The sequence below is a fragment of the Camelina sativa genome, chromosome 15 (assembly GCF_030686135.1).
Source record: "Camelina sativa cultivar CO46 ecotype springtype chromosome 15, ASM3068613v1".
NCBI lineage: Eukaryota > Viridiplantae > Streptophyta > Magnoliopsida > Brassicales > Brassicaceae > Camelina > Camelina sativa.
In genome coordinates, this window is record NC_141894.1 from 16,022,925 (window position 1) to 16,133,227 (window position 110,303).

At 34.8% G+C, this 110,303-nt stretch overlaps 14 protein-coding genes, 3 long non-coding RNA genes and 4 pseudogenes across 71 annotated transcripts; 11 read left to right on the forward strand and 10 right to left on the reverse strand.

Annotated features, from left to right (window-relative positions):
- Positions 1-7,568: 7,568 nt before the first annotated feature.
- LOC104748534 (uncharacterized) lies at positions 7,569-11,679 on the forward strand. Its single transcript, XM_010470159.2, has 9 exons — positions 7,569-7,764; positions 7,816-7,881; positions 9,539-9,685; positions 9,763-9,859; positions 10,330-10,462; positions 10,544-10,737; positions 10,947-11,070; positions 11,180-11,389; positions 11,476-11,679. Exons 1-9 carry the CDS (start codon positions 7,569-7,571, stop codon positions 11,677-11,679), a joined length of 1,371 nt encoding a protein of 456 aa, XP_010468461.2.
- A 1,358-nt stretch (positions 11,680-13,037) lies between these two features.
- On the forward strand, positions 13,038-14,329 carry LOC147926706 (uncharacterized). Its single transcript, XM_087487171.1, has 6 exons — positions 13,038-13,175; positions 13,281-13,548; positions 13,638-13,749; positions 13,879-13,931; positions 14,091-14,178; positions 14,287-14,329. The coding sequence occupies exons 1-6, from the start codon at positions 13,038-13,040 to the stop codon at positions 14,327-14,329; spliced, it is 702 nt and encodes a 233-aa protein (XP_087343297.1).
- Positions 14,330-16,227: 1,898 nt separating this feature from the next.
- LOC104748536 (uncharacterized) lies at positions 16,228-24,365 on the forward strand (annotated as a pseudogene).
- A 1,052-nt stretch (positions 24,366-25,417) lies between these two features.
- LOC104746988 (uncharacterized) lies at positions 25,418-37,884 on the reverse strand. Of its 50 annotated transcripts, none has more exons than XR_015582867.1 (16): positions 37,654-37,782; positions 37,267-37,546; positions 37,045-37,174; positions 36,602-36,673; positions 36,423-36,497; positions 36,098-36,344; positions 35,946-36,002; positions 30,388-30,425; positions 29,777-29,926; positions 29,594-29,651; positions 28,873-28,940; positions 26,909-27,004; positions 26,682-26,762; positions 26,436-26,582; positions 25,835-25,927; positions 25,418-25,755 (listed from the first exon to the last, which is right to left on the reverse strand). It is a non-coding gene; the product is annotated as an uncharacterized LOC104746988 (long non-coding RNA). The 50 variants fall into 50 exon arrangements; XR_015582862.1 differs by having other exon boundaries at positions 35,946-35,995; positions 37,654-37,741; XR_015582843.1 differs by lacking the exon at positions 30,388-30,425 and having other exon boundaries at positions 37,052-37,174; positions 37,654-37,884.
- Positions 26,105-27,017, forward strand: LOC147926707 (uncharacterized). The gene is made up of 3 exons (XR_015582892.1): positions 26,105-26,277; positions 26,374-26,799; positions 26,888-27,017. It is a non-coding gene; the product is annotated as an uncharacterized LOC147926707 (long non-coding RNA).
- LOC104746986 (uncharacterized) lies at positions 27,060-28,764 on the forward strand (the record flags this gene model as incomplete). Its single annotated transcript, XM_087489560.1, is given in 6 exon segments — positions 27,060-27,175; positions 27,265-27,394; positions 27,463-27,656; positions 27,764-27,878; positions 27,981-28,193; positions 28,262-28,764. Coding segments are annotated over 6 exon segments (1,086 nt in total), but the record flags the coding sequence as incomplete, so codon positions are not given.
- Positions 30,365-35,653, forward strand: LOC147926708 (uncharacterized; annotated as a pseudogene).
- A 6,205-nt stretch (positions 37,885-44,089) lies between the features above and the next one.
- On the forward strand, positions 44,090-45,604 carry LOC104746991 (trihelix transcription factor ENAP2-like). Its single transcript, XM_087489563.1, has 2 exons — positions 44,090-44,324; positions 44,425-45,604. Exon 2 carries the CDS (start codon positions 44,425-44,427, stop codon positions 45,430-45,432), a length of 1,008 nt encoding a protein of 335 aa, XP_087345689.1. The 5' UTR covers positions 44,090-44,324; the 3' UTR covers positions 45,433-45,604.
- Positions 45,605-45,746: 142 nt separating this feature from the next.
- On the reverse strand, positions 45,747-51,993 carry LOC104746990 (DNA mismatch repair protein MSH7). 2 transcript variants are annotated; one of them, XM_010468554.3, is made up of 17 exons: positions 51,247-51,993; positions 50,581-51,109; positions 50,400-50,495; positions 50,271-50,326; positions 49,826-49,892; positions 49,608-49,703; positions 49,112-49,243; positions 48,976-49,009; positions 48,830-48,877; positions 48,471-48,670; positions 48,262-48,388; positions 47,886-48,163; positions 47,558-47,752; positions 46,840-47,253; positions 46,638-46,734; positions 46,426-46,553; positions 45,747-46,335 (listed from the first exon to the last, which is right to left on the reverse strand). In XM_010468554.3, the coding sequence occupies exons 1-17, from the start codon at positions 51,600-51,602 to the stop codon at positions 45,838-45,840; spliced, it is 3,351 nt and encodes a 1,116-aa protein (XP_010466856.2). In that variant the 5' UTR covers positions 51,603-51,993; the 3' UTR covers positions 45,747-45,837. The 2 variants fall into 2 exon arrangements, with proteins under 2 accessions (XP_010466856.2, XP_087345687.1); XM_087489561.1 differs by having other exon boundaries at positions 49,588-49,703; positions 51,247-51,619.
- On the forward strand, positions 51,978-52,852 carry LOC104746992 (multiprotein-bridging factor 1c). The gene has a single exon (XM_010468556.2). The coding sequence runs from the start codon at positions 52,209-52,211 to the stop codon at positions 52,653-52,655; it is 447 nt and encodes a 148-aa protein (XP_010466858.1). The 5' UTR covers positions 51,978-52,208; the 3' UTR covers positions 52,656-52,852.
- Positions 52,853-52,885: 33 nt separating this feature from the next.
- LOC104746994 (aldehyde dehydrogenase family 2 member C4) lies at positions 52,886-56,457 on the reverse strand. 2 transcript variants are annotated; one of them, XM_010468557.3, is made up of 9 exons: positions 56,133-56,457; positions 55,446-55,588; positions 54,532-54,918; positions 54,167-54,256; positions 53,905-54,078; positions 53,699-53,836; positions 53,474-53,611; positions 53,327-53,388; positions 52,886-53,224 (listed from the first exon to the last, which is right to left on the reverse strand). In XM_010468557.3, the coding sequence occupies exons 1-9, from the start codon at positions 56,230-56,232 to the stop codon at positions 52,951-52,953; spliced, it is 1,506 nt and encodes a 501-aa protein (XP_010466859.2). In that variant the 5' UTR covers positions 56,233-56,457; the 3' UTR covers positions 52,886-52,950. The 2 variants fall into 2 exon arrangements, with proteins under 2 accessions (XP_010466859.2, XP_087345688.1); XM_087489562.1 differs by having other exon boundaries at positions 55,180-55,588; positions 56,133-56,295.
- A 134-nt stretch (positions 56,458-56,591) lies between these two features.
- Positions 56,592-57,404, reverse strand: LOC147926709 (uncharacterized). Its single transcript, XM_087487172.1, has 2 exons — positions 56,718-57,404; positions 56,592-56,648 (listed from the first exon to the last, which is right to left on the reverse strand). The coding sequence occupies exons 1-2, from the start codon at positions 57,402-57,404 to the stop codon at positions 56,592-56,594; spliced, it is 744 nt and encodes a 247-aa protein (XP_087343298.1).
- Positions 57,405-63,612: 6,208 nt separating this feature from the next.
- On the reverse strand, positions 63,613-65,077 carry LOC104746995 (uncharacterized). Its single transcript, XM_010468558.3, has 2 exons — positions 64,691-65,077; positions 63,613-64,080 (listed from the first exon to the last, which is right to left on the reverse strand). Exons 1-2 carry the CDS (start codon positions 64,919-64,921, stop codon positions 63,892-63,894), a joined length of 420 nt encoding a protein of 139 aa, XP_010466860.1. The 5' UTR covers positions 64,922-65,077; the 3' UTR covers positions 63,613-63,891.
- Positions 65,078-67,339: 2,262 nt separating this feature from the next.
- On the reverse strand, positions 67,340-69,662 carry LOC104748537 (putative F-box/FBD/LRR-repeat protein At2g05300 pseudogene; annotated as a pseudogene). Its single transcript, XR_015581651.1, has 4 exons — positions 69,573-69,662; positions 68,377-69,405; positions 68,072-68,227; positions 67,340-67,957 (listed from the first exon to the last, which is right to left on the reverse strand). The product of XR_015581651.1 is annotated as a putative F-box/FBD/LRR-repeat protein At2g05300 pseudogene (transcript).
- On the reverse strand, positions 69,429-71,119 carry LOC104746996 (putative F-box protein At3g23950 pseudogene; annotated as a pseudogene). Its single transcript, XR_015582893.1, has one exon. The product of XR_015582893.1 is annotated as a putative F-box protein At3g23950 pseudogene (transcript).
- An 8,453-nt stretch (positions 71,120-79,572) lies between these two features.
- Positions 79,573-81,223, forward strand: LOC104746998 (uncharacterized). Its single transcript, XR_015582894.1, has 4 exons — positions 79,573-79,763; positions 79,897-80,239; positions 80,355-80,481; positions 80,623-81,223. It is a non-coding gene; the product is annotated as an uncharacterized LOC104746998 (long non-coding RNA).
- A 942-nt stretch (positions 81,224-82,165) lies between these two features.
- On the reverse strand, positions 82,166-83,448 carry LOC147926710 (uncharacterized). Its single transcript, XM_087487173.1, has 4 exons — positions 83,302-83,448; positions 83,044-83,215; positions 82,405-82,923; positions 82,166-82,173 (listed from the first exon to the last, which is right to left on the reverse strand). Exons 1-4 carry the CDS (start codon positions 83,446-83,448, stop codon positions 82,166-82,168), a joined length of 846 nt encoding a protein of 281 aa, XP_087343299.1.
- A 195-nt stretch (positions 83,449-83,643) lies between these two features.
- LOC147926711 (defensin-like protein 259) lies at positions 83,644-84,226 on the forward strand. Its single transcript, XM_087489594.1, has 2 exons — positions 83,644-83,766; positions 83,959-84,226. The coding sequence occupies exons 1-2, from the start codon at positions 83,709-83,711 to the stop codon at positions 84,156-84,158; spliced, it is 258 nt and encodes an 85-aa protein (XP_087345720.1). The 5' UTR covers positions 83,644-83,708; the 3' UTR covers positions 84,159-84,226.
- Positions 84,227-93,992: 9,766 nt separating this feature from the next.
- Positions 93,993-94,810, forward strand: LOC147926712 (uncharacterized). Its single transcript, XM_087487175.1, has 2 exons — positions 93,993-94,364; positions 94,454-94,810. Exons 1-2 carry the CDS (start codon positions 93,993-93,995, stop codon positions 94,808-94,810), a joined length of 729 nt encoding a protein of 242 aa, XP_087343301.1.
- Positions 94,811-95,691: 881 nt separating this feature from the next.
- LOC104746999 (monooxygenase 2) lies at positions 95,692-97,552 on the reverse strand. 2 transcript variants are annotated; one of them, XR_015582742.1, is made up of 6 exons: positions 97,328-97,494; positions 97,097-97,243; positions 96,965-97,027; positions 96,714-96,876; positions 96,423-96,641; positions 95,692-96,348 (listed from the first exon to the last, which is right to left on the reverse strand). XR_015582742.1 is itself a non-coding variant. In XM_010468561.3 (6 exons), exons 1-6 carry the CDS (start codon positions 97,402-97,404, stop codon positions 95,789-95,791), a joined length of 1,239 nt encoding a protein of 412 aa, XP_010466863.1. In that variant the 5' UTR covers positions 97,405-97,552; the 3' UTR covers positions 95,692-95,788. The 2 variants fall into 2 exon arrangements, 1 of the variants encoding a protein (XP_010466863.1); XM_010468561.3 differs by having other exon boundaries at positions 96,423-96,651; positions 97,328-97,552.
- Positions 97,553-97,702: 150 nt separating this feature from the next.
- Positions 97,703-99,685, reverse strand: LOC104747000 (monooxygenase 3). Its single transcript, XM_010468562.3, has 6 exons — positions 99,407-99,685; positions 99,190-99,336; positions 99,058-99,120; positions 98,803-98,965; positions 98,495-98,723; positions 97,703-98,421 (listed from the first exon to the last, which is right to left on the reverse strand). The coding sequence occupies exons 1-6, from the start codon at positions 99,487-99,489 to the stop codon at positions 97,886-97,888; spliced, it is 1,221 nt and encodes a 406-aa protein (XP_010466864.2). The 5' UTR covers positions 99,490-99,685; the 3' UTR covers positions 97,703-97,885.
- Between the last annotated feature and the right edge of the window lie 10,618 nt (positions 99,686-110,303).

Here is a 110,303-nt window from a genome sequence, read left to right on the forward strand (position 1 = left end):
AAATTTATTTAATATGAAATAAAAATTCTAAATATCTATATTAATTATAGAATATTATATATATGGATATTTAAAATATTTTAATTCTGTTTAGTTATAAGGATAGTAGAGAAAACTAACTAAACTTGTTTGGATATGAATATAAGCATTCAATGACATTAAATGCAAAAACTTTCCAAAACAGATTTTTGAACAAAAACTGCTGCAAAAATACTAGTATAGATATTGTTTAATTCGGACCTAAATAATATAATTTAGATAAGAAAAATGTTTTTCTTTTGAACAGTGTAGTAGTGTATACAAAAAAAACTCATATAATATTGGTTTCTATGTTAAGATCCTACAAATCACTATCGTGTTTTGAGATAAAACAAAATGGTTCTGATTGGTGTCACTTATTAACATTGTTTGCAAACGAACCACTCTAATAGTCACCAATCAACAAAGCGGTTGGAGAAGACGGTTGGAACTCTTGATTAGAGAAAGAGTTTGAAAAAGATGGTTAAACCTTAGTTTTGGTGATTACAAACACCAAGTTCAACCACTTGGAAAACCAAACGTTTGGTGATGTACATATGTAAAAGTTGCAAAAATTTTATTTTGTCATTTTATTCTTTGTTTTGACATTTGATTATTTTTATCTAACAAAAGAAAGAAAAATAAATTTCATATAATATATATGACAAGAATATATTTAATTCAATTTAATTTTATAATTTATGATAGTTTACTATCTTTATGACAAAACTAGTTTTTTGCATTTTAATAATTTTCATTTAACTATGTTCATATTTCATATTATGAATTAAATAATATTTATATATTTCATATTTTTCATTTTCTATCTAAACTAATTTTTTTTATACTAATTATGGGATCCCTTAGATCCTTCTATCTGTACTTGTTCTTGTTTGTATAAATGAAAGCAAGTGTTTGTCCAAAAAAAAAAAAAATACTATTCAACCGCTACAATATTACCAATCAAACTAAATATTTAACCGCTATCTTTGACCGCACCATCTTTTCTCTCCGCTATTTTAACTGTTTTCTTTTTAACTAATTTCTCTGAAACCGTTCGAAATTTTCTAACCGTCTTGTTTAAATATGGTCATCAATCAGATATTGATGTGATTAAAAGAGTTTGAAATGAAAGAAATAAAATCGACGGCATCTATTTAGTCTTGCAGTATTTCGTCATTATTTGCATTATGCGTTAATTCTTCTATATTTTTGGAGATTTATTACATAACGAACGAACGACTATGGTCACAAAAGACAGGAGTGTTGAGTGCCTTTAATTTGGATTAGTTTTGTAGTTCTTAATAATGCATCACAAAATCGAACGTATTCAACTAGTGGAGCTTTGTGTGATGTTATCTGTCTCATTATATTAGCTTCTCCCTAGCTAGGTAGTGAGATGTGCTAGCTTCTCTTGTTATTACTTATTACTGGTTTTGTAGCTGCTTGGAATATATGTTTACACATCATAAAATGAATGATAAATGCCTATTACACTAGATTTACCCTAATAATTTTCAAATTTAAAATTACTAATCTATCAAATTCTGCATACTTATAATGTATGGTGATTATGATTTCACGGCATGACTTTGGCAAGGAGCACTAAAAAAAAGAATCAAGTCAGCAGAATTATGATTCATAAAAGATAGGCACACAAGTATAACACTGTTTTAAAACCCCAAAACACTATTATAAAACCGAAACATTTTCGAATCTTTTGTTCATTCTATATAAATGTATACTATCCTTAGAAAAGCATAGATACAAATTATTTGATAACCGACTCCATTAAGGTTTATTAGTACTAATAAATTATAAGAATTCGCGACACCTAACAGCCTAACTACCAAAGGTTTTATTAATCATTAATTATATGTTTAAAAAAAGAAAAAGAACCAAACAAATCGCTTTTAGTAGTAATCAAAAAAGATTTATTTGTCTAATTAAATTTGCTTTTGGAGCAGTTTTTCTTAGTTATTGCCGCAACGAAGCAAACCGTGTGGGGACAGTTTTCTACATATCAAATAGACCAGCGGGATGTTCGAGGGCTTTGAGCTCGCCGACATGTGTCGATCTTTTAGATAGTCAGAATTTAATAACATGTTACTTTAACGAAAAAAAAAGACAAATGTTTTTACTTTGCATAACCACGTATGTTAAAAATTACTCTGTCTTATGAAAATTGATGTTTTGAGACTTTCACACATATTAAGAAAATTTTTAGTTTTTATTTGTTAATTAATTTATAATTACTTTTTGGTAGAGAGAGAAAATATAAACCAATAACAATTCAAAAATTTTAATATTTTAAATGATTATTTCTTGAAATTTGCAAAACATCAATCTTTGTGGGACAAAAATATATCCCAAAATATCAATCTTTGTGAGACAGAGGGAGTACTATTTAAATTAAATTTAGTTGATCCTATTCTTTGATTAAGACCATCTCCAATGTATATCTCTATTTTTTTCTCTAAAATGGAGTAACTCTAAAATAGAGCATTGTTTTCCTTTAATGTATTATTCTATTTTATAGTTGAAAATAGAGGTAGTGTAAAAAAATAGAGGTGAGAATAGAGTTGCTCTATATATAGAGCAATCCTATCATTTTCTCTATTTTAGAGTAAAATATAAAGTAGGGTTGGAGCAAATGTTGTTCTATAATAGAGTTTTGACTCTAAAATAGAGTGGGGTTGGAGATGCCCAAATCATATTGTTAAAACTATAGTTTAGGCAAAATAGCTGATGAATGATCTAAAGAAGATACATTTTTCGGTGCCAAAAGGAGTTAAAACTTAAAACATGGATTTTGGATTTGTTTTCTATATAATTCATATGTTTTTTTTTTATGTTGAAAACAAGTGGAGGAATTTAGAACATCTAGAGTGAGTTGGAACGTATATATAAAACATTCAAATCAGTTAAAGAAGTACATATATATCGATCGTTCCATAGTCCAAACTCCAAACACACAAATTTTGTATTCTAACACTTTTTTTGTGGGCCAAAAAGGTCCCATGAATAATGCAAGTTTCACTGATTCACGAGCTCGTGTCTCCATATGAATGAATTAATACAAGTTATTCAGATCTTGTTACAATATATTGAAAATATGAAAGTGTTGCACCAAAAACCAGTTCTTCCTTGATGAAAGAGCTTATTAGTATGGAAGAACTAGAATGAACCATATATTACAATAGTAAAATAATTTTCGAATGTCTTCTCAGATATGTATGCATGTTTCGTATATATTTGGAAACTACAGGTATACGTCTTCTCCATGGATAAACAAATAGAAATCATACCCTACTTATATGAAAGTAACTAATAATTTTCTCATATAACAAACATAAACACATTAGTAACTGATAATTCGGCATAGTCTTCTGCGTTCACACTTCCCAAATGGAAAATCAAATAGCGGATCACTTAGCAAAATATTCACATACTTTCACCATTACCAGGATCTTGTAAAGGCTGAGAAGCCAACAAACCTTTCTTTATAGTAATTCATTACTATTGACAAGAGTAGAAGTGTTTCGTGTTCATTATTCAATTCACTTCCCAAATGGAATACCTTAAAGTTATTTGTGAATATTTCCTCATATTAGTATTTATCTTATGATATAAAGAAAGTAGGTTATATTTCTATTGTAATTTTCTTCCTATAAGCAGCATCTCCCTCACTTTCGTGCATGGAAGAAAATAATATAATTCTCATCACAAATCCATCAGCACCTCATTAATAGTTAAAAAAGTACTAGGGCGTTACAACAAATGAAACGTACGTGCATGTTGCTGCAAGAAATGAATACAAGAAAATAATTTTAAAACGTTACAAAAATTATGTTTTAAAAACATGCAGAATTGAATAATCTCTCTTTAATGAAGCTCCATTTTGTTAACTTAATTAATTAGTGAATACATACATACATACAGTATTTTCTAACTAATTTCTCTTTTCACCATCGAATAACTCTGTTCTATTTCACAACTCATGTAAATAAAATGTGTTTACATCTTTCAGGCGAAAATTTATATCCAAAACTAGACCAAAAATATAGAAAATTAGGTTCTATTTTAAAAAAGAAAAACTTAGGTTCTATTTCTTTTTTCAACTTAACATTGATTAAAATAAAACTCCTTGATTGGTTGCCTAAACTGGAGGAAAGTTGTTTACAAAAATCGTTTCTAACAAAAGCATTCTAGAAGAACGGGCTTATCCGCCTTCACATTGGACGTCCTTGGGATCTTAGAAAGGGTAAAAAGAGGCAAGGAGGCACTAAGCACCTGAAACTCATCAAAAAGCGTAGAAAAGGCCGGCCACTACTCCGGAGCTTGCACCATCGCTAGTAACTTGGCAGACTCCGTCTCGAATCTCCAGCAATCAATTCCTCTGGAAAGGATACACTCCATCGCCCATAATTATGCTTCCAGCTCTGAATGAAGTGGGGATGCACTGCGGCGTTGACATCTGGCACCCAAAACTAAAGTCTGATTCTCACCATCACCACACCACCATCCTAAACCTGAATTTGGATCCGTAACTTTTCACGAACCATCAACTTGACAATGAATTATCATCTCCGGAGGATGCAAGGTGTCCGTCGAGGCGGCTTCAACCCTTGCAGCTATTTGGACTTCCTTATTTTATTTTTTCTTGTTACACAAGATTCTATTTTCTTAACGAGAAAAAATTCGGAACAGCGCATCTTGCTTTGATAGCCTCAACAACGAAGATACCTTTTTCTTGAACTATATATTTGTCAAATCAATAAATAAAAATATTAAGAAATTAAATGCTGACTGAAAGTAAAGACTAAAGACAAAAAAATTGGTGAAAGCAAACTGGTTGGCATTGGAGTGAGCGAACGTAACCCACTCATAACGCGTTGATAGAGATTGTTGTGTAGACTTTGTGGAAGCTTCGTAACGGTTTTACGATCACTCATTTGACTCTCTCACCGGTTTACACACTTATGTCCCGGAAGCGACCTTCCAACCATAAATGCTAATTTCATTTCATTTTTAGTTTCACGTCATTGATATCTCGTGCCATGTAATACGATTGGCTTATCGAACTCTTCTTCTACGTACCAAGGTATCCGCTAGGCGCCTAAAAAGGACCGTTACTTACTTGACATTATTATAGTAGTATATTATTATGGAGTAAACTAAACCGTTTGTTTGTGTGATTTGCAAAAAGGTTTTTACAAAAAAATATTTGTAAATTAGATTTTATCTTTATTTTTGTTTTTCAATAGTTAGATATTTACGAAAATTAAATACTATATTTATCTTCCAATAATTAGATATTTATGAAAATATGAAAATCTTAACAAATTGTATGTCGTCAAATAACTCAAACTATTCATAACTAGAATGCCATTTTATTTGTAAACGAAATGCAAATGAAAAATTAAACTTAAACTAGTTAGATAAAAAAATATATTAAAGATAGACTATAGTTTGCAAAAAAGTTATTGTGAAACTGTCTAATTGATTGTATTTTAATAACCGATAAAACTAAAGTGCTAAAGAGTTTTCATCACGAGGTTATCTAGTAATTAATTCAAAACTTGAATTTTTGTTAGTTTATCAAAATATTTAGGACTCATATAATAACGAATGTTAGTTTTCTTCTTTTTAACCTTTCACATGAGCTCTTAGATGAGAGAAAGACAAAAAAAAAAAAAAAATAGAAATCCAAAAGGATTGAAGCAAAAAAATATAAATCCAAAATAATTGGTCGATTTTGCTTTGTGTAGGCGGATGATAACAAGATTTAGTGAGTGATAAACTGATAATACTTTGTAATTTGGTCTTATGCACAGATTTAATAGTTATGACACTTGTGAAGTAAGCCCAACATCCCGCTATGTTTATATTAGGAACCTTCAAGAAAATATATGCAGCTGAGTTAAGAATCTATGGAGATTGTAAGATACGATCAAATCTCAAAACCATTACCCGTAAGGAACATTGGATAATACTATCAGCATCATAAAGAAGGCGTGACAACACTTTCATCCTCCGTGTCACCATCGTCCATGGCCTTAATGATCTCAGGTAAGTTTATCCTCGGGATTGGTGCAACACAATGCGTCCACTTCTCATCACACACTTGCCATATGTAAATGCAAACCTGCCCCATCAGGACCAAGCTCCGACTCCTACTGTAGATTTTTTTTTTTATAGATAAAAATTGACATTCTATCTTTTTAAAAATCAGTCAACGTATATCTCTTATATGCAGTATAATTTGTCATTTATAGCAAAAATTGTATTTACTTAAAAAATTTGAAGCTGTTGAATTTTTCGAATTTAAAATGAAACGACCAAAACTAAACTTTTATAATCATTGAAATGTATTGGTGCATCTACCCACGCGAAACAGTTAAACAGGTCAATCATCTAGGTTTAATTATAATTAAGTCTAAAATAATAAAACTGGGGATTACATGTTAATGAGATTGAAATGAAGTTTAAAGTCCACAATGCCAACTCAACTCAAGTACCAAATCTTTTTTTTTTAATTTAATATTTTTTACTTGTGTCGTCCTAATTATAAAAGCAGGAATACCTACTAAAACTTTAAATTAATTTTCACTTATGTCAATGTGGGAATGACATATAAAATTTCCTTGGAAGCTTGTGACCGATTCATAAACCTAAATCGATTCATATACTAGACCTAGATCTGTTCATATCAATGGCCTAACTCTTAATTTTTGAAATAAGTTCTTAATTAGGTCACACGATTCATTTGCACACCAAAAAAAAAAAAAAAGTTCACACCATTCGTTTTTTTAGTATTTTAAATGTTTATTTCGTTATATATACACACAATATTTATACACTTTAATTTTAATGAAATTGTACGAAACTAGTGTTAGTTATCCCTACTATTAATCGTAAAACATTGCCTGAAAAAAACCTTTGTTTTGTAAGAAATTACAATACAATGCCATTGCAATTATGACCAAATTTACGATTTTAAAGAAGGGTACAAAGGAAATTTCCAACCCCATGGAAACAGATAAAGACGCGGATCTTCCTTGACCCATTTTAGTTTATCTGGATCTTAAGCGTTCATCCTCACCGTCAAAGAAAACATCATCCTAACCGTTTGTTTTGTTATTTTTTAATGAAGCCAACAAATGGATCATGCAGCCCATGTTGAAAACATTGATACGGTAAAATTACTCATTCTTAAAATTATCCATTTTTTCAGAATTATGGTATCCCTATGAATATGGTAACCCAATACGTCCCATATTCAAATCACAGATACGGTATAATTTATTTATCGGAATAAATATAACAAATTATGGTAACCGAATATGGTTATGGAATATACCATATACTCTGTTAGTCGAGAGATTTATGTGATTTTTTTTTTAAAAATCATCGTAATTATCGTCTGAATATCATCTTTTAACCCTAACTCTCACCACGTATATAATTAGCTTACTTTATTCTTAACCAATAAAGCACAAATGTGTGATTTACCTGTAAAACATTTCAAATTACTATTTTCTCATAATATGACTACCCCGGAAACTAAAAAAGATTTACAAGATCCTATACTAAAGGCTTGGTTCGATCTAAACCGTAATTGTGACGTAGCAAGACAACTCACTCTCGAGGAGCTACCTGCGTTTTACATTTGGGATCCTAAAGGAAAATCTTTTCAAAGGAGGAAGAGAACAGTCAATAGCCGAAGAACTACGTCTATTTCAAGTAAGTTTAATGGAAATATATCCCTTAAACTTCTTTTCCGTTTTCTGACAGGACCAAAGAGTGATGAAGAATTACGTACTTATGATGGAGTTGTTTATCCATCATACAAGGAAGCATGTTTTGCACGAGGATTAATATAAGATTGAAGAATTGGTGTTTTTGTTTTTTAATATTTTTTTCTGTTTCAGTTTTTTATCTATTCCTCTGCTTACTTATCATGTAAAAGTTATAATAAATTAGAAATAATATCTTTTTCTATCATGGTGCATGTAATCAATATTTTTCTACCTATACAAATTACGACAGTCATCACATAGCATAATCATAAACATAAATCAGGAATAAAATTCGAAACCATATAATTAGAAGCGACCCGGAAATATAATCAACAGGACAAACCCAATGTTGTTGATTGACTGAACAAGGAAAATAAATTGGTCGAAACAAACTCAATATTCAGTTTCCATTAGAGTACCCCATATCCTCACCTATTTATTAAAAACATTTTTTGATCGAATAAATATATTAAAAACATTTACTTTACCTGTTCCAATTTTCAAAAGTAGACTTAGACCCAAATTTAAAGTTTCTATAGAATAATTTAAAACACAAATTATCATACTTATTATTTTTGATCGATCATATGGCAAATTCAAAATTTTTCTGTTTTATATATTTCGTATCTTATACCGTAAATTAAGTTGATTCTAATATCCCAAATTGTTAGCAGGTACTTTTTTACTCCAGTGGATGTAAAGGAAGGTAATTTATGCTAAATTGATTCTAATTTTCAAATATACCGTAAATTAAGTTGTAAATATATGGAAGTTCAAAATCTCACTAACAAAATTTGAGACGTATCCAAATCTATCAAGAAAAAAAGATTTTACTATCCATATATATCCTTCTTTTCTAAAATTATCGGAATAAATATAACAAAATATATTATCCGAATATTGTTATGGAATAAATCTTGGACTCTGTTAGTCGAGAGATTTCTGAAAATCACCCTAATTATCTTGGGATATATCTTTAAAATCACCGTAATTATCGTTTATATGTTTCTTTCAGTTTTTTAACATTAATATAAATAGTAGGGATATATGGAAGTTCAAAATCTCACTAACCAAATTTGAGACGTATCCAAATCTATCAAGAAAAAAAGATTTTACTATCCATATATATCCTTCTTTTCTAAAATTATCGGAATAAATATAACAAAATATATTATCCGAATATTGAAATGGAATAAATCTAATCTCAAATTTCTCGAGAGATTTCTGAAAATCACCCTAATTATCTTGGGATATATCTTTAAAATCACCGTAATTATCGTTTATATGTTTATTTCAGTTTTTTAACATTAATATAAATAGTAGGGTCAAAATGTTAACAAATACACAAGAAACACACAAAAAGCTACAATGTTAGCCTCACCTCTCCCCATTTCTCCTCTAAAGTCTCTCAGGCCTTATCGCACTAACTGGCTTATAGATGTGAGGATTTTGCATCTGTGGAGGCAATACAACGTTAAAGTTGGAGAAACTATTGAAATGTTTTTAGTAGACTCTGCGGTTAGTAATCATTCTTTATTTTCTTATATAGTGCATATAATTATACTACTTATAATTTTTTTTTAAAAATAATATTTTGTAGGGTGATAAGATAGCAGCTACGGTGAAAAGGGATCAGATCATGAATTTTCAGCGAAAACTTCAACAAGGAAATTGGAACCTAATTTCAACTTTTAATTTATCTCCTATTTATGGGTCAGTCAAGCTATCTGAATTGAAGTGGAAGATTGTCTTCACATCCAGGACAAGTGTTAACCCTTCTGAAAATATATCTGATGATATGTTTTTTTCATTTGCATCTTATGATGCTGTCCTCTCTGGGAAGCAAAATGAAAATTTGTTATTCGGTACGTTTATTATGTTACATTTACGAATGATATAACCTATTTAGTTGTTCTAATCTATTCAACATGTTTTATCTCAGATTTCTTTGGTCAAGTTGTCGATTGTGGTGAAATCAAAGAAATAACTACGACAAACAAACCAACAACAAAAGTTGACTTCCACTTGAGAAATTCGGCGTACGTATTTAAATATATGTTTTTCATATTTTTGTATCTTATAATATAGCAAATCGCCTTCTTCCAATTTTTAAAGATTCCAATTTTCACAGGGATACACGTGTTTTGTGTACTCTTTGGGGTACCTGCTCCCAAATAATTAGTAAAGCTTGCCACGAGTCTACCGATGGTATTGTTTTCTGCTTAATTAGGTTTGCTAAAGTTAATCAGTACAATGGTAAGTGCTTTGACATTATACTACATTTTAACATTATGTAATCAATATTTTAATAAATTAGTTTGAATGACCATTCATATAGATGTTTGGAGTGTTCAAAATCATTGGGACTGTTCTCAAGTTATAATTAATCCAGAAATTACTGAAGCTGAAGATCTAAGGAAACTGTGAGTTTTTTCCTTCAAATTTTTCATATATATATATAGTTATTTTGTATATCAACAAATATAGTAATGTTCTACTTTTATCTTAGGCTTTCCAATGATGGCTTGCAATTGACGATCATGGATTCATTGCAAAAGAAAGTGTTTTGGGAAAAACCTAAAAAGGAAGAATTAGAAGAATACCCTGTGAAGACTATCCAAGAAGTCCTTCATGCATTTGAGGTATATTTTTGCCAAACATTTTTATTATTCATTGTATTGTTATAAATTTAGGAAAATTAAATTTCTTATGAAACTTTATAGGTAGGGATGTGTCGCACTACCTGTACAATAACTGAAGTCGATAGAGATTATTCTTGGGTCTATATGGCGTGTAAGAAATGCAACAAAAAGACCATCCTCGAGCAAGGCATTAAGTTGGAAGATGAAAAGAATAAACCAGCACCAAAGTTCTATTGTGAGGTTTGCTGTCAGTATGTTAAAAATGTCTCTCCCAAGTAAGTTAGTTATACGTATTTCTATTACCATAATAACTAAGTTCACAATATAATTTTTATGATAAGACTGGAGAAGCAAAATGTATTTATATTTTAGATGTTCCGGATCTGATCCGGTTTGATATTTGTTTAGTGTGTTAACATTTTCCTTCTCCAGTCTATAACTATGTTCATGTATTTTTAATAGTTCAACATAAAACTATATTTAGGTTCTGGATTTATCTTAAAATTAAAGACAAGACTGGAGAAGCAAAATGTATGGTGTTTGATAGCTTCGCTGCTGATATGGTTGGAATGCAATCTTCAGAACTTCTTAACAATAGATATGACTTGGTATATCATCATCTTTATCGTAATATTTGGTTTTTTAATTTTATATCCTATTGTTTTAGTTCCGTAAACAATTGCATGATAACAATCACTTTACTTATATCTATAATAGCTGGAGGATCCTGAATCCATCCCTGCCGAAGTTAAAGCTTTAGAAGGGAAAACTTTTGAGTTTCTCCTTTCTATTGAGTTGAAAAATATTAGGGGGAGCTCCATCACTTACAACGTAGCTGCATTATGCTCTAAAGGGTTGAACTGTGATTTAGAGATTGTCCCTTCAGATACTTATGTAGATCCCTCTTCAATAATGTCTGGTGGTCAGGTATTAGTATTTTTATTGTTTATATACTTTCAAGGTAGAAGATTTATATTATGTTTCAAATTGGATGTATGTTTATTACATTGTAGGGTTCATTAATGATTACTGATGGAAGTGAGCCATCAGATGTGGATGCTTCAACCTCTTCCACTCCATCATCAAAAAGAGGTTCATCAAACGAAACCGAAGGAGAGGACCAATTATCTACATCCAAAAAACATTGCTCTGGACAAAAAGTGGAAGATTCTACTGCTGCTGGTGTTTCTAAGGAACTTAACAATTTGTTCACTTAATTTTCTTTTGATTTTTACTATCTATCCACTTTGAGACTTTGAAATTTCATATTGATTTTGGTTATGGTTTTCATTTTCATGAGTTCTTTGTGAGACTATTGGTGTCATTGTTTTTTAATATTCTGCTTCGTTTCAATTTATACATTTATTCCTTTGTTTCCTTATCTATTCACTTTGAGACTTTTTATATTTATACATTGGTTTTGCTTATTGTTTTCATACTTATACGTAAACTTATTTTTTTATAATCAGTTAAAATCATACTTATACATCTTACTTTTTTAATGATTAGTTTAATGAATAAAGCTGAAAGAACTGCATTATACTATATCTTTTATTCTAAATATGAATACACATTTTTGCATGTGAAACAATTGTAAGATGTGATCTCTATTTGAATAACACATATACGAACACATCAACATATAAATTCGTACTCAATTGTCATGTCAAAACTTTTCTCATGCATTCAAAAAGAGATCACGTTACAAACAGTTTCACACATCACCACTCTCTAAAAAGAGACCATCACATGCAATTAAAACCAAAAAACTGTAACATATATAAAAATACAGCTTCAGTTGGTAAGTGAGAATATTTCACACATCTCAAATCTATTAATTTGTTTTTTCCTGCTTTATAACTTTAATAAAATTGATTCGACAAGTCAATCAATATTCAGAATCATATCATAATATATCTCGTTTTTAAAAAATGTATAACCAAACCCTATCAATTTAGTTGTTTTTCAGTTTGTTGATTTGTCCTTATCTGTAACCAGACTATTATTTTTAAAACGAATCTACACTTTAGAATAAAATAATTCTGTATATTATCAAGTAATATTATTAGAAAATCTGTAATATTCGTACAACTATATCTTAGGGAATCTGCTACAACTTAAAAATATCAAGAATATAGTAAATAATTTTACCTAATAATATTTTAGGTAGTAATCATGAAGTGTAAGATCTTTTGTACCGTAATAACATGATTTAAATATTATCTTCCTATACAATGTATATATCAATCAAATAAATATACTATTTATACCGTATTAGTTGATTCATCTTAATCCGGTCAACCAGCTATTAATACAAAATCTTAACTTTCCATATGTTTTCAAAAATGGCGATATGTACAATGAATATATATAAATCCTCTGAATATAAACACTTGGTTTTCACTATTTTTGAAAACAGTAAAACATGCAGATTTGATAACTCATTAAATTTATAAATAAATCAAAAAAATCTAAAAGAATAAATTTGCTCTATAAAAACAAACCATATGTGAAGTCACTTTTTCATTAACCTAAAACACTTCTTATTTCACCACGATATCTTCTCTTCACGAATATGGCTAATTTTAGCAGATTAACCACCATATATCCGTCCAATGATCTGAAGTGGAACGTGTGTGTGAAGATCCTAAGGATGTGGCGTAAAACAGATGATGGGGAAGACTCTCTCGAGTTGGTTGTATGTGATGTCTTCGTAAGTTTTGCAACTTTTTATCATTGATTTAGGACCTAATTAACAATATATATATATATATATATATATATATATATGACTTTGTTTTTTTCTTATCAATTTCAGGGAACCAAAATGGTAGTAACTATACCAAATGGTCTTATTGAATTTTTCAAGTCTGACATCCAAGAAGATGCATGGAAAGTTTTTTCCGCTTTTGACGTCATAAATTGCAGCAGACCTATCCGTATTACTGAAGGTTACTATCGGATCGTGTTTAGGGAAGATACCATTGTGGAAGATACTGACCCACGTTCTAACAATCATTTCATTGAGTATGTGTCTTTTGATAGACTATATGATAGTTATCATGCTATAACTAATCGCTGCTTAGGTATTTTTTTAATTCTAATTTACTTGTGATTTAACTTACATTAATTTTATGATTATGATATTTAATATAAACATTAATATTTTTTATAGATATCATGGGACGTGTAATCAATGTCCAACCATTGATCTATGTCGATGATCCAAGAGCTGTTCAATATGAGGAAAGGGCCCGAGTTTTGCGTTTCGATCTTAAAGACCAAAAGTAATAAGGACAAGAAGAAATAAATATCTCATGCAATTCGGAACCAAACCAACTATCAAAACCATTGTTTGAATTATCTTTTTCCGTATTTACTAGATACAACTAATTCTAATTTTTTTTTTCCTGTAGTCATGAAGTCATTCACTGTACTGCTTATGATGAACATGCCGACTACTTTCAACGTTAGTGGATTCCTTCTTATACGACTCCTATCATAGGGGTTCTACGTTTCTGGAGGGCTAAGTTTACTCATGGAGGTACAAGCTAATTACTTTTATTATATAGAAGTAGCTGTTATGGTTAAAGTTATTAATTTTAAAAATCTGAATTCTTCACAATAGGTCAAGACATCGAACTTTTGAGTGTTCCTGGAGTGTCTACTATTTATTTTGATCCTCCATATACTGAAGTAACTGATTTCAGAAACAGGTAAGCTTTAAAATTCATAATTTGTTGTTTACATACATACTTTCATCTCTCATTTATTGATTATTACAATTTATCATTTTGATTATATATTATTATGATATGTTTCAGGGTCTCCTTTAATCTTGATAGTGATGATGACTTTATCTATTAAGGGAGAGCTTCAAGGGAGTAAATGATGAAGTCGTCGACTTTCAAGTTACTTTGTAGTTTGGCTTTATTTTCACTGTGAAATAAGAGACATTTTGTCTCATCGTGCTTATTTTCTCATGTTATTTTAAAAACTCGGTTATTTTTAAGTTTTAATCTTATTATTTTCTATTGGTCAATTTTATATATATTATATATATTATAATGATATCTCCTTTTATTTGCTATTTAGATAAAATAATATGGTCATAGAGAACAATGACAAATCTTATGAATTTGTTTATACACATATACATAATAGATGTCATTTTAATAGTAGGGATGTCATGTTCTTTTAAAAACTCGGTTGTTTTAAGTTTTAATCTTATGATTTTTTATTGTTAAATTTTATATATACAGTAGAACCTCTATAAATTAATACTCTTTAAATTAATACTCCCTATAAATTAATAAATTCTTCCGGTCCCGAGTTGGGCCGGTGTAAGAAATGACACATTTCGATAAATTAATAAAATAATAACTTTTTTAGAAATCCTATGTAAAAATATGGTCCCATTAATATCATAAATTAATAATCAACTAAACTAATATATATATATATATAATTTTAAGAAAATCTAGTGAAATATGATTATGGTTGTTTGCCTTTTCTTGAATTTGCGTTTTTGTTGGAGCTCATCACTAATTTTTTTCATTATTGTCTTCTCAAATCGCATCCAAAAATTATAGAGAGTCCTAAAATGCGATAATTGCTTCTTTAGTAACTGGTTTTAAAAATACCGCAATATCTTCTTCGATTTCATCATTACCATGAAGGATAGTAGTAGCAAATTCTTCTAAACTCTAAACTTCTAATATTTATCATTTTTACCTAGATATTCTATTAAACAATTGAATTTCATCCTATTATGATAGTTAAAATTATAAATTAAAAAAATTCTTTTAAAATAAATGATAACAAAAATATTTTATTTTGTAATCAAAATTTTTCAAATTTATGAAAATGAAAAAATCTCTTTATAAATTAATATTTTATTAATTTATTGATAAATTAATAATTATTAATTTATCGATAAATTAAAACCTCTATAAATTAATAAAATTTCATGGTCCCGACCTTATTAATTTATAGAGGTTTTACTGTATACTATAATAATATCTCCTATTATTTGCTAATTAGATAAAATAATATGCTAATAGAAAACAATGACATCTTTCCTGAAGTTGTTTATACACATATACATAATAGATAAAATAATAACGTACTTGAGTTTGATTAACAACACCAAAACATTTAGTTCACGGTGAACGTTTAGTTGTTTATACACATATACATAATAGTAGGTATTTATTTAACATCACCAAAACGACCTAAATGTTTATAATTTCAAAGATGCATTGTGGACATATTCTTTTGGTTTAATTTTAAGCCGAGACTATAATCATTTTTTGTGTTAATTGCTAAGGAATGGATGGTAAAACTTCAAAATAACTTTATTACATGACATTGTAGTCAATTTTTTTAATAAATTTAGGATAATTTTATTAGAAAGTTAACCAATGCATGGAGCTTTACCAGTCCAAAAAATAAAAATGTCAGCCTTTCAAAGTCTTTGCTTTGATTCTTTAAAAATTGGACATTCCAATAAAAAAATGACTACACTTTATGATATCACTCCCATCAAACATTAATTTCATTATAGTAAATGTACACACAAGCTATTTTATATGTAATTTTTTTTTTAAAAAGTATAATTCGGTTTCTTTACGTTTTTCAACCTTTAAGAACTATTTCATTATAAATACTGAATAACGTTAGCTATATAGATCCTTTCTACTCTTTTAACGTCTCATCTTTCATCTTCTTCCTTCTCTAAAACACAAAAATTTCCATTAAAAAATATGGTAGCATATATAGAAGAATTGGATCTGACATCTAATCGGGTTAGTGTTGCTGTCAAGTTAATCCGTTGCTGGACACCTGATCTCATATTTGGAGGATCAAACTTTAAGTTTTTGATTGTCGTTGATGAGAAGGTATTTTAATTGATCTTTGTATTTTCGATAAAAACACTTTGATATATTTTTGTTATGCATGTTTTCAATATACTTTGATATCTTTTTGTTATGCATGTTTTCAATTAACTCTCCATATCATTCCCATACTGAAAATATTTCTCTAATGTGAAAAAATGAGACAACAGGGAAAACGAATTGAAGCTAAAATCCCATTTCGTGATTACTTTGATCATTTCGTACATGTATTGGAAGAAGGAGAATGGTTTCTTCTTTATAAGTTCGAAGTTATGGAAAATCAGCAATCTTTCAGGAACTGCAACAATCCTTTCCTCTTATTGATCACAAATCAAACTCGAATCACCCCAATACCTCCCAGATGTCCAGGCAACTTTCTTCATTTAACAGATGCAATAACGCTTGAGAATGCTACAGAGAATGAGAAAAACTGTAGCGTTGGTAAATATCTTATACTTAAAATTCTTTTTAAGAATAATAATTTTAATATTATGATTTTACTCATTATATGTAGTTATGATTTTAATTTTTTGCTTTTTATAATTTATGGTAGATTTTTGTGGGATGGTGGTACGAGTCACACCACGTCTTAAAGTTCACTTTCTAGATCGTGAAGCTGGTTACGATGGTTATAAAGAAGTTCTTCGCTTTACAGTGAAGAACATCAAGTAAGTAAATTAAAGACAGTGATTAAAGGGTTTTACAAACATGATGAGATCATTGCTATTTAGAAAATATTATTAAGAACTTCGTATTGAAGCTAATCACTTTTTTGTGTGAAGTGGAGAAGAGATTAAATGTCTTGCCGTAGGTGTTACAGCTTTGGAATTTGATTATAAATGGGAACAAATTACTTCATGTCCTTCATATGGAAGCGAATACGTCATGTGTCTGCTTATGTTTTGGAGAAGAGCTTCCTTTGCCGGTATAAAAATATCTTAGTTTCATTTTTAAAATAACTAATATAAGGTAAAATTAAATGTATTAATCTTTACAATTTAATTTTTTCAGGTAACGTATGTTTAATGTCTCAATTTAGATGTTCGATTCTTAAACTTGGAAACGAAGTCAGACCATTCACGACTGATCCTGCTCTGTAAGTTCAAAATATTCATATATTATTTGCAGTATCTCTTTACAATATATTGTTTTAAACATATTTTCCTATTTTTCTGCAGTCTCGCTTTTCATGATACATCAGATGATGAAGATTATCAGGTAGAAGAAGAATCAAGTGATTCTAATTAATCAGTGTAACAGCCACATTTTTTGTTACAAAATTTTATCGAATCTTTTGGTTTCTTTTTTATTAGTATAAGTTGTTGTAATTGTGAACCGATAATTCCGTCTTTATTATCGTTTTCTCAACTCTACTATAATTTCTTTATTTGAATAACAATTTAATATATGTTTATATATTTAAACTTAAATTTAAAAGAAAACGGGTAAGTCTTAACATATAAATTGTCATATAATTTCTTTATATGATCCTTAAAAGATTTCGTAAATATTCTCCAGTAGTTATGGCTAAACATATATTTAGTTATGGCTAACTATTTCGTAAAGAGTTCATTCGCTTAACATATACTGTCACATAATTTTGTGATAAATTAATAGACAGATTAATTAGTATCTCTCATTAAGCGTTCTCTCATTAGTCCTACGAAGATATTTCTTAATAAACAATCAATCACAATTGTTTCGTTTGTTTAGTTTTTTACAATGAAGAAGAGGAAAAATGATGAATCAAATCGTATTCAAGTAAAAGAAGGCCACCCAAAAAATCGTAAAGTGTCTTCGGAAAATCAATCCCAAAGTCCAGTTACAGTATCACAGAAGCCTCAAACTGTAGTCAATATTAATTCTGTTTTTGGTAGAGTTCTAAATGATATTACAAATCGGCCATCTTCTCAAGTACTTTCCTCTCCAAGTACAAGTAACACACCTTCTGGTATTTTGATTCTCAATTTCATATTTACATTTTTTATTTATTCAATATATAAACTATATTAACTTCACAAACTAAATCCAAGCATATTTTTAATTTTGTTATTTTCGTGTAGATTATAGGACACCATCTTCTGGCTTTTCAAATGAAGGCCTATGTAACAAAGAGAGTCGCAGTAATATTTTTAATGGTAATTTAAAAAAATCTTAAATTCAATTCTAAGATTTAAATTATTGCTCATCTTCTTATTTCTATGATCATTACGTTTTCAATACCCGTGTCAATTCAATTTTTCCTTCAGGAAGTAAGCCCAATTTGGAAAAATGGATTTCGAAACAAACTTGCAACACAAGGATTCACTCATCTATCACACCCATAGTTGACTCTATAGCAAAAATGGGATGAATTTCATCAACTCCATCAGGTCTTTTAATCTAACATATTTTTATAATTATTTTTATTTTTATATTATATAGAAAACTAATTATTTCAAACCTTATACCTTATAGACAAACTGGTGCCAAATAACTATCAAAGTAATCATGCAAGTGGAAGTCAGTACAATCCCACACTTTCAGATGTTACTAATATACCCGAAAGGAATAATAGACCCTCATTTGAGGAAGAGATCAGTCCAGATAGCACTATAACTAGAGGTTATTTGTAATATGCGTAACTCTTTATTTTAACTACTACAATGTTTTTTCAATTTTTATTAACTCTCCTTTTATACACAGATCGAGTGTCCACTCAATCATCAAAAAACAACATATTTAGAAGAAAAGTTTCAAGCATTTCAAAAATGACAAATTTAGAGGAAGATGAAGACAATGAATATGAGCAGGTTGACTCAGATAGCGGTATAATTTCTTCATCCAATAATAAAAGTCTATATTATCTATTGTTAGACATTTATTTACGAAAATAAAATAATCAATCCATGTTTTGCAGATATTGAAGAAGAATATGATGATCAGGTGTTTTATTGTAGTAGGCAAGGAGAAGATTTTTCATCATCATCTGAATATGCTGATGATGATGAAGATGTTGTTGATCAAATTACACCACAACTTTCAGCTGTTAATGATGCTAAACGACGTTATGATATGCTTACCATGTTTGAAGAAAGTTTTAAAAAAGTTTTTGGAACCGCAACTATTACTACAAAGAAGACTATTAATTTATGGGCAGGTATTCTTTAATATATATCATTTTTAGTATATTTATAAACAATTAAAATTTGAAAATTGTGGATGATACATTAAATATTTGCAGGATATGCAGATGATGGTGATCCTGAATATAGTTGTCCTCATTGTGGTGCAATTTTTTGGTATGGAGAGAGGTTGCGAAGGAGAGTAAGAACTAATAATCCAGTCTATACTGGATGTTGTATGCAAGGACAAATTGTTCTACCTATGCTAAAAGAGTCTCCAGAAATGTTATGGAATCTACTAACAAATGAAGATGATTTGTCACGTCACTTCCAGGAGAATAGTAGACCTTATAACATGGTTTTCTCTTTTACATCTTTGGGTGGAAAGGTAGATCGTTCTGTTAAAAAAGGCCGTGGCCCATCCATGTTTGCTTTGCAAGGTGAAAACTATCACTTGATGGGTTCTTTAAAACCAAAGGCTGGTGATTATGCAAAGTTTCAACAACTTTATATTGTTGACACTCAAAATGAAGTCCAAAATAGAGTGAATGTTATGAGGTAATAAAATCATTGTTTTTTTCATTAAATACATTTTGTATATCTTATAATTTACTGGTGCAAAAGTTCCTGATGAGATATTTTTTAAAAAATTGCAGCAAAGAAGGACGTCAAGTCAAAGTTGATGGGAAGAAAAAATTCAGGCCAGATCTTGTGGAAAGCTTAATCAAATTGTTGGACGAAGTTAATCCTCATGTAAGAGCTTTTAGAATGGCTAGAGATAGGTTTGATATGGAGAAAGAAGAATCAAACTTCCATATGAGGATTATCTCAAGTCGCATAACAGATGGTAGGCAATACAACATCTCTACAGCCTCTGAAGTTGCTGCACTGATTCCAGGAGATATTGATGCAAATATGGATAAAAGAGATATCGTCCTCCAAAAAAGAAGTGGAAAATTACTAAGAATTCATGAATGCCATGTCACATATCTAGCCTTACAGTATCCTTTGTTGTTTCCAAGAGGAGAAGATGGCTACAGACTTGGTATTAAGAAGACAAAGATAACAAGAGGAAGGATATCAAAGAAACAGTCAAAGAAAAAGAATTCAAATAAAAAAAGTCAGAAGGATGTAAGTATGAGGCAGTGGTTTGCTTATAGGCTTCAAGAAAGAAAAATTGAGAAGCACACCCTTCTAAGATCAAAGCGTTTATTACAACAGTTTATTGTTGATGCCTATACCATGATCGAAACAAATAGGCTAAGGTATTTAAAGAAAAACCAAAAGAAACTTCGAAGGACAAACAAGGAAGATTTGAGGAAAGCAGCAGAAGCTGGAGACGACAATTTGAACAATCATGGAGACTCTTTCACGCTACCTGCTTCCTTTACTGGAGGACCAAGGTATATGAGGCAGAGCTACCTTGATGCAATGGCTACATGTAAGAAGTTTGGGTTTCCAGACCTCTTTATTACATTCACATGCAATCCTAAGTGGCCTGAAATTGTAAGATTTGTGAATGAGAGGAAGCTAAAGGCTGAAGATAGACCAGACACCATTTGCAAAATATTCAAGATCAAGCTTGAGAATCTAATGGATGACATCACAAGAAAACATATTTTTGGGAAAACAGTTTCAGGTTTAAATTCTTTAACCTTTTTCATTTTTAATTAAACATTTACACTTTCTTTAAAATCATTACATATTAATATATAACAAGACATATTATTGTTGTGCAGCTATGTACACAGTAGAGTTTCAAAAAAGGGGTCTTCCACATGCTCATATTATAGTATGGATGGATCCGAAATGCAAGTTTCCTACTGCAGACGAAATTGACAAGTTGATTTGTGCTGAAATTCCAGACAAGGAAACAGATCCAGAACTCTACAATATAATATCAGAATGTATGATTCATGGTCCATGTGGTGCTGCTTACCCCTCATCTCCTTGCATGGAAGAAGGTAGCTGTTCAAAATTTTACCCAAAACCACATGTTAAAACCACCAGCATTGACAAGGAAGGTTACCCGGTTTATAGAAGAAGAAATGATGAGCGTTTTATCGAGAAGAATGGTTTCAAATGTGATAACCGATATGTTGTGCCTTACAATCGGTTTTTGTTGGTCAAATATCATGCTCATATAAATGTGGAGTGGTGCAACCAAACAGGTTCAGTGAAGTACTTATTTAAGTATGTTCACAAAGGTAATGATCGAGTTGGTGTCATTGTTGAACCTCATAAAAAAAAAGGAACTGAAGAAGGTCAGAAGAATCTTCAAAATGAGAATACGCCAGCATCAAAAGACGAGATACAAGATTACTTCGATGGCAGGTAAAAACATTTAGTACATTCCTTCAATTTGTGTTTATTTAATTCATTGTAAATCAGCTTATTTCAATCTTTTGAAGATATGTATCTGCGTGTGAGGCTATGTGGAGGATTTTAGCTTACCCAATACATTATAGGCAAACCGATGTTGTCCCACTCACTTTCCATGAGGAAGGCAAACATCCTATTTATTTTCGGGACGGTGAGTCTGCACAGGATGTCATGGATCGTGACTCTCTTGATGAATCTCAGTTTCTTGCTTTATTTGAACTTAATAAACGTGATGAAGAAGCTAGGAAGTTATTATATGAAGAAATACCAAGCAAGTTTATATGGGATGGGAAGGAGAAAGTTTTTTACAAAAGGAAAACAAGAGCATTTGCTATAGGGAGAATTAACTACGTTCCTCCGACGATTGACGATGCATATCATCTTAGGATTCTTCTCAATTCAGTCAGAGGTCCTACCAGTTTTGATCACATTAAAACTGTTAATGGTGTCATACACAAATCGTATCGTGATGCATGTTATGCTCTTGGTCTGTTAGATGATGACAAAGAATATATTGAAGGTATTAAAGAAGCACACTTCATGTGTTCTGCAAAGTACGTTCGTAAAATGTTTGTGAGGATGCTTCTCTCCGCCGTGCTAAGTGCTCCTCATATTGTGTGGGAAGAAACTTGGACTATGTTATCTGATGACATATTAAGGCGTAAAAGAGAAGAACTAAAACGACCAGGTTCATTACTTTTACTATATGTTTCATATACATTTTTTTAAATAATTATTAAAGATGTAGTATAAAAATTAACTAATCTACATTGAGTGGTGAAGAAAGGAAAATATTCTGTTTACAAGAGATAAACAAACAGTTGAAAAGAAATGGTTCTTCACTTGAGTTTTTTAAGACTCTGCCCCAGCTACAGAATGATAATATTCCTGTCTTAAACCAGTTAATAGCTGATGAGCGTAGATTCATCAATCAAGCTGATTTAAAAAAGAATCATCTGGAGTGGTTAAATATGCTTACTCAAGAGCAGAAGAAGATATATGATGAGATCATAGACTCTGTTTTCAAAGATAAAGGTGGAGTATTTTTCTTATATGGTTTTGGTGGAACTGGTAAAACATTCCTTTGGAAAGTTTTATCTGCAGCTGTAAGGATAAGGGGAGAAATCGTTTTAAATACTGCTTCTAGCGGTATAGCCTCTCTTTTATTAGAAGGTGGCAGAACAGCTCATTCAAGGTTTGGCATTCCTCTTGAAGTTCATGATACATCTATGTGCAGAATGTCAAGGTCTTCTGATCTAGGTGAATTAGTCCAAGAAGCCAAGTTGATAATTTGGGACGAAGCTCCAATGATGAGTAAGTACTGCTTTGAGACTTTAGATAGAAGTTTGAAAGATATAATGCGTGATCCTGAAGATAAACCTTTTGGGGGAAAGGTCATTATTTTTGGTGGTGATTTCCGTCAGATACTTCCTGTTATTGTCGGTGCTGGTCGAGAACAAATTGTTAACTCATCGCTTAACTCATCTTACCTTTGGAATCAGTGTAAAGTGTTAAGGCTAACAAGAAATATGAGGTTGCTGCAAAAGATAACTCCAAATGAAGCCAGGGAGATTGAAGAGTTCTCGAAATGGATTCTTGATGTTGGAGAAGGAAGACTTAATGAGCCAAATGATGGAGTAGTTGATATTGACATCCCAGAAGAATTGCTTATCACAGAAGTAAACTCTCCAATTGAATCCATCGTTAATGCAGTGTATGGTAATTCGTTACATACTCCCAAGGATTCGAGCTATTTTCAAAGCAGAGTTATTTTGTGTCCTACAAATGATGATGTCAACACTATAAACGACCACATGATATCCATTTTAGAAGGTTAGTAAAAGTTTAATCAACAAATTGTATATATATTATATACTATATGAGACTTCTTGATTTGGTCTATTCAATTATTTATAGTTTTGTTTCTATTGTTGATTTTGTTACAGGTGAGGAAAGAGTTTACTTAAGTTCAGATAGTATTGATCCACAAGATACAAGGAATAAAGACAATCCTGCATATAGCCCTGATTTCCTAAACTCAGTTAGGATTTCAGGAGTGCCAAACCATGCTCTTCGTTTGAAAATTGGTTGTCCAGTCATGTTGTTACGCAATATTGATGCTCATGGAGGTCTAATGAATGGAACAAGACTACAGATTCGCAAATGGCAGATCATGTTATACAAGCAAGAATCATCACAGGTACGAGAGTCGGTAAAATTGTTCTTTTACCAAGGATGGTATTAATACCATCAGATTCCCGTTTGCCTTTCAAAATGAGACGTAGACAATTCCCGATTAACGTTGCTTTTGCAATGACTATCAACAAAAGTCAAGGTCAGTCTCTCTCAAATGTTGGTTTATACTTGCCCAGACCTGTTTTCTCTCATGGCCAGCTATATGTAGCCATGTCCCGTGTAAGCAGTAAATCAGGATTGAAAATCCTCATTACTGACCCAAAAGGAAAAACCGAAAAGAAAACAAGGAATGTCGTCTTCAAAGAGGTTTTCCAAAATATTTGATCCACAAAAATGCATAACTTCGTAAGACTCTGTTTTTACTTTGTTTCCATTTTTTCAATTAACTTTATTTGTTCTTCCATTTAATTATTTAATCATATATATATATATTTTTTTTGCAGGGTTTCCTATTTAATTTCACGTTATAATAAATTTATAAATCCTTATTTTTTTATGTAATCCACAAAATACTTTTTATCATTCTTATAGACATATTTAGTTTCGTTTACTTAATGTGATTCACACATACGTTTTGTCTTTGAAATCCTACTATTATATTTTATTAATTATTCAGTAAAATAGGTACATTCGTTATATTCGTTATAAATTTGGTTTAATCTAATTTTCCAAGCTTAAAAATTTACAATTTTAAAAAAATATTTATTAGATACCTTCGAGTGGAGGCTAGAGGCCATATTTAATTACTATAAGAACGGAAAGGTGTCTATGTCAATCTTAGGATCTGAATGGTGACTGCGGTCAGGGCCGTCAAATCCGTCAGCGGTTTAGACCGTCCCAAAAACAGGCCTGCCAGCAGGCCTGAAAGGACCAAGTTTATTTGTACATAAAAATGGTCCGCAGTTAGAAGGCAGCGGTTTTCTTTCTATTATCTTTAAACTGCACCACTACGGACTATATTTAATGAATTGTATTAATAATTTCAAGTCATAATAAACATTTTGTCCCGTGCTATAGCACGGGTTATTACCTAGTTTGATATATGATGCAATCATGCAACAAAAGTAGATAATTCGTTGGAATTATTTATGATACTTATCACTACCATCATTTCCATAATTAAGGTTATACTAACTTCCTTTCTGATGCATAATAATTGCACACCAACATTGAAGCGTGGTCGACATTTTCATTGGCAATAAGCACAATCTTCATTTATTTATACTAAACAAACATATAGTACTGTATTAATTAAAGAGTTCTGGCATTTCCCTATTAGTCCACTCAATTAGAAAAATATGATTTCAATCTTATAATTTGTACGTTACATAATTTTACTATCAGTTAGTGATTTACTGTTTAGATGAACTTTTCACTTTTTGAAAACAAATGAATCATAAAGTAACAATCTATATATACATTTTCCAAGTACATCTATAAAATAAATCCTCAACTTCAGACTTATTTACAAGATTGCCATTGAGTTAATTTTAAAAAATAAAAAACAGACTGGATTCGAAATTTAAACATCACTAACAGATCAAAGTCCAAGCCCATTTCATTTATACCCACTAGATTAATCGTGATCAATATAAACATTCCCCCAAATGTTTATATCTTACATATCAATTTTCTTGCCTTCTTCGCCGATCCTATTCGAGATTTGTGTTGAAACCTCTTGATATCCAAATCTTTTCCTCCACCATTTTCGTATCTTACATATCAATAAATCGAAACAGAGTTAAATGTGAATATTCAACAATTAAATATAAATTAAACACAGATTTACTTGCCTTCTTCGCCGATCCTATCCGAGATTTGTGTTGAAACTTTGTGATATCCAAATATTTTTCCCCACTAATTACGTATCTTACATGTCAATCAATCTAAACAAAATTACAAATCAGTATATATAATATCCCATAAAGATACCATAAATAACAAATCACGTAATTATTTCTCTAATCCAATCATAAGAAAGATTTTTTTTTTTGTATCGTAAAAATGTGTTCTCGACCTAATACGTTCCCTATAAATAATTATAACCTAACACTCTATGGTCCATAAGCAATCACATCTACACAAATCAAACAATATGGCTGCTACTTTTGCTTTTTTGAAAGATGTTCGACCCTTCAAAACCGCATGGAGAGTTCAAGTTAAGGTCATCCATTCATGGCGTCAAAACACCGAAAACACTGGTGAAACGCTAGAGTTGGTTTTGTCAGATTCAATGGTAAGATTAAATACTAATGCATCTTTTGACCTTCATTCTTCTGTTTACGAGATACAATACTTTACTATTACTAATCCATCTTTTCTATTCTTTCAGAGTAAGAAGATTCATGCATCTGTGAAGAAGGACTTGGTTAAAAAGTATGTGAATAGGCTTACTATTGGTAACTGGGTTTTCATTGAGACATTTAGTCTTAGTTATGCAAGTGGTCAATTCAGACCAACCACACATCTTTACAAGATGTCATTCATCAATGGAACCATGGTCATGGACAATGACCCTGTTGCAGATGCTAGCTTCCTGACCTTGGTTAAGTTTAAGGATATCCACAGTGGGTTAGCTAATCCACACATATTTGTTGGTAAGTATCTATTTACAATTGTTCTATTAAATATTCTATATACCTTATATTGTTCATTATGCAGAGGTTATTGGTCAAACTGTGAGTTTGGGTGAATTGGAGGACCTCGAAGCCAATAATAAGCCTAACAAGAAACTTGCTTTTGAGCTTCGTGATGAAACGTAAGGCTTTTTTCTAATATAAATATATGAATATTATGGGGGATAATATCTGAAATCACTAATCCAACTTACTCATTTTATTTGATAGAGATGAGAGAATCTCATGTACCTTATGGGGTTCATTGGCCGAGCACGTTTTTACATCCTGTCAAGACTCTGATGGAAGCATCATCGTCTGTGTTCTTAGATTTGTAAAGATAAAATCCTACAAGGGTATAAAGATTTTATTATTGAAAATTGTTTATCATTAACATATGTAAAATTGTGTTACTTATGATTTAACTCAATTAGGTGTACACTTTTTGACTAATTCGTTTGATGCTTCTCAAGTCCATGTGAACCCACTATTCCATGAAGTTGATGTTTTTAGACAAGCGTAAGATGCTTCTATCATATAAGATTTCTTTCTATTTTTTTCTCTTACCATAATTAGTGAGTTTTAAATATATAATTGTATTTTTACAGGATCCCTGATGATGGCATAACTCTCATTCATCGTCAGAGACAACCAAGGTGGGGGATGGTTGCTGTTCAAGATGAAAATGCAGAAGATTTTCCTAGGAGAACAATTGAAGAGTTGAAAAATTCTTTTGAGGTATGTAAAGCTTAGGTTAAGTTTCTCACAGTTTTAATAGCTCACAGATGAATAACATGTATCTATAGATTGGAAAGGCAAGGATTCATTGCACAATCTACGCCATTGACACAGACTGGGCTTGGTACTATATTAGTTGTCGTTCTTGCAATAAGAAAGTAACCCATATCCACGATGGGGCTAATGGGTCGAATAACAAAGTCAAAAAACCAAGGTTTAGGTGTGACACTTGCAATACTGTCGTCACTAATGTGATTTCAAGGTAATTAACTCTTTACACTCAAATTATTTATCCGCTTTTTCTGCAAGTATATATATTTAGATGTTTAAAATAAACCATTTATATTGATTACTACATATACATTTTAGGTTTATGCTCTATGCTAAAGTCATGGACTGAGACAAAACTACTGTTGTTTGATTCATTTGCACTGAGCTTATTGGTCAGTCTGCCCCATCAATTCTTAATGGTTCAGTTGATGAGGTTAGTATATCATCAGATAATAATAATCTCAGTTAAAAAATCCTAATCACTGTATTTTTATATAGAAAGACTAACTATCATTTTATTTTAATTGCCCTGTAGATCTCAGATCCTGAAAATTTACCTGATCCAGTGAAAAGTCTTATTGGAAAGACTTATCTCTTTCTGGTAAATGTTGACAAAGCAAACATCTACGATGGAAAAGACAACTGCAAGGTCTCCAAAGTCCTCTTGAAAGAAGGCCTAATCGAAGAACAACTGTTGGAAAATTCATCTGAGATTCTTAATGCAACATCTACTGTATCTGGTGACCAGGTAATTGATTAAACTATTGAAATCATGGATATCTTTAATTGTTATAACAATGTATTTGATGTTTGTAGGGACCTCTAATGTTAGAAAACAGTCCTCAGACTACCAATTCTACTACTCCATCCTCCAAGCAAGTTTACTCCTCTGATAAAGGGACTGCTGATCAAAACTCAACTTCTAAAAAGTTTTGTATTCAACCTATAGATTTAGAAAAGTCTAACCCAGAATTTGGAGCTGTAGGAGTTCATGAAAAAGCTGAACTATCAAACGACAAAGATGGTCTTGGAAAAGAGAAGGGTGTCTATCATGCAAGCGTTGTGGCCTATTCAGTCATTGAGGGAAAAGAGAAGATGGCCGGAGTTAAGATCAAGGTTGAAAAGAAGGAATGATTCGTGGCAGCATTTTATTTTCAGTTGTGCTTTCGTTTTTAAGTTTTTCCCATTTTCATTTGAACACTTCTTAAGTTTGTTATTTCTTACAAACATCACATGGTTAGGTTGAAATAAGTGCTGTTTCGCAGCTCTTATCAAAAATAATTCAGTTGCTTCAATAAAAGTTTTAAATTTTTCATTCATTTTAACTTACTCGATTCCATCCTATCTACATAATTAACCATTTCTATCTACCAATAACCCTTTACCATAAAATTATTTATGATGCTAAAGATATATAGCAAACTAACCTCTGTTGTAGAATTTGATCACCGCATGTTTCACCCCAGTTCATCATCTCACCATATGGGAAAAACCCCTGACAAACACACATCATTTACCGATTAAGACAAAATTAAAAACTCATCTTACCTATTATTGGATTTAATTAAACAACCTCTTGCTATCACATTAATATGTATTTCATCCCCTTTTCACGTTTATGTATGGTCTGACAAAATGTAAAATAACAGTATCAACTAAAAAAAAATGCTCAAACTTATTCAATCACGTCACTAACTGATGACAAATAATAAAATCAAATTGGATTATAGGTGTTATGGAACATCACTAAAGAGAGAATGATCCAATTGAAAACTAATTAGTCTCTCTATATCATATATATGTCCTAAATTATTGTAATTGACATTGACTTTCTATATCTATTAAACAAGAAAATATATGATTATAACTACACAATCTTTCTATATAGAAACAGATTTACCGATGAAAGTCATTGCTATACGCTAATCATAGACACCATTTGACTTACTACCATTTTCTAAATCAATCATGAAAAACAAAAAAACCCTCTACGATGGATTTGCCTTCATCTTCTAATCCATCAAAAAAACCCCGTTTGATTCAGAGTTCTATACCCAACAGTCAGATAACTCAAGCAAGTGGATGCAATACTAATGGTTCTGTGAATTTGAAAAAGCTTTTACTAGCGTTTTAAAAGACATTACCAACCTGAGTAATAATCCTACTGGTCATTTCATGACACCAAACTCATTTCAACCTTCAGTTTCTGGAAATCAAACAACAAATGGTATCGGTCAATTAAAACTAACTTTCTACCCGATTTTTGATTAGAAATTATATTTTTTTTTCATTGCCACAACCATTGATTGAAAGGTCCTTTGATGTACTTACCAGGTTCAAGTGCAAGATCGGGCCTGGCTTCAGTGGTACACCCCAACTCTAATATATGTCCGCAATCTTCAAGAGATGTACTAGCGAACATCACCAATTTACCACCCTTCCACCTTGAGAAAGCTCCCACGATGACACTTCCATCTCCTTCTACAATCAATTCAGAAAAAGGTTAAATGTTTATCCCAAATATTAAACTACACTACCAACTCATATCTAAATATTAACTTCTTCGATTTTTGTTTTCAAGTGAACCAATCTGCTATTGCTACTTCATGTATAAGCAACCAAAAACAATCAAAATATGGCAATCCAGTTCATATGCTTCCAATTAGAAACTTGCAAGAAGATTTTGAAAATGCATCATTCACAACTTTTATGCAAGATATTACTTTCATATGCTTTTTTTTTTTTGCAAGTACATTAATTTACATTTTTTAGCTTTAGTTTCAGAAAACCAAACTACAACTTTTGTAATAATTAGGTCAAGGGTCTGCAACTATGGAAGAACAGTTATAAAATAGTTGCACTGATGATGAAAGCATCGACCATGTCCACAATGATAGTTCAACTGACAGTGAAACGGACATGGAACAGAACAATTATCTCACCTTGACTGACGATGAGACTGATCAGTATTCCGATGAAGCTACTGAAACTGATGAATTAGCTAATATAGAAAGGCAGAAATCTACAGAACAACCTACTATTGTATCACAACAGAGTAGCAGAAGTGAAGAACATGCGAAATTCATGGATAGACTGGATAAAATGTTGAAGAAAACAATCGAACAGGCAGCAGCAAATTCGAATATGTCTCAACCAAAGAAAAGAGGTTGCCCACGTTTGGTAAAAAATCTCCACACCTCGACAGCTAAGCAAAATAAATCAGGTATCAATTTCGAATGTGTAAACTAACTACAAGACTGCCTACTTATATTCTTTCATTTTAACCCAATCAAAAAGTTTTAATCAACATATTATCTTGATAATGGTGATGCCACATACAAGTGTAAGTATTGTGGTGCATTGATGTGGTTTAATGAGCGTATAAACCAAAGGCGTAACCAGAAGGACCCAACCTTTACACTATGTTGTGGTCAAGGCAGTGTTAAATTACCCTTTTTAAAAGAATCTCCAGAACTTATCAAGAAACTACTAAAAGGGAATGATGCAATGAGCAGAAATTACAGAGAGAATATAAGAATTTTTAATATGATTTTTGCCATGACTTCTCTTGGTGGAAAGGTGGATCAGTCTATACCAAAAGGCAAAGGGCCAAACATGTTTCGTTTGCAAGGAGGAAACTATCATTTGATTGGTAGTTTAAAGCCAGATGATGGTGATTATGCTAAGTATTCACAACTATATATTGTTGATACTGAAAACGAAGTAGACAATAGAGCGACTGTCATCAAGTAAGCATTCTATGTTTTATTTTTTTATTGATGCATTTTTTATAACTTAAATATAGTTATGATTTAAAACTTTGTGTTTTTTTTTTGTATAAAGCAAGGGGAAAAATTCAAAACCAGGCGCAGGGAAATAGAAACTAAAAAAAGAAGTCATCGAAGCCCTTATGAAAATGCTGAATGATGTCAACCCCTATGTGAAAATATTTAGGTCGGCTAGAGAGAGGTTTGAATCTACTAACAATGAGCCGTTTCACATGTGTATTGTTGCGGATTGCAAAGGTGCTGATGGAAGGATATACAATATGCCAACATCATCAGAGGTAGCTGCTTTAATACCTGGGGATTTCCAAAAGCAAATGCCTGACCGTGATATAGTCATTCAAGAGAAGAGTACTGGTCACTTACAGAGGATAAGTCAAATTCATATCTCCTATTTGGCTCTACAATATCCTCTCATTTTCTGCTATGGTGAAGATGGTTTCAGGCCTGGTATTGAGAAATGTTATCAGAAAGCAAACTCGAAGAAAAAGAAGTGTATTAGCATGAGACAGTGGTTTGCATTCAGGATTCAAGAGAGAGCTAACGAGTCTCATACTTTGTTGTGTTCAAAAAGGTTGTTTCAGCAGTTTCTTTGTGATGCTTATACAACTATCGAATCTAACCGACTATCTTATATCAAGTTTAATCAATCCAAACTAAGATGCGAGAACTACAGCTCAATTAAAGAGGCGGCCGCAACTGGAACAACTACTATGGGTGAGGAAGGTAATCAAATTTGTATACCATCATCTTTCACCGGTGGACCGCGTTATATGGTTCAAACGTACTATGATGCAATGACAATCTGTAAACATTACGGATTTCCAGACCTGTTCATCACCTTTACATGTAATCCTAAGTGGCCTGAGATAACCAGATATTGCCAAGAAAGAGGTTTAAGTGCTGATGATAGACCAGATATTGTTGCTAGGATTTTCAAAATCAAGTTGGATTCTTTAATGAAAGATTTGACACAAAAAAATATGCTTGGGAAGACGGTAGCCTGTAAGTGTTTTCTCTTATATTATTCACTTAAGTTAGCATAAAAAATGTTTATTCAGATCCTAATAACACTTTGATTATATTACTGCAGCTATGTATACTGTAGAATTTCAGAAAAGAGGATTGCCACATGCTCACATTCTCTTATTTATGGCTTCTCAAAGTAAGCTACCTACGGCTGATGACATCGACAAGATGATTTCTGCAGAGATTCCAGATAAAGAGAAAGAACCAGAGCTCTATGAAGTAATTAAGAATTCTATGATTCACGGTCCATGTGGTGCAGCGAACAAGAATTCACCCTGTATGGTGGATGGATTATGTTCAAAGCAATACCCAAAAAAGCATCAAGATATTACCAAAGTTGGTAGTGATGGTTATCCAGTGTATAGAAGGAGGAGAACAGAACACTATGTTGAGAAGGGTGGTATTAAATGTGACAATAGATATGTGGTGCCTTATAATAAGAAGCTTTCCCTTCAATATCAAGCTCATATCAATGTGGAATGGTGCAACCAGACTGGTTCTATCAAATACTTATTTAAGTATATCAACAAAGGCCCAGATCGTGTTACATTTATTGTTGAGCCTGTGAATCAGTCTACCACTAACGAAACTGTGACTCCTGCGCAAGCACCAGATACGTCTGAGAAAAAGAAGAATGAAATAAAAGATTGGTTTGACTGCAGGTGATTTTTATACACTATGATATTCACCTCTTATTGCATATTATATCACTTACTAACTTTGTTTTATCCTAATTTTTTCTCTTTAGATATGTATCTGCGTCAGAAGCAATTTGGAGGATTTTTAAGTTTCCAATTCAAAATTGATCTACCGCAGTTCAGAGACTGACTTTTCATGTCGAAGGGAAGCAACCTGCTTATTTCGATGCAAAAGCTCATATTTCAGATGTTCTGGAACGTATAGTTAATCAAGACTCAATGTTCATGGCATGGTTGACTTTAAATAGGATAAATGCTGTTGGAAAGAATGGGAAACGAGCTCGAGAACTTCTTTATGCTGAAATCCCAGCATATTTTACTTGGGATGGAACGAATAAGCAGTGGAAAAAGAGATCAAGAGGTTTTTCTTTGGGTCGTATAAAATATGTTCATAGAAAAATGGAAGATGAATACTATCTTAGGGTTCTGCTTAACATTGTCAGAGGTCCAACGAGTTTTGATGGTATCAAAACATTTAATGGTGTTGTGTATCAATCTTATAAAGAAGCATGTTTTGCAAGAGGAATTCTAGATGATGATCAAGTTTTTATTGACGGTCTCATTGAAGCAGGTCAGTATTGTTTTGGAGATTATATAAGAAACTTTTTTGCTATGCTGCTTCTATCAGATTCTCTTGCCAGACCGGAACATGTATGGTTACAAACGTGGCACTTTTTGTCAGAGGACATAGAGACAAAAAAGAGAGAAGAGTACAACAATCCAGGTAATAATATGTATTTGTTAAATATCCTTATGTATATACGAAACTTGATCGAAGCCTAATACTTTTTCATAATGCAGATCTAACTCTCACGGAAGCTCAGATTAAAAATTGTACTCTTCAAGAAATAGAGATGATCATGTTGTTTAATGGTGGAACGCTCCAAGATATTGCACATTTCCCGCAACCTTCACGAGAAGGTATTGATAACTCCAACCGGTTAATTGTTGATGATATGAGATATGACCGAAACTACTTGGAAGAAAAGCATGTTGAATGGGTACAAATGCTAACTACTGAGCAGAGAAGTGTATACGATGAGATCACAGGGGCTGTATTCAAAGATTTAGGTGGGGTTTTTTTTGTTTATGGCTTTGGAGGAACAGGGAAAACATTTGTGTGGAAAACACTAGCAGCTGTTGTTAGATCAAGAGGACAAATTGTTCTTATTGTCGCCTCAAGTGGCATCGCTTCTTTATTGTTAGAAGGTGGTAGAACTGCACATTCAAGGTTTGCAATCCCATTGAATCCTGATGAATTTTCTGTTTGCAAAATCAAGCCTAAGTCAGATCTAGCTAAGTTGATAAAAGAAGCATCTCTTATTATCTGGGATGAAGCACCAATGATGAGCAAGTTTTGTTTTGAATCTCTAGATAAAAGCTTCACTGATATTATAAACAGCAGAGATAACAAGGTGTTTGGTGGAAAGGTAGTTGTTTTTGGAGGTGATTTTAGACAAGTTCTTCCAGTCATAAATGGAGCAGGGAGGGCAGAAATTGTGATGTCATCACTTAATGCTTCGTATCTGTGGGATCACTGCAAGGTCCTAAAATTGACTAAAAACATGCTACTGCTGTCAGACAAATTAAGTGTTGATGAAGCTAAAGATATCCAAGAATTTTCAGATTGGTTATTGGCTGTTGGTGATGGTAGGATTAATGAACCTAATGATGGTGAGGCACTAATAGATATTCCAGAAGAATTGTTGATTACAGAGGCAGAAAATCCAGTAGCAGCAATTTGTAAGGAAATCTATGGAGATCCAACAGAGATGCACAAAAACAATGATCCTAAATTCTTTCAAAAGAGAGCTTTTTAGCACCAACCAATGATGATGTCAATACAATTAACCAGTATATGCTACAACATTTGCAAGGTATTGTAAACGTTTAAATTAGACTATTGTTTGGCTTTATTTTCATGTCATCTCTAACTCTGCGACTACTGGTAGTAATCACTAAATGTTCCTGTTATTGTAGGAGAAGAAAGGATCTATCTAAGTGCTGATAGTATAGATCCAACTGACTCAGATTCACTGAACAAGGTTATCACTCCAGATTTCTTAAACAGTATCAAGCTCTCAGGTTTGCCACACAATGCTTTACATTTGAAGATTGGTTTGCCGGTTATGCTACTTAGGAACATTGATCCTAAAGGGGGGCTGTGTAATGGAACTAGGCTCCAGATTACTCAACTTGCTAATCACATAGTGGAAGCTAGAGTAATAACAGGAGACAGAAGTGGTGAATTAGTTTTAATCCCTAACATAAACCTTACACCTTCAAATACGAAACTCCCTTTCAAGATGCGTAGAAGACAGTTTCCACTCTCTGTTGCATTTTCTATGACCATCAATAAAAGCCAAGGGCAATCTCTAGAGAAAGTAGGACTTTACTTGCCTAAACCTGTGTTTTCTCATGGCCAACTTTATGTTGCATTGTCTAGAGTTACATCCAAAAAAGGTTTGAGAATTCTAATACTAAAAAAAGAGGGGAAGATTCAGAAGCAAACAACTAATGTTGTTTTCAAGGAGGTTTTCCAAAACATATACTGAGTCAACAACCTCTACAAAGGTAAATTTGACCCATCTATATTACTAGCTATTTCATTTACTGTTTGGAAACAATAATAACAGTAGCTTTCATACAATAACTATGTTTTATTAAAAATGCAGGTACTTCTTACACAATAAGACCAATCATTCAAAACCCATAGAACAAATCAAATCATAATCCACGTCAGTTGTAGAAACATTTATATTTTACTTAAGTTGTAATCTTTGGTTTTTTTTCGTAAAACATCTGCTACTAAGAGTTCACTATATTTACATTATGAACGTTTTTGGATGTTTAAAGAAAAATTATTTGAAAGCCAAGTCATTTCCTATTAAACTGTTTGAAAAAAAACTTTACTTTTTAAAACTGATTTCACAAAACGTAATCAACTTTGTAATACTAACTAAAGCTAAAAAAGAGATAGATACTAACCTCAGTCTGGAATAATTTGAAGATGCTCAGTAGTTTCACACGCCTCTGAACTTCACCCTCAGGAAAAACAAACAACAATAGTTATATAAAGAGAGTAACAGTCTCCTTAACAATAAATATGGAGAAATTAAACAGGATCATCAATTACTCACCATCTTAACTTTCAAATTGATGAACTTTTACTGACACTTTTATTAGAGATTGCTTAGAATTTCAATCTACCCTGTAAAGTACACCATGTCTCATTAACATTATTTAAAAAATAACCATGTTTCTTAAGCAATCTGTAAACATGAATTGTACTTAGCTTTCTAACGAGTATAACATAGTATAAAGATTGAAGGGGAGATAGGAGGCGGTGGAGATGCAGGAAGGGGTTTCAACTTGGTGTTGGCAAAACTGCAGACAACTTTCAAATAATTAATTGGTGTGTTTTCTGACCTCCCCACTAAGATTTAAAATAGGATTTCAGTAAACCTGATAGGTGTGAAAAGTGAAAAGGAACCATTAACAGGAATATCTCCAGTGAGAGGATTGTTCGCGGTTAGTTCCCTGCATTTGAAGATGATGTCATTTTCTGACTTAATGCCAAGATTGGTCAAACAATAATCAGAAACTTGAGAAAAGGAATTTGAGAGAGACAAAATTACACTCACAGAACTTGCAGTTGCGGCCTAGCAGTCAAAGACCTTTGGATTTCTCCAGATAAGCTATTGTTATTGAGACGCCTAATCATCAATAGCAAACGACCATGTCACGAATAAGTAAATACATATTAACCTTAGAATGTGAAGAATTAGTAAGTAAAATACATATTAACTCTGTGGAGATTCCATTTAAAAACTCTCCACAGAGTACTAAAAGGTACTATCTGATACAACATCCTAATCTCCTAGAGACCAAAACCTTTTCATTTAGTAAAAATAACTTAGCATATATTTGGCCACACCACACTACTTTCTGACTCCGGTAAATGTAACAAGACTTTGTACGAATAGCTTTTTAAGGAAGACAAACACAATCAAGGAAACTAAAGACGATAATTAGGCTGCTTATTAAGAACGTACTAAAAGAAGAGAGGTTACATAAGGGAGCATACAACTGACAGAGTTTCGTAAGCCGGCCGAGAGTTGATGGGATAGGACCGCAATTGGAGAAGAAACCTGAATACGATGATACAATCGTTTGATGTAGAAATCCTCATGCGCCAAGCAGATCGGTGCGTATCCCTATACACAACAAATTAGTAAAGAAGTCTCAACAACGCCGCCACAATAGAATCAGATTGATTTTATGAGGAGAAGAAATGAAGAAATTGAACCTGGAGATTGTTGGTGCGCCACCAATCGAAGAGAAGGCGGGAGTAAACGCGGAGCTGACCAAAGGCAAAGAGCAAGCCGTAGCTGAAATACGTGGATACAGCTGTAAGGTATAGGATCGTAATCATTGTTTCAGCTCCTCCGGCGTCTTCTTCTTCTTCTCCGATACGATTCTCTCCCTCTCTATCTCTCTCAAGATCTGGAAAAATCTGCGCCTGCTCTCACGCAAGAGAGAGAAGAGAGAGAGATTTTGAATTCAACCTTTGTTTGAGTTCTTCTTCCCTTTCGTCGAATAATCGGCATGAAAATAACCAATCATCTTCTCCTCGTAAACATCAAATTCGGAAGCAATTAACATAAATATCAACTGAAAGAACATAAAAATTTACCTGGATTGATTGCATTACTTGGAATAGATCTGTAATCTATTGGCCATGAAAAAGCTCTAAATTTTAATTTGGATGAAGTACGTTTCTATTAAAACGATGAAGAATCATAACAATGGAATTTGCTTACTCAGGTTTACAAAACCAGATAGAAAGAGATGATAAGGAAACAAGATAGAAAGAGATGATAAGGAAACCGGATAGAAAGAGATCGATGGTTGTCAGTGGAGACACAAAAGAATTTTTTTTTTTTTCGTGTAATTAAGACAGTCGGACCAATATTTTTGGGCCCGAACGAGCCCATTTTTTCTTCTTTTTTTCATTGAATTGTTTTTATAAGCTAATTTATTATTAATATTAACATTTTAAAACAATACTAATAACAATCAATTGATTTGTTACATAATAAGAATCAATTAATCGACTTGCACAAGTCTACATACAAAAGTCTAACATAATATAGGAAAAAACAACAAATAATACAAATTCAAATTATATTATACTCATATATTTTAAATTAATAATATATATGTAATATTTTTATCTTTACACTGTAAATGAAATAGGAAAATTAAAAAAATAGTTTATTTGTTGACTAAATAAAAGTTAATGAACATTAAGGATATATATAATAAACCACACCATATAGTAAATGGAAATTGTACACTACATAATTACAGTTAATTCAACAAATACATAAAATATTGTTTACATATATATGTAATATAATCAATAAAGATTTTTTAAAATTTATTAAAGTAAAATATGTCCCCGCGGTGTACCGCGGGTGAATATCTAGTATGATATTAATATTCCAGCAACTGAGGCTCCCAGTATGAGAGTTATGCAATTCATGCTCGTGCAGCTTATTAAACTCTCGCGTGATCAGCCAAAGCACCATCACATGGAATTTCCGACTAAACACATTTATATAAAGCAAACATAGAAGATTTAAGTAGGTTTGGGCATAAAACCCAAAATGCAAAAACCAGAACTGCAATCGTACCAAAATCTGGTTTTGGTATCAAACCGAATAGTCATAAATTCGAACGGATTCTAAATGTTTTTATCTTAATTAGCCGCACCAAAAATTGAACAAGACACTTGAAAACTTGAAATAAATGTATATATATCCGACAATATTAGTTATATAAATTTATACTCAAAAATACCAAATAAAGTTGACCAAAAAATATATACCAAATAAAAAAATTATCCAAAATAAGCTAAATATCCAAAAAAAACAAAAAAAAAACAAATCAGCGAACGATCATAGCATTATCCACCACAATCTACAACAACAAAAGGTATAAATTACAATTCATAAATAAAACCGTAGAAGGAGTGAAAAATTGAGAAGTGGGAGCGACGATCAGATCATAGATTCGCATCCAAAACACCTGCAAGAAAGAAGAAGAAACTTCTTAGGAAACCAAAACAGAGAAATCAAAGACGCGTTATGAAGAATAATAATAAAAGAGGGAGAGGTGAAAATCACATGAACGATACCGATGAAATTGAGACCAAACCCAGAGACGAGCGAGCGATGATGATCGGGTTGAAAGCAAAATCAGAGACGCGTTGGGTTTGGAATAACAAAGCGAAAGAGGTTTAAAAAGCTACCGATGCAATGCAATTGATAGAAATCAAACGAAACCCTAGAATTAGAATTCACAATTTTTAGGAACGAACGATGAAATCAAAGACGCGTCGCGGATTTTGAAAATATCACACGCACCACCAACCATTGATGAGGTTAGTAACAACAACATAGAACAAGAAAAATAGTGAAGATGATGAAGTTGAGAAGATTGAAGCGTTATAAAAGGTATATTTATTTATGACGGTCAAGATTTGTTCATCTGAGGTTTCAACGGTCATATTATATTATCTTTCCTTCTCTTTTTCTACTTACTTAAGTTACGAGGGATGTATTCAATTTGACATTTTAAGTAATTTGGGTAAATTTCACAAAAATCATGGATTTTAAAAAGTCCATTAAAATCCACTGTTATTGAACTAATGATTTATAAATCTACTTTAAAATCCATTGTTATTCAACTGATGATTTAAAAATTTACTTTAAAATCCACTGTTATTCAAAACAGTTTGTGGATTTGGATTTTAATGATTTTTAGGGATTCTGGAAGATTTGAGAAGATTTGTTTAGTTAAAAATAAAGAAAATCTCATGGTTTTAGATGGGATTTGAAAGAATTTTACAAAAATCATATCAACTTCTCTAAAATCATCAAAATCATTTTAAATCTCATTAAAAAATCAAATCACTTGAAATATTAAACTGAATACACCCTCTATATTTACTTTTCTTTTTTTTTAAACCTACAATAGCCGTTGATATTAGAAAATAATATCAACAATGTTTGGGCCTTACCATCTCACGCGTGATCAGTAAAAACACCATCACATGGACTTTCCGACTAAACACATTTATAAAAAGCAAACATAGAAGATTTAAGTAGGTTTGGGCATAAACCCCAAAATGCAAAACCAGTACCGCAATCGTACCAAAATCTGGTTTTGGACCTTTGGTATCAAACCGAATAGTCATAAATTCAAACGGATTCTAAGGGGGTATTCAACTTAGATTTTAAAGGATTTGGTAGAATTTTAACATTTTAGGACTTTGGAATATTTATGTGAGTTTTTAGGAGAGTTGGTTGTGTTTTTAGAATTTTTCTATTTTTTTTAAAGGAAATGAAATGGATTCTATGAGATTTGATTGTTAAATTTTGAGTGATTTTAACATATTGTCACAAACCCTGCAATGATTGCTGTATTTGAACACCTACAAAAGGAATATAATAATTAGTCCACAGAAATATGTAAAACTATCTTGATATTGAATCTTGAAGCATGGAAAATGTAAAGCTAATCACAAGATAAAATAAGACAAGTCTGTGTCTAGATGTATTCCCGCACCTCAACTTCACACAAATACCAAATAAACTTGACCAAAACTTGAAATAAATTTATATATCCGACAATATTAGTTATATAAATTTATACTCAAAAATACCAAATGACCAGAAAAAATACCAAATAACAAAATTATCCAAATTAAGCTAAATATCCAAAAAAGATTTATTTATATTTGGAAAAATAAACAGCTTTTTAAAAAATTTAATCAAATTTATTACAACATTGATTCATGTTTAGGCAAACAGTTTTCGTATTCCATAGCTAATAAATAAGTTAACCAATCGTAATCAATACAATAAAAGAAGATGGTGTTTCTCTCCGGAGCATGACATCTGAGCTTCAACTTTGAAGCATGTGCTGACACCTCAGAAAAAAATCAGTAGTCTATCAAATTAAGACAATTAATACAGATCAGTTTTTTTTAATTACGTGGACAAAACAAAACATAAAAGCGTTTAATCGATTGCTCAATTTGTTTTCTTCGTCGCCGTGAAACATCTAAAATGCTCGCCGTAATACCAATCTTCTTCTTCGGCTTCTTTAAACCATCGACCGACTGTGCTGCTGATCCTAGCCATGTGCTCTCTCTACCAATCTGAGAAGATCCGACGCTACTGTTAGCGCCATCGATGATCAATCGGTTGTGGTGGATTTCTTCTTCTTCGATCCACCAGAATATATTCATCAGATCCAGCGATGAACGGTTACGACCATAACACATGTATATAACTATAAGCGTGTGTGATGATGTAATAAGGTAACAAGTTTCAGATATATATAAAAGAGTTTATATTTTACTTCTTGTTTCTCGAAGAGACGATGTCTCTTACTCTGTTTTGTTCTTTCTCTTCTTAATATTCTAACACTCTATTTTGTATCAATGCCTTTTCCGTAGCAGAATTATCCAGGCAAGATTCGCGATGCATCCTTCTTTAACTTCTTGTCAAGGTTAAACTTCTACATCTCTTATATTTCCAAATGAATTGCTTCTTCTTTAGTTACTCTGCTTGCTTCTTCATTCTTCAACCTCATGGGTTTTTCCAGGTTCATTGCACTGATATTGGACCTGATTACTCCCTCCTGTGGGCCATGGCAGAAGGAAAGACAATTTACTATGACACTATAAGGCAAGTTTTTTTAATGACAAATTCCACTTTTCTCGCTTACAGGTTGTTTCATGAGTCAATCACATTTTCTACAATTGAACTGCTTTTATGATAGGAGATGGAAAGCACTTGACAAATTTCAATTGTGTTGAACATGATAAGAGATCACTTTTTGATAAGCTTAAGTTAAAGAGATAAAAGAAACGAAAAAGATAGAAAATACTGTATGTAGCTAATGTTTTATAACTGTGATATTAACTTGCAGATTTCTCTACATATGTGTGAGTTTAAGATCTTCTACTTTAAATTAGTAGCATGTGCTTCTATTCATCAATATGTTGACCCTAGCTGTGAGGATTTAATTTGTTTATTTCTTTGATTAGTTCAACTAAACATGTACTTATCTATATACAATTGAAGATCTTCTCTCTCACTTGTGGTGCACAGGTTTTATTTAAGAATGTGGACGGACTGTGACATAGTTTTGCTTTTGGTAGAAATCAAGGATTTTAAGAAATGAGCTAAACCAATGCGGCTGAACCATTTAGGTTTTCATCTCATTAGAATACATCTCATTTAGGTTTTTTCTTATTAGCCTTCATAGTTTTCTCCAAATGTAGTTCTCTTCAAATATATAAAGAACACATTTGATGGTCAAGATTAGAAATGAACAAATTATTACCGTCTTCCCTTTTGGTGGTGTGTAATATAGGAAATAAGGGGATATAATTGAACAAATTGTTACTGTCCACAAAAATGTGTTTAAATGGACAGGTCCATATAAAACCAACAAAAAATTGAAAAGAGGCTTATTACAGTCACAAATTTTCAAAGGCAATATTGATTATTGTGAACATGAGTTGACGAGTTTACAACTAATCAAAACTATATAATTATAGATGATTAAATTTTAAACTACAAAAAAAACATCTCAAAATTAAACTAGACCAATATATCTCCCAAAACCAGTTATAGGAAAAAACATCCCAAAAAACATAGAATACATTAGTTAATTGTAAAATTATATTTAGTCGACTCAAATGTAAACGCTTGTAATAACAAACTAGGATTTCACCCGCGATATACCGCGGGACTAAATTATAAATTATTATATTTTAAATAATAATTTTTAATTTATTTAGTTTTCAAATTTTCAATTAATTAACTTTTTGTCTAATTAATTTAGAATTTTTTTTTCTTCTTACGTTTTATAAAGTTTATAACCTAATTACATTAAATTTGTTATTAGATAAAATATAAAATTCTAGATTTGTTTTGTTCTCTAGAACTAGATAGAGGTATATGCCTATATTAGTGTATATTTTTATGTGTATTTAATTTTTTGTTTTTGGAATATTAAGAATGTGTTATAGTATGTGTAATATTTTGTAGTACATATACTAAATAATTTATAAGTTAATTTTCAAAACTATGATTACAAATCTATAGTATATATGAGATAAACTAACAGTTTTAGTGTTGGTTCTATATTCTAAACCCGCCTAGCAACATGTTCAAATATTTTTAATCCGCAAAAACTCATCATATGAAACCCGTGAAAGTAAAAATTATTTTAAATACGTAATACAAAATAAAAAAAATTTGTGAATAAGATATCAAATTGAATGGTAAATATGTTTGTTACCTTTTAAAATCATACCGTTAGTTTTTTTGAATGATATATTTTATATTTGATTTTGAACATATATTTTAGGAGAAATCAATGCGTTGAGATCAAAAATCTCGGCCACGGATCCTTCTCCAAGATCGAAAATCAATTTGTGTCTTGGTTTGGCTGATTGTTTAGGAAATTTATGTATAGAGAAAATATTGTTTTGTGAAACTGGAAACTTAATATTAATTAAATTAATTATAAACTTAATACTTAATGTTAAAGGGAGTGGTTCCAATTGTTTTAGAAATTTATTTAGGATGGAAATCTTGTTTTCAAAAATAGAAACTTAATATTAATTAATTAAATGAAAAATCAATTAATAATTAATGCCAATGGCAGTCTTGTAAATAGATGCCAACTTCAGGATTTATTTGCTAAATATACTTGAAAAATATATATATAGATATTACAGAGTTACAAATCATTATAGGTTTGTATTTATTTTATTGTTTCATTGCATTGTTATATCTTATCGTTTTGAAAACTATAATTTTCATAGTTAAACTAATTTTAAAAATAAAAAAAAATTATACTTTTAACATCAAATTTATTTATAAATAAATAAATAAAACATTCCACAGCGCGGATCTAACCTAGTAACTCATAATAACTAAACAAGTTAACCGACACCAAGCATAGCTATAAAATTAATGCAAACAAGGCCATTGGGCCTTATTAATGCTATTCATAATTTTGAAATTAGCCCAATTTGATCCGAATGGATTGGATTGGTCCAACCGAACGCCGCGACAAAAACTCCGTCGCTGGCTGAAGCAATGTTTTCACCGGTGGTGGTAGCTTTCCTACTCCGACCCGGCAAAAAAATATGCAAATCCCTAACCCTAGACACGGCCATGGTTAATAAAACTCATCTTCAGTTTTTTTTACCTCTCCTTCCTCAAAGCTAAACCCTCCAAGATCTTTCACCGTTGATCGAAAAAAAAGAATCAGGTAATTTGAAACCCTAGATCTCTCCGATTTGAAACCCTAGATCTCATCTCTCTTCTCTTCTTTAGCTTTTTTTTTTCTTCTTCTGGGTTTTGCTCAAAAGATGGGTGACAGCGAAGATGAAACAGGGTACCCAAAAAAGTTTTACTCTTTGAATCGACAGAGTCATCCTATGTATAGTAGACCCATTCCTAAGCGTCACGCGTATTACCATGAAGAAGAAGACGAAGATGAAGTCGATGGAGACGAGGAAGAGCCACCAGGAGGAGGAGGTTACAGTCGTGGGAATGAGAGGTTTCTGAAGAGACAGAAACCAAACAAACCTGTGGCTTCTGGTTACGATTTTGCTGGACCAAGCGATGGGAAAGTTGGGTATGACTGGAGAGAGCAAGAAGCGTTTGTGTTGCTTGAGATTTGGGGGGATAGGTTTTTGCAATTGGGTAGGAGGAGTTTGAGGAACGAAGATTGGAATGAAGTATCTGAGAAAGTGAGTGAGGAGCTTAGGATGGAGAAGTCTGAAACCCAATGTAGGAGAATGATTGATAACTTGAAGAGGAAGTATAGGAAAGAGAAGATTAAGGTTGAGAAATCGGGTTTAGGTTCGAGTAAATGGGCGTTTTTTAACAAGTTGGATATGTTGCTTTGTGTTTCTCCTAAGTCGGATTTAGGTTTAGCTTGTGGTGTTGATTCAGGTGAGTTTGTGTTTATGAACACTAAGGTGTATTTGGATAAGTCGAACGGGTTTGATGAGATGATGGATAGTCCTGGTGATTCGGAAGAGGAGGAGGATGAGGAAGATGAGGTTGATTACGAGAGGAAGAAGTTTAATGACGCTGCTTCGTATAAGATGTTGGCGGATTCGGTTGAGAGGTTCGGGAAGGTTTTTGAGAAGATGGAGAAGAGTAAGAAGGAGCAAATGAAGGAGTTGGAGAAGATGAGAGCTGATTTTCAGAAAGATTTGGAGTTGCAGAAGAAACGGATTGTGGATCGAGCTCAGAGTGAGATTGCTAGGCTACGTGAAGAGGAAGAGAACAATCATCATGGTGATGAAAATGAGAGTGAAGATGAGGAAATGGAGAATGATTCTGATGTGAACCTCAGTGATGAATAAATTTATAAAATCTATGTAGCTTGTGTTGTTGTTTTAGATGCAAAGGGTTCTGTTTTTTTTTGTTCCTTTTCGTTTTGGGGGATTCAGAGAATTGATGAGTTTTGTAATTTGTGTTTAGTCTTTCCGACTTTATTAATTAAGCTTATTTATTTGCAGTTTCCCTTAAAACAAAGCGTTGATACATTTCCATATCTAGAAGATACAGTTTATGATTACACATGTTTAAGAATAGAAGTGGGATTTACTTGAAACTGTTCGGTTAGGATGGGTTCTGTCTTGTTTACTAGTCATAGCCAAACAGGCAGATTCAACTCTTTGTTCGAATGGTGAAATTAAATTTGATATTTAAGCATTTTCCAAAAGGACGAAACATCAGTGAACTTAACGAGAGCTTCAGATAGAGTATTAGGTTATCGCCTTCACTTGAGGAAGACAGTAAGAGGATTTTAGCTCATGCCATAAGCAAACCAACGTGTCATGGTCATCTTCGACAATGGTGTTGTCGTTGTGGGCAGTTCGAGAGATACCCACCAATGTCTTGAGCCATTCTTCATGCAGACTTGAGAACTCAGACCTTAGCTCACTTGACTTGAAGTTTTCCCCAATTGATCTCTTCATGGCTTGAGCAGCGTCCGATGCTGTCTCAACAACTTGGTTTGGTATTCCAGCCATGAGGGCTACTTGAAGTCCGTAGCTCTCAGGACAAGCTCCCTCCGTTAAACGGTACAAGAACACTAGGTCTTGGTCACAGCCACGTGGTTCTTGATCAGATCTTGATTTGAATGCGCAAGCCATGTGTTTTGAGGTGACACGTGGGTGAGACGCGAATTCCTTGGTGAGAGGGTGGTAATGCGTTGCAAAGAGCATCCGGCATTGGACTTTCTCTACCAGGTGACGAAAAACCTGAGATATAAATCAACAAGTTTCAGCAAAATGAACTGCATGTTTTTGTTGAATCAAACGAGTATTGGCTGAAGGAGAAGAGGAGGTTACCGAGTATGCAATGGCGTATCCATCGAAAGTACTAGTTCCTCTGCCCAGTTCGTCAAGTATTACTAGTGAATCCTGAGTTGCATTCTGAAGAACTGACGCTGTCTCAGTGCATTCTACCAAGAAGGTACCTACAAAAAGAAAAAACCAGTTATTTCAACTCAAACACCAATCCGCATAACTGAGCAAAAAGTAATTTGTGAAAACAAACTTACTCTCTCCAGTCATGATTCTATCAGAAGCGCCAAGCCTTGTGAAAATAGTATCCACAAGGGAGAGTTCACATGTCTCACAAGGCACATAACAACCAAGCTGCACATGAAAAGAAAAAAAGAGAGTATAAGTTGATATCATATCTAGAAAACGGTTGCTTGAAGAGTAAAAACAGTGATTTATGAAACAAGTGTGTGTACAAACTTGGGCAAAGATAACGGCAAGACATGTTGCACGCAGAAGAGTTGATTTTCCACCCATGTTAGGTCCTGTCAGTAACAACGACCGAGGATGAATGCTGTTGCTGCTGTTTCTAGCCTCACCAAGGAGTATATCATTTGGAACAGGCAATTGACCATCAGCTGCAACTGCAAATGGATGCCATAGTCCTTGGATTTTAAGTATTGGCCCTTTTATTTCTTGATTCTGATTTGAATCAGGAAATATAACAGGTCGGGCCATGCTTCCAGCAGAGAGACTTGCAGTGACTGCAAAAGATCTCAGGACATCTAGGCAGCTTATGGTGTGAATGACCTCAGACCATTGGGTGGCTCTTTCGATAAATAATTCAAAAAGTACTGTCAGAGTTTCAGCATTCTCCTCTGTCATATCTTGGTTCTGATACAACATTAATAAGTTCAAGTTAGATACATATCCAACCATATACCAAACTGAACTCGTATTCCAGAAAAAAAAAAACCAGGAACAAAAAGCAAATTCTTTTAGTAACCCCGGGCAGATGATATTAACAGTATGAACGAACTAACAAGCTATACAAGTTTATCTGCTAATAAATGCACATGCTGAAGCAAATTTAAGAATGAATGAACGTCGATCAAAGCTATTAAGCACTGGGAGTGTGTCTTTGAGCAGTGACAGAATTTATTTGCCAAATATATGAATATGCAAGATAGATGTGCACCTGATAATTTGGAAAGTCGCTATCTATGGCTGCTTCGAATTGAGAAAGGAATAGCTCTAGCCCACTTTTCCCAACTAATACAGGAAGTTTACAGAGTTTACAAAGCAAACTCATCATATTTGATTCCTTCTGTAGAGCCAACAACAAATCAATTCCACTTCTGAACCCTTTCACAATTTGCCCAAATGCTTTAACCTGCAGTGCAATGAGTTTAGTCAAATGTCATCGTTAACCAGACTCCAGACATATTGCAATAGAAGCTAGACCCATAATGCTCCCTTACAAATCATGGAAGACATTACTTAGAAAATATGTGATTGACACTTACTCGTTGTTTCAGCACTTTTTTCCCCAGAAGAGCAGGGAAAACATAGGCTGATGATTGAACGCTAGACTTAATGCGTCCGAGGAGTCTTTCTAAATCTGGAAGTTTACGGAGATACTGGCCAGTGATTTCAATAACTTCTGAGTTTGCTGTGAACTCTTCAACTACATCAAGCCGTTTATTGATGCTTACTACATCTTTAAGTGGATGGCAGATCCAATTCCTTAAGAGCCGCTTACCAGTTGGGCTAACACAGTTATCAAGATATTTGTACAAGGTCCCTGCAGAGGTAAACAAACTTCGGCTATTACTTACTGGATATCCGTACCAAGTATTAGTATATATTTTCCTAGGCTATAAAATGAATATATACACTTGCCTGAAGGACCACCATCACAGCTATTGTTAAATATCTCAAGATTTACCATCGTTTGGCCATCAATTCTAAGACAGCCCCTGTAAACTTGGTACGGAAAAATATCCCCATGCTTAAGTACATCTTCCAGCTGCAAGAAGATAGAAACTGTAAGTTACGAAGAGTTCCTTTGCTAAACTTGTGAAAAGCAAAAACTAGCCAAGCCAACAAACCTTTAGCCTAGACAGATGATTAATTAGCTCTCCAAGGGCACTAAGGGCAACATCACATTCATTTAGACCATCAACAGCACCGTTCCATGATTCAGAAGAAGCTTTAAAGTATCCGTTAGATTCTATTATATTTCTAACTCCAGCAGCATCCGTGTCTCCCATCACTTGTGGTACTGGAGCCAACTGTACCGCCGTAGACCCTATTAAATTGAAACATAAACATCATATATATTAGCAATGTTTAAAAGATCTATCATTGGAAGAGAAACTAAACGAAGACAGATTTTCATGCACGAATCTGCACACTGAGTCTACATGATGATCTATGAAGAGCATATTTTCGTTTCCTGAAATAGTACCTGTCAATGTATATTTCCGTAGAGCCTTTTGGGCTTCTCTTGATAGCCCTACATTTAAACATTTATGCACTTAAATTAACAAGTGTCATTTACCTTAAATTCTGTTTGACAAAAAAACTGGTGATACAATCATACAAGCAGTTTACCTTTACTGTCATATACCACTTCCTTTGGAGAAACCTGGAAAAAAAACCAAATGGTGTTCATAATTAATTCCTGCAAACCAAATATATGCACACGAAGTCAAATGGTACGCATAAGATACCGAACACACTTGCTTACCTGCATCAATAAAGCTCCAAGAGCAGCACACGATGCATCATCGCTGATGGACCCAACCCAAAACCTCAAGGCAGCACAGTCAACAAAAGCAAATCCATACACAGTTGAACACTTTTCTAGCTCCATTTTGATCTAAAAATCACGATTTAGAAGAAAAATCGACATCAAACAATTAGGCAATGTAACCAAAGGCAATTCCTGAACAGCTACTTTATCATGGCAATGTAAGGCTTGACATACAATTGCAGACTATGATAGTTGTAAGAAAGTATGAAATTCAGTTAAAAAGATTGAGTCCCTTCACATTTAAAGATTCTTAAACAGAGACTTTATTCTGCAGCTTACAAAAAAAAATTAATGGAATTTCTTGTATATAAAACAAAGCAGCAAATCTTGAATTTCTGATCCCAAATCCTTACACTGCTTGATGGAAGATCGTTAAAGAAGAGTGTAACCTTCAAGGACTCGAACTTAACTTATAAGATGAATATCAAACCTCTTTTATAGCAAGAAGATGGACGGCATCAGGCCCGATGTTACCCTCGCATGCTGTTGATGGAGTTAATACCTGAACTAGCTTCCTTGGAATTATCTGATAGTCAGATCAAAATAGCCATTGAGTTAATTACAGCATAAAAATAGTGTACAGAAAAAGAAAAAAACGATCAAGAACAGTCTACTACACCCTCGTTGATCTGTCCCAAGGAAACTTACAGTATTAGCACCTCTGGCTTTTGCTTGGTCCGAAGTTTCTAGCTGCTCAATTCGTCCAACTTTATATCTTTCAAAAGAAACAACGAGTGTTTCAATACATAATTAGTGGAATAGGAAAACATATGAACCTGCATGCTAGTATTTGCTGGAAGCATGTATAACTATCCAGTTTCAACAAAAATGAGTGTAACACATATAAGTCAACATATATCATCTGTAACTGTTGCTACAGTGAACTAGCAAAGGTTGGCAGGGTATATACCTTGTTAGTGAGTACACAAATATTGTGCAAGTTTTGTTTGTTACTCCTCTATGAAAAGACTTATTATAAACGATAACGAAGAAGAAAACATCCTAGGTTCTCAGAATCCTAACTGATTTCTTTTTTATTTCAAATCCTAACCGTAGCAGTAAATAATTCCATAAAGTATGATGGTTCCCTTACCCACGAGCTAATAGCTTTTGCACTGCCTCATCTATCCCACTTTCAGAGATACCAACCTGATACAAAGGGGGCCGTCAAAATTTATAGACACAATGATTCCAGCAGGCCAGTTAGTTTCAACTAATTTACCTGTCTGCATTTTCCGACACCGCTCATGGTCATCTTCCAGTCAAGCTCTTTGTGACCTAATTCTGCATCTAGCTCATACAGCTCATAAAATTTTCCCTGAGAAGAACATAATGTATGCAGAGGTGTAAGTGAAGAAATCAAATTGAGAAATGAATTGAACACAAGATTGATATTGACTAACCACTTTAAAGAACAGGACAATATCCATATATTCCCTCTTGACACTCCAATATTGCTTTTGCGATGCAGACATTTTCTTGAAAACATCAGGTGGTATGTATAGGGTCTTCCTGTCATAAAGTGGATCATCAGGACGTCGTCTGTTAGCGTCCCTGATACGAGAAGGCTCAAGCCATTCAAATTTGGTTCCTTCGTTTACTTCTTTCTTCTCTCCACAAACTGGATCTTGAAGCAATTTCAGCCTTTTGCTAGAATCCAATACAGGGAGCTTATTCTCCTTAGAAGTCATTCCATCCTCCAAAACTCGCTTCAAACGAGAAACACTTGGACGCATCCCTGGTGTTTCTGGACCAGGAACATCATCATCTTCTACTGGTCTTATATCAGCTCTCCCACTGAAGCTAAAAGCATGGCCTCTTTCTTGAGACTGACCATTATTGGAACGAAATTCAGGAAAAACTTTGTCATCCTTCTTCACACATACGGACGAATCATCACACGGAACAACATGTTCTCGGCTCCTGGCCTGCCTGTAACATTTCAAACAATGATACTAATCAAAACCTCCACATTGACATAATACATTACAAGACTAATATTTACTGAGGCAAAAGATCTCTCTCTAGCTAATGATTCAAATATTAGAGAAAACGAAGATTAGTAGTACCTTGCTCCAGAACAATCTCGATCATCGACCTTCACAAACTTATGCATAATATTAGTGAACAGCGACGAAGCTCCACCTCTGGCGGCGGATTCAGCCGGCTTAAATCCGGACGGCAAGACACGACGCGGAATCTTCTCCGGCGGAGTATCCGTTCCTCTAACCTCATCCACAGATTTCGATACAGGAACGCGTACCGAAGCGTCGCCTTTACCATCCCCTTCCTTCACAGTAATTCGTGATTTTCCTCCTCCTCCTCCTCCTCCTCCGCCGCTAGTAGCATCGCCGGAAACCAAACCCTTAGTACTCGCCGGCGAGGGTTTTTGAAAGAAAGACAAAATCGATCTCTGACGCTGCATTTTGGAACTGCGTGAGTGAGAGAGAGAAAGCGAGAAAGGATGTTTTGAGCTTAGAGACGAAATCGAGAAGGGGAGGGAAGATTGGCGCCAAAAAAATTTCGCCTCCCGTCGTAGAAACTAGAAATGGCGGAAACGTCCGTCACTCACTTCCTCAGGGCTACTTTTTTTGTTAGACTGTTCACTCTTTGGGGCTTTAGTGACCGTCTGATTCTCTTCTATTACTGTGTACCGTTGGATATGCATCGCTATTCGTGCGAATTCGGTTCGGTTAACCCGGGACCCGAATTTAAACCGAATTAAATCACGATTCAACTATACCAAAAAATGGTTTGGTTTTGATATTTATAGTTATAAGAAAACCAACCAATCAGATAATTTGCTGTATCCGAGTCCAACTTTGTTAATGACACGTAGATCCATCTCTTAAGAACGTTCCAGAGACGAACATGGAGGAAAAAAAAGATGATCGAATTCTCCAGAAACTAGTCTTCTTCGTCTATAAAAAAATCTCATAATCCTTTCAATCACCTCATCATCATCGTTCTCAATTTCAATATCTATCATCTACGATTTACGTTGTTCTCTTTCTCAATCAGAGACGAAAAAATGCCGAGCAGATACCCAGGAGCAGTGACACAAGACTGGGAACCAGTGGTTCTCCACAAATCAAAACAAAAGAGCCAAGACCTACGCGATCCGAAAGCGGTTAACGCAGCGCTAAGAAGCGGCGTGGCGGTTCAAACGGTTAAGAAATTCGATGCCGGTTCGAACAAAAAGGGGAAATCGACGGCGGTTCCGGTGATTAACACCAAGAAGCTTGAGGAAGAAACAGAGCCTGCGGCGATGGATCGTGTGAAGGCGGAGGTAAGGTTGATGATACAGAAGGCGAGATTGGAGAAGAAGATGTCGCAGGCGGATCTGGCGAAACAGATTAATGAACGGATTCAGGTGGTTCAGGAATATGAGAATGGTAAAGCTGTTCCGAACCAAGCCGTGCTTGCCAAGATGGAGAAGGTTCTTGGTGTTAAACTTAGGGGCAAAATTGGGAAATGAGTAAAACGCTGTCGTTTTAGTTTTTAGTATTTTGCTAATGTAAAAAAAGTAAAAAAGTAAAAAAAAAAAAAAAAAAAAAAAAAAAAAGTAAAAAAAAAAGAAACTGTTGTTTTTGTTTGGTAATAAATGCAATGAAAGTATAGACAGTATAATTATTGTTTGACACAAAAATTTCAAAAAGAAAAAAAAAAACAAAACGTATTGAAGAAATAAAGAAAAAAGTACAAAGCTTGCTTGAAGTTTTTTTTATTATTGTTTGATTCTTTAAGTTTGCTCTTTGTTATAAACAATTTTGTTACATCCAAGGGGAATTGTGAAGAGGCATAACTACGGATTTGGTTTGTAGAAAGTTGTCGAGAGCGTCCAAGCCGCTTTCACGACAATTGCCACTCATCTTGTAGCCACCGTAAGGACAGTCAAGATCAAACCCGAAGTAGCAGTTAACCCAAACGATTCCAGCTTTGATTGACCTTGAAACCGTGTTGATCAAGTCTATGTCTTGGCTTACTATTCCTGCTGCAAGGCCGTATTTCGTGTTGTTTGCCCATTTGATCCCTTCCTCTACCGTCCTGCGCAAGCAATTTTTTTAGAGATTTTAATTATTGTTACATGGAACGAGACAATGATTGAGATTTGAGAAGAGATTGTAAGTTTTAATTTTTAAAGTTTACTTGAATTTCATCAGTGACATGACTGGTCCAAAGATTTCATCTTGGTATATCTTCATATCCTCCTGTAATTAACAAAGATTAACAACAGTTACATATACTGTATAGTTAAAACTGTAGATGCATCTAATTTGTGAATGTGTGACTTACAGTGACATCTGTGAATATAGTTGGTTCAATGAAGTATCCTTTATCTCCGATGGCTTTCCCTCCGGTTAATAAGGTCGCTCCTTCGTTTTTGCCGTGCTCGATGTAAGAAAGGATCTTCTCAAATTGTCTTTTATCCACCTGAACAAACAAACCCATATAATCAAAAATCATAATCTCACTTTTAAGTAATACTCAAATCAAGAACATTAGTTCTTTTTTCTTTACTTGAGGTCCTTGTTCAGAAGTGGAATCAAAAGGGTCACCAACGGTCCTGTTTTTAGCCTTCTCCACTAACTTCTCCACAACCTTATCGTATATACCTTCTTGAACAAACACACGGGAGCTCGCCACACAAATCTCACCCTGTACATCAACCAAATTAATACATGTTGTACATTATCAATATCATTATTGATTGGTCACTATGATACCTTGTTGTAGAAGCAACCGAGAAGCGCAAGCTCGGCGGCTTTGTCAATATCAGCGTCGTTGAATATGAGAAGAGGCGATTTCCCGCCTAATTCAAGGGAAACTTTTTTGAGATTACTTGCGGCCGCGGCTTGCATTATCTTTCTCCCAACATCTGTTGATCCCGTGAAACTAACCTGATCATAACATATACAGAGAAGGTTCAAGATTTACACATCCACACAACAACATGACTAGTCACTATGATAAGACGATAGATCTTACTTTGTCTATGTCCATATGTGAGGCAATTGCTGCTCCAGCAGTTGATCCAAAACCAGGTACAATGTTGAGCACACCATCAGGAATTCCCGCCTGTTTTTTTGGTCACACAAAAATGTCTAAAGACTGTTAGGTTTCTATCGTCTTTGTTGCGTTTAAGTTTCTTTAATTACATGTTAAATTAGTTTGTTTTTCTTTTCAAACGAAACCACAACTTTTATAATGTTTTAAGCCTACGTAATTATAGGCTTAAAAAATGAATCTATTATTAAAGTAAATTTCGTTTAAAGCAAATTGCGGTCCTAATCAACTTTTCTATACTATAGCAAATATTTGAACAAGTTAAAGCTAGAAATCTACGGACTTACTTCTTTGGCGAGATGGGCATAGAACAGAGCAGAGAGGGAAGTCTGCTCAGCTGGCTTGACCACCATTGTGCAACCAGCAGCCATAGATGGAGCCACCTTGGTGGCAAACATAATGCTTGGGAAATTCCAAGGGATAATGTGACCAACCACTCCAACTGGTTCTTTTAGTGTGTATCCAAACAAAGACTGTCGTGTCATTTTTAGAGTCTCACCGTGGATCTTATCCGCCGCACCCGCATTATACCGAAAATTATTGGCTGTGGCCGGAATATCAGCTAATTTCCCCCATTGGAATAGCTTTCCGCCGTCAACGGCATCAAGTTTGGCCAATTCTTCTACGTTTTGCTCTATCAAGTCTGCGAATTTATTCATAAGCCTTCCCCTCTCCTGTTCAAATCACATCCACCAAACTTGGTTAAGTGAAGAAAAACACTAGCTATACTTTTATTATAGCTAACACAAATATCACAAAAAAAAAAAAAACTAAGGAAGAATAGTCACGTCACGTTAAATAGAGAGAGTACTAGTCCAAATTGCAAACAACCATGTAAAGATTAATTTATCATAAGCTTTAAAGTTTGATTAGGAAATATGCTGAACTAATATGGGTAACACGTTTATGTTTAACAACATGAAAGTGACACCCACCCGCAAAATAAGAAGTCAAACCTCTCTCGTTCTCTTCTCTTCAGATAACACGATTGACAGTTAAAAAATTGTGCATATCAAATCAATGAGTTTCACTAAAAATAAGACACAAAAAAAGAATGACCCGGGACCACATTAATTAACAGCAAAAATATTAACAATTAAATTGGTTTATAGTATAAGAAACACCAATAATAAGTTGTTAATCAAATTAGGTGCAGTAAAATAAAAATAAAAAAAAAAACGAATAAGTGGAGGAAACGTACGAAGCCGGTCATGCGAGGCCAAGGACCATGGTCGAAGGCGTGTCGTGCGGCCTTAACAGCCAAGTCAACATCTTCTTTGTCTCCTTCAGCTATTTGAGCGATCACTTCACCGTTCCTTGGGTCAATCGTCTCGAACGTCTTCCCTATATTTTTTTGTAACCCAAACGTATGTCAAATCATAACCACCCGGTTCAATCTACGAATCATAAATTTTTTATCTTTCATTGATAAAGGACAAAGCATAAGCCTTTATCATCTCGACTTCTCAAAAAAAAAATATATATATAGAAAAGAAGAAATTGATGAAACTTGTGGTGGAGAAGAAAAAATGTCAGGGTAGACCAACAAAGTATTCGTGTTTTATAGTGGAACATGTTTCTCTATTCATAAAAACTATAATTTGTTGTTTTCCCTTTTTCAAATAGTTTTGTTTTGCAGACCACTCAATACTGATCTACCGAACCACAACCACCGTACTATACTCACAAATCACAAACCGCGGTTTGTTTGTTTTACTTTTTTTTTACCCAAAGCGTAATAGATATACTTTTTGAGGCTATTGATATGGTTATATGTGATTGAGAAAAAAGATTTGAGCCAAAATCAGAAAACAGGAGTGATTTGGGTCAACGTTTGAATTATGAAAAAGGAAGAAGCAAATAGTGAAGTTAACAAAGAAAAAAGAACCTGATGCGGCGTCAATGAACTGGCCGTTGATGAAAAGCTTGGTGAACTTGATCTCCGGTAACTTCACCGTCGAGCCACCGTTGCATTTGCCGTTCTCCATATAATTGTTTTTTCGTATCTCTCTCTCTCTTTTTTTTTTTTTTTTTTCTGTTTAAGGGACCGTGGAAGGGACATAGAGAAGTTATTTACGTATTTATAACGAAGCCTCTCGCGATACACACGTCAGCCAAGACAGAGTGGTGTTTTTTTTTGTTTAGTAGCTAGGACCGTGCATGTGAAAGATTCAAGGATTTATTTTTTTATACATCTCTTTGTTTTGGGTTATTTTTGTTTCGTAGATAATCTTAATTCTTAAATCTAAGTGAGGGGTATGCCCTAAATTTTTACTGTGTTATTTTCATTTATTTTAAAATTTTAAAACTGGCTGGTATAAATACGTTTAAATTAGTTCAACTTGTTTCAACCGTAGATTCTTTTGCTATAGGTAAGTTTGGTAAGTTTGGTTAACTTACATGCCTTAAAGTGTTAAAATAAAATTTCACATAGACATTCAAGTTTTTTTTTTTTTTTTTGCCAGCAGAATACAAGAAAATTGTTCACAAAGTTAATTGGATGCGACTCCACTCTAGCACGACGCGCCAGTTTGTCCACACTACCATTCTGTGATCTGGGAATCTGAACTACAGAGAAAGATAAGAATTCATTCTTGTCGTCTTCAATAGCGTCCAAATATGTCTTGAAAGCAGGCCACTCGGAAGGCGAAGACACCATCTTCACCAAATCAGAACAATCTGTGAGAAAAACAACTTTCTCATTGTCCGCACCAATCATACATCGCATTGCCCATATGAGGGCTTCCACTTCTGCATGGAGGGGTGACAAGCTACGGCGAGAATTAGATGCACCCATAGTGGGAGATTCTCCCTCGAGAGAAATGCATTGCCATCCTCTACCTGTAAACTGGTCAGTCGCCTTCCAGGATCCATCCACAAAACATCGGTAGCTAGTGCCATATCCGATAATTGCATCTCTAGTATGAACCGTAGACATAGAGGAAGGTCGAGGCACACCCTGTGGTAAGGATCCGAAAGGTTCCTCTTGGGCTAAAGACCAAAGCTTTGCTTCCTCTTCCGCTATCCGTAAAATCGCTAGCGGATTTGAGTCCAAATTGCTAAATAATTTATCATTTCTGGCCTTCCATATATACCATAGAATCCACGGAAATACCTCCGCCGAAAGAATATCCTTAAATCTCCAAAATAGTGAATCCATATTAGCAAAAACCAAATCAGAAGGAAAAACACCCGAAGATGTTGGTAATTGGGATAATCCCCAAACCTGTCTAGCCGGAGGGCATAAGAAAAGGGCATGATTGACTGTCTCCTCCGCCCCACCACAAATCGCACATTCCAAATCACAACTCAGTCCGCGTCGCCGCAGATTAGTTGTTGTCGCTATGAAACCCGTAATTGCTTGTCACAAAAAATGTTTAAGTTTTGGTGGACACCGAATCTGCCAGACAAATGCCTGTAAAAGAATAATATTGGGACCCGAGACATAGGAGTCATTTGCCGGTTTTTTCTGCAAGGCTTGATATCCAGATTTAACGGTATATACACCGGTAAAGTTTTTAAATTTTTAACGGTATATACATAGACATTAAAGTTTTTAAATTCTAAACATAGATTTCGGGTTTTCATTAAAGACTTCACTTAATTTTTTTTAATATAATTTTACAAACTTAATGATGATGATATATAACGATGGAATATAATGCATATTATTCTATAATTCGCCATTTTACCATTAATCTTCAGTAAATATTTATTGAAGATTAATGGTAAAATGGCGAGTAGAAAAGTTATTTTGCAAAAAAAAGCATTGCAAAAAAAAAAAACTAGTCCGATATTACTTGCAACGGTCCGGATGAGTCCAACGGCTGCTCTAGGCATGTGAGAGACTAATACACTATTCTAAAGAGACTTGTCAATGAGTCCAATCTCACCACTTTGATTAAGTTACCCATGCATTTTGCATGTTTTTTTAGTCCAGTCACTTAGTAAATAATGTTCTTCGAGAATGTATCACGAATTGTGGAGTATATTTTTATTTAATACTAGTAAGTATGTAGTTAGAAAAATATCATATTTTCTTAAAATTAATTACTCATCATCATCACCTTGCTAAAAGTTGACTAATCCTTTTATATATACAACAACTTGAAAACAAAACCTATAGACATGGTAATTTGGTTACCTGTCCACATCGATCATATAGATGGCATTATTCTAAAATTATGTTGAAAAGTCAAGAAACGAGTAAATTGTTTTCTTTTGTCAAATTATTATTAGTCTACTTTGTTGAAAGGTAACAGTATTAAAATTAAATACATATATACACCATTCAGAAATCTGTTCTTTTGTTTTTTAACATTATTCACAATCGAATGTTCTTTCGGTACATAATTTACTAATTTTTGTATATATAGTAAAAAAAACTAACCTTTCATGATTTTTTAATAAATATCTTATATAAATTAAATATTTTAAAAGAGAAAAAACAAAATGTATTTTATGAACAAACTAATTTTTAATTAATATCATAAAAATAAGTCAAATATTTATGTGAAATCATATAATTATAATAAGACATATTTGTGATATAAGGCCAACAACGCTTCAACTGGATATGACAAGGTTGTTTTTATACAAATATTTAACAGATGTATCTTATATAAATTAAATATTTTAAGAGAGAAAAAACTAAATGTATTTTATGAACAAACTAATTTTTAATTAATATCATAAAAATAAATCAAATATTTATGTGAAATCATATAATTATAATAAGACATATTTGTGATATAAGGCCAACAACGCTCCAACTGGGTATGACAAAGTTGTTTTTATACAAATATTAAATTAAAAAAGACCCTCTATCTAAAAAACATAAAATAAGTAAATTAGTGAAGGAACGTGTCATAGAACTTATGTTTGTCTCTTGTTAAAAAAATCAAAAAGGTAAAATTTTAACAGTAAAAAAAAAAAAAAAGAGAAGGAAAGTTATAAAAATGAGAGAGAGAGAGAGAGGCGACCGCGAAGGCAATTCAACGGTTATTCACCTTTTTCATCAGTGATTTTAGAGGGACGATTTGTCTCGATTTTTTCGGCGATATGGACAGTTTTCTCCCAACTTTTCTGACGGTTATCTCCATGTTGCCCTCTCAATTGCAACGTGATGCAACATTGGCAGTTATCAGGACGCCCTATATATATACTCCAAGTCAGAATTTGAAGTTTCACACAACCCAAAACCAAGTAATCACTTCACTTCTTACTTTTCTCTTTCGATATTATAAAGTTCGTGTGAAAATGGTAGATAATTTGAGAAGAGCGATACAAGACATCAATATGGGTTTTGATGAAGAACCAATCGCTCTTCCGGAAGCAGTCGTAGCAAGAGCACAAACGGAAAATCGTTTCATCCTTATGGGAAGACCGGTCATGCCACGTCGCCAAAACCTTTGTTCAATCATCGCTTCTATGCCAAGGATTTGGGGCCAACCGGTTTGGTCCATGGGCGTATTATCCCAGGGAATCAATTTCAATTCACATTCTCTTCTGAAGAATCCATGGAGATGGTTATCAGACGTGGTCTTTGGGCTTTCAACGATCGAATGCTTGTTCTACAACGGTGGACTCCCCTGAATCCACCCCTCATCAATTTCATCCAGATCCGAGGAATACCCTTTCATCTCCTCAATCGTGAAGTTGTAGATCTTCTTCTCCTGCAAGAGAAGATAGATTCAGCTCATGATAGCTGCGACAAGTGCAGAAATATATAGTAAAATAAAAATTTTATTAACTTTACCTTATGCCATATGAGAAATATGAGCATCTACAACCCCAAGCAAAAGCTGTAATTCATGAATCAGGGTACCACGTTCACCGAAGGGCTGTGGATGTGCATTAAAGTAATCTCTCGCATCTCTTAAGGTTTGCAAATGATAGACGGACTGATAATCAGGAACAATGAAATTCATATCGTCATTGCTAGCGTTGTCCCTGATGTACCTACCCACGACTTGACCTAACCGACCATCAAACCTAGAAAAAAACACACAAAAATAAAATAAAATAATATATATCATATTTCATGAATCGAAAAAAACATTAAAAACTTCACATTTTACCAAAAAAAAAAAACATTAAAACTTTACTCATAGTTTAAATATGAACGAGAGAAAATGACACCTTGTAATCTTAAAATAGTAAAATACTAAGAACTAGTTAATACAAATCCAGTACATCGTTTCTTTACTGTTCTTACCGATTTCCACCAAAAGCCTAACGCAGATCATTTTCAATCAAACCAGCAAATTAAATTGTTGTTTTATTCGAGGAAGTGTAGCCTTTTCAATTACAATTCTTTTATTCGTCCAAGTTTACTGTGCCATTTCGAGACTGTCCTTCATCCGAGCCCGGAATGCCTCGGTAGTCTTTCTAATGCCTTCTTCCTTCATTGATTGGTCGGGCTGGGCTACTCTATGGGTTTCTATATCAACAATATCCATAAATTTATCTTGGTTTGTTGATGTTTCCGTCAATCTGGTTTTTCAACATGTTTGAACTTTGTAATCAATTCATATAACTATATTACCAATTTAAATAGTTAAATGCAGTAGAAAGAAAAAACTACTAATAAAACTTTATTAAAATGGAAGAACGAATGATTTGATAGACACAAGACTAGAATACCATCTTACGATAACCCAAAGTCATCCAAGGACTTTGTTTGTATATCACGATCGACCTATATCTCAAAATCTTTCCTAGTGATGAAAAACTTGATTTGCTAAGTTTGAACATGAATAATAATATATTGAGCGCAAATGAAATCGAATCAACAAAGATTCTTATTGAACATTTTTGGTTATTTCAAAACCGGTCGATATCAACTTACGTGGATGAAATAAATAAAAAATAAATAAGCTACGGTTATATATAAAAGAATAAAGATGTATATAGGTTGTACAAAAAACGTGATTATTTTCTAATAGTATTGTTTCTTTACATAAAATTAACTAGAAATGATGTTTCAAACTAAGTACATTTGATGTTCTGGTAAACGGCGGTCATCTCATTTCGTTCTGTACTGCAAGCTTAAAAAAGGAAAAGGAAAGATTTGAATAGTCTCGATGGATATGTACCATAAAATTATAATTTTGGTTGGAAACATGAGACACATCTGATAAAACAAAAGCAAGAATACAAATCAGTTTTCAAAGAGATGCTAAGAATATGGAGGTATAGAGTGGGTGTTCGTATGGCGTGTCGTTTGGCTCGTTTAAAACTCTTTTTTCTTTTGTCCCCATCCCAATATATAACATTATAACTTATACAAAACTCTATAAACCATGCATGATAAGTATGTATACAATTGAGCAGTTGATAAGTATGTAGATTAAAATGTGAAAAAACTCACATTTTAATGGGAGTTTAATTCCACTATGACGTCTATCGAATTTTAATAATACAGTCGATCCCGGTTCTGTCACAACACTATCATTATTGCATTGGTTTTTTTTTTCTCTACCTAAGAATAGACATACTAATTGACAATTCATATTCGTGAATAATATGATCTAGAACAAGTGACCAAATAAAAGATTTGTACGTCGTAATCAAATTTATATAAATTTATGTAATAATAATTCATGATTTCAAATTATTTTTGCCAGCAAAAAGTTATTTAGATTTGGACTATTACAAAAATATATATATTTTTGGTTAGAAAATCCAAAATAGATTGGGTGCGTGGAACCCTCATCCAAAAAATGAATAACATATTTTGTAACATTTGAGAAAAATAAAAAAGAATAATTTAATTAATGGTTAAGAAACATATATCATATCGGCACACGATGTGGCTTACCTCAAGATCATAAAAATATTAAATGCCAAAAGAGATAGCGTAACGGGTGACTCTGAGCCACAAATACTTACGTACGGCTTTAAATAGTCTGATTGAGCTAAACTTCTCGAAGGAGTTTTGCATGTGTGTTCTGGTTTAATATCCGTGTACACCTTGAAGTGATGAAACGTGGCTGAGTCAGAGACATGAGATCGCGAAAAGGTTAAAAACCCCAAACACAATAACTAACACCAAAATTGGTCCAAACTGATAACATAGAATGACAATAGCAAAAACAAAAGCGTTTGGGGTTGCGGTTGCGATTGCATAACGGAACTTGTCTTTTTTTCATTTATTTATTTTTTCTTCTTTTAACCATACTAGGAAGAACTTGGCCCACTGCCACTTGCTAGCTCTTTATACCCACAAGGGGTTATATAGTTTGTTTTAAACAAGGAGAGTGAGTGACTAGAGCAGCTGGAGGTGTTACTTTGTTAGCCGCAACTCTCCTAAATACTCCGTCATGAGTATGTATGTAGTAAACAAAATATTGAGTATTCTTGATGATGATGTTAAAAATGGTTAGTATCGTCCCAAATAGTGGTTTAGAAATCGCAACGCTAAACTTTTTGCTTCCAACCACCTCGTCGAACCGTGTAATTGATCGATAACCGTCAAAGCCATTGATCTCGAATCGCCAATCAAAACATTATAATGTTTTTTCCAGCGTTCTTAATCTTTAATCAGTGAAAGTTTAATTGTTTTTAATGTCGTAAGATGTCGGCACAATTAAGTAACAGTCCCGATTTTGAAGTAAACAAACAAGATATGCAGAACCAGAACATGGGAAACACGACTAGCCATGTCTTGTCATGAGTCTGGACCCATCATTGTACCTTTTCTGTCAAAGGAACCATCACTGTACTTAACTAATCTAATTTACACCTAACCGCACTGTTGTTTCTTAGTGGATTCCCCCAAACGCACATGTAACATTCACCTTCAAGTTATATCAAAAAACAACATTCACCTTCCAACACACCAACCAAGTGTTTCTTGCTTTTCTGATCATTTTAATTTGTTTTAAGGCTAAACCCGCTAAAGATCACTAAAAGTTATCATTAAATCTACTTGTTTAACACTTTTAAAGGCCTTTAAAGAGATACTATATCTTTTATAATTTATTAGATATATATTTTCTTCAACCTCAGCATAATCATACAGCTAATGACCTAAATGACATTTGACTACCATGACTCAGTTTCGTGACATCTGAAAGATAAATCATAAGCAGGATGTAACCAAAATACGAAAATACACACAACGTCTGATTCAAGTTCAAATAGGATCTCTTGCGGGAAGAACTCACCAATAACACAAGTTTTATTCAACCTATCGACTTAAAGTAATCGAGCAACTACTAGGGAGTCTAGGGTACAAACATGTACTCACGTCTTATAAGCATATCAGAACATATATATTCAAAACTAAAGACTTCTTAATAAGGCAAAAGCATGGCAGATACCTTCTTTACGGTTTTAAGTAGTAGTTCGTATTGATGATGTAGTTTAAACAATAAAATCCGAGGAGCTTTATTGAGAGAATACATTCAAAAAATCGTTTGCAGAAAGCGAGTTTACTACAGCAGATGTAAGCTAGGCATAGGAGCAAATCTACGCAGCAAATGAGTTCCAAACTTCCACCAACATATTTTAGGGTTGACAATATCTTCTTCTTTTTTTTTTTTTTTTTAATCTCTTTAACGTGAAATAAGATCCATCAAGGTTTCTAAGACAAAACAACAACAACAACAACAACAAGAGTGTTAGAGAGATGAGTTTTCTTACTAGTGGTTATTGGGTTGGTCCTCGTCTTCCTTGTCAGGGTCGTCTTCTGTTTCTTCTTCTTTCTTCTCTTCCTCTTCATCATCTTCTTCAGGAGGATCATAAGGCATTGGAGGAGGCAACGGTGACTTCATAGGACTAAACTTGGGGAATATATCTGGTCTCCTCCCTGGCTTTGGTCTCTCCCATTCCTACCACAAAACCCAAATATCAGATACATAATATTTTCAATGTAACAGAAAATGATAGAGCAATATTTAACAAACCAGGTAAACGAAAAGTCACCATTGTTGATTATTTGCAGAACATCGATGCACAAGAAACACATCGACAACATAACAATCGGAAATCAAGAACGTATAGAAGTGGAATTTGACTGACTACACTCAAAATTACAGCAAACAAAGAACCAAGAAAACGATACAGAGGTACTCTCAAAACTCGGTATACAATTGTCACTAGATGCAGCTTCTCTCTAATTGATTCATAAGTAAACTAGGCAAAAAGGACTTCCATTATTCACATTCCTGTAACCAAAGAATTCTATACCTGATAACTCTAGCAAGTCATGAACAAGATAAGTCACACAAATCAAAGCTTGAGAGATAGCCTCACAATCTCATACATCACTAATACTTACTTAAAATCAAAGTGGTGAGTTTACAATCTACAGGCACAGAACAAGAATTTGCTCAAGCTCGTGAATTCAAATACAATTTTCAGATTCTAATAGCAATGTGAAATCCCTAAGAATCTAGAGCCCAATTTCTAAAAGGGAATCGAAAACAAAGAGATACTCACAATAGGGAAATCAAGAGGGTTGCGACGAGTGAGCTTTTCTTCCTCAGGAGCCATAGACACCACCTGCAACTGCTTCCTCGTCTTACGCCTCAGAGGGAAGCGTTGAACGGAGACGAAAGAGCAATCAATAGATGTCGTAGCAGCAGCTCTGTTTAGAGACGGTGAAGACAGTGGCGGAGAGAGAAGTGGCAACGGCGACGAAAGCGATGCCGATACATGAAGCGGCGCCATAGCTCCTCCTCTGTTCTCGATGATTCTATCGGTTCCGTCAACACTTTTATTTTTGTTTTTGTTTTTAATATTATATATAAATCAATAACCAAATAGTTTTGTTATATAAAAAAATCAATAAAATAAGTTATTAGTTTTGCTCTACCCACAAGCCACAAACACATTTTCTTCCAAAGTACCTTTTAAACAGTTTAAAACCAAGAGAAAATGACATTTACACCCACTTTCTCCTAAAATATTGACACTTACACCCACTTTCTACTATCTCTATACTTTTCTTATGTCAAATTACAACTTACACCCTCTAACTAAACTAACCTTCTCTTTCTACTTTTTTTTTTCATTCTCATCTCTCTCTCTAACTTTTCTCTTTCTTTTCTAATATTTTTTTTCTTTAACATTTATTTTTTATTTTCATTACTAAATTTTAAGTTTAGTAACTTTAGTTGGTGATAAACATACTAAATTTTAAGTTTAGTAACTTTAGTTGTTGACAAACAAAAAAAGTTAACCTTATACCCTAAATCTTAAATCCTAACACCACATAGACACTAAATCCATATAAGCCCAAAAACGTCAACCTTATATCCTAAATCTTAAATCCTAAACCACCCTAAACTATAGTAATGTTTGAACATGCAACAAACTTGTCAATAAATTTCATCTGGATTACTTGTCCACGTGGTCAGAGTTTGGTGGATAGGCTTAGAGATTAATAATGACCATGTTTGTTGTGTAGTATACTTCTAATGACACTTATAAGTTCTAATATCTCTAATTCTAGCTTAAAAATAGTACAAAAATATTTGGCTAAAAGACATCTAAGTGGCTAAACTATAGTGATGTTTGAACATGCAACAAACTTGTCAATAAATTTCATCTGGATTGCTTGTCCACGTGGTCAGAATTTGGTGGATAGGCTTTGAGATTAATAATGACCATGTTTATTGTGTAGTATGCTTCTAGTGACACTTCTAAGTTCTAATATACCTACTTCTAGCTGAAAAATAGTACAAAAACATTTAGCTAAAAGAAATCTATGTGGCTAATTTAGGGTTTAGGGTTTAGGATTTAGGGTTTAGGGTTTAGGGTTTAGGGTTTAGGGTTTAGGGTTTAGGGTTTAGGGTTTAGACAGATGAAAATGATAAACATGCAACATGCAACATGGATTTAGTGTCTTAAATCCTAACACCACATAGACACTAAATCCATATAAGCCCAAAAACGTCAACCTTATACCCTAAATCTTAAATCCTAAACCACCCTAAACTATGGTGATGTTTGAACATGCAACAAACTTGTCAATAAATTTCATCTGAATTGCTTGTCCACGTGGTCAGAGTTTGGTGGATACACTTAGAGATTAATAATGACCATGTTTGTTGTGTAGTATGCGTCTAGTGACACTTCTAAGTTCTAATATCTCTAATTCTAGCTTAAAAATATTACAAAAACATTTGGCTAAAAGACATCTAAGTGGCTAAACTATAGTGATGTTTGAACATGCAACAAACTTGTCAATAAATTTCATCTGGATTGCTTGTCCACGTGGTCAGAATTTGGTGGATAGGCTTTGAGATTAATAATGACCATGTTTATTGTGTAGTATGCTTCTAGTGACACTTCTAAGTTCTAATATACCTACTTCTAGCTGAAAAATAGTACAAAAACATTTAGCTAAAAGAAATCTATGTGGCTAATTTATTTTGGACAAATTTCTGGTCATGTAAAGAATGAGCAAGATATTATATGATAAATATCCATAACTACTAATCCACATGATTGATATTCAATGTTCTAAATAAATCAATGTTGTTAATTTTTATTTTGTTTATTAACCTCTTATGAGTGTATATGTTTCTGGACCAACACAAAATATGAAGCAAGGAGCTCATGGTGCCTATGGATTTAATTGTGTGGATGTTGTATGATGATTCTTTGGTCTGTCTACATTGGTATCCACAAAAAAATATCCACATGATCACATCCATAGCCACCATTCAACTGCTATTCTTCAGCTTAATGTCTAGATATGCTTTGTAAATTCATGGAGACCTATCCATAGTTTTTATATCCACTAAACTTTGTTTTTTAAAGTGAATAGTTTTGGTTTTAGGTTCAAGGGTTTATGTTCTAGGATTTAAAATTTAGAATTAAAGGGTTTTGTACTTATTTGATCTATGTTGTGTTATGGATAATATGCTATGGATAAAGATCTAACCAAATTTATGTATGTATATTTTGTATGAATAAATACAAGTAACTATCTATTAACAATACTGCAATTGATTATCCACTTATAATTGAACAAATGTTCAACGACCGATGGATACTGTATAATCTAAAAATTCATAAAAAATATAGCAATATGTATCTTAAAATGTAGAAAATATATAATCATAATATATTTTATATAAATAAATAGAAAATTTGTTTTATTATAACAAATAAATATATTTTACTTTGTTAAAGTGTTAACAACTAAAAAGAAGAGAAAAAGAGAGAAAAGAAGGAGAGAAAGAGGAAAAGGGCAAAATCGTCCAAAATATGTGGACACATAAGCAAAAAACTTGGGATAGTATAGGGAGAGTGGAAAGTGAGTGTGGGTGACACAACTCACACCCAAAGTGGGTGTGGGTGTCATTTTCCCTAAAACCAAACCATATAAGTATGAAACTACAAATGCATATCCACTTCGTCTTTTACATAAAACCTCAATTATATTCTCTCTCTCTCTCTCTCGGCTCTCTCTACCCATTAAAGAAAGACGACTTCACATTCGGTAGAAACCCTTGGGATCTTGACTAAGTCATCTTTTGTTGAACTACTAGAGTTCAAACGTAGAGTGAGTTTCTTGAGGGTTGCAGAGTTCTCTAGCAAGTACCATACTAGCTTTGTCTCTGGAGAAAGTCCACAAATTGGGGATTTGAGTTCAACAAACTCGAGCGACGATAGCAAACACTCTGGCACAGGTGCAATGCTAAGTCGTTCCATCTCCCTCTTGGGACACAGAGGATTGTAACAACCAATACGTCCCTGTGGAAATATAATGAGATTGAGGAAAACAAATAAAAAAAATGATGCAATTTACAGAAACTTCTTATATATATATTAAGAGGGGGGGGGGGGGGGGTTATATAGCTAGCATACCTTCACTAAGATGAGGGATTTCAGATTCGGGCAACTCCTAAGAAAGATTAAAAGATCTTCAATACCTGGTGCGTTGAGTGTAAATTACACTGTGTAATGTTTAGACTTACTAAATTGAGGTAGCGGACTAGGTTTTGAGTATCGATTCATCATCACCTAGAACCAGAGAGAAAAAATATGGGTTAGAAACTTTTTTCTTTTTTTTTTTGAAAAAGCAAAAAAAATATGGGTTAGAAACTTTATAAGAACAAAAAGAAATGTGCATGTCCAAAACATGCATGCATTGACATGTTGTGTATATATACCGCAAAAGTTTGTGAACATATTGTCAAAATCCTGATCCTCGAAATCAAAGTGAGACACTTGTGGATGACTTTTGTCTTTGCTTGGCCCGTACCACAAAGGATCGATAAATCAAACTTGTCATTGGACTCTCCAGATCGCTAAATGTATAGCTTTCTGATATGGTATCAAAGATTCTCAAAGAGCACAGCAGAGGAGCATCAATCACAACTCCTGGATCACAATACTCAATCCGGAGATCCCAGAGAGAAGAAGGTCGTCGTGTTAAACGGAACCTCTTCAGTGACCGAGAATGAACCCGATATACGTTTTCATCATTCCATACAACGTCAACCTTTAAGTATTCCAGCACAGGGCAGGACGAGACAAGTCTCTCATAAGTGGTCTCATTGGTAAACACAACATCTCTTAAACGGAGGATCTTTAGACAAGGTAAAGAAACAAGCTCAGGAGCAGCCAAATTCAGCCTATAGAGCCTTAGACACACCAGTGACTCACAAACATAGAGACTAAGTGGCATCTCATGAGAATGATGAGAATAAGCATCTCGAGTAACGTGATCAACCAAAAGACGCTGAACCTTACGCTTAACCGAGGCACCGATCCATGATGTGAGATAGGATGATGCATCATTGCCATCTATATATAACCTGAGTTTCTCTATGCATGTAACCCTATCGGAATCGAAAAACCAGTTACCAAACCTCAAAAAGGCATTGAAACTTGGGAATTTCTTAAAGTCCAGTTTCAAACGAGGAACCAAAAGCCAGAGAGTCCTCCATGTGGTAGATAAAACACTTGTCTTCACAGCTTCCTCTGTGGGAAGATGATTAAGTATTTTGACTTAACAAAGGATCTGGTAATTGGCTTATTCTATCTTCCTTCAACCTCTCAGTACTGAACCCTTTATTCGTATTAAATTGGCTGCTTAAGGTGGGGAAAATGGCTGTTTTGTGGTATTTAGTGGCGACTATAAGATGAAGATGATTGTGGTTGATCTTTAGTTGGATGATTGTGTTTTGTGTGTTTACCTATCAATGATATGAAATTTGCATTTTTCAACCATTAGACTTTGGGATTGTGATAAGAATGAAATGTATAATCTATGAATTTATCCTTGTAATGATATAATGAAATGAAGGAAGATTTCTCTAGAGCTTCAACTCAACTTCTATTAACAGCTAACAGCCTAACACACAATAACATCACGCCCATAGTCAGCTACAATTCGGTCACCAGCTTCTTCTCTACTTCCTTCAGTCGTCCTCTGCAAGTTTACCTCCCACATGTCTGTTCTTTCCTCTTAAAATAAACTCATTGTCGCTAATCAGAATGAAACTTGAAACATAGTATACACTAAGTAGGATTCGAACGAGGGAGATGGTGCAGCCAAAGTGGGACAACATACTGTGAAAAGTAGAGATGGTTAGGACCAGTTTGAACTGATGAGAGAAAGTAACTATAGATGTTCCTCATATACTCGCCGCACTGGTTAAAACTCAAGACGCAACCATCCATACACTTACGAACATCTTCAGTTTCCTTGTGAAGACTAAACACTTTTGTCCTCAAGTTAAAAAGGATCAGACCTTTGTTGCTCCTGCTCCACAAGTAGACGATCTCAGATTTCAAAGGATGCATCACCACAGGGAAATAATCAATACCTAACTCGATCAAAGACTCCAAGCTAACTTCCCAACAGAGCTGCCATTGGTCCTCAGGACCAATATCAGTGTACTTGACCAGCCTCCAAACCCGTAACGTGCGGTTTCCATTCACACGGAACTCGTTGAAATACACAATGGACCCTTCCGAGGTTGTAAAGCTTCTCCTAAAACGCCGTAACTCATCATCTTTTCCAGGGAAAGGTACGATATGACAACCACCATGAACACCATTATGACCCCCAAAGAAATCGTAGGCGATAATAGAACTGGTGAGATTAGAAAGCCAATGAAGAAACCCGTTCAAAGCAATCGACTTGTCCTGACCAGACCACGTAGCAGTATGAAGACAAGGTACAAATTGTCTCCACCACATCCCTGTATCAGATGAGTAGATCATAAACAGGACCTTACCTTCATGAGTCAACAACCACACAACCTTGTAACTCACAACCACACCATTCTCCATCTTTGTAACCAACCCACTCTCACTAAACCGCTCGTTCTTCCGCAATCTCTCAAAATTACGGAACGGAGGTTGAGGGAGTCGAAACCATTCCTGCAACAAAGGGTTCCCAATGTAATACATAGGAGACCCATCACTAGACTCTGCACAAATCGTGACCAACCCATCTGTACAAGCCAACACATTTAGTTTAGTGATCGTCGTCTCGGCAAAGAAACTTACTAGAGATCCTGGAGAACGAGAAAGTCCCCATCTTTCGCATCCATGGTGGCCGACGATTTCAAGAGTTAGCTTGTGAGGGTTGGTTTGGATGATGGACCATGAGGTTGACGAAGATGAGTTGAGAGAGATGTAGAGATCTCTGAAGAAGTCTGAATCGATGAGAGATTTCCATTCTTTGCTCACTGATCTGAATCTCGCGATGTCCTTCAGTGAACACCGCACCAAGACGTTGACCAATGTTTCTTCTAAAATCTCCATTTCTTTTCGTTTTAGAGTTCTTCACTTCTTCTTCTTCGATTTCGATTTCTCCGAGACGACCAAGTTTGTTCTCACCAGGTTTTATGTTTGTGTGTTCCTCCAATACTAAAAACTTGGCAATTGCTACTTTATTGGTATGATGATGGTTTGTGGGTTCGGTTAATTCGGGATTTTAATTAGTAATTATGATGGAGTTATTATTAGTCAATGCATTAAAATTGTGAGTTTGACACATAAGCACAATAACTTTATTTTAATATATATTGATGACATAAAGAGAAAAAAATCTACGGTTTTCTGTTGTGATTTATATTACTCTATTCTTTTAATAAAAATAGGATCAAACAAAGATGAATACAATAATTTAATATTATATAATTTGATACCATTTATATCAAATCTCTTTTTAATTGTGATTGACTATTAAATGTAGAATTCATAACTATTTATGCTGGTTTTTATTAATTGAATATGCTTAATTTATGATTATAAGTGCACTTTATAAACTTATTTTTTAAAAGTTAAAATCCAAAGACATTAACATATCAGTAAAAAATTATAATGTTTTCATATAAATTAATGTAACATTGATTCTCAAGTAATACTAATAGATTGTCACCCCTAACATTTGGTATGTATTAATTCTCAAATCCTTTGACATGCCTAGACTTGCTTGTGTATATATGTGAATGAAGGACAAGGAAAGATCAACCTTTCACAAGACTAAAATTGTTTAATTCAAATTTCAAAAATTTTAAAATGATGAACATTTCTTTCAAGCTTTCACTCTTGATTTTCATTTTGGTTATCATATCTGGTAAGTGTTATAATCCCACTGTTTCACAAAGAGTGTGCTATTCTAGAGATGTTTCTTTGTTTCACAAATAGTGTCATTCCACAATTCCAATGCATTATTTTATATTTCTATTACAATATATTTCCTAGTTTTGCCCTTAATCTATAACTAAATTAACTCATTAAACACTTATTAAATAAGGATATATATATATATATTTTAGTATCTTTTTTAATTTATGTGAAATGTGTCAAAATGACACTTTTTATGAAACAGAGGGAGTAATATAAAGATCGTAATCCATTCCCACAGAAAAAAAGAAGAAGCACATTTAATCTTTTCGACCAAAACAAAAACTTTTTCAATATGCAACTTATATGTTTTTTTGAGGAATTTTCAGAAAAAATAATTTCAACTATGGATGGATCCATTTTTAACCTTCAACTAATTTATCATTAATTAAAAACCGTAACTAAGAGATTTCTACTTGTCGATTCATTTAATTTAATGGGCTTGAGTCATTTGGTCTGAGAAAACAATTTTAAAACATGTTACCTTAATTGGTTTATCATTTGAGAATTTTAAAATGTTTAGTCCTGCGGTGTATCGCGGGTGAAATCATAGTAATGATCGATATTGCATTGATATCTTGTTTGAATTTAATGGGCTTGAGTCATTTGGTCTGAGAAAACATATACCTTTTTTTTTTTTTTTTAGCATATACTTCTTTTAAAACATGTTACCTTAATTGGTTTATCATTTGAATTACTCTATAGCTTTAGAGGCACAAATATTATTACTAGAGAGAAAGTTTAAACCCTTACGAATGATGAATGAATAGATACTGGATTAGACGCAAGGGAACTAACAAGAGCTGACAAGAAATTCGAAGTTGTCACCGGAAGTTCAAACTACATCGGCACCACCAGGACCTTCATGCAAGCCCCACCTTGCAAAAGAGATGTTGATTGTAACCTAAGATGTCCCAAGGGAGCTGGAATCTGCAATAATGGCAAATGTGATTGTCTCTAATTTTTGAAACTTTCTTTGTAAACTTTTATCCTCCTGTTTCGGCAACCAACTTCGGAGTCATTTTCTAGTTATATGTTTGGTTGATAAAAAAATAATTTAAACAGTAAACAAATCAAATAAAATTAACAAACATTTTTTTTATCACACAACTTAACTCGCGATATATCGCGGTAAAAATCTAGATCTACTAGAATAGATTTTATAAAATATATATATTTTCATAAGTCATATTCAGCATATGATTTCATGACATAGTGTTACATCCAAATTTTTTTTTTTTTTTCCACAAAACAAAAAATATTTAAAAATAAAATAATCACATATATGATGTTTTGAAAATTACAAAATAAACAAAAGAAATTTCAACATGTGCTCTATTCTAGTATAAACTGTATTAAAACATTATATCTATATATAATAGCAAACCCACTTTTGGATTTAAACTTTAACCTAACGGATGAGATTGTTTCTATTATCTCATCTAACAGTTTAGAATTATTAATGATCCCAACAGTTGCAAGTTTTGTTTTTTCAATAATCGTGTTTTTTCGTCGTACCCCCATCTTTTAAAAATCGGACCTATTAATTTTTACACTTTTTTGTTTCACAGCTCTATGTTTTCACACCTCTTTTTTTATATATATATATACAGATTTTTATGGATTTGAAAAGAGTTTTTGTTCTTTGAATATTACTAATGATCTCACGCTTTGTTAATGATCTCAAAAGTTGGAAAGTTTCAGTCCAACAATTGTGTTTCTTCGTTGCACCTCCAGCTTTCCATGTTGGCACCCGTTAGTTTCCACACCACTTTTGTTTTACACATCTTTGTTTATATAAAGTTGCAATGTTTTGATCCAACAATTATGTTTCTTTGTCATACCCCTAGCTTTCAATGGTTGCACTTGTTAGTTTTCGCACCTATTTGTTTTACACCTCTTCGTTTTCACACTCTTTGCTTTTACATATATACAGATTTTTATGGACTTTGAAAAGAGTTTTTGTTCTTTGAATATTATTAATGATCTCACTCTTTGTTAATGATCTCAAAAGTTGCAAAGTTTCGGTCCAACAATTGTATTTCTTCGTTGCACCCCCAACTTTCCATGTTGACATCCGTTAGTTTTTATACCCTTTTGTTTTACACCTCTTTGTTTATATAAAGTTGCAATGTTTTGATCCAACAATTGTGTTTCTTCGTCGTACCCCTAGCTTTCAATGGTTGCAATTGTTAGTTTTCCTATCTTTTTGTTTCACACTTTTTTGTTTCACACCTCTTTGTTTTCACACACTTTGTTTTTATATATATACATATTTTTATGGACTTTGAAAAGAGCTTTTGTTCTTTGAGTATTATTAATGATCTCACCCTTTGTTAATAATCTCAAAAGTTGCAAAGTTTTTGTCCAACAATTGTGTTTCTTCATTGCACCCCCAGTTTTCTATGTTGGCATCCGTTAGTTTTCACACCCTTTTGTTTTACACCTGTTTTGTTTATGTAAAGTTGCAATGTTTTAATCCAACAATTGTGTTTCTTCGTCTTATCCCTAGCTTTCAATGGTTGCACTTGTTAGTTTTCGCACCTTTTTGTTTCACACCTTTTTGTTTCAAACCTCTTTGTTTTCACACCTTTTTGTTTTTATATATATACAGATTTTTATGGATTTTGATTTCTTTAAGTATTATTAAAAATCTCACCCTTTGTTAATGATCTCAAAAGTTGCAAAGACTCGATCCAACAATTGTGTTTCTTCGTTCCACCCCCAACTTTCCATGTAGGCACCTATTAGTTTTCACACCTTTTTGTTTTACACCTCTTTGTTTATATAAAGTTGCAGTGTTTTGATCCAACAATTGTGTTTCTTCGTCGTACCCCTTGATTTCAATGTTTGCACTTGTTAGTTTTAACACATTTTGTCTCACACCTTTTTGTTTCACACGTCTTTAGTTTCATATTTTGCATCTCTTCGTCGTACCCCCATCTTTCAAAAATCCCACCTATTAATTTTTCTACGTTTATTCAAACCTCTATGTTTAACACTTTTATATTTTACACATCTTTGTTTATTTAGATAAACTTTTATAAAATACAAAAACAATTTTCGAATTTATTGTTTTCTGAGTATTTTTTAAACTTACAAGTTAATAAATAAAATCATAGATTTATATGTTTATATATTATAGCAAACTCACTTTTAGGGGTCAATTTGAATATAACAGATAAGATTGTTTTTATTATCTCATCTAACTATTTAGATTTGTTAATGATCTTAAAAGTTGCAATATTTTGATCCAACAATTGTGTTTCTTCGTCGTGCTCCCAACTTTCAATGTTCACATTTGTTAGTTTTCGCACATTTTTGTTTCACACCTCTTTGTATATATATATATATATATATATATATATATATATATATATTTACGGACCTTGAAAAGAGTTTTTGTTCTTTGAGTATTGTTTAACACCTCCAAATTTTAATTCTGAGTATTATTTTCTTTCAATTTATTAAGCAACATTGATTCACTCTTTTTTTTTTTGACAAATTGATTCACTCTTCTTTGTTAAAAAATTTAGATTGTTTTATTTATTGATTCATCCATCTAACCTTTGTTTGGTGTCGTTTTCTATCTAACCTGTATCGATCATCTCTTTCAAGTATTAATTAATTGTGATTTCTAATTTTTCATAGATTTACCTTTTAGTCAATTTGGTTGGTTGCAGCTATGAGCTCTTTCTTCTTGATTCTCTTATTAATTTTTATAAATTTTGATAAAATAATAATTTAAATTTCTTTTATGTGAATATTTTTCAAATTTGATTATCTGAATTAACCTATATTTATATATCTTTAACATTATTTTCTTATTGTCACTAAATCAATTTTTCATTTTTATATATACAACAAATATTTTATTTAACTAATTTGGTTAATTCATTTTAGTCATTATTTATGACTTTTATATTATACCGTTAAATCATTACCATAAAATTTTCACTCGAAATCTCTATATAATTAAAAGAGAAGTACGTTTGGGAAAATGTCCGAAATCCTCCTTCTATTTACTCAAATTGCCATTCAATTTTACAAGAAGGAGTAGCTTTATTGAAACTAGGTGCTTCCCCACGCAACGCGTGGGTTGTGGTGTAGTTGGCATTTTCTTGTTTTTTTTTGGGTCTTTTTCGTTTTCTCTTTTGTATTATTTCGTTTTAATTAGGCATATATGGGCTTTGCCGTCACTTTTATTTATATACTATATGTTTATACCATTTCGTTCAGATGTGTATAATTGTGGCGTTTACTTTTTATGAATTATGAAGATGTTGTTTCTTGCTTTTGAGGATCTAATCTTATCATTGACTGATATTGTTTCCAATACATTTATTGTATTATAGATTTTCTAATTAACTGCTTATGTAAACCCTTCATACGTTGATGTTGCAATAATAAGTTATTTTTAAAAAATATCTTCCGTGTAAGTGATTATGTTTGTATGCCCATGTTTTGGTCTAATATCAATAAGATCGTTTCTGTTTTTCTTTAGTTGGCTTTGAAACCAATATTGAGTTAAGCAAATAATGGGTCGAATTATGGTGTTAATAAGTAATATAATTTCTTATGTATATATATATTGTATATATGTGACTATAAATTTAGCTAACTAAAAAATTATGTAATATTTAAATACAATCTTGAACATATATATATATTTTTTTATTTGTGGGAGGAATGTATGAAATTATTGGATAGAAGTTATTTTTGAGTTAAAATACCTTTAATGTCTTTAAAGTGAGTTAAATATTAATAAATTTTTATATGTGTCTTGACTTTTTTTAAAAGGAATACCAAGTGTTTTCTTCCAAATTTGAAGTGATATAGTATTTTAGTTTTCTTATATGATTTTATGAACTTCAATGTAAAAGTTTTTTAAAGTAATAAGTACACTCACTGATTGAATTATAAAATTTGGAGAAATGTTTATTTCGTTTAATCATCTGCTCTTTTAAATAAATTAAATAAGTATGTTGTTATTCCTACAAATAGGACAATATATATTATAGTTTAACCATGGAGTTAAGCAATAGAAATGGAACTTGTGATTGCAAGACAAAATGCTTATATGTTACACATTGATCGTTTAAAAATGAATAGGAACATCTAATTCTCAAATAAAGTTGATTGTTTTGTTAAAACCAACATATGTGAATTTAAATTTAACTATGCAAATTTAAAAAATAAATATGAATAGATTAGAAAGGCAAGAAATATAAAAGAAATATTTTTTTATATAAATAAAATAAAAATTGAAAACAATGTTAAATATATATAATACTTTCTATATTAAAATATAGAATCAAACTCTTACAAGTTACAACACATATGAGATATAACAACATTTGATATTGGTAGGAGAGGAGGAGAGAATGTTTACTATAAGATGGTAATCCAAATTAGATAATGGAGATGAATCTTTAAAAAATAGAACAATGTAATATCTATATATATAATACTTTCTAAATTAAAATATAGAATCAAACTCTTACAACACATATGAGATATAACAACATTTGATATTGGTGGGAGAGGAACAGAGAATGATTACTTATAAGATAATAATCCAAATTAGATAAAGGAGATAAATCTTTTAAAATAAGAACAATGTAAAATATATATCATGTAGTCTCTAAAATTAAAATTTAGCATTAACAATTTACAATGATACTTCATTTTTTTTTACAACTCATACAACAAAAATAAGAAATCAAAAATAACAAAAAAAACGAAAAATGATTCGAGGTATTGTAGAAGAGAATGAGAGAATGTGAAAATGAGATAGTAAAAGAATGTCAATATGAGAGAATGATAGATTGAGAGAATGCTTATTTATATGATAAGAAATGATGGAAGTTACATTTAGAACTATGGAGTTATAATAGTAATTTATTGTGTTTGAATAGAATTGAGTGGTAGAATATGATTAATGCATAATTTATTTTATTTTCAGTTATAATTTTATTTTAATGTGTGAGTTAAATGTATTGTGTTTATTGGATCTTAAATATTGTTTAAAGCAATTAGAAAGCAAATAAAAAAAAAAATAATTAGAAAACATTAAATGAAAATCAACCAATAAGGAGAGACCAAAACCTTACTTTTATATATATATGATATATTGCTTTAAACTTTGAAATGAGAAATATATTATAAACAATAATTTTACATGAGAAGTATATTAATTTAGCCAACCAAAATATGAATATAAGTTTAGCCAACCAAAATAAATAAAAATATTAAAATTTAACCAAAAATAATTTATCTTGAAAGATAATAAGTTAGTAGGAGGAATGAATTAATGTACAATTATTGGATAGGAGTTACATTTGAGTTAAATGGAGTTACATGTCTTTAATTATAAATAAATATTTTAATTTTTTATAACCTAAAATAAAAGGAATACCAAGTGGCTGAATCAAAATTCACATGATTTGGTTGTTTGTTGATATAAACTCAACACTTACACATAATATTTCAAAATAAAAAATATTACTTTTTAAGTGACAAACTAAATTAGTTTTCTTATAAAATTATATGAATTCTTCAATCTCAATAATTTTTAAAATCCCAAGGATAACTTATATTTTTTTGGTTTTCACTCATCAATTTAATTTATAGTGCTAGATTTCATACTAATGGTTTCATCTTTAGAGAATTTAGTGAAATGATATTTTTAAAATTATATTTTATTTTTATATTTAAGTTCCAGTTGAATATGTTTTTTTTTTGGATCATTTTTTATTTTGATTAAAGACACAAAAAAAACCAATTGTTTAATTATGTTCTTTTTGTTTTCAAAAACCTCAAATCATAAAAAAAAATATATATATTATATTGATCTCTGCAGATTTAACAATTGGATCACAAAACAAAATAGTCTTTATAAATGGATAAATGGATAATTATATTGATATTTAAATATTATATTGATCTTTATAAATTATTTAAAATGATACATGAATATGTGAGATAACCAGAGACATAAAAGATAATTACATATGGATCATTTCAACTTTATGATGTTATTGTGTGGTGAATATTGTAAGGAAATATGAAAATAATGACTTATAAGATGTTAATATAAAATAGAAAATGGAGATAAACATTTTAAAAGATTAAAATAAATATATAAGATATACATATCATACAAACTCTAAAACTAAGCTTTTACTATGATATTTGATTTGATTTTTTATAACCTATACAACAACAATAACAAAAAAGAGATTTGAGAGTAGTGGAAGAAGATGAGAGAATGAAAGAGTGATAGACTAAGAGAATAAGATAATGAGTATTTATAGGAAGAGAAATGATGAAAAATTACATTTAGAAAAATGAGAGTTACAATTCTAATTTATTGTTTTGTTTTAATACAATTGATTAATACAACTTAGTGGAGAAATAAAGTTAATGCATAATTTATAGGGAGAATCTATAAAGATTTCAGTTTTATATTATGTGAGTTAAATATGAAAATTAATTGTTTTAAATTTATGTTTTAATATAATTTTTTTTTTGATAAAATTGCATTGCCAAATGGACCAATAAGGAGAGACTGAAACTCTACTTTTATATATATATGATTAAAAAGGATAAAATGGTCAGAAAGGAAAAACAAAATCGATTACCCGACCCGTTTTGTATAAAATCCGCGCGTTTTACCATACCCGTTTTAAAAGGACGTGGATCCTGTTCTTTCTTCTTCCAAAAGAGAATTTAAATTTGACCTAATATTATTATTTGTTTATCTCCCCTCTCGATCGCCACCCACAGAAGAAAAGAAGAGGAGGAAGAAGAAGATGTCTCCGATGATGAAGAAGAAGAAGATGTCCCCGAAGCTAATTGGAAGAAATTGGATTTGGATTTCAAGGAAAAGAAGCTAGCTTATGGAGATTATGTAAGTTGTTGTGTGAATGTTTTGTGTATAGTTGAAGTGTGAGAATGATGCAGATAAGGATTATGTAAGACAGTAAGAATGCGTTTCTTTGGTGCATGTTGTTTACTTCTGATTTTTTTTTTTTTTTTCTCAGGTTGATGCCGCCGTTCGACAGCTTCAGAATCAGAAACTGGTCCAGCAGTTAGACCTGCAGAAGAAACAACTATACGATGTTGAAACCGCGGGTTCAAACCAAGATCTCAGACCGCGGGTCCAGCAATTAGACCGTTCCTTTCTGTCTTTGTAGAACGACTAATTGGATGTTTAACTCAGAGGGTCTATGGTGTTATTTCTGCTTCTTGACGATTTAGTTGGTTGATGATATGATATTGCTTGGAGTTCGTGACGGAGAACTATAAGAAACCCAACAGACAAGTCTACAAAGCTAACTACATTGAGAAATTGCAGGAGTTGGTTGTCTAAGTTATATATCGAAGGTTTTGGTGAATGAATTTTCAGATTTTGGTTTGAGTATAAATTTTTCTGATTTATAATTGCAGGGTTTGGTAAACTAATTTGTAGCTTTTGATTTTTTTGAGTTATACATTGCAGGTTTTTGGCCAACAAAATTGCAAATTTTGGTTTGATAAATTGCAGGATCGACAAAGAGAAATCGATTATGAAACAGTTCATATGTTATTGACATGTTTGAAGCAGACAAAAAAAAAGAATGGGCAAGGTTAGTCTAATTTCAGCCAAGTATATTGTTACAATTTTATGGGCTGAAGTATATGAACATATGAGTCCCCCTTTTTTTTATTATCTCTACAATTAAGTATGCTCAAGTATATGAACGTGAAATGGCTCTACAATCTTGCAGCGATCTCCTTGGAGCTGAAGCTTTTCTGGTTGTGACTATCGCTGGTTTGTCTACGGAGGTGAAATCAGGACAGGTCTCAGGTTCCACGGCGGGAGCATGAGTTGTTTCGTGAGTAAACGCAATTAAGTCTCTCAGTTCAGTTTGTGGCTGTGAAACTGCAGGCTTCTGCAAAATGCAATGTTCAGTTACAGGATGGGAAGGCACAGAGTGGACAAGAGTAGCTTTGCGCGTCTCTGCTCTTAACTCAGTTTGTGATAGAGATGTTGCAGGTTCAGGTAGAGGAAGAGAAGGCACAAAGTGGACGAGAGCAGCTATGCGTGTCTCCGTTCTTAGCCCCGCTTGTGATTGAGAAGTTGCACGCTTCTGCAAAACGAAATGTTCAGGTAATGGAAGAGAAGACAATACTGTGTGAAGAGGCGTGAACATCCGCTTCTTCTTAAACGGGTCATGTAATTTGTGTTTTCTTCAAATAAACCATTGGTGATGATGATATGAGACAAATTTGGAGTGACTTTTACGGGACTTTACGTCTCTGTTAGGTTGATTTTTCTTTTGCCCCAGCACAAAATATAATAAATAATATTATATTTAATATTATAAATTAGATGGTTATAACATGTAACTTAGGATTTTTAATCTTATAACATGCCCCAGTTCAATCCTCTGTATCAAGAGTGTCCTTTTTAACCAGTATATTGATTCGTTTGGTTCTTCTGTAAAGATCATGACTACTATAAGTCTATAACATGTATCTTAGAGGATTAGAATATGGTGGAGTCTTTTGGTAATTGTACAGATAGCGGCTTCTCAAAAGCCGAGGCTTTCCACAAGCCATCTAACCCTTTCAATCCTTAGTCAATACTAATCCAGTGAGAAAAAAAAAACATGTAACCAATGTCACCGTAAATTGTTGTTGGCTGTAGCTAGATCATATTAAATTGTTTTACCTTTGAGATCCTAAATTAAACTATATTTAAATATTAGTATTTAATTTAAACTTAGACCAAAATTATTAAGTGTTGAAATAAGTCAAAAATATGGTTTCCAAAAATATTGTACTTAGATCATTTTTTTAAAACATGTCATTTAATTTAACTTTTTATCATATACTTAATTGAATCTTGATCAAAAGATCCCCTTTTTAAAAACGGGTCATGTACTTTGTGTTTTTGTTTTGCAAAGCACTAGGATTTTACATAATTAATTAATTTTTATTGGTTATCACTTTTTCTATTGTAATGGTTTTCAGGATATATTAAACGTAAATGACATTAAATAACAAAATATATGATCATATTTTATTTTCTAAAATATAGTATAACATTGAAATTATAAGTTATGTTTTAAACAAAAAAGTTTTGTTTAGACTTATTAAAATAAAGTAAAGTGTTAAACAAAAAAGTTTTGTACCGCGATGAATCGCATGTTAATTAGTATCCACATTTAGACTTATTAATTAAAGTAAAGTGTGTTGGACGGATACGACTGCGGGTCTAAATATTTCAATAAAAATAAATATATTTTATATATATATTTCATCAACCTATTTCACTGAATTTATCACAATTTTAGCCAAGATTAAAGTCACCATTTAGAGGTTTCTATCTGCATTCTTTTTATATTGTGTTTTGAGTATAAAATTTCATTTTTTTTTTTTCAACCAAATCATATTAATTAAAATAGAACTCCACGATTGGTTGCCCAAACAGGAGGATACGAGTTTACAAAGGTAGATTCTGAAGGTAGAGGTCATGAAAATCGAGCTAGACAGTCGGCTCTGACATTGGCGTCTCGTGGAATCATGGTGAGGCTGAAGTGGAATCCTGGTGAGGCTGAAGGAGGTATAGAAACTACGAAGCAGGGAGAAATCCTCCAACAGATTGGAAAAAGCCAGCCAGTCTTCCGGCGTCTGCACCATCGCCAATAGCTCTACACTATCCGTCTCAAAAGCCTGACAATCGACTCCAGCCCCCAGTAAAGACTCCATAGCCCAGATCAGCGCTTGTAATTCTGCATGTAGAGGGGATATACTCCGACGGTGACTCCGTGCTCCCAACAGGATCGTTTTAATCTCTCCATTGCAGCACCACCAGCCCAAACCCTGGTAGGGATCTGTACCTTTCCAAGAACCATCAAATTGGCATCGGGGAGAGGAACCCCTATCCTCCAAACAAGACGGAGGATCCAGATAATTCACTGAGTAAGACTTGGCCTCCTCCCACAATAATTTATCCGTAGCCGCTTGATTCAAAATCTCAAGAGGCTCTACCTCAATACCCTGGAAAACCTTTTTATTCCTATCTTTCCAAATTGACCAAATAATCCAAGGTAGTTGAATGCCTATATCCGAGACCCCAGATTGCGAAGACGCCCGCCAAAAAATAAAATCTAAATTTGCATAAATCGAGGTGTATGGAAAACCTCCCGGGACCATCCGGATAGGGGACAACTCCCAAATACGTCGAGACCTAGGGCACTCAAAGAGCGTGTGGTTTATAGTTTCCACTGCAGTACCGCATCTCTTACACACGGTGTCACAACGAACACCCCGATGTGCGAGACGCTCTAACACAGGAAGAGTACCCGAACCAATCTGCCAAAAAAGTGTTGGATCTTGGAAGGGACATCAAGTTTCCACGATTGGGCCCGCAAAGCCGTACACGTCGGCCCATACTCTACATCCATAATCAATTCCCGGGCTAACCGGTAACCTGATTTGACGGAATATTTTCCAGATTTAGTATAATGCCATATTAATCTATCCGGTTGATGAGTTCTGCTAACCGGCATACTCCGGTTGATGAGTTCTGCTAACCGGCATACCATAAAAATTTCAATTTTTATGGTATACTTTTCTAGTCAATATTTTTTTTATTATGTGTTATCTAAATCTTGAAATATGGTATGATTTTCTAGTCAAAAAAAACAAAGGACCCAATTTGAGTAATAATGTTTTAAGTTTTGACTAATTGTTCTAGATTTTATAGTTTACCACATTATAAACGTACGGCTGATCCTAGGGACACATAGTAAACTTTAACGAGGCTCGAAGTTTTGAAGTTAAAAAAACCAAAGCAAATTTGAAAATGAAGAACACTTCTCTCAAGCTCTCAGTCTTGGTTTTCATTTTGGTAATCACATCTAGTAAGTTTTTTATTTATTTTGCCTTTTCTTTTGTCAGCAGGTGCATTGTAAAGATGTTTTTTTTTGTGTACAAGTGACAGAAACAAAAAGTACATTTTTAAGTATTGGTTATTAGAATTTTTAACTTTTGTTTCTAGATGAAGAGTTTAACCTTTAAAGCCATTTTGTTTTATGCAAATGATGGATGAGAAGATCTTGGAGCACAAGCAAGACATCTAACCGAAGTTGATGCTAGTTTTGAAGCTGCTGCGGCAAGTCCAGAGTACATAATCGGTGACAAAGTGGGCAAGGCTCTAAGTTGCAAGAGGGACATCGATTGTTACTTCAAATGTCCCGGTCGTAAGGGAGGATTCTGCAACGAACGCCTTCACAGATGTGAATGTTTGAAATAGAGTTTTCTAACAATAATACCATACACTGTAGCAAAACTTATGAAATCTACCACATTGCTTTGATTGTTTTCCCGGGTACCACAAGAGATCACACTAAAGAACAAAATAACCTTGAACTATTTATCTTCTTCTAAATCAAACAAGTCACGTGATTTTAAATTAAAGTGTAACTGAGAGAAAAAAAATATGTAAATAATTGTATATTCGAGATTCTTTTTTTTTTTAACTGATTAAATAATTGTGAGAGTCTTTATCTTCTTATCCATCTCTTTCTTTGTATCAGAGTTTGTTGAACCTTTTAGAAAAATCATCTAAAATCAAACAACTAAAATACCACCTTAGAAGAGAAAAAGAGAAAATATCAGTTTCAATTAATCAGTAGAGCAAAATGGTGGAAGAAGAGGAACTGGATTCTACGTGAATGGGGTAGGTGAAGATCTCATTTAAATTAATTTTTTTTTAATTTTTTGGGTTTTGCTTCTACTTTTAAAATTTATGTAAAGAAGATAAATGTAGATTTGGAGTCCACTACGAGGAAGAAAAAGGTTTCTTAGTCACATTTGTCTCATGCTTTTTATTATATTAGCTTCGTTTGTGGACAAATTTAAACTTTATTTTTTGTCCATCATGTTAATTGATTAACATTATTTTATTTTTGGTCCATGACATTTGTTGTCCACTGTAATATTTTTGTCTACTATCTAGAATCTTGTCTACAAAAAATATATATTTTATCTACTTTAAATATTATTTTTTACTATGCATTATTTATAATTTTAAAGTATTATAAATATATATACATATATTTAAATGGACAACTTATAAGTAATGTCTATTGTTTATTAGTCTATGACACACTAATTTAGTGGTGGTGGACAAACTTAAGTCAAATATAATTATTGTTTGCAGTATAAATATTGTCCACAACTTATATTTTGTCTACTATATATATAGTTAATTATTTGGTAAACCAATTAAAAAAATTATAAATATATAAATATATAGTTACACACTTTGTCATACTTGTATTAAATGTGAAGTCAGACATATTGTACTATCGGCTGCAGGGTCTCTTCTTTTTCATTTTATTTTATTTTGTGTATATAACCATTTAAATAAAAACAAATAACACAAATTTTCATCTACTAAATAGAAGGGTAGTTTCGAATTTTATAGTACCACTTGTGGTAGAAAGGAAAAGGAGTTTATGTTTGTGGTAGAAATGAAAAGTTTTATATCAAATGTGGTAGAATGGGCAAAAATCCCTTTGAAATATTAATCACATTGTAATCTACTTTATCAATTAAAATTATTCATCAATAAAAAATATTTATCAATGATCAGTTCTTCATATATATTCCAAGCACATATATATATATATATATATATATATATATATATATATATTTTTTAACTTCCTTTACGGTTCCATATCAGTCTGCTCAAGTACCTTAGTTCCTTAGTTTTGCGTACTTCATTCAAATTTGACTCACCAATTTGTCTCAAAGGAAACTCCTCCAACATTGGATTATAGGTTAAAGTTCATGAGAATTGGTCTAAAGTGGTGATGACTCAGCATGATATTGAAGTCCCACCATGGTTCGAGGTAACGATACTGGTACCCCCCCCGCCCCCCGGAAGAGAGAAAGGAGAAGTGTATCCTCTCTGCTTCTACCGCGCGTAGGTGGAAGATGGAAGGCAGAGTAAGCTCTGTTCTAAGAACGTCAGACTCAAAAATAGTCTGAGGCTGAACTTCCAGTGACCCTCGTTGGAAGCATTAATGGCAGGGTTGGTTTCAACTCTGGCTTTGAACCGGACACAATAGTCTGGTTTCGGGATCTTACCTTGTCCAACGAGGTTGTCACTCATGTTAATGAGAGTTTAGCTACTGCAACAGTTTTGGTTTCACCAATTACTAACCAACAGGAACCCCCAACTGTTGACATCACTGCCAAATCAGTAACCTAAGTCGAAAAAGTCTTAGACATTGAGGCTGGCCCAATCCAAGTCACAGATCAGTTCACCAAGGAGGCAGATTGCCGCACTAATGTTGAAGTTGAAGCTATAACTGAGGCGATATGCACATTTTAACAGGTTATTGAAACTGTAGGCACAAAGAGAAAACTTCTTTCACTATTAATCTATATAATAATAACAATCTGAATAAATACCAACAACAGTTGTAATTTTATGTCGTACCTTTTCGTGAAATATTATTATTTTATTTTTTTTTTTTGAAAGAAAATTACAATGGTTGCGTCTCACTCAAAAGTTGTGTCTGTTAAATTAAAGTTGTGTCTCTTACAAACAGTTGTGTCTATTCAAATGTTTGCATCTTTAGAAATCTATATATAAATGACTTCTCATCATTGTATTCAAATTTTCTTTATATTTGTATTAGTTAAAAGAGAATTTGCTAGAAGTGAAGTCTCATCACTATGAGAAATCTATTGCAGTTTGATATATTTTGTGAATCGTTGTAATATTTAATTATATTCAGTCTCAAAATATGCATCTTCATAAATAATTAATTTTAATTTATTAAAATACATTTAGCCGTTTAATTGAACCATTACAACATTAGTATATTTAATATTTAAGATCATATCACTTGGATGAACTTTTCATGTATAAATTATTATTTCTTAGTTTAAAATAACTAAAATATATTTAAATGAATTGTTGCAACTTTTTAATCACACCACGACAAATTTCGTTTATTTGATGAACCATTAAAACTTTTGATTTATTTCATGAACCGTTGCAATTTTTTTGGTAAATTTGATATCTATGTTTGTGTCTACAAAACCAAAATATATTTAAATAATTTTTTGTTATCGTTTAAGTAATTTTAAGATACTCTCTTTAACTATATGCTTCTTAGAGGGTTATTATTCTATCGGTATGAATCCAAACCAAAATGTTTGTTTTTAGCTGTTTAAAAGTGTGGTTCAAGTTGGTTCTTCAAAAATGAGAGCATATTGGTTCGTATATATTTGTCTATTCTCATGCTTTTTGATTAGAAAACTAATTGTATTATAGAAAACAATATGGATTTTTATATTTCTATTTTTTTTAAAAAAAATCTGATTATGAAATATCAAAGTGAAAACAAAAATAAAATATTTATATTTTCTAATGTTGGGAATATTCAGTTTATTAAAAGATGGAAGTCCTTAATGCACAAGGCACCATTACACCAGGGATCAAATCCTGCCCCCTACGAATGTAGAGATTTGACTAATGGGCCGGCCTGTTTTGGCCCAATGTTTGACAAAAAAAAAAATTCTAACTATTATTGTTTCCTTTTAATATTTATTACATTATTTATTTATTTATTTATTTATAACTGAGCTTTGATTCAAATAAATAAAATAAATGATAATTTCCTGTTAAGTTGTATTCAAATTTGAACTGTTTAGTGTTCTAAAAAAAAAGTTCTCTCGAGAAAATCTTTTTCTCATAGCTATGGCGATCGGTTTCTAGGGTGGGATTTGGTTTTTGTTTCGGTTTTGATTGGGTTTGATGAGGGTGGATTTCGTCTTGAGATCTTGGTTGTTTGATTCTGTGTTGCTGGATAATAATCTTTTCTATTTGCGATGGAGATCTGCGGGATTTGGATTTCTCTTTTTGGGGCTTTACCAGTTGTCTCCAGATTCCTCTTTGGATTCACAGGGAGGATTCAAGGAAGAGCGATCAGTCATTAATCCCTCTTCTGGTTTGCGTTTTTTTGGCGTGGATATCGAGTTGATTGAATTGTTTTGGATCTTGACTGGTTGGAGTGAGAGGGCGTTGACCCAGGGATTCGGAGATAATGCTTCAGGGAATCTCTTGGTTTTTCAAGCTTTTGATTATGGTTTATCATGGGCGTTAATTCAGGGTCGAGATTCTGGATATCTGGGTAGCGGTTCTTACGGGATGGAGATTTCTTCTCCTTTTGTGGCTCCGACATTAAGTGTCAGTTCGGATTGGTCTTTCGAGCCTGATTATAAATACTTTCCATGGTCTGTGCTTATTCCTCATTCTGTTTTCTTCCAACAAGCTTTTCTACTAAGTTTCTTTTGCGTTCCTTTTGAGTGTGATTACCGGGGTTGTTCTTTCTCTTGTTTTGGGTGTTTATCACGGTGTTTTTTACCACTGCGAGTGATGTCTCAGAGTGCTTTGCTACTTCAGGGTGCGAAAGGGAGTTCTTCTGGGTCAGGGGGTAAGCTGAAGATTAAGGTTCCACAATTTGATAATACGGCATTGATTGAGGGCTATGCTAAAACGTTGATTGGTAGATGCATGAATCCAGTGATGCAAGATATGAAAGCATTGTTGTTTATGCTACCGCGGATTTGGAAGATGGAGGAGAGGGTTATTGGAGCTGATTTGGGTTTGGGACGGTTTCAGTTCGATTTTGATCACGAGGATGATATTCAGGAGGTCCAGAAGATGGAGCCCTATCATTTCTATCATTGGATGCTCTCCTTGGTCAGATGGGAGCCGGTGGTGGATCCGCGATACCCTTATCACATCAAGTTTTGGGTTCGTGTGATGGGTGTCCCTCTGCATTCTTGGGCAGATGAGACCTTTCGTACTATCGGTGCTGACTTGGGAGAGGTAGAGGAGGTTGACTTGGATAATGGACGGGTGAAGATTCTGCTGGATGGCTTCAAGCCTTTGATCTTTGATGCCACCATTGAGTTTCATAGTGGAGAGGAGACGACAATATCTCTGAGGTATGAACGTCTATTTGGGTATTGCCGGCGTTGCTACAGTCTATGTCATGACATATCCCGCTGCCCACTATTTGGTGACAAGGGGAAACAGCGGCTGGAAGATAACTCTGAACCTCGGCCAGAGGACAAACTTCAGAGCTATAAGGGTGCGATGGTGAATGGCTTGCCTAGTGGTAATGCTTCGGGGTTGGGTGGTGCTAATTTAGGGGTGCCTCATCAAGGTTCTGCTAGTGGGAATGGCCGTGGTGCTGGTTCTCAGGCGGTTAATCATCGGGCGGCTCAGGGTTTCGGCGGTAAGTGGTGGAAGAATAAAAGGGGTGCGCAGGCAGATGAGAGGTTCGTGAAGAAGAAAACTCCTATGGTTTCTGGTCCTGTTTCAACCTCACAGGTCCCTATCTCGGGGAATGATCAAGTCCAATCTGGTACAAGTGATGTGAGACACAACTTTACTGCTGAGGAGCAGAAGATGCTGGATGATTTCTTGGGTCCTAGTTTGGAGGAGACGGTGGCTACGGGGGCTCCTTCTGTGGAGTCAATGTCGGTTCTTGCACAAGGTGCGGACAAGAGGGTATGTAAGACTCTGTTTCCTGCTGACGCAAGTGTAACAGTTTCAGGTTCACTGGCACTGTCGCAGCAAGAGGTGCTTTTCTCTGATGATCTTAGTAACTTGCTGGGTCAGGAGTTTCCTACTAAGGAAGACCACACTTTGAGTTTTATGGATACTATCATGGAGGAGCAAGGTTTGGCGTCAGGAGACATTTCCCAGGAGGACTCTCTCCTTACGGATGAGCAGGTTGCGGAGGAGAGCACCATTGAAGGGGATCTCTCTGATCAAGCGGTTATGGAAACGGTTAGTGATGTTGTGGAAGGTGTCTCGGAGGATAAGTCACAGGGTGAGGAAATAGGGGGAACAATACATCCTTCACGGGCCAAAGTGGTCAAGCAAAAGGGTGCTCTCCCAGGTGCTAGCACAAAGAAGCGGAACTTGTTTTCTCTAACCTCTCCGAGGAAGAAGGCTGTAGCAAAAGGTGTTGGACTGAATGGGAAACTCGGTTCTCACCAAGGAGGAAAGCCTCCAAACCCAGCAGTTGATTAATGTGTTTAGTCAGTATAGGGCGGCAAGGGGATGAGGATGCGGGCTATGTCTTTTGGTTTTTTCTCCGGAAGCAACCTTTGGTTTGGTCTTCTTTGTTTTATTTGATTTCTCAGCGTTTGTTCTTAGGGAATAAGTTATCTACGGATGTTCCGTATGGTTGTAGTTGTTTTATGTTCTGGTTTTTCTTTGTGATTTTGGTTTGTTCTATTTTGGGTTGTACCCAATGTATCTTTTTCTGCAAGTAATAATACATCATTGCTCGCCCTTATCTTGGTTCTCCGCTTCTCTCTTATTCTGGTTTCATCGATGGATTTTTGATGGTTTCGTTCAGATTTTGTTTATGGTTGACCGAAGGAGGCCGCTTACTGGGATCATATTGGGCCGGCTGAGATTGTTATCTTTTTACAAGGGTTTTTTGTTTTTCTATTCTATTGGTAAGGCCTCTTGTTGCCGGGAGGTTGTTATATTTGTCTTGCCTTGGTACCGGGAGTTTTATTTATTGTTAGTAATTGTTGGTCTGTTGGACTACGGCTGTCCCATGTATTTTAGGTGGTTTGCTGCCTTATTTTTTGAATACAATCTTTTTCTGCTTTCCTATCATATTTGTAGTCCTCTGGGTTTTTTGGGATACATTGCAATAATGGGTTTTGTGCAAACGGGTGTTGAGTTTGTTATTTTTTCATCTGCTCAAGGGTGGGAGGAGGTGAACTTGGGGTTTTTTATTCCCCTAACTTTTAATTTTATTTTATGAATATTGTGAGTTGGAATTGTCAAGGCCTGGGTAATAAGGCCACAATTGGTAATCTTCGGGATCTATGGACCAAACATCGGCCAGACTTTTTATTCCTCATGGAGACTAAACAACCTACTTCTATTTTGGAAAAGTTTGTTGGTCATTTTGGATATAAAAATTTAAAAATAATTGATCCTATCGGGTGTAGTGGTGGTATGGCTCTATTTTATAATCAAGGTGATTTTCAGGTCTCAATTTTGTTTGAATCAAACAGATTAATTGACATTGAAGCGGTTTTCAAAGGTCAGATAATACATTTAACTTTTGTTTATGGTGATCCTGTCCCTAAGAATCGAGATTTGGTTTGGGAACGTCTCTTAAGAATTAGTTCAACTCGGTCCACCCCTTGGTTTGTAGTTGGTGACTTTAACGAGCTAACAGGTAATCATGAAAAGCGTGGTGGGAAATTACGCCATCCTTCCTCGTTTCTTTCTTTTAATGGAATGATTCAGGACTGTGGTTTTTTGGAGTTTCCCTATCTTGGTGATTGTTTGTCTTGGAGGGGTTGGCGCGATAAAAAGCCTATTCGCTGTCGGTTGGATAGGGCTTTAGGGAATGAGGACTGGCATGATTTGTTCCCGGACACTGTGACGGAGTACTTACCAATGATTGCCTCTGATCACAAGCCCCTAGTGGTTAGTGTTGGGGCAAAAAGGCCACGGGGGAAAAGGAGTTTTATGTTTGACCGCGGCTGGATTGGTAAGGGGGGACTAATGGATGCGATTGCATCAGGGTGGGACGGAGATTTGGTCCAGGATTCAAATACGTTCGTACAAAAAATTGGGAATTGTTGGAAGGCGATTTCTCAGTGGCGTAAATCACAAGTCCCATACGGTAGGGAAACCATTGATGATTTAAAGCGGCAGTTGGAGGTAGCTCTGGTGGATGATTCAATTCCCCCTTCCACAATCTCGGATTTACAGAATCGTTTACGTCAGGCGTATGGGGATGAGGAGATTTATTGGTATCAAAAGAGTCGGAGTAAATGGATGAGATTGGGGGATAAAAATTCCAAATATTTTCATGCCTTAACAAAACAGAGACGGGCTCGTAATCGGATCACTGGTTTGTTTAATAAGGATGACACCTGGTCAACTGAGGATGTGGATATTTGTAATACGGCGGTATCATATTCTGAGGATTTGTTTACTTCAACAAACCCGGATAATTTTGAGGAGGTCCTAAGGGAGGTCAATACGATTATTACAGTCGAGGATAATGACCAGTTGACAAGACCCGCTAAGGAGGCAGAGGTCAAGTCCGCTTTGTTTATGATGCATCCGGATAAAGCCCCTGGGCCGGACGGGATGACAGCTTTGTTTTTCCAAAAAGCATGGAGTATAGTTAAGACGGACCTTGTGACTTTGGTTAATGGTTTTTTGGTGGAGGGAGTTTTTGATAAGGACCTAAATCGAACTCATATTTGCCTTATTCCAAAGGTGGCCAAGCCTACTCGAATGGCAGAATTACGTCCGATTAGTTTGTGCAACGTTGGATATAAGATCATTTCTAAGATTTTATGTCAGAGGCTTAAGAGGGTTTTACCTGGTCTTATCTCTGAGACGCAATCGGCTTTCGTTCCAGGTCGGCTGATCTCAGATAATATTCTTATTGCTCAAGAAATGTTTCATGGCTTACGTACAAATCCGTCTTGTAAGGGGAAATTTATGGCCATCAAAACAGACATGAGTAAGGCTTACGATAGGGTTGAGTGGGATTTTGTGGCAGCTTTGTTACGGAAGATGGGTTTTGCAGAGTCATGGGTTTCATGGATAATGTTTTGTGTCACTTCGGTACAATATAGGGTTCTTATTAATGGTCAGCCGAATGGTTTGATAGTTCCACAAAGGGGGTTGCGACAAGGTGATCCTCTGTCTCCTTATTTGTTTATCTTATGCACAGAGGCTTTGATTGCTAATATACGGAAAGCAGAGAGGGATAAGCTTATTACAGGGATAAAAGTGGCGAACAAATGCCCGCCTATTACGCATTTGTTGTTTGCCGATGATAGTCATTTTTTCTGTAAGGCGGACAGAGGACAATGTCGGGTTATTTTAGATATTTTAAAACAGTACGAGTTTGTTTCGGGTCAACAAATAAATTTCTCAAAATCCTCGGTACAGTTTGGGCACAAGATTGATGACCATACAAAAACTGAGCTCCAGGATGTTCTCGGGCTCACAGCTCTGGGAGGTATGGGGTCATATTTAGGTTTACCCGAAAGTTTGGGTGGGGCTAAAACCAAGGTATTCTCTTTTGTTCGTGAGCGGATTCAAAGTCGGACGAATGGTTGGACTGCAAATTTGCTTTCAAAAGGGGGAAGGGAAGTGATGATTAAATCTGTTGCTACTGCTGTTCCAACGTTTGTGATGTCTTGTTTTAGATTACCAAAAACAATTACATCCAAGCTTACCAGTGCGGTGGCAAATTTTTGGTGGAATACTAATGGTCAGACAGGGGGCATGCATTGGCTGGCCTGGGAGAAATTATGTGTCAGCAAACAGTTGGGTGGTCTGGGTTTTAGGAATGTGGATGACTTTAATTCGGCATTACTGGCCAAGCAACTATGGCGTCTGATAGACGTTCCAGAGTCTTTGTTTGCCAGGGTTTTTAAGAGTAGGTATTATAGGAATACGCATCCTTTGGATCCGATTAGGTCATACTCTCCCTCCTATGGATGGAGGAGTATCTGTTCTGCTCGCTCTCTGGTAAGTAAAGGGCTTATTAAACGGGTTGGCTCAGGGGACACCATCTCTATATGGTCTGACCCTTGGGTACCAGCTCAATTCCCGAGACCAGCTTTAAGTAAGGGCCCGTTACAGGACCCTTCTCTTCAAATGAATCATTTAATTGATCGACAAACTAATACTTGGCGTATGGATATGCTTGATGAGCATTTTGATCCACTTGATGTTGCATTGATAAGGGCTATACCATTGGGTGGTAACCAAAAGGATGATCCTTTCGGTTGGCACTTCACGAAAACTGGGCGGTATACAGTCAAATCAGGCTATCACTGCACGTCATGACGTGGTTCGGACTTTTGCGGCCACTGGTTCTGGCCCAGAAATTACCCCCTACTCGCTAGCGTGTGGAGGGCTCGTTGTCCACCTAAGATCCAGCATTTTATGTGGCAGGTTTTATCTGGTTGTATTTCGGTTTTTGCAAATTTGGGACGACGGGGTATTGCTTGTGATTTACGGTGCGTACGATGTGGTGCGGATATGGAGACAATAAATCACGCTATCTTTGTGTGTCCTCCGGCCCGTCAGGTTTGGGCCCTAGCACATGTGCCGGTGGGTCCTAATTTCTTTCCGACAGAATCGGTATATGCAAATGTTGATCACTTTTTAGGGCAGCAGAATCCTGGGGCTCATGTTGCGGCTTTCCCTTGGCTCATGTGGTTTATTTGGAAAGGAAGGAATGCACGTGTCTTTGACAATATAATTGAGCGGCCGGAGGATATTGTTAGGGTAGCAGAGGGAGAAGCTGCAGCGTGGCAGCAGGCTCAGCTAGAGGAAGATCAAGTGACCTATCCCATTATCCCAAGTGTTTCGGAGATACCAGTTAGGGTGGCTACTGCTTCCCTTCCTTTGGTCTATTCGGGATACCGTGTTTCATAGATGGCACTTGGAAAGCAGGGAATTTGTATGCAGGTGCTGGATGGTGTTGTACCTCGGTCCAGACAGAGTTGCCGTTTTTGGGAGCCAAGAATTTTCGGCGAAGCCTCTCTCCATTACATACAGAAGTTGAAGCGTTCCTTTGGGCGATGCGCTGCATGATCGGCCATGACTTCAGAGAGGTGGCTTTCTATACCGACTGCTCAGATTTGGTGAAGATGGTGTCTTCCCCTTCCGACTGGCCAGCGTTCTCGGCGTACCTTGACGACATCAAAACTGATAGGGAGGAATTCTCTTCTTTCTCTTTATCTTTAATTCCTAGAAATGCTAATGTAAGGGCGGATTCTTTGGTACGCCAAGCGCGTACATCTCCGCACCAAGTTTTGTTTGTAAACGATTTCCCTACCAATTGGCTCGTCTGAGCTGATCTCTTGTTGACAAAAAAAAAAAAAAAGTTATATTCAAATTTGAGAGGATTGGTAATTTTCTTACTGACTGTTTGAATAGTAATATTTATACTCACTTTTATGAAGTAAAAATTGATTTTGGAAATAGAAATAGAATTATGTTTGAGTTATGCTAAAAAAATATTAAAATAATTAATTGAAATGAATTTTAAAAAATAAACATTATGTCATTTTAAGAATGGTCCTCAATTAATATTTTTTATATTTGTAATTTATTAAACGATTATTTAGGAAATTTATAGTGTCTTATACAATGTATTCATAATATTAGCATTTTTAAAAAATATATAATAATTTATATATCATATTTGACAACAAGAGCACAAGTTGTAGCGGTTCATAAAATATACAAAAAGATGATTGTAAGGTTGCAAAGAGATGACACGACTATAGATTGAACTTATTCATTTAAAACTTTTTTTTATGAAAAGTTACGACGAAGAGACACAGATAAAAGGTGACATCGAAAAGATGGAAACGAAAGGTTACAACGAATAAATGTGAACAAAGTAAGACGACTATAATGTAATCTCATAGCATTTAATCTTAAAACTTCGTTTAATTTGATGTGTGTAGCATTGATAATTATTTATTTAATCACATGTGAAGGTAAAATTATTTTTTTAAGAATATTTTTTGAATAAACTGTAATATCATAGCATTTAATCGTAAAATTTTATTTAATTTGATATGTGTAGAATTGATAATTATTTTTATTTAATCACATGTGAAGGTAAGATTATTTTTTAAATAAAATATAAAAAATGTTTCAACAAATTATATTTTTTGAAATTTTTATTAAATAGTTTAAAATCCCAATAAATTTAATCAAAGAATTTTTGTAATAAATATTTTACTAGAATGAGTTCCCGGTCCGAAGGCTCCATAGCTAGTATATATTAAAAAAAAAAAAAAAAAGAATTGGTGCAAAGATTACATTTCATGAGAACTAATGCTAAGGCTTCCGCAATCGAAATGAGACATTTTCAGCCGTAACCGAGAAAGGAAAGACCTCAAGAACCTGTCTGTGAACAGGTTCATCCACTTCCCTCTGCTTTGCTGTATGAAACCTACTGTATATGCCGCAATTATAAGATCAATGCTTCTCCATTTCCTTTCTCTTGCATACTTCTTTAAACCTACTTCAATCCTCTTATAACTCTCGTTTTGATCATCTTCTGTTTCACCCATCAGATCATTTTTAAATTTTATAGCTTCACCGAGACAACGAGCAAGGATAACTCCATCTTCCATGGCTGAGCAACCACCTTGTCCTATATCAGGGGTCATAGGGTGAAGTGCATCCCCTGCAACGCATACGTTGTCTTTTGCAATGTTTGCCCAAAGGAGCTCCCACGGAGGTCGATACTTTAACCGGGACATCACCATGCTATCAAGATCAGTGGTCTCCACAACACTCTTGATGTATTTAGGTAAGTCTTTAATCATGTTAAGCACAAACTGTTTAATGTTTTCAGGATTTGTCTCCTCGGCTGACAAACGCAAGGAGAGGAGTCAATGATAATAAAGAGGATATGAACAAGATCTACAGGAACGTTCCACTTACCTAAACTAGTAGAGGTGTGGGTTAGGAACCAGTAGACACTATTTTGGTCGCAGGGGACGAAACCTGAACGAACACCGTTACCATAAAACTGAAAGAACCTTTTCTCAAATCCATGGCCTGTTGGGAAATGAGCGAGCCCTCGAATTCCTAACCGGGCAGTTGAAGCCGGACTCTTGAAGCCCAGCCATTTACCTACCACTGAGTTCACTCCATCACACCCTACCAAGACCTAAATGTCGTTCAGAAAAACCCACAACTCAGTTAACATCACACAGGACAAGTAGTAACTACCTTGGTTTTGAGTGTAGTCCCGTCTGAGAGATGAACAATCTTGTAGTGTCCAGACAGTTCGATATGAACAACCTTGGATAAGAACCTTATGGTCCCTTCAGGTAACTCACCCGCTAAAGCCTCTAACAACATCTTCCGATGTACACATCGAACCTCATATTCTCTAACAAAAACCATTTCGACAAGGTTATAAAGTCTTCTTCTTTTTGTTATAACATTCATATGTGGAGTCCAGAGAACAAGAACCATACTCAGATTCTGGTAATAACATCTCTTTAGGAGGATTCTCAGCAGAGATGGATCCGACCATCCATCTACATCAAGATCATAGATAAGTTCCTTTGCCACATAATTGCTATGAAAAAAAAGTAATTATTAGTTACCCTTGAAGTCGATCATGGTGATTTCGAAGATGCTGAGAGATACCAAGAGCTTCTAGGGCCTTCCAAGCATTGAAATAAAAGGAAAGTGCAAATCCTGTGGCTCTTAGTTTCTCAGAAGATTCAAGCACCGTGCTTCTTATCCCAAGCCTGTGAACACTCCTGGTTAACTTAATTACTCTGTTTATATAACTCAAAGGCAGATACTTTCACAATTCTCAAACACACACTCACCTGTGGAGTCCAAGTGCGGTGGCAAGGCCGGAGATTCCAGCTCCGACGATGACTATATCTTGGGTGTCTGCTTCCATGGTTTTGTCGATAAGCTTAGAAAGCTCTGCTTTTTTGTTCTGTTATGGATTAAAGTAATATGTGGAGGTGGTGGAGGAGGATGGCTAGTCAAACAAGGCACTTAAGTAGCGGTGGTTACAGTCATAGTTCTCTAAATAATAAAAATCCGAACTTAGTAAAACATTTTAAGAATTAATAAAATATTATAAAAATACATTTTTAGTAATATTTACGAAAATTATCCTTCAAAATATTATCCTTAAAAAAATATTTATCCTGTTTTTTCGTAATTGAAGGTGAAATTAGGAGATACTTTAATTTGCAAAATGTAATGGTTCATTGTAAGAAAATGTCAAATACATTATTTTCTCATCACGTTATCTTGTTCACCAATGAGCCTTTGTATCTTTATCAATCGTTTCCTTTCTACTGAGAGTTTATATGATGATAGTCTTGAAGCAATAATAAGCTTTTGACTAAAACTCCCATTCTGCTTGCTCATTAATGGCTGAGGCTTCCACAGTTGAAATGAGACTTTTTCATCAGCAACCAAGAAAGGAAAGAGGACAGGAACTTGTCTCTGAACAAGGTCAGCCACTTCCATCCGCTCTGTTGTATGAAACCTACTGTATATGATGTAGCTATAAGATCAATGCTTCTCCATTTCCTGTCCCTTACATACTTCTTCAAACCATCTTCAATCCGCTTATAACTCTCTTCCTCATCTTCCGTTTCTCCTTTCGGATTCTTAGCTTTCATAGCTTCACCGAGACAACGAGCGAGGATAACTCCGTCCTCCATGGCCGAGGAACCACCTTGTCCAATATCAGGAGTCATTGGGTGAAGTGCATCCCCTGCAACACATACGTTGTCTTTTGCAATGTTTGCCCAAAGGAGTTCCCAAGGGGGTCGATACTTCAGTCGAGACATCACCAAACTATCAAGATCAGCTGTCTCCGCAATACTCTTGATGTTGTCAGGCAAGTCTTTGATCTTGGTCACCACAAACTGTTTGATCTTTTCCCGGTTTTTCTTATCTATAACAAAGCCAAGGAGATGAATCAATAATGATATGAACAAAGATATATATCTACAAGAAGTTTCATTTACCTATTTCAGTAGAGGTGTGGGTTAGAAACCAGTAGACAGTGTTTTTGTCACATGAGATGAAACCGTAACGTATACCGTTTCCAAAAAACTGAAAGAACCTTCTCCCTAATCCGTGGCCTGTCGGGAAATGAGTGAGCCCAAGGATTGCGAACCGGGGACTTTTAACCGGATTCTTGAAGCCTAGCCACTTACCAACCACTGAATTCACTCCATCACACCCCACCAAAACCTTTTAAAGACCACAAATTCGTTTACATGACCAGCCTAGCTATTTTACACATGAGTCGTCATGACTGAGTAGTTAATACCTTGGTTTTGAGTATAGTCCCGTCAGAGAGATGAACCATCTTGTAATGTCCGGACAATTCGATGTGAACAAGCTTAGATGAGAACCGTATGGTCCCATCAGGCAATTCACCCGCTAGAGCCTCTAACAACGACTTCCTCTGTACGCAACGAACCTCATATTCTCTAACAAAACCATTTCAACAAAAGTTATAATAAAGGTTTCTTCTTCTTTGGTTTAGTCAATAGTCCAGAGGAGAGAATAATAAGATACATACTCAGATTCTGGAAAGAACATTTCTTTAGGAGGATTCCCTGAAGAAATGGGTGTGACCACCCATCTGCATCAAAGGTCAACTAAATAAGTTCATAGTTTCTATTAATAGTAACAGTGTTTGATCGTTAGTTACCCTTGAAAACGATCACCGAGACTGCGAACATTCTCAGAGATACCGAGAGCTTCCATGGCCTTCCAAGCATTGAAATATAAGGAGATTGCAAACCCTGTGGCTCTCAGATTCTCAGAAGATTCCAACACTATGCTTCTGATCCCAAGTCTGTAACCACAACTTCGATTAATTAACTTACATGGACTATATAACGTATACTTTTGACACACACGCATACCTATGGAGCCCAAGTGCGGTGGCAAGACCGGAGATTCCAGCTCCGACGATGATGATATCTTGGGTACTTTCTTCTGCTTCCATGGTTTGTAGAAAGCTCTGATCTTTCTTCCTCTGTTATTGAGATTCAAGTCAACCAAAGAAACCACTCAAATTCAATAAAAATCCAAAGTTTATATATTATGATAAAGAGTTCATCATCGTGTAAAGAGTAGACACGCACTTTTGGCGCGTGGAATGAATTACAGACAAAACAAAACACACAAATCTTTGGACCATCAGTGGACCAAATTAATTTCCATAGTTAAAGACTAAATCATTACATAAAAAAAGAATTTGGTTATTTTTAAAGTCTCAAATCTGTTTGTTTAAAGACATATCACTTTTGATTAACGTTGAAACTTCAATCCACCAAGTATATGCAAAGTAGGAGATTTATTTGGGGATGAGTTAGTACAAGTAATTTTTAATTTTTTACTTTCCTTCCTATGGTGAAAATAGGAAGAAAAAGAAAAGTTATAAAAGATTCTCTACTATTAATATCTAAGGAGACATATGATCTCAAGTCTTAACCTTAAATTTTACGTAATTACCATGAATCCGTTATACATATTAGGTTGGTATCCGCGCTACGCTGCGGGATTAGTTTTTTTTTTTTTTTTGTTATATTTGTTTGTTTTGTTTTTTTTCGATTTCATAATTTAATATGTTATTTGGAATCAATTCATAAGTTTTTGAGAATTTCAATAGTATTTTTTTGTTATTATTATTTACATCATTATATGATACTTGATTTCTTTATTTCATAAATTTAGTTTTTAAATATTTTAATTTTATTACCAAATAAGTTTAGGGATTACAAACCATTAATTCTTGATTTGTTTCTCACTCACAAACCCTCTAGAACAGTAAAAGAGATTACTCTTTGATGTCTACATTGTAAATTTTCTTGATGGATCTCTTAGAGTACTTTAGGTTTAGGCACTTCAACCTTTGTTTCCTAAATCTCACATAATTTATTTTTTACAACATTACAACATATTATACTTGTTCTTATATTAATCTAACACCTAAACTAAACAAACCCATTTAATCACTTGAAAAGCTTAGGATCAAGTTGGAAGCTTATCAGTCACTTGACAAGCTTATGATTAAGTTATGATTAAGTTTTTCAAGCTATATATGTTAATCTAGCAACATCTTAGAGAAAAAAACAGAAAAACAAATCAAATTTTTACATTCTTAGATGTAAAATATGACAAACAGCGGGATACTATTTTGAATATTTTTAGTATAAATATAATTCGTAAAACATATAATTTTTTTAGAATTTGATGAGTTATCTTTACTTGTTGAATTATTATATTTTATTTATTTATCTAGTTAAATTTAGTATAATTATTTTATCTGTTGCCAAATAAATTGTCATTATGTCATTCTAAAGTTGAGTGTCATCCAATATCGACATCATAATATGCTTCTAACTCAAACCGAAGGTGGTGAATGATGTTGAAAGGACCGACCCTTTTTTTTTTCTTAATAAATAATAAATAATATATATATACATATATATAAATAATTTACAATTAGTCGTTCTATACCCACTAGCCACCTAACCATATTCACAATCAACATCGGAATAACAAAACCAATGTCCAAAAATAATCCAATAATAAACCAATAACAATCCAACATCATAACATAAGCAATATCCAAATACCAAATAACAAGAAACATGAAACCAGCAACCTAGCAATGTCTCTAACGACTCAACTCTAGCAACCTAGCAATGCCAGACAACATCCAATCGAGTTCCTAGAACATCCTCCTCTTCATTGCCTTGATTCCACAATCACACTTTGCCTTTACCTGCACCACAAACACAAATTGAGATGCATGAGTATTTGATAAACACTCAAAGAGGCAATCCTCCCATCTACTGGGCTATACATACAAGCAACAATGATTTCAATGTTCCAAACAAACAACAAACAAAACAAACAAACCAGGAAATCAAACATCGTCTCGCTGGAAGGGAGGTGTCGAACGACACCAGCCAAGTGTCGACCGACACTGGCCTTGGTGTCGACCGACACTACCCCACAGTGTCGATCGACGCCCAATTTGATGGTGTCGACCGACACCAAGTGGTGTCGATCGACACTCCTTCTGCAACTGCGATCCAAGCGAAGTTGAGAGTCGAATCTCGCTCCCAAATCTCCTCCAAATCATCCAATACTCAAAACCCAAGCCTTATACATCCGTAGGAACCTGTATCAACCAATCCTAGCAAGAAAAACACACAAACAGGCAACAAACAAGCAAGAACAAGGAAATCAAAGGCTTAGATTAGCCATGGTCATGCACTCACCTCTTTGCAGGAAGTTTCTGACCAACAATGGACGAATCCACACTCCCAGCAAGCTTCCCACACGTTCCTAGCCTTGAATCCTCACTCCCACAGCAAGATCTCACCCACAAAGCCTTGAAATCTCACAAAAACTCCCAAAAACTCAAGAACGATGTTTTCTCCTCTTTGTCTTTTGTTTTCAGCGGCTGGACAACCACAAAACACGACCTAGGTCGCTCCACCACTTAAATATCACGGTTTAATGGTTCTCCTCAAACCAAACCGACCAAAAATCGATAATTAAATCGAACCGGTCAAACCAGAAAACAGTCAGTGTCGATCAACACCCTCACCAAATTACCAAAAAACGTTTGCGGGTGTTACAATTCTCCCCCACCAATCTAGATTTGTCCTCGAATCTCATACAACCATCAGTCCAGGACTCCCGTGCAACCGTCTCCACTGCCCGCACTCCTCCGACCGATCTACAGAAGGTCACCTCTAGGCGATAGACTCACGCTCCAGGCGTTATTTGCTCTCGAATTTTTGGACTTTCTTTTACTCATAGGCCTAAACCTTGAGTTTTCATTGGCTCCCCATCAGACCTAAGTCTGCATGCCAATGTTGGCTCCTCATCGGGCCTAAACCCGCATGCCATAATATATAAAAAGAAAAATCCAAAACTCGTCTCTCGGGTTGCCACCCTACAGCGCGCCCCCGAATCGTCATTCGAAGTCGATATACCAACCATATTCCCAAGCCACAAAGTCTCATAATATGGCAGTACTAGGAGAACCTAAGTCCTCCAAGAGTCGCGAGCAAACAATTCTGAACACGTCTGAGTCCTATCCCTATCCAGGTTCCCTTCCCGTGGCTCGCGTAAAACATTTCAATGTCCTACCAACCACATATCCCCTCACTGGAATACCTCATGACCACTCAAGGATCATATACATGCCACAACGGCCGCAACAAAGGCCAAACAAAATGTCCTAAAGAGGACCGCCACCAAGGCCAAACAAAATGTCCTAAAGAGGACCGCCACCAAGGCCAAACAAACGTCTTAAAGAGGACCGCCACCAAGGCCAAACAAATGTCTTAAAGAGGACCACCACCAAGGCCACTCGTCCCGAAGGACCGTCACAAATACCATCTGTCCCGAAGGACCGCCTAAACAAGCACTCTGGCTAAACAGCCCGCCAAAAAGGCCAAACAATTGGCTAAACAGCCCCCCACAAAGGCCAACCAATCGGCTAAACAGCCCGCCACAAAGGCCACACAATGGCTAAACAGCCCGCCACAAAGGCCACACAATGTCTAAAAAGACCGCCACACATGGGCACACTGACTCGAAAGTCCGCCACTAAGGCCACACAAGCCCCTCTAAGGCTCTCCACCGCTAAAATGGACAAATTTCAACTCCCGAAAAACTTTCCATATTTAGCACTTTCCATTTTTATAAACTTTCCACTTTTGGAAACTTCTATTTCGGGAAACTTCTCTCCAAAAAAACCCCGCCTCACGGAAACTTTGTACCCCGAGCACCACCTCATCTTGTTACAGAGTCGCACAACCAACAATCCCAAGCGACCGAGTAAACAAGAGAGATGGGCTAGAATACTCAATTCCCGCTCTAGCCACGGATTACAGATGGAACCAGGCTAAACAAGCTCAAGTTGCGGCTTGCTTCTCATACCACTTCTTGAACCTTGCTTTCATCTTCGCCTCAGGCTCCCAAGTCTGCTCCTCAACACCATCACAGTCCCACATGACTCTCATCAAAGGAATCTTCTTCTTCCGAAGTTCCTTGATCCTTCTCTCGAGAACCCTCACTGGTCTCGCCTCCAATGTCATGTTAGGCTGAAGATCCTCAGGAATCTTAGCCAACACCTGCTCACCCTCACGAAGACTCTTCCGCAACATAGACACATGGAAAACCTTATGGAATGCACGCATAACCTCAGGTAACTCCAGTCTATATGCTACTGGTCCAACCCGCTCAATCACTCTGAATGGACCCATATACCTCGGACTCAACTTAGTCTCTGAAAATGACCTGTTCGGACCCCGCAACATGGCAATCTTGAGGTACACTCTGTCTCCTACCTGAAACTCAAGATCTCTCCTCCTCCTGTCAGCATAACTCCTCTGCCTATCCTGAGCCTCCTTCATGTTCATCTTGAGAACCCGAATCTTCTCTAAGGTCTCCTGAACAAAACTAGCACCAAACATGCTCCTCTCCCCCACCTGAGTCCAGCATAATGGTGTACGACATGGTCTTCCATACAAAGCCTCATAAGGAGTCATCTTAATACTCGCCTGATAACTGTTGTTGTAAGCAAACTCTACCAGGTTCAGGTGATCTGCCCAATGGCCACCCCAATCCAACACACACATCCTCAGCAAATCTTCCAGCATCTGGATCGTCCTCTCAGACTGTCCATCCGTCTGGGGATGATAAGCTGTACTTATATGCACCTTAGTGCCCATCTCTGCCTGAAATGCCCTCCAGAACACCGAAGTGAACTTAGAATCTCTGTCAGACACAGTTCTCGCTGGCACCCCATGCAACCTGACTATCTATCTCACATACTTCTTAGCCAAGACCGCTGCTCCATCAGTCTTTTTAATGGCCAGAAAATGTGCTAACTTAGTCAACTGGTCCACAATGACCCAAATAGCATCAAACGTCCTGGACACTGGCAAACCCACCACGAAATCCATAGTAATCATATCCCACTTCCACTCAGGAATGGGTAAACTCTTCAGCAAACCACCAGGAACCTGATGCTCAGCCTTCACTAGCTGACACACATCGCACCTCGAGACCCAACTAGCTACATCCTTCTTCATCCCGACCCAGTGATAGTAACTCTTGAGATCACGGTACATCTTAGTCGCTCCTCGATGAATAGAAAACCTGCTCGCATGAGCCTCTCTCAGGATCTCCTGTCTCAACTCCTCATCTTTGGGCACACAAACCCGACCGTGCACCAAGATAGTACCATTATCTGAGACCTGATACTCTGAATCCACATCCTTTGAGGCATTCACCAGCCCCAAATCCTTCTCCTGAGCCAACCGCACCCTACTCAGAAGATCTGCTCTATCCACTGCTTCCAAACCCAACGGTTCCTGTGAAACAACACACAAGCTCAAAGCACTGATCTCTCCTACCAGAGACTCCATCTCCTACTCCTGAGCCGAAGCTACCCTCTTCCGACTCAAAGCATCTGCAACCGTGTTAGCCTTACCAGGGTGATAGGCTATCTCCAAATCATAATCCGCCACAAGTTCCATCGACCACCTCTGTCTCAAATTCAGCTCAGACTGAGTGAATATATACTTCAGGCTCTTATGATCTGTAAACACTTGTACATTTGCACCATAAAGATAAGATCTCCAAATCTTCAAGGCAAAAACTACAGCAGTCATCTCCAAATCATGAGTAGGATAGGGTCCCTCATGCTTCCGCAATTGCCGCGAAGCATAGGCAATCACCTTCCCATGCTGCATCAAAACACACCCCAAACCAACTCTAGATGCATCAGTATAAACCACATAGGGTTCTCCCTGCTCAGGCAAAGCCAACACTCGCGTAGTAGTCAACATCTCCTTAAGGCTCTCAAAGCCCTCCTCACACTCTTGTGACAACACAAAAGGAACATCCCTCCCTGTCAACTTAGTCATAGGGTGTGCTCTACTTGCAAAAACCTGCACAAACCTCCTGTAGTAACCTGCCAACCCCAGGAAACTCCTGATCTCTGTGGTATTCTGCGGTCTAGGCCAATCTCAGATAGCCTGAATCTTCTCCGGATATATAGACACCCCCTCTGCAGAAACAATGTGACCCAGAAAACCCATCTCCCGCTGCCAGAAACTACACTTGCTCAACTTTGCAAACAACTTCTGCTCTCGCAGCTTCTCTAGAACTGCCCTCAAATGCACTACATGCTCCTCAGGACTCTTAGAATAGACCAGGATATCGTCGATGAAAATGATAACAGACACATCCAGAAACTCCTGAAACACGCGGTTCATCAATCTCATAAACGCTGCTGGTGCGTTAGTCAACCCGAAAGACATCACCACAAACTCATAATGCCCATACCTCGTCATGAAAGCAGTCTTCCTCACATCTGCCTCATCTATCGGTATCTGATGATAACCCGACGTCAGATCTACCTTAGAAAACCAAGAAGCACCCCTCAATTGATCCAACAACTCATCAATCCTGGGAAGAGGGTACCTTTTCTTCACAGTAACCCAGTTCAAACCCCGATAATCAATGCACAAACGGAAACTCCCATCCTTCTTCTTGACAAACAACACCGGCGCTCCCCACGGTGATACACTAGGACGGATGAAACTCTTACTCAACAAATCCTCTAGCTGCTTCTTCAGCTCTGCCATCTCTGCTGGAGCCATTCTGTAAGGAGCCTTGGATAACGGCATTGTCCCCGGTTCCAGTTCAATGGTAAAAGGATCCGACCGAGATGGTGGTAATCCGTGCAATGACTGGAACACATCCTTAAACTCCTCCACTACCGGAATACCGCTAACCGTAGACTTCCCCACTGACTCTGGCATAGATATAGTAACCAGATAAGCCTCAAGGCCCTTCTCGATCATCTTCCCAGCCTGAATGGCTGAGATCACGAGACTCCCTGAAGTCGGTCTAATACCCTGAAAAACCAACTTCCCTCCTGGACGCTCAAACTCCACTCTACCCCGATGGCAATCCAAATGCACCATATGCCGATGCAACCAATCTATCCCGAGAATAACATCATACAACTCCATTGAACTGATAAGCAAATCCGCTGGCCACGATTCTCATGCGATCTGAATATCAACTCCCCTAGCTCGTCCAATAATTCTCAGGAACTTGCCTCCAGCAACTCTGCCTGTACGCTCTCCGGGATCCCCTCTGATTCCCGCACTCTCTGCACACTCCGGAGTAATGAAGCTATGAGAAGCTCCAGAATCAAACATAACATGGGACTTAAACCCGCTCACCAACAAGGTCCCTACACAAACCTCATGTGTTGAGAACCTAACACTTTATCACAGGAAAAACATAAAATTTAAACCAACTAAAATTCACAAAGTTTAAGTACCAGAAATTATACCTGTGATCGTCCCGGCACTGGTTCCACCAGTCTCTGTTGTCGTGTAAACCCGTGGCGCCTGCTCAATCCGTGCCACCTGCTGACCTCCAGGCTGCACCTGCTGCAACGCTGCCACTGCTGCCGGCTGCAACTTGGGACAAAAGGGTCTGATGTGCCCTGTCTCCCTACAATGATAACATACCCGAGGCCCTGCCGTCGGAGCACTCCTCTTAGGACGACTAGAAACCTTGTGATCCTTGCTCCCACAACTGAAGCAACTCGCACCACTCGGCCTCTGCGTAGCATCCCACCTCCTCTTGGTTCCCTGTGCAGGCTTACCGCCCCTGCTAGAACTACCCTGCTGCTGAGCCTTCCTAGGCAGAACTGCTGGAGCTACCACCACTGACTGTGCCCGGATATCCTCCTCAATCTCTGTTGCAGTCTCAACCAGCTCTGCACGCTTAGCATAACTCCGCCCTCTACAGTGAACTCTCAAATCATCACGTAGATCCCTCAAAAACCTCCTGATCTGAGCCTCCTCAGACTCCAAAGTCCGACCCCCATAACAAAGAAGTCGACTGAACTCCAAGTCCAGCTCCCGCACTGACCGTGTCCCCTGAGACAACTGAAAGAACTACACCTCCAACCAATCCAATGCCTCTCTAGGAAAATACTTGCGGTTGAATTCCAAGACGAAGTCAGCCCAAGTCATCTCCCGCTGCACTCTCCTAGCCGCCACTGATCTCCACCACAACTCAGCATCACCAATCAAATAGTAAACCCCTATGTCCACCCAAAAATCCTCAGGACATCTCAGAGTATTGAAGTTACGTTCCACACTCGTCCTCCACGCATCCGCAATAGTAAGATCTGTACCACCCGAAAACCTCTCAGTGAAAAGACCCTTCATCTCCTTGAGCATAGACAAATAACGTCCATGAACTCTCACATCTGCAGCCACTTGATGCCGCTCCTCCGCCACCACTGGTGGCACTACCTGAGCCTGAGCCGGTACCACTGGTGGTAACCGCTCCAAAACATGTGCTAGCATAGCCGCAACGTCAACATCAGGGACTCCACCCGCTGGGACTCCCACACCCGGGATCCTAGCATCACCGGCCACTGGAGCATCAACACCGCCCCCTCCTGCCACACTCACGGAATCCCCTGGAACATCCTGCGACTCGCCAACACCCTCAGCTGTCACACTCTGGTCCTCGGTCTCACTAACCACTAGGACTCTGCCCCTACCACGACAACGTCCGCGTCCACAACCACGTCCGCGTCCACGACCACGACCAGCCACAGCATCATGTCTAGCCATCTGCACTACCATGAACAGAAGACTAAGCAAACAATTACTATTTAACACCGAAACATAAACTCACCGTGGAATCACACAGTCGGCTCGAAGAGGATGTTCTAGGACTCCATGCCACACACAATTGACTAACTCACATAATCAATCAAGACATGCAATCCCAAACATCACAACAGAAACCTAGTGAACCCAAACCTAGAACCGTAAGGGCTCTGATACCAAAATGAAAGGACCGACCCTTTTTAAAAAAAAATAATAATAATACATAATATATATATATATATATATATATATAAATAAACTACGACTAGTGGTCCCATACCCACTAGCCACCTAACCATATTCACAATCAACAGCGGAATAACAAAACCAATATCCAATAATAATCCAATAATAAACCAATAACAATCCAACATCATAGCATAAGCAATATCCAAATACCAAATAACAAGAAACATGAAACCAGCAACCTAGCAATGTTTCTAACGACTCAACTCTAGCAACCTAGCAATGCCAGACAACATCCAATCGAGTCCCTAGAACATCCTCCTCTTCATTGCCTTGATTCCACGATCACACTTTGCCTTTACCTACACCACAAACACAAATTGAGATGCATGAGTATTTGATAAACACTCAGTGAGGCAATCCTCCCATCTACTGGGCTATACACACAAGCAACAATGATTCCAATGTTCCAAACAAACAACAAACAAAACAAACAAACCAGGAAATCAAACATCATCTCGCTGGAAGGGAGGTGTCGACCGACACCAGCCAAGTGTCGACCGACACTGGCCTTGGTGTCGACCGAGACTACCCCACAGTGTCGATCGATGCCCAATTTGCTGGTGTCGACCGACACCAAGTGGTGTCGATCGACACTCCTTCTGCAACTGCGATCGCGGCGAAGTCGAGAGTCGAATCTCGCTCCCAAATCTCATCCAAATCGTCCATTACTCGAAACCCAAGCCTTATACATCCGTAGGAACCTGTATCAACCAATCCCAGCAAGAAAAACACACAAACAGGCAACAAACAAGCAAGAACAAGGAAATCAAAGGCTTAGATTAGCCATGGTCATGCACTCACCTCTTTGCAGGAAGTTTCTGACCAACAATGGACAAATCCACACTCCCAGCAAGCTTCCCACACGTTCCTAGCCTTGAATCCTCACTCCCACATCAAGATCTCACCCACAAAGCCTTGAAATCTCACAAAACCTCCCAAAAACTCAAGAACGATGTTTTCTCCTCTTTCTCTTTTGTTTCAGCGGCTGGACAACCACAAAACACGACCTAGGTTGCTCCCCCAGTTAAATATCACGGTTTAATGGTTCTCCTCAAACTAAACCGACCAAAAATCGATAATTAAATCGAACCGGTCGAACCAGAAAACAGTCAGTGTCAATCGACACCTCCTATGGTGTCGATCGACACCCTCACCAAATTACCAAAAAAACGTTTGCGGGTGTTACAGATGTACCGTTGAAAATATTTTTATTACACATGTTTTATGGTCCATTATTGCAATATTTTTATTACACATATTAGTCTTTACTACAATAAGTGTTAATAACTAGGTTTTCACCCGCGGTACACCGCGAGACTAAATCATAAATTATTGTATTTTACAGTGTTCGAAAAAGCGTTCTAGGCGTTTGCCTCCGCCTCGCCTAGGCGCTAGGCACTATAGCACCGCCTAGACGACCGCTTTAACCGCCTAAAATTGCAGTATTATCATTTTAGTATATTTTTCAAATTTTAATTGCACAAAATCTATAAGGTTTATTTCTATAAACATAATTATAAATGTTTAATATGTTATTTAAAGTGAATTGAAATAATGTCTTTACCTATTTTTTGTTTTTGATTTAATATTTTTATTATTCTTATACACAGTTTTGCATAATTATGTATAAAATAACGGATATATAATAGTTTATAGTGTAAATGCCTAAACCGCCTAATATCACCTAAATTCCGATTAAGCGTTCTAGGCGCTAGGCATTGGATCACCGCCTAATTAATGCCTAGCGCTTTCTTGAACACTGGTATTTTAAATAATATTTTTTAATTTATTTAGTTTTCAAATTCTCAATTAATTAACTTTTATC

Coding starts and splice junctions, on each gene's coding strand:
- LOC104748534 (XM_010470159.2), top strand. CDS start 7,569: ATGACTACCCCGGAAACTAAAAAAGATTTACAAGATCCTATACTAAAG. Junction 7,765..7,815: donor AAGAACTACGTCTATTTCAA/GTAAGTTTAATG, acceptor GTTTTCTGACAG/GACCAAAGAGTGATGAAGAA. Junction 9,860..10,329: donor TTCCACTTGAGAAATTCGGC/GTACGTATTTAA, acceptor CTTTTATCTTAG/GCTTTCCAATGATGGCTTGC.
- LOC147926706 (XM_087487171.1), top strand. CDS start 13,038: ATGGCTAATTTTAGCAGATTAACCACCATATATCCGTCCAATGATCTG. Junction 13,549..13,637: donor TATAACTAATCGCTGCTTAG/GTATTTTTTTAA, acceptor TATTTTTTATAG/ATATCATGGGACGTGTAATC. Junction 13,750..13,878: donor TTCGATCTTAAAGACCAAAA/GTAATAAGGACA, acceptor TTTTTCCTGTAG/TCATGAAGTCATTCACTGTA.
- LOC104746991 (XM_087489563.1), top strand. CDS start 44,425: ATGGGTGACAGCGAAGATGAAACAGGGTACCCAAAAAAGTTTTACTCT.
- LOC104746990 (XM_010468554.3), bottom strand. CDS start 51,602: ATGCAGCGTCAGAGATCGATTTTGTCTTTCTTTCAAAAACCCTCGCCG. Junction 47,753..47,885: donor AAAAAGTGCTGAAACAACGA/GTAAGTGTCAAT, acceptor ATTGCACTGCAG/GTTAAAGCATTTGGGCAAAT. Junction 47,254..47,557: donor GCGACTTTCCAAATTATCAG/GTGCACATCTAT, acceptor ATGTTGTATCAG/AACCAAGATATGACAGAGGA.
- LOC104746992 (XM_010468556.2), top strand. CDS start 52,209: ATGCCGAGCAGATACCCAGGAGCAGTGACACAAGACTGGGAACCAGTG.
- LOC104746994 (XM_010468557.3), bottom strand. CDS start 56,232: ATGGAGAACGGCAAATGCAACGGTGGCTCGACGGTGAAGTTACCGGAG. Junction 54,257..54,531: donor ATGCCCATCTCGCCAAAGAA/GTAAGTCCGTAG, acceptor CCAAAAAAACAG/GCGGGAATTCCTGATGGTGT. Junction 53,612..53,698: donor CTTCTGAACAAGGACCTCAA/GTAAAGAAAAAA, acceptor TTGTTTGTTCAG/GTGGATAAAAGACAATTTGA.
- LOC147926709 (XM_087487172.1), bottom strand. CDS start 57,404: ATGGATTCACTATTTTGGAGATTTAAGGATATTCTTTCGGCGGAGGTA. Junction 56,649..56,717: donor ACTTTGTGAACAATTTTCTT/GTATTCTGCTGG, acceptor TAACACTTTAAG/GCATGTAAGTTAACCAAACT.
- LOC104746995 (XM_010468558.3), bottom strand. CDS start 64,921: ATGGCGCCGCTTCATGTATCGGCATCGCTTTCGTCGCCGTTGCCACTT. Junction 64,081..64,690: donor ACCCTCTTGATTTCCCTATT/GTGAGTATCTCT, acceptor GTTTTGTGGTAG/GAATGGGAGAGACCAAAGCC.
- LOC147926710 (XM_087487173.1), bottom strand. CDS start 83,448: ATGGTATGCCGGTTAGCAGAACTCATCAACCGGAGTATGCCGGTTAGC. Junction 83,216..83,301: donor CCCGGGAATTGATTATGGAT/GTAGAGTATGGG, acceptor CTTTTTTGGCAG/ATTGGTTCGGGTACTCTTCC. Junction 82,924..83,043: donor TATCCGGATGGTCCCGGGAG/GTTTTCCATACA, acceptor CAATTTGGAAAG/ATAGGAATAAAAAGGTTTTC.
- LOC147926711 (XM_087489594.1), top strand. CDS start 83,709: ATGAAGAACACTTCTCTCAAGCTCTCAGTCTTGGTTTTCATTTTGGTA. Junction 83,767..83,958: donor CATTTTGGTAATCACATCTA/GTAAGTTTTTTA, acceptor ATGGATGAGAAG/ATCTTGGAGCACAAGCAAGA.
- LOC147926712 (XM_087487175.1), top strand. CDS start 93,993: ATGGAGACAATAAATCACGCTATCTTTGTGTGTCCTCCGGCCCGTCAG. Junction 94,365..94,453: donor CTACTGCTTCCCTTCCTTTG/GTCTATTCGGGA, acceptor ACCTCGGTCCAG/ACAGAGTTGCCGTTTTTGGG.
- LOC104746999 (XM_010468561.3), bottom strand. CDS start 97,404: ATGGAAGCAGACACCCAAGATATAGTCATCGTCGGAGCTGGAATCTCC. Junction 97,028..97,096: donor CACCATGATCGACTTCAAGG/GTAACTAATAAT, acceptor ATCTTGATGTAG/ATGGATGGTCGGATCCATCT. Junction 96,349..96,422: donor CCACACCTCTACTAGTTTAG/GTAAGTGGAACG, acceptor TGCGTTTGTCAG/CCGAGGAGACAAATCCTGAA.
- LOC104747000 (XM_010468562.3), bottom strand. CDS start 99,489: ATGGAAGCAGAAGAAAGTACCCAAGATATCATCATCGTCGGAGCTGGA. Junction 99,337..99,406: donor ACCGCACTTGGGCTCCATAG/GTATGCGTGTGT, acceptor TTGTGGTTACAG/ACTTGGGATCAGAAGCATAG. Junction 99,121..99,189: donor CTCGGTGATCGTTTTCAAGG/GTAACTAACGAT, acceptor CCTTTGATGCAG/ATGGGTGGTCACACCCATTT.